This window comes from Rhincodon typus, chromosome 13 (genome assembly GCF_021869965.1).
Source record: "Rhincodon typus isolate 14 chromosome 13, sRhiTyp1.1, whole genome shotgun sequence".
NCBI classification, from domain to species: domain Eukaryota; kingdom Metazoa; phylum Chordata; class Chondrichthyes; order Orectolobiformes; family Rhincodontidae; genus Rhincodon; species Rhincodon typus.
The window spans coordinates 52851744-52980136 of record NC_063344.1 but is presented as its reverse complement, the minus strand read 5'-3'; the positions used below and the strand labels follow the sequence as shown (position 1 = coordinate 52980136).

Below are 128393 nucleotides of genomic sequence, written 5' to 3'. Positions count from 1 at the left end.
TTAACTCTGTTTCCTCCTCCACAGATGCTGCCAGACCTGCTGAGCTTTTCCAGCAACTTTGTTTTTGTGTCCACTTAAAGGACTCAGTTGGCAGCAGAGCAGGAAGGCCCTCAGTGGGTTGTCCCATCATGGACTGAATCATGGTGATGGCAGAAAGGTGTTGGGGGTCTTCATCTGCCACCCTCCTGCCTGATTAAACATGCTCCTGCCACAAAACACAGCACATGGTGGCCACAAGATTCTCTCAAATGTGCATGCAGTCTCAACAGGTGAGAAAATACAGCCGTTTCATATTCAGTGAAAACTCACAAAGTTGAAGAACCAAATGATCTGTTTTGGGTACTGATGATGGAAGGAAAGATCTGGCTAGCTGCACAGAGAAAACTGCTGATCCACTTTGAGATTATTGTGGAAACTTTACAGGAAATGCTGGAGACCTGTCAAATTTCAGTGCCAAAATTCTTTAGGTGTTTTATGGGCCCCAGAGAAGCTGATGCCCTGCTTAAACCCTCTCACACCAACCTTCAATCTGAGCTCCAGGAAGGCACAACTTGCTTGGTGGTTCACTGTGAGATCTAGCTAATTTCCTACCTTCCCCATCTGATGATTCCAGTAGAACAGCTCTTTAACTTCTGCAACTCAACCCACACGTTTAAATGAGGGCTGAACCCAAATTTCGATCAGGCATTCTGTTGACATAACATTATACCTGTTTTGGAACTGAATTCTTTCGATTTTGCATTTGTTTGCTGCTGTAGCATTGTTCTTGTGCATAGTGTCAAATAAAATGGAGTGTGAGAAGATCATCAATGTTTTCACTAAGCAGTTTGTAGCCTTGTATGTGAATCAAACAAGTACAAATACAACCCAATTTTTCTTTCTCAATATATCTTCCCAATCCCAATGTATATCCGATTTGAACTCAGCCAGCATTTGTGCAATTTATGATGAGGAGGTGCTGGTGTTGGACTGGGTTGTACAAAGTCAGAAGCCACATGACACCAGGTTATAGTCCAACAGGTTTATTTGAAATCCCAAACTTTAGGAGTGCTGCTGTTTTGTCAGTCCACCATTCAATCCTTGCTGGGTTATGCCTCTCCCTTCCAAATAGTGCACCATCCCTGAATAGGCAGTACCCCCACCCTTTCCTCACTGACTCTCCTTCTGCTTATAAGCTTTCATCCCAGCTTGTCCCTCAATCACAGTAACACTTCCTTTGCTTTGACACTTTGACTGTACTTGTGAATTTACAAGGCAGTACAAGAATGGTTTAAAGCTCTGTCATAAAAGGGCAAAACAACAAGTATTTACAGTGAAGTCAAGGAACAGATGATGTATGCAACTGGATATCTGAAGGGACAAACTTCTCAATTGACTGGAAGTTAATTGGAAATTAGCACTTAATTCCCATTGGTTGTGCTTTTAATGAGATGCAAGTATAAGCAGAATACACTTCTCAAAACCTGCATTCAGATTTTGACCAGTCTTTTAAGTCAGAGAAGATATTTGCAAATGTTTATTCTGACAGCGAGAATCTGATTTTCTGACTTCTGCCATTATGTTCACCTGTTTGTCATTCCCCTCACTTCCTGTGGAACTGGAAGATTTGGCCCAATGTTTGGTTTTATGTTCTGTACTGTTTCATATCAATCTTATACTGAGTAGTTTTGCCTTTTCATACAACTACTTAACCAAGTGCAATGACTTATACTCTTTAATGTTTAATATTGTACATTGTGCTCTGCATGACATACCAAATACAAGCATTAAACTATTTGTACAAATGTGAATTGTTGCTGATAGTTTGCATTTCCTATAATTCTTGTTTTAAAACGACTGTGGTTTCCATCATTTATCAAGCAAATCAAAAAGTTCACAATACATATATACATGTGTGTCTTTCTCAAGACAGAAATGTCACTGATATCATAATCGTTTGATGACATCAATATTGTGACAATAAAATTCATGTCGACTGAGAAAGCTGGATTATCAGAATTATGCTGTGAGTACTTTTGGTAAATTATTGGCAAAGAACATTTCTTAAGGTTTCTCAATTTGACATATGTAGAATATGAATCTATTGTATATTCTCTGACAAATAAAGTCATTTACTCCTATTCCTTTAATGTGGTGTACATCTTATATGAAAACATTTCAATTACATTTCTCTTACCCTGGTACACATAGACACAGTAACTCAAAGGTCAGATTTCCTCCCACATGTCATTTGAAAGAAACTGATCAAGATCCTATTCCTTGCCCCTTATTTTCTAATGTTTGGGCTATCTCAGTATATGAATAAAAAGGCTATCTCTCTTGTGTAGAATTTTGACATGATTTTGTTTCATAGGAGTAAAATGAACACAGGTGAGGGCTGAAGGCTTATTCACTGCGGATGCCTGAAATACATAGGGATCAATCTTTGGTTGGCAATCTTTTAAATCAACACTAATATTTCTCCAATCCAAATATAGGACCCCTTCCTTATCCAAATATGTAAGTAGCAACACCTCCACTCTACACTCACCACAAAATTGGTTTGTAATGAGCGAAGCAAGTTTCAAATCTGTTTTGCTTGGGTCTGTAAGCAGTTGATAGTACCTTCGCAAAATTTGAATGTTCACCCTGACTCCACAATACTTGTGATTGTCTCCCATACCTTCCTACTGCTGTTCCAATCTAATCTTCTGGGACGTAAGTGATCCAATATTCGGCAGTTTGAAATGGGTAAGCTGACTACAGAGACATAATGAGCACAGGCAATTTGTTCAATAACATTTCTAAGGACCGAGTTTCAGTTCTGAGCTGGCCTTGGGACTTCTGGATAGAGTGCACACTGTGTATGTGTCTGAAAATGGACCAGAAATAATTTCTGTGCCCAGATCTCTCTGGGATGAGAATAAATCTGTGAAATCCTTTAATAATATGTTTAATATAAATAAATTATTTAATAACTGTTTTAGAAATTAATGAACCTTAGAATCCTTCCATGCCTGATTAAAACTTTACAATAAATGATTTGATAGAAAACTGAAGGAGACTTATAATGTACTTACAGTTCCAAAGTGCATCAGAGGCTGAGGGGCGACCTTGTAGAAATATATAAAATTATGAGAGACATGGATAGGGACAATGGTTGTAGCTTTTCTCCCAGAGTTAAAATGTCAAATAACTAGGGTGCATAGCTTTAATGTGAAAGGGAAATGAGATGTGCAAGGCAGGTTTTTTACACAGAGGATGATGGGTGTCTGGAATGTGCCACTGGGAGAGATGGTAGAAGCAGATACGATAGCAACGTTTACGAGACATTTAGACAGAAAGATAAACAGGCAGGGAATAGAAGGATATGGACAGTGTGCAGGCAGATGGGATTAGTTTACCATAGCATCATGGTCAACACAGACGTGGTGGGCTGAAGGGCCTGTTCCTGTGCTGTATTACTCTATGTTCGATGTGTGCACGAGACCATCAGGCTACATAATGTGTTTTGAGTGATGAGAGCAAATTTTTGAAATTTATTACATGGCATGTAGTCCTCTGAACACAGCATACCAAGCCTACTGCTTTATTTCACTTTCTTTTTTATTTGTATATCACAACTTAATGTACTTATATGATGTCTTCAGCATTCTCTGCACATGTATGACATTTCTGTCCAATAATTTACTACATTAATTATTATTGACTATTTCCTACAAACTGGTTAAGAGATCCATAAAACAGCAGATGAAGGAATGTCACATTGAATGTATTAAGAGATAAGGTAAAGAATCAGTGACTTCTAGTGCTGGGTCTTAATTCAAACCTTTGTCCGCTTAACTGCTCAAATTAATTGACTAATTGTTTTGATAGGCTGCAGATCAAAACAAAAATCATTTTAATCACAAGGCATGCCATTCTTTAATGAAGCAAGAGTGTTGGGTAGTCATTTGATAATATATATTTCTAATCATGCTACAGGCAGATAGAAGCAGCTCTGGTTCATGAATCGCATGAGAATTCAACATTTGGACATTTAAAATAATAGCCATTTGTATCTATAATATTTTAGGCCTTAGTCTACTGCACATTACTTTTAAATTCATTCATAATGTAAGGTGCTGGTAAAACCTAATTGCCCTTGGGAAACTGGTCCTGACCAGCTCTTTTTTAAGGCTACTTCAGATACCTGTTGATCAATGTAGTGTTGTGGGTTTGGACTTACATGTAGTATAGGCTAGACAAGATAAGGCCAGCTGATTCCTTATGAACCAGATGAGTTTTTTCAACAACTAATGAAACTTGGCAGCAAGCAAGAGCAGAGCCACAAAAAGAAAGGGCAAAATGACCTTACCAAACCAACCAATCAAAATGTATTTAAGAGACTTTGCAGTTTCATGGTCACTGCTAATGATATTAAACCTTTCATTCCAGATTTATTTAATAAATTGAATTTGAATTCTCCAGCTGCTGTGGGATTTGTACTCATGTCTACTGATCATTATTTGTGGATTACTAGTCCAATAACATAATTACTATGCAACCATATCCAATTAAGGACAACTTCACTGATAAGAATGTGGTTGTCAAGCAATCATTATGTTTATGGAGTTGTCATTTTGACAATGTAATTATTAATATTGATAAAGTCAGCCACTACAGAGAGACAAAGGCTTTATTAGTGTTTAAAGTTAAGTACTGACTATCAGGACCCTGACCTCATTTTAACTCATAATTGAAAAAAATATGTACACAGTGCTGGATCCATCAGTGAAACTTAGCAGCATTAAAGAGCAGATCCTATCAAAAGAAGGACAAAGTAATTAATTAAAACAATCAAAATATATTTGAAATAATTTACAGCACTCCTTTTACCCTTTCGGTAACAACAATTTCTAATGTTAAAAATCAGAATATGTCAAACTAAAAATGGCCATTCCACCCATTATTCCATACTGGTTGTCCACTGTGCAATCCAGTCAGTTCACTTCCCATACTCAATATTTGTAGTCCAGAAAATATATTTCTTTCAAGTGTCCATCTAAATTCCCTTTTGCAATGCTTGATCATTTCTGTTTCCAGTAGCCAGAGCGCATCAAGTTCCAGGTCAATATTGCTCACTGCGTAAAAATGTTCCTCTTCAAATTCCCCCTGCGTCTCTTGCCCAAAATTGAAAACTGATGTCCCCAAGTCCTTATAATTATCAGTTAATGGGAATAGTTTTCCCTTGTCTAGCTTATATCAAAGTAGACAGGTAAAGCTAAAATTATTAAATTTATCATTGGAATAAAATTATCGTGGGTCGACCTGTCTGTAAGCAGTGAAAGCAAGTAAAAACCACATCTTTAGGTTCTAAGCATTTGCAGTTTTCAAACCGCTTCAACATTGGTCAGCATGTTTCTATGGGAAAGTTGTCTCTTCTTTTCCTGTGAGAATATGAAATTCTTTTTAATTTCCTGGTAAAGTTGAAAAGAAATTAAAATGACTAAATCGAAATACAGGCAAGTATTGTATTTTAAACGGTAAAAGTTGTGACTCTTCTTTTATAAACCATCAAACATTTCCTCCAAGTTAATCAGACAAAATCTGTCACAGCAGCAGTACTTCTGTTTCCTTCAATAACTTTCAGAAAGCAGAATAATGATTGTTTTTTGTGAATGGACTTAGTTTTCTAGATAAGTTAGCTAGCATTTTGTTTTGTTTACCCAAGTGATTTAGATCTAGCTCTGAGATCCATTTGGATTGTTGGGTTCCTCTTGGCTGGTGACTCCCCACATCAATCGCAACAAGAGATTTCCTCTTCAATTTCACTCCAAATTTAGTTACAAATGTTTACTTCTGAGACTGGACAAAAAAAACTGACATCTGCATAAACAATTGATTTTTAACATTTTTATGTTTGTTTATGGAATCTTATGTTTATTGACGAGAGTATAGATTAACAAACATACTCTCATTTCCAGAAAGCTATCGATTAGGTTAAACAGTGGACAACTAGACTCATGACTAAATTCAGAACATGGGGAATTAAGGAGCAAGTAGCAGAATGGAAAGCTATCTGACTATGAAACAGAAAGTAGAGAGTAAAGGATAAAAATTATTTCCCAGATTGGCAAATGATGAGAAGTAGTGTCCCATAAGGATTGATGCGAGAACAATGCTGTTCAGCTTTTACATAAACAAATTGAACTCAGAAATTAAATGTACAACTTCAAAGTTTGCAGCTGGCAATAAATTGAAGGGGTATATCATCGGCCAAATAAAGAAGAATATGACAAAATATAGGAATACAGAACATTAATTAACTCACAAAATTGGCAATTAATTTGAAAATGAACTTCAATATAAACATGATAGAAAGAATACATTAGCCACATACTCCATGGAAAATAAATGTTTGCCATGACAGAGAGTGCCTTCACCTGTCATTTTCATGGGATTGGAATGGGGTAGAACCTGTGTCATGCATATCCATTTCAGAGGCAGCCACCCATAGAAAGCAGCGCTGCCTCCACTTTTGTGAGATATTGGTGATATTGATGTTTGAACCATAAAATCTACAGATTAGACATGGCAGGAACAGATCTGAATATTGTGGATCTGTTTAGAAAGCCAGGGTACACTTTTGGAATGGTAAAGTATAGTCCCAGGACCCAGTGTCTAGATATCATTGGGAAAGCATAGGTACTGTTCTGGGAAGCACATGTGCCCTGTGGGGGAGGTCAGGCATGCTTGATAAGATATTAAATTCATAGAACTATGAAGCAAACTTGAATTGTTAAGGGAAACTGTCAAAAGTGTCAAGAGAAACTGCCAAAAAATCCTGTCGAATGAAGCAGTTAACCTGGCAAGACATTTACAAGTCCTGTTCCTTAAATCTTTGAAAAAAAGTTAGGTGTTCTCAAAAAAAATGTCATTTTGTGCTGCTTCACTCAGTTGACATAAACCTGTGGGTTTCCATTACTGGATTAGTAATTCATGACAGATTCTACATCTTTCCACTACAATCAGAGTAGGGTGTCTCGCATTTCACAGTTTGACTTACAGCTAAAAGTGATTATGAAGAACACAGCAAGCCAGGCAGCATCTGGAAGAAAGGAGAAGTGAACATTTCGGGTATTACCCTTCTTCAGGACCGGATTTGGGGGTAGGGGGAGCTGCAGATAAAGAGGGGGGGGAAGAGGGTGGCGAAACGTTGGTGATAGGACCGGTAACAGGTACGAGCTGGTTAGTCGATAGGAGGGATGAATCCGGTCGGTAGCAGGAAGGGAGGGTCAGTGGATGGAATGGAAGGGAGGAGGTGCAGCTGGAAAGGCAGCTGGGGGAAGAGTGGGAAGGTTATTTTTATTAGAGAACTCAATGTTGAGTCCTCCAGGCTGTAGTGTACCCAGGTCGTAGGTAAGATGTTATTTCTCAAATCTGCATTCTGAATTACAGTGTTGCATTGAATTAGCACGCAAATTTGAGGAATAACACCTTATCTTCCACCTGGGCACCCTACAGCCAGGAGGACTTAACATTGAGTTCTCTAATAAAAATAACCTTCCCACCCATTCCCGGCTCCCTTTCCAGCTCCGCCTCCTCCCTTCCAGCTACCAACCGGATTAATCCCTCCTGTCAACCAACCAGGTCTTACCCACTACCGGCATCCACCTATCACCACCATTCCCTTATCCCCTTCCCCCTTTCTCTTTATCTGCAGCTCCCCCTACACCCACATCCAGTCCTGAAGAAGGGTAATACCTGAAATGTTCACTTCTGTTTTCCTCCAGATGCTGCCTGGTTTGCTGTGTTCTTCCAGCCTCCTATTTGTCGACCTGGGATTCCAGCATCTGCAGTTTTTTTGTCTCTAAAAGAGATTGTGCACTCTTTGATGTGGGACTGTGAATTCCATAGTTTGTTGTTATAAGTGATCACTTGGTTGAAGAAATTTATGTCTAGTAAAAAGGTTTATATTCATCAGTTTTTATCTTTGTGTTGGGAAGTCTGCAATAGATACTTAAAACTAAGAGATGGCAATAAATTGGTCACTAAGTAGTGGGAGCAAGGGATAAAATGTGGCTAAAATGTGATATATCAAGGACTTAGAGACCAGGTAAGAGATGAAAATAGTAATATAGGAAATGAAGTTAGAGAATGGTAAGTGGTGGCAGAGAGTAAAATATTAGGAAAGCAGCAATAAATAAGACAAGATGACTCCAAAAGGGCAAAACTAAACACTCTGTATCTGATTGTGTCTAACATTCATATCAAAGTTAACAAATTGATCGCACAAAATGAAGTGAATAAATATGGCTTGATAACCATTATTGATAGCCATGACTTTAAAATGATAAGGATTGTTTTGCGAATATTAAGGCGTATGTGACATTCAAGAAAAATAAAAAGCTAAGTAAATGTGGAACCACAGCACTGTTAATTAAGGATGGCAAAATACAATAGTTAGAGATGAATTTGCTTCAAGAGATCAGAATGTGGAATTGGTTTGGGTGTAAATGAGGAATAGTAGGGGAAAGAAGTAACTATGTGAGTGGTCTACAGAACCCCTTACAGTAACCACATTTGTGGGGCAAAGTACACAAGAAAAAATATTTGGTGCTTTTGGTAAGGTGATGGCAACTTTCATCAATAACTTAGTTGAAGGCAGCAAAACATGGTGGATAATTCACAGCGGACACCAAGATAAGTAGGAAAGTATGTTAGGAAGGTGTGAGAAAACTGCAGGTGGATACAATTAGGTTGTGTAAGTGGGTTAAAATCTAGCAGATGGAGTATAATATGGGAAAATGTGAAATTGTTCACTTTAGCAGGAAAAATGAAAAGGCAGTGTGTTATTTATAGTTAGACAATTGCAGAATTCCAAGATGCAGAGGGATAGAGGCGTTCTGGTGCATGAGTCATAAAAATTTAGTATGCAATTGTAGCATGCGTTATTGCTAGGTTATTGAATATTTTTAAGATAGAGGTTGATAAATTCATACCAGACGCGAAACATTAACACTCTCTTCACAGATGCTGCCAGACCTGCTGAATTTCTCCAGCATTTTCTCTTTTAATTCAGATTGCCAGCATCCACAGTATTTTACTTCATTATTAGTGGATATCAAGTGATGAAATCTTCAGGGATGGAAATTTAGCAATCCTAGTCCAAACTGACCTCAAACCAGAATCATGAGGCCGAAGAATCCAGCCTTGTACTCGAGACAGTAATAGGAACTGGGGACTGAGTTTCTTTGAGCACGTTTTGTTATTTTAACATATTACTTTGAACTTTGAAAGAACATGAAACTGCTAATGGCTGGGAACACAAGTCCCAATGACAGAGATGGCATTGCCCAGCCCTGACCTGACAAAACATATAGTATTTAAAATAGACAGGTATTCTTTCTGTGCAGGAGGGTGGTTAGCTCATTTGGCTGACCAGGTGGGTCCAAAAAATGCCAATGGTAATAAAATTTCATCCCTGTTCCAGCTGAGGTCTTTTTGGGATTTGAGAGCAGAAGTCAATGGCAAACCTCTGCTCAAAAGAAAACTGCCAAGAAAATAGCTCGGGAGAAGTATCAGCAGGAAATGAGCTGAGAGCCTGTCTTCAGAAAGAGCCCACATTCTAAACATAATATAGGGAGAGAAAACATAAAGCATATGTGCAAATTTATTAAAATTAGATGTAGAATAAAGTTAGACTTCTATAGGTGAGGATAATTGGATTCATTAATCTGGAGAATCTGGATAGTTAACAAGTAAAACAAAGGACAACAATAAAGCTTTAAATTGAATGAAATGAAATGAAATGCTGCCTTTCTGGACTTTCCAAAGTAAAGCAACTTAATTTGGTTGGAATAGGGTATGCACATAAAATAGGTTTGACCGTAAATTAGTTTAAATGTTTGTACTGATCCAAGGCTGAAGACAGAAAAATAACGGACACTCCTTTATTCCAGATTAAATACACAACGAAATTATTTTTCTGTAGTCTGCCATTCCTCAAAGGCATGTATACTTTCCATTTAAACTAGATCTAGTTCCATGGTTTGATAATGTAATTATTTCTCTCAGAAGATGTGGCAGAGCAGGGTTACAATAACATGGGAAATATAAAGGAGATCTTTGATGCTCAGCTAAACAATTGAAACATTCAAATTCGCAAGAAATTTAAACTTGTACAATCATACAGCATGCAGGGTTTGTGGAACAGAATCCAAATAGCATTGTTGGAAACTGAAGTAATTTGGATCACTGTCTTTTGGAACTTGCACGTTTGTTAACTGCCAAAAATAATTCTTCTGGCCAAGTTCAGATCAAAATGAGAGATACAGGGTTGAATTTTGCATTTTTCTCTGGCAAAGTGTTCCTTCGCGTGAGATTCATGTCAGCCAGTCCACAATGGCCCATGTTGACCTTTGTCACACAATCCTCTGCTCTTCATCTCATTAATATTGCAACTGGCCTCACTGGCACACTTCCTATGTAATCATCAACAGGAAAGATGAAAATGCTCACTGCTACTGGGACTTTGCAATGTTCCTGCCACTCACACTATGTTTAAACCCCAAAAGCGTAAATACTTCAGACACTGCAAGCCAGCACCAGCATATGCCCTCACACTGTGATCCTGCACTGTAATTGCAAATCTCATTAAAGAAATAGGCTCCATGGTTCACCTACAAGGACCTAGAGGTGCTCATGGGCAGGGTTGTCGAAAAGGGAACAGTGCTTTCTCCTGCAGACCAGGAAAGAAGGCCATGCCCCCCACTTGACTCAGTCGGTCTTGACTGTGACAATGGCCCAGGTCAGCACAGTGTCCTGGCAATACAAGAAGGTGTTCTGTGTGCTGTACAAAGGTAAAACCACAATCCCTGTGCTAACTTACATTCATGGGGACACAACTCATTTTAACTCAGCTATTGCACACACATGTCATGGCTCACGGATTGCAATTCTCCATGTTGCATGCAGCAGTTCTATTCAATGGCTCTTAACCACATTGTCATCTCAAAATACTAATCCTTCCTACTATCTGTGCTTCCTACTCATCACTGGGGACATCTCACCACATTTGACCTACCTGCAATCCCCAGACTGGTTGTAAGTACCTGCAGGATGGACTGTGGTCAACCCTCTAAACTGGAATAAGACAAGCCCTTGCTTGACAATGGCAATGCCCCCTAGCTGACTGTAGGCCCCCTTGGCCCCACTATGATTTGGTCCCCTTTGATTTTTGGCCATGGGTTTTTATGTACAGCATGCGCAATGTATTTACTATGTAAGCCACTGACACGTGTTGTAGGTCTGACGTCATTGAGATAGCATGGTACCGTACAATAACATGTCGAGCCTTCTGACCATCCAGCGTTCCTCAACATGACAAACTGCCTGTCCCTCTGTGCGTAAAAAGTAATCTGAGCCTTAGAGTCGTATAGCCTCCAAATAAGTGTAAAGTGAGTGAGCACTAAGAAATTAATCTAAGTCATAAGATGTATCTTGTATAAACACATGAGATGTGTATGTGTTCATGCATGCAAAAGAATCTGGCAGAAACACCCAAGTCATCAGTGTCTCCAAGTTCCAAAGTGAAGGACTGAAGTGGTGTAATTCTTGTTTTTTTTTTCTAATTTCTTGCCATTGCCTATGTCACTGCAATATTCTGCCCAATGTTAAGTAATTGGAATTTGGATCCAAGCAGGTCACCTTTACTTAAATTTACGCTTCATTCCTGGGAAATAGCACTGTGAAATGACTTTAATGTAACATTGGTTTCAGTAAAAGTCAATGATAAAGCATTGGGACATTTTCCTGCCTGGGGTATTTTCCTTGCTGAAATAAGCTGCATAATAATATAAAGCACTCCATGCAGCAGAAGTACCAATTTTGTACTTGATGAAGTTTGCCTTGCTTTCTTAATAACAGTAAGCTCAATACTACATAAAAACCAAAAGAACTGCAAATGCTGGAAATTAGAAACAAAAACAGAAATTGGTGGAAAAGGTTAGCAGATTTGGCAACATCGGTGGAGAGAAATCAGAGCTAACATTTTGGATCTAGTGACCCATCCTCAGAAGCTCAGTACTATCTCTTGCTGGGCATTTTGTGGTTCATGTTTACTTTCTCTCTTTCTCCCTTTGTACTTGGTTTCTCTTTCTTTCTCCTTTTCGTTTCTAGGTCTCTCTCTCCCCCTCTGCAATTCACTTTTGGGTCTCTCAGCAAATGGCAAATCAACATCGGTGTGATGATGTAGTAAATGTCATTCCATAATGGTATGATTATTTGATGATACATTACGTAACAATAGGACATAATCATGGAAATGGTGATGAATTGTGAGAAAGCAAGACATTAAAAAACACCAAAATAAAAGTTGTTCAGTTGAGAAAATGTTAAATAAGGTCTAATTGTAAGCAGAAAATGATAGAAAAGAATATCTACAAATATACCTTGATGGTGCACCAATGATGACAATGGGTTCAATGATGGTAATGCCATTAAATGTCAATGGGTTTAAGTTCTATCATGTTGGAGATGGTCGTTGCCTGGCTCTTGTGTGGTGTGACTGTTACTTGCCACTTATCATATCAAGCCTGAATGTGCATGCAGCTTGCTTCAGCATCTGAGGAGTCAAGAATAGCACTGGGCACTGTGCAATCTTCAGTGAACATCCCCACTTCTGACCATGTAGTGGAGGGCATACAGGCCATTGGTGAAGCAGCTGAAAATATCAGCATATAGTAGCATAGTGATGTTGTCAGTGGACTAGTAATCCAGAGCCTCATAATAATGTTCTGGGGCCATGAGTTTAAATGTCACCATGCTAAATGGTGAAATTTGAATTCAATAAAATATGGAATTAAGAACTATAGTAACCTAACACCAACAGTGAAACCAATGTCATAAAAACCCATCTGATTAATGCCCTTTAGGGAAGGAAATCTGCTGTCCATACTTGGTCTGACCAACGTGTGACTCCAAACCCAGAGCAATGAGGTTGACTCTTAACTGCAAGCCACTCAGTAAGGGTTACTGAGGATGATCAACACAGCAGTGTTTAAATCCCATACAAGAATGGAGAGACTGGAGAAGTTGAAACTGTTCTCCTTGGAGAAGAAAAGATTAAAAGATTTGATACAAGTATTCAAAGTCTTTTGGGGTCTGAACAAAATAGATACAGAAAATTGTTCCCACCAGTGAATGGTTGAGAATTGGAGGGCACAGATTTTGGGTAATTGGCAAAATAAGTAGTAGGGGCACAGGAAACATTTTCACACAAGTGTTTGAAGATCTAACATGTGCTACCTGAGAATGATGGAGGCAGGTTCAGTCAAGATGGAATTGGATTATTATCTCTAAAGGGAGACTGTGCAGGATTATAGGCATTAAATGGGGAAATGGCATAAGGATGTTGCTCATTCAAAGAGCTGGTACAGACATGACAGGCCGAATGGTCTCATTTTGGGCTGCAACAATTCTGCAATTCCACCAGGAATACTGCATGAATGTCTGACAATTATGGTAATACATTTTTGACCACAAGAATTACTTCACTTTGGAGAATAGTGTTAAATGAATATCAGGAGACAAAATTAATTTATTTTGGGCCAATAACTCTAGACAGTCTCAAAGAGATTGAAAATATGTCAGACTTGATCACTTTTAGATTGAATAGCTCGATAGATGGGATGCACTATTTAGAAATTAAAATATTTTCTCTTGTTTTCCATTCTCAAATCTGATTTAGCTGAACGCAGGGTGCCAAGTTCATATCTTGCTCCAAGGAGCGATAAATCCATTAAATGCTTTGGCTGGCTTGTAAGTTGAATCACAACACTTGACTTTTTTTCTCGCTTGTCATATTTTTCAAAAACCATCTTGAGACAGTGCACCGTAACTAGAAATAAATAGATAAAAATACCCAGATCTTGTTGAGATAATTATTCATTACTTCCACTTTATAATAAAATGTTCCTACTTACAGTTATCCATTATGGGTAGTTTATTATTTCAAAGCACAGTTAACATGGGTACTAATTGAATCATTTTGCATAGAGAGTTATTAGGCACAAAAGGTGCCTCTTTGGCCTGTTGAATCTGGGCTATCTCTCTGTACAGCAGTTCCCATTGCCCTGTAAATGTCCTTCATCTTCATCCAATCAAATTTCTTTTTGAAATCATTCACCTTCACTGCATCCCACAACACATGGACAGAGAGGTTTAGTTCAAAATCTCTCAAACATTTAAAAATGTTCTTCCTCACAGATACCACCTCCCCCATCCTGAACCCCTATCCTTTATCTAAAATCTTACATCTGTTCTCTTTGTACCATTTCTTTTTAACCTAATCCTGTCACAATCTTGTAAACATATCTTCATCCCTGGAATTATTTTGGTAATTTTCTTCTTTACTGTCTCAAATCACATTCTTCTTAAAGTGTAGTGACCATTTATGACCTAACTAGTATTTTATACAGGTATAACATTCTCTGCTTTTGTACTTAACACCTCTATTTGTGAAGCCCAAGATCCCACATGCTTTGTTAACTGCTTTCTCAGTATATCCTGCTACCTTCAAAGATCTATGCACATGAATGTCCAAATTTCCCTCCACCTGTATGCTTTATAGAACTATACCTCTTAAACTATATTATTTCTCTCCTGTCAAAATGTATCACCTCATACTTACCTCTATTAAATTCCACCTGTTCTTAGCTGTGCATTCTGCTAGCTTACCAATGTCCTGCTGCAGTTAATTAGTATATCCTTATTATCTGCCACAGCTCCAAGTTTGATAGAATCAGCAAGTTTTGAAATTTTATTCTGTTTCAATATTGAAGTCATTTATATGTTTGTCAAAAAGTTATGGTCTTAATGCTGAACCTTGAGCCTTGTATTATCGACTGTCTGAAAAGCAACCATTTAACATGACGTGCTGCTTTCTGTCCTTAAGCCAATTTGTTATCCACCACTAGACTCAGTTTTGTTAACCAGCCATTTGCGATACATTGTTAAAAACTTTCCTAAAGTTCATATGGGCTACATCCATCCTTTTACCTTCATCAATCTACTCAGTTACCCCATCAAAAATGTCCTCTAGGGAAGCTAGCCTGCTATCCTTACCTGGTCTGGCCAACATGTGATTCCAGATCCATAGCAATGTGATTGACTCTTAACTGCCATACAATCATAAATCTCAAGTTCATTGGGTAATAGGGAAGGCAAATAGAATGTTAGCCTTTATTTCAAAAGGAGTGAAGTATAAAAATAAAGACGTCTTGCTAAAATTATATAAGGCACTAGTTAGACCACACCGAGAATACTGTGAACAGTTTTGATCCCCTTATCTAAGGAAAGCTATCCTGGTGTATGAGCCAGTCAGGAAAATGTTCACAAGGTTGATCCCAGGTATGGAGGGATTTTCTTATCAGGAAAGTTTGAGTAAATTGCGTTTGTACTCATTGGAGTTTTGGAAGAATGAAAGGAGATCTTAGTGAAATATAAAAGAATTTTAGGAGACTTGACAGGGCAAATGCTGAGAGGTTGTTTCCCATTATGGGAGAATCAGGCCCTAGTCCTAATCTCAGAATACGATTTGCCCATCTAAAGTAGAGATGAGAAGAAATTTCTTCTCTCAGGGTAATGAATCTGTGGAATTCTTTACTGCAGATAGCTGTGGCAGTTGGGTCATTAAACATATTCAAGATTGAGATAGATTTTAATCACTAATGGTGTTAAGGGTTATGGGAAAAGGCCTGAAAGATGGAATCAAGGATAATCAGATTTGCCATGATGTTATTGAATGGGGGAACAGATTGAATGAGCCAAGTGGCCTACTTGTGCTGCTATGTCTTATAGCCTAAAAGTATTCAATGCATGTTCCAAAGCATTAATTCAGCCAACATTTGACATCTAGTCATGATCTATTGAAGTCTGAAATGAAGTGACACAGGGTTCCAAGTGTATCAATTGCAAACTCAAAATTGCAAATTTCTTTGAAAACTCTAAGCAACATTCAAATGAAGTCATTGAAAGCAAGTTACAAGAAAATAAACTGAAAGAGAAGGTTGATCAACCTAGAACTGATCATGAGAAGGATAAACTTAGTCCAAGCTGGAACCTGTTATTGTTCAGCAAGAGATGAAAGATTGTAGACAAATCTTGGATATTTTTCTAAGTGCCAGTTGCAGATGTGTGATTATTTAACATAGTCAAAACATTACATTAATAATTTTGTTTTATGAGTATTAGAATGCATTATTATAAATATTATAATTAGTTATTATAATGTGATATGATATTTTTATTATTACATATTGTATTCTTCCTCATTCTACTCACCCCCCCCCCATTACTCGCGTTGTCCTACTCCCCACTCCTTCCTGCTTCCCTCTTCTCCAGTCTTGCTTCTCTCTGTCTTGCTCCCTCTCTGATCTGCATTCTCTCCCTTCCAATTTCCTCCACTTCCCCATCACCCCACTTCTATACCAGATGCTCCCTAGTCCTCTTCCCTCCTTTCCCTACCCTCAAGCATCCCACCATGCTCTTCACACACCACATAGGCTCTTTTCTACCTCCAACCCCCTTAACATTTTCTGCCGTTCTCCTGCCTACTGGCCTTCCCCACCACACCCCTCTGGCAAGTGGACTGCCAGCCAGAACTGGATGTTATGATGGAAGAATATTCTGGTTTAGACCAGCCTGAGACTTGGGTGCTGGTGTGGAATGACAGCCTCCCTCTCCTGATACACCTGGTCCTCCAACTCAGGGGGAGGGAAAGAGAGTGGTTGTAGCCCCAGGAAGAGACTCAGGAAAGTGCAGGACAATGGTGTGGGCAGGTCAGGCACACAGGCTTTTCTGTTAAGTCATTCAGAGGATGTGGGTTTGATTGACTGGGCTAGAATTTTTCATTCCTTGATAATGGGGAGTTGCCTTTTTTGAACTATTGCAGTCCATTTGTAGTAAGTACACCTACAATGCCAGTAAGGAGGGAGTTCTAGGGTTTTGACCCAGTGACACTGAAGAAATGCTGATACATTTCTAAGTCAGAATGCTGAGTGGCTTGGAAAGGATCTTGCAGATTCTAGTGTTCTCATGCATCTGTTGCACTCATCCTTGTAAATTGTCGTGGTCGTGGGTTTGGAAGGTGCTGTCTAAGGAGCCATGGAAAATTTCTGCAATGCATCTTGGAGATAGTGCATACCGCAATGACTGAGTGTCAGTAATGGAGGGAATGAATGTTTGTGGATGCAATACCAATCAAACAGGCTACTTTGTCCTCGGTGGTATCAAGCTTCCGAAGTGCTGTTGGAGCGCTATGCATCCAGGCAAGTGGGGAGTATTCCATCACACTTCTGCCTTGTAGATGGTGGACAGATTTTGGGAAGTCAAGAGGTGAATTACTCGCTGTGGGATCCCCAGCATCTGACTTGCTATTGTAGCCACTGTATTTATGTGGTGAATCCAGTTGAGTTTCTGGTCAATGGTACGCCCAAGATCATATTAATGGTGGATTCAGCAATGATAAGATCATTGAAGGGCGAGGATTAGATTCTTCTTTGCAGAGATTGTCATTGGCTGGTCCTTATATGTTGTCAATATTACTCATTATTGACAGTCCATGTTTGGATATTGTCCAGGTCTTGCTGCATTTGGACATAGTTTGCTTCTGTATCTGAAGAGTTATGAATGGTACTGAACATTGTGCAATCATTGGCAAACATTCCCACTTCAGACTTTATGATGAATTGAAAGTCATTGATGAAGCAGCAAAACATGGTTAAGCCTATGACACTACCCTGAGAATTTGCAGGTCTTGTGGCACAGTGTTAGTGTCCTCAGCTCTGGACCAGAATGCCTGCCTTCAAGTCCCATCTGCCCCAAGCATGTATTGTATGTGTCTGAACGGGTTGATTAAAAATATTGGCTTAATGAATTTCTACATTGATGTCCTGGAGCTGAAATGATTAACCTCCAACAAATACTCCGAGTTTCTTTGGTTGGAGTCATAACTCACACAACTGAGAGTTTTCCCTGGCACCCATTGATTTTCGCGTTGCTAGGGCTCCTTGAATCCATACTGAGTCAATGTAATCTTTAGGGCATTTGTTATCACCTCACTTCTGGAGTTCAACTGTTTTGCCCATGTTTGAATGAAGGCAGTAAAAAACATTTCTGGATCGTGGTGACCAGTTTGAGAGCTGAGTGGTCTTAACCCACAACAGGGAAATGAAGTTTGGTGAGAAATTGGAAAAGTGAAGTGAGCTACAAACTGAGCAGTAGAGATTTTGTAGATAGTAGGAACTGCAGATGCTGGAGAATCTGAGATAACAAGGTGTAGAGCTGGATGAACACAGCAGGCCAAGCAGCATCAGAGGAGCAGGAAGGCTGACGTTTCGGGTCTGGACCCTTCTTCAGAAATCAGTAGAGATTTTCTTTTTTTTGATTCACTGTACCTTTTTATCTTTTTTCTCATATTGCTTCTTTATATGCAAATCTTGATGGGTTTCCATTTTCCTTGTGCAGTCGCACAGCCTGGATGCTAGGTCGGATCATGCCCTTGGCTGCAGTGATTCTTGCCAATAGCTTGAGTTCGTTGTCGTTGCAGGTGACAGAGTGATGTATCTATCCCTTCATCCAGGCTCATGTTGCTCCAACTTGTCAATAGTCTAGAGCAGTGGCCAATTTGATGGGGGCTATTTGGAAGGGAAATCCAAGATTTTGACAGTCATACAGAATGAGCAACAATATAGTTCCAGAACAGGATGATGTGTTGCTTGGAGAGGAAATTGCAGTTCATGATGTTCCCATGTACCTGCTGCTCTATGCCATACTAGGCTGTAGAGTGAATCATAATGTCAAGCATGCTTGGGTGCCTTTAAATTCCGGTTATTTGTTGGACAGTTGACTGTAGAAATTAAATGGAGGTTTCAATGCCAGATTGAATTGGATGTCATCTTAAGTCAATCTTTTTAATTGCATTCGGTTTCTGTTAGTGAAGCTTTTCTTCAGATCAATACCCTTGAACATATGTATTTTTAGATGTAATTAAGGTTGATTACCAATGTCAATTCTATTCTCTTAATTTCAATAATTGACTCTGATCATGAAGATTCAGTCATAATATAATAATTTCACCAGCTGAATATATTGGGTTGAGTTAGTTTCTGGTTTTGTTCGACTGAAAACATTGTGGATCATTAGGTTGTAAGTACCAGCAATATGGTACATCTTTATCTCTAATCCTAACATGTGTATTATCCAACAACCTGCGTTATCATCTATATAAAAATGCATCCTCTATTCATTCCCTTTGGTAAAGCCCAATTCATACTTTCTTTGACTGAATTATTAATTTGGACCAGTTCAAAAATGTGTTATTAGCTGTAAAGTTATGAGTACAATTTTCTCCAGTCCCCAAATTTTCTTTTTATTAATGATAAATTATGTGCTATCAGCTTTGTAATTCAGTGTTCAGCTTCAAATGCATCCCATTCCTCTTTTCTATAATGAGTGCAAAGTCACATCGAGATTCACCTGTCATATATCAAAAATTACAATAATTCACAAACCCCTGCAATCCAAAACCTGACCTTATTTTAGTCTAGTGCCACATTTAAAGAGCAAAGGTGAACTAAAACATCCTGTTCAACACGGGTCTCCATTGCAAACTAGTCTGTCATTGAGATGTCTTTTTTGACTTCATACTCACAACCTGCATGGAAACCTTTCAGCACCCTCACAATGTTTTCTGGAATGTCATATATTGTAAAAATGCCTACCTTCACTGTCAAAGACTTCTGGAAATTGAAGAAGTTGATAAGATCTTTTGAAATTCCATTTGTTTTCAATGAGTGATATTAACATAAATACCCTAGCTCAGCGTCAAAGCCTTTTTTCTTCTCTCTGTTGCCAGCATTTTACTGAGTTTTGTACAAGTTTGGAAAAACAACTGCTTAAAATCTACAGGTGGAAAAGAATGGAATGCAGCAGTAAAAATTCCAAAATTAAATTCAAAAGTGAAGGACCAAAATTAGTCTCAGGCAGTGACACAAAATTGATTGCATACACAATATCAAATATTCAGTTCCATTGCGGTCAATGGAATGAAGTGCCAGGTGCAATGGACAACGGGCTGCCTTTTTGCAAGATAAGTTTCTACCCTAGATGCAAATGGAAAGAAAAGGATGAAATTCAATGAGAAGAAACAGTTGAAAAAATACTCAAGAAAAGGATGATAAGAAAAGTGTGGTCAAAAAGTAAATTTTGTTACTGCAGTAAATTTCCTTTAACAAGGAAAACTTAAACAAAATTAAGGGAGAGAAATAGTTTTAAACAAACTAGCAGGACCACATTACACACTACCAAGTCACTCAAAAGAACATGAGTATGAAGAGCACCTTGGGACTTGGTACCTTGGCACCTTGAGCCTGGCCTGTTATTCAGTGAGTTCATGATTGATCTGATTGTGGCCTTGATTTCACTTTTCTGTCTGCTCACCATAATTCTTGCCTCCTTTGCTGATCAAAAGTCTCATTCAAAACTTGAATACATTCAATGACCCAACTTTGACTGATCTGTGAGGAGGAGAATTCCACAGACTAATAGCCCTGTGACTGAAAAGAATTGTGCACTAAAATGACACACTAGTTTTCTTTTTTTCCTGTTGAAGTTTACATCTTCCCACATCATACTCTATCTGCCCACTTTTTGAATTACTGACTTAACCTCTCAATATCCCTTTGCAGACTCCTTGTGTCTTTTTCACAACTTATGTTCCAAACTACGACTGTATCATCAGCAAATTTAGCAACCATGAAGTCAATTCTTTTATCCAAGTATAAATTGCAAATATTTGAGGCCCCAGCACCGATGCCTATGGCACACCACTTATCACATCCTGCCAACCTGAAATGACACCTTCTACTTCATAATGGCCTACCAATCCTCCATCAATGTTAACATTCTACCCCCTACACCATGACTTCTAATTATATGTAATAACTTTTGATACGGCTCTTTGTCAAATGTCAGTGAAAATGTAAGTAAAATGAATCTGTAGTTCTCCTTTAATTACATCACTTGTTCCCTCCTCCTCATCGCACATTATTTTTTTATTTACAAGCTACAATCATAGCAAGACATCCTTATGCTATATTCTAAACTCCTTGCTATAAAGGCCAATATTTAATATGCCTTGTTAATTGCTTACTGTATCTTCAAGCTAACATTCTGCATTCATTGCATATGCAAGTTTCTTTATGCATAGAAATTTGCAAGTTCCATACCTTCCCAAAAATATTCTGCTTTTTGAGTCTCATGACGAAGTGAATAATTTTCCACTTACCGAAATTATATTCCAACTGCCATCATCCTACCATTCTAACAAAAGACTCTCCACAGCCACAACCACAACTTTAAATTCCTGGCAGAAGCCCCTCAGTTCTGATCATTCTGTGTTCCCATTCACCAGCCAACTGGCATTTCTCACAGGTTTTGTGTGTGACAAAGGTAAAGGGAGTCTGTTTCTCCTATAAAAAGGGGAAAAAAACAATAATCTTGTTATTTATTCTGAATATATTCATAGCCCACTTTTTTATCATTTTAAAATAGTATTCTTTTCAATTTTCTACAGAATAGTTGGCTATTGATGTCGTTAATTGTGTTTTCACAACATTTACATATCGCCAAGACGAGACCTCAGTAAAAATTTTCACCCTTGCCTTTTCTCCAGCAATTATCACAGAATGGGGGTGTCAGCATTCATTATGAGCTTAGCTCATTTGTACGGGGCTTGAGTTCACATTGTTCTCATTCAGGGAGGACAGAAACATCCCAAGGAGCAAAGTAGACTTGAACTTGATTTTCAGTACGAGTACAGACATGAAAGCGGGGCCTCACAACCCTCTGTGTGTGTTAATCATTGCAGCCAATGTAGCACTTCAAAGTATATCTCTTCTTGGATTTGATTGGATTAATATAAATAGTAGGATTTTCTCTACTCATTCTATGCAAAGTTACGTTTTGCGGATTTTAAAAATTGTCTTTCAATTTAGCAGAGTGCTTATAACCTTTGAATGGGTTGATGCAATCTTCCTATTGCCTCCTGCAAATACAATCTGGGGAGTTTTATAAACCTTGATCATATCACTCCCAACATAAGGGCTTTGCTAAAACATATAGACCTTCATTTTGATGCTTATCTGGCTGGAGTTGAATTTGCACCCACTTTCCATGTCTTTCAGAAGCCTGCAATATCCCTCCTTACCACGGGCAACAAAAGCTCAAAACAAGACCCAGCCAACATATTTTACAAGGAAAGAATAAATTTATTTCTTTCTTTGTGAATTATTCTACCATCACAACCTCATGCCTTGTGTCCTGAGGACCAAGTGTGTGCATTCAGTGGGTGACAAAGACAACATTTTAGTTCTGTACTGTGACTATGCTGTCACTTTAAGAGGTTATTTTGTCCCTTTTTGTCTCAAAGAGAGGCTGCATGGCAGAGGTGACTGAAGACCGCTTGAGCAAACAGCCTGGGAGGCCCTGGGTCCTCCCAATGCAGTCTGAATGGGTGTGGCCAGTCCCCACAGACTGGACACCACAAGGATCTCAACAAAGCTGGAAGCCACAGCGAATGTCTTCCCACTGCCATTCTCTCTGTACTTTCTCTTGGGAGGCACGGTGGCTCAGTGGTTAGAACTGCTGCCTCACAGTGTCAGGGACCCAGGTTCAATTCCAGCCTTGAGTGACTGTCTGTGTGGGGTTTGCACATTCTCCCTGTGTCCATGTGCGTTTCCTTTCAGTGATCTGGTTTCTTCCCACAGTCTAAAGATGTGCAGATTAAGTGGATTGGCTATGGGAAATTGCCCATAGTGTCCAGCAATGTGGATTAGCCATGGGAAATGCAAGATTAAAGAGATAGGGTAGGATTGGGGAGTGAGTCTGGACAAGATGCTCTTCAGAGTCGGTGTGGACTTGTTGGCTGAATAGCCTTTTCCACACTGTAGGGATTCTATGGAGTTTTCATCCTTAATTTCAGCCAGAATGTTATGTGATGAGGTTGGGGAAGGAGAGGTGGTGACAGGATTAAAATGGTGAGAGGATTCATGCCGTATTTCCAATGCAATTTGGCTCTGTCCTATTCTATGCCATCCATCAATTATCTCCTCTATGTTTCTATCAAGGAAAGATCCCTGTAAATCAAGGTCCAGCTGGTCTATGTGGGCCTCAGCAGAAGTTCGCAGAAAGAAAAATACTTTTTTATTTTTTTTAGTAGCGTAGTAGGGAGATGAAATCCGGCCCTTATGTGATGACGATGATGATGATGCTAAAAATCTGGAATAAAAATGGCAAACAATATTTTGTTATAATCCCTATGAGATTGATCATTTCTGAATCAAGATAAGAATTTATTAGGGATGAGCGGGTACTGAAAAAACTAATATCAACATAGAGTAGTCATGATATGATATGCATGTAATGTATTGAACTACAGAAGGAGATCCTTCTCCATTAGCTAATTAACTCAAATGAAAATCCTTCGCAACCTGTTTGGATGTCACACCATACTCTTAGCAATTCTGTAGCCTTGTTGATTAAGTCCCAGCATTTCCTTTCTCCCTCCCTAGTATCCTTTGAAAGTCACTTCACTCTGCCTGCTGAGTATCCACAAACTGACTTCTCACAGCAAGGACCACACGTGCATCACCTTAGTCCTTAAATTTCTTCAGAGAGAAGATCAGATTTATTTGCCATCATATCAAGTGACTAATAGGAACTGTTGGGTCAGCCTCTCAAAGTCTCCTGTTCACTGAGTCCAATATGACTGGTTGACCCTCCTTTATGTCAATGTATGACAACTTGATTTTCACTCTGAAAGCCAAAACACCCTATCCCTGGGTAGAATCATAGAACGATATCATTATCCCACATTCCAGGACCTTCTGTCTTACTTTAAGTTCAAAGAAACAGTTCAAATATAACCAGCTTAACAGGTCTCAATTCATTTAAAAAAGATGCCTGGAATATTTGGTGACAATAGCAGCACCATTCTGGAGAAATAGCTATGTGTGGAACTGAGAACAAATTGCTGGACCTGAAACCTTAACTCTGTTTCTCTCTACACATGCTGCCAGACCTGCTGAGTTTTACCAGCACTTTCTGATTACATTTTAAAATAGTATCTTGTGTTCAGGCAGGTGGAGAGAAATTCTGGGCCTACTTGGAGAGCTGGCCACCCAATCTGCTGCCAGAAGGTTCCTTCCAGGAACCTCAGTTGGCCTCCCCATCAGATGCAGGAATCTCCTGGCTGGCTGACTGGGAAAGCTCAGTTGGCTTCCTTGAATTGGCCTCAATAGGTTCCGAATAACCCATGCTAGATGTCTGCTATGTCACGTCAGGTAGTCCCATCCTGTCTCTGCAGAAATAGTCTGAGGATGCAATGGAGACAGGAAATTGGCATAGCAGCAGATAGGGCCATTTTTCTCAATGCTGCACTGCCAATTCCAGCACTTGCAGAAGATTATTGCAATGATGCCATTGTGATTGCAATCCTATTGATACACATCAAGTTGAAAAATAATGGTTATAATTTATACGGATTTACTTGCCCATCTTCAAGAAATATTTGTACCTTGGAAATTTTATCTGAGGTTGTTCAGCTCCCACAAGATGAAAAATTTATCATTGAAGCCTTAAGACTCAAAACACATGATGTCCATGGATGGATATAAATGGATGCCAAACCTGCTTGCGACATTTCCTAAATGCACCTGAAGATTTCTTAAAGTACAGTCAGAATGACCACCTCATAACCTCTATTATTTGGGTTTAATGTGTGTCAACATACCTGGAAATGGTAATATAGTCAGAGACAATGATGGCATCCATGGTAGTAATTATATCGTATGACCCTGAATTGCAGTTTCTTCATGAAACTATTTCTAGCAGATCTCCCACTGTTAGGATGAAGATTCACCTAAAAACCGGTGAGAAACAAGTGGAAGGTGAGCACTTTAAATTTCAATATCATTCTGGCCCATTACCACCATGTTTTTTGAAACAATTAAAGTGATAGAAACATGAAAACCACACTGCTATATTATGAAAGCTTATTACTGTCCACTTCAAATACTTCTTCGGAGAAAACAAGAAGGGTTCTCCTTCTAAATCTGTAATGATTACCTTAAAAGTATATAGTAGGCATCCACAGTAACATAGAAACTTAGAAGATAGGAGCAGGAGAAGGATATTCAATCCCTTGAATCTGCTCCACCATTCAATATGATCATGGCTGATCACTGAGCTCAATATTCTTATCCCACCTTCCTCCCAATATCCCTTGATCTCTCTACCCACAAAAGATATACCTACCTCCTTCTTGAAAACACATAATGTTTTGCCCTCAACCACTTTCTGTGGTGTTGAATTCCACAGGCTCTCCACTCTCTGGATGCAGAAATTTCTCCTCATTTCAGCCCTAAAAGGTTTACCCCTTATCTTTAAACTATCACTCCTGGTTCTGGACTTCCCTCACCATCGGGAACATCTTGCCTGTATCTAACCTGTCTAACCCTGTTAGAACCTTGCAGATTTCTTTGATACTCCCCCCTCATTCTTCTAAATACCAGTGAATATAATCCTAACCAGCTCAACCTCTCCTTATACATCAGTTCTGTCATCCCCGGAATCAATTTGGTAGACTTTTGCTGCATTCTCTCTACATCAAGAATGTCTTTCCTCAAATAAGGAGACTAAAACTGCACTCAATATTCCAGGTGTGGCCTTGCCAATGCCCTATATAGTTGCAGTAAGACATTATTGTCCTTCTACTCCAATCCTCTTACTGTGAGGACCAATATACAATTTGCCTTCTTTGCCGGTTGTTGGACCTGTACACCCACTTTCATAGTTGCACAAGTACAGTTTCTTGTTGAATATTATCGCCTCTTAATTTAAAGCCATTCATAAATAATCTGCCTTCCTATTTTTGTTACCAAAGTGGATAACCTCACATTTATTCACATTATATTGCATTTACCATGCATTTGCCCTCTCACTCAGCCTGTCCAAATTACACGAAGCATTTCTGTGTCCTCCTCCCAGCTCAACTTTTCACCCAGCTTTGGGTCATCCAAAAATTTTGAGATATTACATATAATTCCCTCATCTAAATCATTATCATATACTGTGAATACCTGGGGTCCTAGGGTAGATCCCTGTGTTAACCCACTAGTCACTCCCTGCCGTTCAGAAAAAGATCCATTTATTCCTACACTTTATTCCTGTCTGCTAACCAATTTTCTACCCAATACATGACCTCATGTTTATTATTTGATGCACAATTTTAAAAATGAAAACTTGACATGATCAATATCATTGACCGACATTTAGTTTCAATGCATTTAATCCTTACATAGAACATAGAATTGTACAGCATAAGAATAGGCCCTTCTATCCCTACCATGATCCTGTTTTCCTGCATGTGGTCCATATTACTCTATTCTCTGCCTCTTCATGTGCCTGAACAGATGCCTCTTAAACTTTGCTATCATATTGGCTTTATTGTAATGGCACCTCCCCTGGCATCTCGTTCCAGTCACCTACCTCTGTGTACATTATTTTCCACGCACATCTCCTTTAAACTTTCCCCCTCTCACCTTAAATCCATTCTTCCTAGTACTTGACATTTCCACCCTGGGAAATAGATTCTCACTATCCACCATATCCATGCCTCTCATAATTTTATATACTTCTATCAGGTCGCCCCTCAGCCTCCAACATTCTAGTGAAAACAGTCCAAATTTGTCCTACCTCTCCTTATAGCTAATATATTACAATCTAGGCAACATCCTGTTGAACCTCTTTTGCACCCTCTCCAAAGTTTCCACATCCTCCCTAAAGTGTGGGGACCAGAACAGCACACAGTGCTCCAAATGTGGTTTAACTAAATGTTTTACACATCTTCAACATGACTTGCTGACCTCTATACTCAATGGCCTAACCGATAAAGGCAAGCATTCTGTACACTTTCTTTACCACTGTATCCACTTGTGTTGCCACTTTCAGGAAGCTATGGACTTGCACGCAAATCTCCCTGATATCAATACTTCTAAGGGTACTGCCATAAACTGTATACTTTCATCTTACATTTGACCTCCCATAATGCATCATCTCACACTTGTCCAGATCGAACTCCATCTGCTATTTCTCCACCCACCTTTCTGACTGATCTGAATCCTACTGTATCCTTTGATAACTTTCCTCACTATCCACAACTCTGCCAATTTTTGTGTTGTCTGCAAACTTACTAATCAGACCACCTGTATTTTCCACTTATAAGTCATTTATATTTATTAGAATCAACAGAGTTTCTGATCACAACACCGATCGTTGCAGAGCACCATTATTCACAGATCTCCAGTCAGAAAAATACCCTTCCACAACTACCTATGTTTTCTATGGCCAAGCAAACTTTGTATCAAATTTACCAACTCACCATGCGGATCCCGTGCGAATTCATCTTCTGGACCAGTCTACCATGAGGGACCTCGTCAGATGCTTAAGTAAAATCCATGTTGACAACATGCACTGCTCTACATTTATCAATCATCTTTGTCACTTCCTCAAAAAATTCAATCACATTTGTAAGACATGACCCCCCCTGAATAAAGCCATACTAATTATACCTAATAAGTCCATTCTTTTTCAAATGTTAGTAATGTTTTCCTGAACAGTATATGGAAAACACAGAAGTATGACACGAAAATAACATGTTTGTAAATAATCTTTGCTACTGAAGGTAAGGTGTGCATATCAGAGAGGCCTAAATATTGTTATGATAAAGCAGTTGCCAGCTTTGTGATCACTGTTTACCATGAAGATAAAAAATTGCCTAAAGGAATTTTGGCATTTGATAGAATACAAAGACTATTGAAAGTTCAAGAAAGGAATGTTACCGTCACTGAGCAGCACCATTCTGTAGAAAGAGTTACTTTAAATATGCAAAGTCATTCAGCATGTGAAAACATAATGACATACTACGTTAGTAGGCACTAATTTTATGTTCTTAACCTGTAGCTCTGAACCAAATTCTCTTTGTTCCAAACCTACAGCTTTTCAGTAATGAAGACTTTTTACAGTAATCTTTGCAACAGAAAAGGTGAGTCACTGATTTAATTCTTAAACTAACAAAATTATAATTTTGACTGGTCGGTGCAATCTTCCCAAAAGCCTTGAATACAGTTAAAAGCAAGGTGTAACGAATGAATTTCATCTATGAAAAGGGAAGGCAATTACTATTGCAATATGATTATCATTCAAATAGCTTTAACATAAATGTACAGGTAATTTATTTTCTGTTGTGAATAGCACATGAACAATTGTACTGTTTATAATAGTCTAATATTGCATTAATGAAGTTAAAATAATAACATAGAGACTATGAAAGTAACATCAGCATTTTAGCATATTTTAAACTTGTAGCAAAATAGGTGAAATGCTAATGTGTAATTTTTTTGAGTGAGAGTTATATGCCAATACATCATTATTACAATGGTAAACAAACATGCAAAAGCAAAACATTTCTTATATCATATGATGCCAGTGACTATGAACCTTTTCTTGAGGTGGTGAATTCCTAGGAATTGCTTCTATTTATTTGATTAATAATTGGTTTATTTAGATAGTAACACCACAAGAGGCAGCCTTCCATGTTAGGAAAGTTAAAGAGGAGAAAAGGCACTTCTCACTGTAAAGTTGCCTTACCGTCCCAGTATAGCATATGATAAGCATAGTGGCTGGCAGTGCCCAGATTATGTTTGAGCCTAGAAGAATTGTACAGTTACACTGTGAATTGCTTTCATTCTCTCTCTGTCCTTTGAAGTTCCTGAGAAGGCTTTATCGGTTCAATCTGACAATGGCACTTGAGGATAAAACAAAGAACTGTGGATGCTGGAGATTTGAAACAAACAAAAACAGAAAATGCTGGAGAAACTCAGCAGGTCTGGCTGTATCCATGGAGAGAAATACAGAGTTGAAGTTTTGACTTAAGATCTCATTTATAGTTTAGACCCTGATTTCCACATTAAAGAAAGCTGTTTCACTTGAAATAGGTAAACACTTTGGAATCCCAGTAGAAGAGCTGTTTTGAAATGGCACCCATGTCAGTGATAGTGTAAGCCAAGTGGTAAGGTGACTGACCCCCATTTTGAAAATATTAAGAAGGCAAGTTATTCAAGTGTGAATTGCATAAAATTACTTTGAATAACTTACATAGCTAAGAAAAAGGCCATTCAGCCCAGCTGGTCCATACTAATATTTCTACTTGTCACAAGCTTCATCTCCTGTTTCATTTATCTCTATCCCCACGTCTTTCCACTCCTGGTCAATATTCATTCCTTAATCAACATCACCAGGACAAAGTATTTGGTTGTGTTCTCATTGCTGTTGGTGGGAGCTTCTATGTAACATGTGAAGCAGCTGTTAATTTTGTCTATATTACAATATTGATTGCACTTCCAAATACTTCATTAGCTACTAAGTGTCTTGGAATGCCCAGATGATGTCAAAGGTGCAATATGAATGCAAGTTCTTTCTCACAATCAATCAAATTGACAGCTGGGGAAAATGCTGTAGTTTGTTTATGATAGTTGAAATGAGCATAGACTACTAAAAGGTAATTATAAACTAAAATAAAGCAAAAAAAGTTATTTTTTTCTTCAAGCTATTTTTTGAGTCTTTACCAACTTCCAGTAAAGAGCACAATGCACAGGTAAATGTAAATATTTAAATTCAATGCATCCAAAAGTATGTGTATATATTTATAATTGCTCTTGATCAATAGAACTCTGTTACCATTCAGCATATCACTCAGCTTGACCACTTAAAATTGCTAGAGAAATGACTGATGGGAGAAATAAGACTCATCAAGAGCTATTGGTAATAAATAGATTCAATAGTCCACCATAAATGAGCTACATGTAGTCTGTAAGTGAGGAGATTTCCATTTCCTATTTGAAATTGCAGGCATCCAGATAAAGAAGGAAATGGAAGCCATAGTCACTGCCCCAGCCACTAGCCTGATATTCACTAAACTCAGGGGAGTTAAATCCAATGCTGATGACCTTTGTCTCATTTCACTAGTCTGTGGAACAGTATTATTAGTGTTTCAAAGTTGCCAGTTTTCAAGCATCTTTGATTTAATTAGTTTCCATGTCAAATCAGTGGCACTAACATCTAGCTAAAATAATTTGCTAATTCTGAATGTGTCTAAACAGAAACATTTTGAACTTTTCATTTAATCCATTGGCACTAATGTAAAGAAAATCAGAGAAAAGATAATTGATCTGCAGGGTTTTTTATTTAAAGAACTTGGTAGTACAATTATAAATAAAGATCTTCCTTTTGTATAGCATATTTTTTACCTTAAAATATCACAAAATATTTTGCAGTCAATTAGGGATTTTGAAATGTAGTCACTTTTGTAACTGAGGAAACAGTTGTTAATACTCACACAACAAACTCCCACAGACAGCAATGATATGATCTCCAGATAACGTGCCTTAACAATTTTGGTTGAGAGATAAACGTCACACAGAATACAGAAAAGAATTCTCCAACTCTCCTCTAAAGTAAAATTTTTTGTCCACCTGAGAGCATTCAGGGTCTTAGGTTAATCACTTATCTTAGTACTGCACTAGATTTTCTCTTCAAGTCTCTGGTTATCCTACAAAGAGCAAGAGACAGACATGAAGCAAAGAGTTTCTACTGGTTATTCAGTCACAGTGAAGTTTTGCCTGGAAAATGTATTTGTTTACTATAGTTATGGATCCCTCCCACCCTCAGCAAAGTGGGGTGTTTTCCCAGTGACAGAATATAATGATGAGAACTTTCCTTGTAGCAGTTTGCTGCATTGCTAATGGTCCACTCTGGTAAGTAAAAGAAAATGTAGAACATCTCATTTAGCTGCTTTATTTGTGAATATGTAGCTGAAACCAACTTTTCTAGTTTTGAAATACCTTCTGAAAAGAGGAGGAATCCTGTCCCATGCAAGGAATGCTGAAAATTCCAAGCCCTCCAATGCCAGTCTGCCAAGAAACCACCCACTTACCTATCTTCAGAAATTTTAAAACCACTATCACTCATTTTTAAAAGTAGATTAATGTGTTAGCAATTTGGCTTTTTGACGAGTCTTACAGCAGTGGTATAACAATGCTCAAATGGTATTTTTGTAAGAAAATCAGGAACCTCGATATTTTGCGTGTAAACCTAAACTTTCACTTAAAGTCAATTCTCCACAGACAATGCAGAGTTCATATGCTTATGAATCATACCTTCATAATCTACATTCCAAACCACAACTGATTAAGTTTGTCTGAGGATAAGTGAAGGCCAAGAGCAAGAGGAGGAGCTAGGTATAACTGGTACCACGGAATACCATCTCCAGTGTCCATAAGGCAAAATGCACCATCTTACTAAAGGCCACATGTAGTGCATCCCACAAAATGAAAAATCTTTTCATTTTAACAAAGGAAAAAGGGAAGATCAGCTCCAGGGTTCAAGGATCCCATCTTGATACATAGGCTGTATCTTCAGAAAGCACAAGGCATGAACTGGAGAAACAGATGCACAATGATATTGAATCTTCTGTAATACAATATGAAGTTTTTAGTCTCAGTTGTTCAAGTAATTAACTCTCATCAGTTTGAAGAATCTATTGTCTTGCCTCTTCACACTGGAATTTATAGATGTTATTTTGATTCCTCTGAAATGGAAACTGACCCTTTTGAGTCATAGGAAAGTTTCAAGTAGCTATGGCTGATTGTCTCTTCTCCTAAACTATCCCTTGTAGTGATGAATCTTCCACAAATGTCATTCAGGTCATGTTTAACAGTTTTCTGGCCACAATGATGAGAATAGAAGTTATAAACCAATCATTGTTTTTTACGATCAAAGTCTTTTAAATGAAAAAGACAGTTTTCATCACTTCAAGTTCCTTTTGTACAATGGTGGTAAAGGGTAAGCAAATTAACATTTTTTAAAAGTACCATATCGACAGAATAATGGAATCATTGCTGTGAGGCAGACTATGTTGTGTGTTTTCTCTTTCAAGTGTATTCTGCAAGGTAGTTACACTTTTATTCTGCAATTGCCAGTTAATAAAATAAATTTCAATAAAATAACACTTAATTGATATTATACTCTATACAAACTTCTTTAATATTTTAAAAGTGCATTATATACAAATGTATAAATATATATACTTGCAGATATTGCATAAGTCAAATATTAAATTAGTTGGATAGATTTCAATTTCCATTGATAATACACATACTTGCAGTTAACTACATAATAATTTGAATTAATTTATAGATGTTTAGTATTAGTCAAAAATCTTGACCAACTTTATGATTTCACCACAGTAAGAGTAGGATTCATTCTTCCCAGTGTACTTTTGATACAAACATAACACTTCACTCTGCCCATACAATTATTGACTCCCAACTTCACAGCTTTAATAAAAGTTTCTTCAGAAGTGTCATACAAACTCAAAATACTAACTCTTACTTTCGAATTACAGATGCTGCCAGACCTGCTGAGATTCTCCTGCATTTTCTTATTCTATTTCAAATTTCCTGCATTCACTGTATTTTGCTTTTGTCTTGCCACCTTTAACTTTAGGGCCAAGAAAATCTCAAAGATTTCTTAACCAGTTAATCAAAATCATTGAAAGCCTCAATCATTCCCTGCATTCATTTATGCAGATTTAGAATCACAGTCTTCCTCTTCTGCATATATAGAATCCCATACCCCTATCTCACTTCCACACTCCCATCCCCAATAGTGTTGAATACAAAACTCACTGCTGCTTTCTCCTAATGGCATATCCACATCTCACAAATAATTGTGCTCCCTCCGAATACTACTTGTCAATCCATCAAAAGCACCAAAACCCTTTTCACACCAATTACATTAGAATTAGAATTAGAATATCCTTTCTTGTCTCATGTACTCCAGTACAGAAGTACGGGAGTGCAGTGAAAAGTTTACAATGTCGCCCCATAAGGTGCCATCTTAGGTACAAAGTACCTCGGTACAAAGTACTTAGGTACAGATCTTAGATGCAAAATACTTACAGTTGTTCATTGTATAAGTTAGAAAAATAAGAATAAAGGTAAAAGATAAGCATTACAGCCGTACAGTAAATCAGTGCAGGGGCTTCGACGTGTGGTCTGCCGGGGCTTGCAAGCCAGTCCCCCGTCCAGCAACTGCCCTGTCTACTTGGGCCATCGAACGACTCCACTCCGCATGAGCCTCCAGCCCGCTGCCTGTCCGTGCTCCGCTTGACCCTCCACCCCGCTGACCATCCCCGTCTGCGTGAGCCTCCACCCCGTTGACCATCCCCGCTCTGCGTGTGCCTCCACCCCGCTGATCATCCCTGCTCTGCGCGAGTCTCCACCCCGCTGACTGTCTCCGCTTCGGTCAGTTCATAAATTTGAAGACATTTTCAATGCAAGATGCTGACAGAAATAGGAGTGGCCCTTCAGACACCTAACCCACATTTTGGCCTACTATGCACATCTTGCAATTATGTTGGCATAACTTTTTTGATTATTTTATTTATTGTCATGTTTTTTGTTGCAAATACGGTTTAAAAGTGTTGTATAACATCGCCACTCTCCGGCGCCATCTTAAAACAGAAATAAGCCAAACATGGAGAAGAAAGTTAAAAAAAAGAAACAAAGTTAAAAGTTCAACATTACAGTCTTTCTTAAGTGCTTAGCCATGGGCCTGGATGTGGGTTCTTCAAACCGACGCTGAGACCATTTACCATGATTAGTACTATTTTATGAAGATGTGTGATCTAAAATGTTAATTTATAATGTGATTGGCTAGATACTTGATCTACTAATTTATAATATCATTTGCTGATCATGTGTCTGCCTTGAGCTATTTGGACAGAACACTTTTGAAAGCAGAGCACACTGGCTATAGCAGAAAAATGTTACATTTTTAAGGGATGCAGTCTGCTTAGTTGAAGACACTGAGCATTCAAAGTTTTCAGAAAAAGGATATAAGTCATTCAATGTGAGTGTAATAAAACTACAGATTTTGAACTAATATGGACGTACTAATACAGTGACAATAGCCTTGTGTTGCTCTCTTCCTATGAAATCTAGCTTTTTCTTAAAACATCTCTCATCAATGCTGAGTGCTATATGATCAGAAGGACCAACAGAAGTCTTGATTGCTACAATGAAGAAAGAACAGGCATAGCACAGGAACAGGCCCTTCGGTCCATTCAAGCACACAGTGCTTTCAAAACTAAGAAACCCTTGCCTCTACGTAGTCCATTTGCCTCAATTCCCTGCCTGGTCAGGTATCTGTCAAGATGCCTCTTAAATATTCATTGGTTCAATTTGAGGAAGTGGTGGCCTGGTTCATCCATCAACTTGGTTGGTCTGTTTAATGAATGTTTTTTTAGTTATGGAGTAAAAATGTGGTTGCACAGAACTAGAGTGCGCTGTTTTTCGTATAACGGTTCAAAACTAACTGAGAACCCATGTCACAGTCTTTCCCCTAACCCCCTAATCAATGAGTATGCCAGTGGGCACAGGGAAAGGAAGCAGCATTTGGAAAAAGAGAGTACAGCATTTATTTTGGGTGTTACAGCCCTGCTGCTCCCTATATTTCCCCAATTGTCCATTGGTTATTGTTCAATCCTATTTTGCTTGGCGTTCAGTTCAAATATTGGCACAGTCCATCTGGATTCAGGCCTCGCATGTTTACCTTTTAATTTGCAGTCATGTACCTTTCATAGCATCAGCCATTTTTCTTTACTTCTCATTAAGATTTTCAATTATGTTTCTGTGCCAGCTGTGACAAAGTATCACCAGTTTAATAAATAAATATTTCACCTGATAAGGTGAATATAGGGTTGTCTGATCAGGAAATTTGCATGTAACACAAAGGTTGGGTGTGTTGTGGACAATGAGGAGCATTTCCAGAGGATACAGCAGGACATAGGCTGAAAACTTGGGCAAAGAAATGGCAGATGGAATTTAATCTGGACAAATGTGAGGTGATGCATTTTGGAAGGTCTAATGTAGGAGGGAAAAATATAGTAAATAGCAGAATCCTTAGAATCATTAACATACAGAGGGTACCAGGTATACATGTCTACAGTTCCCTGAAAGTGGCAACATACGTGGATAAGGTGGTCAATAAGGCATATGGCTTGCTTGCCTTCATCAGTTGGGACATATAGTACAGAAATTGGCAAGTAATGCTGCAGTTGTATAGGGCTTTGATAAGGCCACATTTGGAAATTTGCATACAGATCTAGTCACTACATGACCACATGTGGAGGTTTTGGAGACAGTACAGAAAAGGTTTTTTTTATTCACTCATGGGACATGGGCATCATGATCTGACCAGCATTTATTGCCCTTCCTCATAGGTTGTTTTGGTACTCATCTATCTCCAGGTTATGCCATGCACTCTTCCTCCTCTTGTTCTCCTAGCTCACAGTAGCATTATTCTTCCACTTGAGTTTATTCTGAAAGTTTTGTACAAAAATGAAGCTGAAATCTCCACCTCCATCTACCAAACAATGGGAGCAGAAGGGGCAGCAGTAGAAACAAAAGAAGTTTGCTATGGAACAAGGGGAAAGCGAGCAGGAAGAAGCACAAACAGAAGCAATATAATTTTGTTAGCCCAGAAAATTGAAACAGGTACAATGTTGATAGATTACATAGGTCTGCCTATTTCCTACAGGAAAAAAATTGTCAATCTGATTTGCTTTAACTGACCTAGATACCTATTCTTTGCTAACTGTTTTTGTTTTATTTCTCGTTGAGTTTTTTTCGCTATTTCCAGTAATTTCTCAATCTGAGATGACTACATTTGACTTGGTTCTGCCTGATTCACTCCTTCAATTTCTTTCTTCAGTAGAATTGCTATCTAATGCAGATGTGAACTGATAATCCATAAAGATGAGCTGGATAATTAAAAAGTATGTCATAAGAAGTATCTCTCACATGTTTGGGGCAGCTCATGGTATATTCAAGAATAGAAGTTCAGTCATGGGAGCAGTTAAGTCAAGCACAGCCTGGCAAAAACATATTGCAAAATTTCCTGGCAAGCTAAGGGCACTCAGGAATTCAGCAGGAGAATAGTTTAGCACCACTGCAGGCTTTCAAACTAAAATTCTACATGAAGAATGTCACTTATTAAAATATTTCTGCCACTGGCCATCTGTATTCGTGAGATTTTCTCAACACTAATTGCTATCTATTTGCCAACCTTTTTTGTTTTGTTTTGTTAATAAAAGTAAATTAATCATTCATTGCATCTGTACAAAGACAGACGAAGGATCGGCACATTAACAGTGCCTCCTCCACCATCTGAGATAGAATAGAAGCATAGAATCACACAATACAGAAGAGTCCCTTTGGTCTATCGAGTTTGTACCAATAAAAAATCTACACTAGTCCAACTTTCTAGCACTTGGCTCGTAAGCTTGAATGATATGACACTGCAAGTCATCCAAGTACTTTTTAAAAGTTGTAAAGTTTCCCATATTATTTGTATCTTTGTAAACATGGTAATGGATGTCATACAAGGGCAAATTGTAGTTTATTTTTGAAAGGTCATAGTTCCAACCCACTTAACACACATTAAATTTTAACGTGAAGTCTATATTTGCACTCAGTTGGTTACAGAGCAATGGAACTTGCCACTGACTTTGAAGAATGCTACTGACAAATGCCTGACCTTTGTGATGGGTTCCCTTGATAATCCTGTGAGTACATAGCCTGCAGGTGCCATTGGTCATGTTGGTGTCGATAGCCCTCAACAGGGGCTCTTGTGGTGCAGTGGTAGTGTCCGTACCTTTGAGCCAAGAGGCCTGGTTTCAAGCCCCACCTGCTCCAGACATGTGTAATAAAATCTCTGAACAGGTTGATTGGAAAATATCAAGCTCTTAGTGGCTGTTGGCCTTTGATTGTTCAGCAGCTCTTAGGGGTCATTATTTCTGCCCAGAGAAGGCCACCTAAGGAGTATTCAATTATGCCAGGCCTCACCACCCCCCTCATAGAATGATGGTGCTGCCCCAAAGATTCTCAAATAATGGATGAGACTCCTTACGAGGCCCATGAAATCCTAACTTGTATTTTTACGGCTCCTTTACTATAGGAAAATTTCACAGGAATGTAATCGGACAGAAATCAACACTAGGCCAAAGGAGGAGATATTGGGATGGGTGGCCAAATCAATGGAAAATCTAGATCTATGAAAGCTGATGGTTTAAAGGAATGACAGGAAAGCAAATGGAGCAGTGTAGTTGTGAGGCAAGTTGGTGCAGCAGAACAAATCAAAGATACATGCAGTAGTAACTGATAGGACTGCACTCATAAGGAAGGAATCCCAGGTATTTCATAGTCTTGTGACATTCAATAGCCAATTAATGAGAACTACTTGTACACAGAATATCCTACTAGAAATAATGGTGAAAGCAGAATCGAAGTCACTTTTCAAAGATGAGTTGATAAATATCTGAAGAAGGACTTATCCTTTAAAAGTTTATTTGATTAATGATATTATTATTGTTAGCATACGTAGTATACACCTATCACGAACAACAATGTTAATGCAGCGGTGCTATTAAAGGCAGATGCAATCAGCAGTGATTCCTTATCTCAGTTCACACGGTAAAATAGCCTTTTATGCAATGATTCTTTTTATTCATATTTTCCTCTTTAACCCCTTAACTGTAATAAACTGTCGGTGAATCATATGTTATATGTGTCATATTGATAGCTTATGGACAGCATTTGCAAACTTAAACTATACTGTATTGTTTTACTGTCATGCATTTCAATTCTTTGATAGTTTGAGGGATGCAAGTTAATAAGATGTCCATCAATTCACTTCTAAAATATAAGTTTGGTGTCCTGGTGAGATTTTCCATTCAACAGTGTAATGTTGAATGTGTTACTGCATGCATGAAGATTAGTGATACGCACCTTGTGTTTACAGGACCTTGCCTTTGGAACAGCCACGCAGATTTTGTTTTTGTGGCTGTAGTCAACAACCCAACAAAGTAGAAAGGCCCACAGACGATGAAGATGATGCCACAACATTAATTACTATGGAATATGTAATAAGGATACTTGAGCAATGACTGCATTGTTCGGTAAAGCCAGCAAAGTGTTGCTTTGTTGTTCATCAAAAGTGTCCAAAGCTGTCTGTATCCATGATATACTGTACAATTTTGAAGAAATTGACAATGCAGCAGGATAAGAAGGAAGCCTATTGCTCCATAGGTGAAGGATGAAAGAGAGGAGGAGAGTAACAAGAATGGGAAAGATACCTCATTAGAGAACTGGAGTGAAACTCTTATGTGGACATTTACTTCTGGTAAGGGACAATTTCTGTCACTGATCAACTCTGAGTTTCCATGTGAACAGACACAGGTTACAGGCCCAAAAACATGATTTCCATTCCCTGAATGCAATCTGTCCTCCCATCTCTCATCCCTTTATCTGCGACTGATTCCATTTCCTTCGTGCTACCCAAAATTCTATCCATACAGAAGAGGAATAAAAAAATCTCTGTTTATTGAGAGCTGTTTTTACCACTTCCCTTTATCACCCCTATTAGGCATCCTCATCTTATTGCTCATTCTAAGAACTCCATCAAAATGCTTCTTCACATGGAAAGAGTAATTGGCTGGTTATGGCTTGGACTTCCGAATGCAAGGTTATGTAATGTCTAGTGACAGAGTGGCTGTTACCAGCTGCCAATCTCTAATGTATTCAGTCCTTTGAGGATACTTTGAGAAAATTCTGCCTAATCAGACTCATCAACTGCTATTCTCCTCGCACTGAATATCCTGGCAAATGGTCTGTGACCTTCACGAGAGCAACCTGTAGGATAATCCTCCAGTATGCTAAATTGAGGGCAAATGTTCTCCAGTAGATAGGTGTTCTCAAAGACATCAGTCGGAAAAGAAATACTGTATCCATTATTAACTTAATGCTTTTGGATTTCACCATAGATGGCCGTGAGTGTGCTTCCACCTCCAGGGTACATCGCAATCGTGTTAAACCTTTCCACTGCACTGTCATGCTGTCAGAGGTGTACTGTTACACTTGTGGTTCTTGTTCCTCATTAATAGTAACATATGATTCATCACAGACTAAATTGTCAGGACAGCTCATAGCTCTGCTAGATTAAAGGAAAGTGCTTAGCTGCTGTAGGTAATTCAAGATCTATAAAACTATCTATTCTCGTGTATTCTACAAAAAATCTATTTGCTTTTTTTTATTCATTCATGTGATGAGGGTGTTGCTGGCTAGGCAGCATTTATTGCCCATCCCTAATTGCTCAGATGGCAGTTAAGAGTCAACCACATTGCTGTGGGTCTGGAGTCACATGTAGGCCAGATCAGGTAAGGATGGCAGTTTCCTTCCCTAAAGGACATTAGTGAACTAGATGGGTTTTTACCAGCAATCAACAATGGATTCATGGTCATCATTAGATTGTTAATTCTAGATATTTATTGAATTCAAATTCCACCACCTGCCATTGCAGGATTTGAACCTGGGTCCCCTGAACATTATCTGGGTCTCTTGATTAACGGTCCAACGATAATACCACTAGGCCATCTCCTCCCCATGAAATATGTGTATTGGCAAGATGATGCTTTCAAAAAGATCATATGTCAAATTATGCATTCTACACCTGCTAACCAACAGTGAGGAAGATTTAGAAAGCGAATGTGGAAGGGAAAACATTTACTGATGATCACACTATCAAATTAACCCTTACCAATATCTTCAAGAGCTTCTCAGCCTAAAACGAGAAAAGCCGCCTCCTTATGTTGCTAAATAAGTAACATTCATCCTCTGCGTATCCTAGTTCTTTGTGGTTATGTGGTACCCTGTCCTAAAATCAAAACTAGTTTAGGAAAATGAGAAAACTACTTGAAAATCCAAATAGGATGTTGTGCCCATACTCCTCCCCAGTGACAGATAGACATCCCATAAGTAGGCAAAGTAGTTTGCCTGTAGCATATTATGACTGTCTGGCAGGCTTCTTTCTGGTTCATTGGCCTGCCACTGATTTTCCATGCAGTTGGAGGGAGGCATGTAGTCCAGCTGCTGTAATTTTCAGTCCCGTGTGTTACAGTCAGGTGAGGAGGGTCAAATGGCTCCCTTTTTCAGTTATCTTCACTTGACCTGAACATATTTCTTTGTTTAGGAAAGGACATACTTGCCAATTTAGTGATTTCTTAATTGTTTATATGCTGTGAACATCAAAGAACCAATCAGACAGGTTTTTTTTGCACTTAACAATAAAAAGTCATTGGCTTTATTAAACTTAAACTGATTTTAGTTAGTTAATAAAATACACATGGACTTTTGTACACGCATGCAAACATACTCATAAAGCTTAGAAAAACACAATGCAGATTACAGAGTTGAAGGATATGTTGCTCAAACTGGAGTTCATAAAAACTAAAAGGAATATGCTGTCAGTAGTTTAGTGATTTGGCTGGCTTCATCATGAATTTGATGGTCTAAGGACTTGTCTATGGTAATACCGATGTGCTCAATTTAAAGATGCAGGTGACTGCTTTGGTTGTTCTTCTGGAGACAGTAAAGCTTGGCTGAATTTTTTGAAGAAAACAGGGGTGTCCCTGGATGGTCACAATCAGCAGACAGTGTTTGAAACTTCGAAGGCAGTTTTGCAGCGAGAAGGATAAAGGAGGGATGTTGCTCAGTTTTCTCTCTCTTTGTCTCAGTTGCTTATGTTCATCTCTGCAGGGAAAACAGAAAAGAAGAGTTGGTTCATCATGTAATTTTTTTCTTCCAACTGCCCAGGGAATCCAATAAGGCAATTTCCAGTGTATTGCAAGACAAATTTGGTAAGATCATATCTGAGAGGCTCACTTAATTAGGGTGTAAGTGAATACGTCAGATGATTGCCTTCGTGCCTTGCTAATGGCTATTGGAGACGTGAGTCCTTCATGTGTTTCTGAGGCTATTGTTTTTGATGGGTGTTGCAGACATGCTGTTACCATTCCCATGGAGTGTATCATGATGTAAATGGGGTGGCCATCTTAGGCTACGAGCTTAAGTCATCTTTAGTTTCTGTGTTTTAAAAAGTCTCTGCTTTTAAAAGTTAAATTCAGGTTCCCAACTGATGACTTAAAAATCATTATTTTACATAAAACATATTTTCATGTTGCATGCTACAGCTGCACAAAGTTAGACCACACCTATTGCACTGTGAGTAGTTTTGGGCACCGCACCTTAGAAATTTGCTTAGGAAGAAGTACAATATGTTATGCCTCACTGGAGTAGCAAGTTAGAAATTAAACCCTGCTATTACTGGAGTCATCACAATAGTTAAAGATTTTAAAAGGTACACAGATTTCCCCAACTTACCTGTCTTTTAGACCCAGGTTGAAAGAACGCACAAACCAGGTTTCTGTGCTGAACAAGAATGACTATTTATCACTAACAAATAGACTCAAGATACAGGTAAGCAGTTATGAATTATTGACATATATAAACTCTACTAGTTACAACTCTAACTGCCTTATAAACTCACCCCTACACACATACAAACAGGGAACATATGGATGTAATGTATGGGGGAAATGACTGGGAAGGTAATTCAATGGTTCATGTTCACGGAGTTCACTGAGATGATCCTTTTGTTTAGTCAGATCCTGTTGCTTCCTGATTGTCTCTCCCTAGTTACTTTCACTAGCTTGCAGAAGATACAGTGTTGCTGGTTCATACTTGGTTCACTGAAGTCTCTGGCTTACAGCTTACAGCAACTGCTAAGGGAAAAATAACCTGGCTTTCTTCAAGCTGCAGAAAAAAGCAGCAATTCCTGCCCTTGCAGAGATTTGATGGCTTCTCCCTCAAATATTCACCCACTTAAAAAGTGTAGCAACCCTTCAACAAGAGATAGCAAGAACTGCCGATGCTGGAGTCAGAGATAACCCAGTGTGGAGCTGGAGGAGCACAGCAGGCCAGGCAGCATCAGAGGAGCAGGAAAGTTGACGTTTCGGGTCGGGACCCTTCTTCAGTTTTTCCTGCTCCTCTGATACTGCCTGGCCTACTGTGTTCATCCAGCTCTACACCTTGTTATATCAGGTATTTTCCTCAAACGCCTTCTGAATCTGGGATCTGTAACTCCCTATGAGGAGGGATTCTATTGAACATATTGAAAGGTAGGAATATAAGACAGCAGCATATGGGTAACTGAGAGTTTATCATGTTATTCTGCTTCACTTTATTTTTCACCCTTTATTAACTGTTAGTATTCCTATCATCTTCACACATGCACAGTATGGGTTGACAACAAAATCGTTGTACCTATTAAATGCTGCTTGAAGTATTAATTTTGCAAGTTGTGGAAACTGCTTTGTAACAATTGGTGCTTAATTGGTCATTGACACAAGGAAGGATCTGTTAAACTGACATTTTCCTAACTGCCATCTGTTCTGAGGAAGGGTCTCTGGACCTGAAATATTAACTCTGATTTCACAGACACAGTCACACCTGCTGAGCTTTTCCAGCAATTTCTGTTTTTGTTTCTGTTGATGATGACTTATTTGTCAAAGGACTAATAAACTCCAGGTGTGAAATTTTAGACAAATCTCTCCTAAGCTAGTAGCACACATGTCTTTTTTTTTTGCAGATAGAACTCTGTATATTCTCTATATTCTAAGTCCACTGCAATTTACTTGGGTTGCTGATCTGCCTGATGCTCCTCCTCCACTAGGACCTTTTCCCATCATGGTGTAGGAGGCAGGACACATCTAATACCTATTGCGGGGTTCCTTAGTTATGAAGTCAGAAAACCAGTCAGTTTTCTCATCTAGGTATTGGAAGAGGTGGGATCTGACTTGTCCAATATTACTATCAGCTGGAATCATAACACCATCGAGTTACACCTATCCAGAAAGTGCTGTACTGAAATGTAAGCTATTTGACTTCCATTCATGCTATGTTAAGGTACTTAAACTGTTTATCATACATGCCCAGGAGGCAGCATGGATCCCTTTTCATTCCAACCCTCACCTGGAAGTGTTCTTTTATTTACAGATTAGTTTGAAGCCATTCCATTGAAAACTTCACATGGAACATAATTGTTTGGTGCTTTCATCTATCATCACACTTATTAAGGAATGCACAGTGGGTTTTACTGTATGTCATGAGAACCAAAGGTACTTCTCAACAAGAATTCAGGCCTTAACAACAAAGAGAGAGAGAATAGCAACAAATTACTGACCTGCAACCCTTTGCTTTCTGACTTCCAATGGAAAAGGAGAGATCTGCAAAACCAGGAAGGAGTTAGAACCAGAACAGTAGGAAGACAGGTTCAGTTTATAAGTTCATTTGGCTTCCCTTCATTTTTATTTTAATGTATCCACATTAACTGTTAGTAAACTATACCATGTAGCCCCTTTGTCACTCATTGAACTGAAAGCATCTAAACGCTGTAACATATTCTATCCTCCTTACCCTTTTATTCCTTTGCTATGTAAGTATGGAGATGAAAAAGGAGATACATTGTAGGCCTCTGCTATCAAGTTATAGCAGTTACTGTCACTCATTCTATTATTTTTAAGCACCAATATGGAAACATCCATCCTTGTACTAATTGCAGCAAGATCTGGAAAACAGTGAATTGTGCATCTGGCCACAGGCAAATCATGAGTGAACTGCAGCATTTGATAGAATGTGAAGAAGAAGTGTTGACCATGAGGCTAAAGGATATCTTCTTTCAGCTAAAGGGTGTGGGATTCAGTTTATATGATTCTACTTTGAAATGCTTTCTTCAGATTGCCATACTTGTGGGCTTGTGTACTCTTCATGTGTAGATCAAATCAAATCACACATCATTCAGCAAATTACCATAATCCTAAAGACTCTGCATGGATTTCTGAAGGATCACCAGATCAATCCACATGCATTGAGTTGTGAATTCACATGTCTACAGAGTACTTCATGATACTGAGTGAATCAGATGGGTAATTGATGGAAGCATCCATCCATTTTTGACCTATTGAGAGAATCACATTAAGCCAGGAGCGCAGTGTAGCTTCAGTTTTAGAATGATTTACAGATGTTGTCTTCCGTGGCTTTAGAGAATAACATTAATCTCCAAGGGGCCATCTAGAAACTTGACTTTCTGTCATAAACAATGATGACATGATGGACTGTCTTGAGATGAAGGCATTGCCAAGAAATAGGGAAGTCTTCGAATGGTAGTGTGCCTTTGGTTGCGAATATGCAGCACATTCTTTTCTCCATTCCTGTTGACAAATTGATGCGGGAACATGTTTGACCATATGTATTCAATTTGTGACTCCATAGAATTTGGGAAATCCTGTCATGAGTAAAACTGCAGTGTTCTGGCATGCAGGCACCAGTTCTGCTTGGGGAACCTAATGAAATGCTGGCTCGAAAGAACAATGCATCCTTAATTTGCTTGATACGTCTGTGAACAGATGTTTGGCTTATACTAAAGAAGTCATCTGGAATGCCCTGAACTAAAAAAAAAATAGTTTTGATGTGAACAGTTGTAGCAAATCAGTGCCTGAGGTAGAATTGGGCAGGAAGTCCATCGTTGCATGTGGCACCTTTATATAACCACATTCTTTTATAAACTGAAGACTCTCCAGATACTGCAGTTTTAAGGAGGCACACCTTCACCTGCCTTTCTAGACCCTCGAAAGTTTTGGCAAAGCTTGGGTTCTGGGTGAGGTTGTTGACTTGCTCACCAAGCTGGCTCATTTTCGTTCAGACATTTTGTCACCATGCTAGGTGACATAATCAGTGGAGGCTCCACCTTTCTAGACCCTCACCCATTCTGCATCCATTTTCTTTTAGTCTGTTTTGTTTGGTGGCTGGCCAAAGCTTTTGCCAACATTTGGATGCCACATGTCTTTGGTGTGTCATCACCAGTTCTCCCTCAATTTGTTTTCCTTCCCTTCTTCCAATAAGTATAGAATAAGAAATACCCAGTGAGTATGGGATTGTGTCCAACCTGCAAAGGAGGAGCATGGGTGAATGGCTGCCCCAGAGCTAACATGACATAAGATAGTGGCAATGATTCAAAATCCTGGAATGCTCTCTTCAACAGCTTTGTGGGTGTATTTACATAAAAATGGACTGCAACAGTTCAAGAACACTGTTCAATACCACTTTCTCAAGGACAACTCTGGATAGGCAATAAATGTGGCTGGTAATGCCCACATTCCATGCGTGAATATAAGAATTGTGGAAAAACTTTAAAAAAGTATTCTATAACTTCCATTTTAAAATCCTGCTATTATTAAAACCTCTATAAAAGTGTCGATCAATGAATTTTAAAATATCAATAGCAGGAAATACAAGCAGTTGGCACTGCTTTTTCTATTTTTTCAACTCAACATTGAGCTGTTGACAAAAGAAATGCAAGAACAAAAACATCAATTAGGCAGTGGGAACTGCAGATGCTGGAGAATCCGAGACAACAAGGTGCAGGGCTGGATGAACACAGCAGGCCAAGCAGCATCATAGGAGCAGAGAGGCTGACGTTTCGGGCCTAGACCCTTCATCAGAAAAGGGGGAGGGGAAGGGGGTTTTGAAATAAATAGGGAGAGAGTGGGAGGCGGATAGGAGAGGGATAGAGGAGAGGATAGGTGGAGAGGAAACAAACAGGTCGAAGAGGCGGGGATGGGGCCAGGAAAGGTGAGTGTAGGTAGGGAGTTAGGAAGGGGATAGGTCAGTCCAGGGAGGACGGACAGGTCAAGAGGGCGGGATGAGGTTGGTCGGTAGGAGATGGAGGTGCGGCTTGAGGTGGGAGGAGGGGATAGGTGGGAGGAAGAACAGGTTAGGGAGGCAGGGACGAGTTGGACTGGTTTTGGGATGCGGTGGGGGGAGGGGAGATTTTGAAACTTGTGAAATCCACATTGATACCATTGGGCTGCAGGGTTCCCAAGCGGAATATGAGTTGCTGTTCCTGCAACCTTCGGGTGGTATCGTTGTGGCACTGCAGGAGGCCCAGGATGGACATGTCGTCTGAGGAATTTGAGGGGGAGTTGAAATGGTTCGCGACTGGGAGGTGCAGTTGTTTGTTGCGAACCGAGCGTAAGTGTTCTGCAAAGCGGTCCCCGAGTCTCCGCTTGGTTTCCCCGATGTAGAGCAAGCCACACCGGGTACAGCGGATGCAGTATACCACATTGGCAGATGTGCAGGTGAACATCTGCTTGATGTGGAAAGTCTTCTTGGGGCCTGGGATGGGGGTGAGGGAGGAGGTATGGGGGCAGGTGTAGCACTTCCTGCGGTTGCAGGGAAAAGTGCCGGGTGTGGTGGAGCTGGAGGGGAGTGTGGAGCGGACAAGGGAGTCACGGAGAGAGTTGTCCCTCCGGAAAGCAGATAAGGGTGGGGAGGGAAAGATGTCTTTGGTGGTGGGGTCGGATTGCAGATGGCGGAAGTGTCGGAGGATGATGCGTTGGATCCGGAGGTTGGTGGGGTGGTACGTGAGGACGAGGGGGATTCTTTTTTGGTTTTTATTGCGTGGACTGGGTGTGAGGGATGAGGTGCGGGAGATGTGGGAGACACGGTTGAGGGCGTTCTCGACCACCGAGGAGGGGAAGTTACGGTCCTTGAAAAACGAGGACAACTGAGATGTACGGGAGTGGAATGCCTCATCCTGGGAGCAGATGCGGCGGAGGCGAAGGAATTGGGAATAGGGGATAGCATTTTTGCAGGAAGGTGGGTGGGAGGAGGAGTATTCTGGGTAGCTGTGGGAGTCGGTGGGCTTGAAATGAATATCGGTTTCGAGGTGGTTGCCCGATATGGAGACAGAGAGGTCCAGGAAGGGGAGAGAGGTGTTAGAGATGGTCCAGGTAAATTTAAGGTTGGGGTGGAAGGTGTTAGTGAAGTGTATGAACTGTTCGAGCTCCTCGTGGGAGCGCGAGGCAATGCTTTTCCTTGTGTGCACTGGTTTCAATAGACTGATGGATGCCTGTGTTCTCCAACCAAATACTGCCCTAAAGCTTTACCTTACATCAATCTTTAACAATGAAGAAGATTCTACAAAAGTTGGAGTGAGATAGGAAATAGTTTAAACTCTGTATAAGCTAAAAGCTGATAAAGAAGAAAGTATCAGAAAGGCTGACTGTACTTATAAGTTGATATATCCAAAGATGCCTGAGGAATAAGGTTATATTTAATTGTGCAGGCACTGGCAATAATCTTGCAATCTTCTTTAAATATAGGAGAAGTATAAGAAGTCTGAAGAATTACAAATATTATACCTTGGAAAAAAAAAGGTTCAATCCAGCATCTTAAGACCAATCAGTTTAAATTTCGTGGTAGGAAAGCTTTTAGAAACAAAAAATCAAGTTGTGTTTAATTAATTTGATGTTTTTCAATAGAGTAACAGAGAGGGAGCTGAGAAATTGATGTAGTGCCATATAACAGGCTTGTCAGAAAAAGGTGGAGCCAATGAAATAAAAGGAACAGTTACGGCATGGAATTTAACTGAACTGGGTGACAGGAAAAAGAATGTGTTGGTAAATGGTTGTTTTTTTTTCAGACTGGAGCAGGATATATGGTTGAATTCATCTGGGATCAGTGCTAGGACCCCTACTTTTCAAAATATATATTAATGGCCCGGATTTGGGAGCACAAGGCACAATTTCAGAATTTGCAAATGACACAAAACGTGGAAGTATTGTGAATCATGAGGAGCTTAGTAAAATCTTCAAGAGAACATAGACAGGCTTGTAGAATTGGCAGGCATGAGACAGGTGAAATTTAGTACAGAGTAATGATAGATTTCAGCAAGTGAAAATGAGAAGAAGCAATCTAAAGGATGTCTAAGAGCACAGACTAGGGGGTGTTTCTGCTTAAAATGTTGAAGGTGACAAATCAGGTTAAGAAAATAGTCAAAAAGGCATACCACATCCTGGGTTTTATAACTAAAGGTATAGATTTTAGCACAAATTTTAATAAAACTGATTCAGATTCACTTGGAGAATCATGTCATTTCTGTGCCCTACACATTGAGAAGGATTCAAAAACTTTAGGGAGGGTACAAGAAAGATCTGCAAGAATGGTTCCAGGAATGAGAGACTCCAGTTATGCAGATAGATTGGCAGAGCTGGGAGTGTTCTCTCAAAAATGGAAACATTGAGAGCAGATTTGTAAAGATGATCAAAATCTCATGTGATCTTGACAGAGTAGACAGAGAAAAACTGTTCCCATTTGTGGAAGAGTTGAGAACAAGAGGGTACCAATTTAAAGTTATTGGCAAAAGAACCCAAGATATGAAGATTATTTTTTATGCAGCAAGTGGTGAGCATCTGCAATACATGATTAAAGAGTGTGATGGAGTAAGATTCAATTGTGGATTTCAAAAGGGAACTGCATAATTAACCCAAGACAAAAAGATTTACGGAAAAGGTATGGAGGTTGGACAAACTGACCAGTTCTTATCGAGAGCAATATGTACATGACAGGCTGAATTTCATCCTTCTGAGTTGCAACCATTCTAAAAGTCTCTGATGATTTAGAGTGGACGTAAATGTAAAAAGGAAATGATCTGAAATGATAGCATTACTTTTGCCACCTCGCACAAAGATGGGCAGGGACTTTCACCAGTCAACAAATATAACAGCAGAAAACATGATGGAGACACAATGGGTGGGAATCATTGCTCCATGTTTCAATATGCCTACCTGACTCGTGCTGCAAAGTCAGGTGGAATGATTTTTAATTTTACAGGAAGTGCACAGCTTCTAATTCAGTTCCAAGAAATCAATTCTTGGTCTGCTTCTTGCTGGAATAAGTGCCCTCTTACTGGCAATGCTTAAGAATACCTTTGTCAAAGGACATGTAGCACTGAATTCTTGATCAATTGGCTACTGTGAATGTGTAGATAGATTGAAAGTGGGCTGTGTAAGCAATGGTGCAAGTGTGGATCAAAACAGCTAAACAAAATAACACCTTTGAACAGAAGTTACAATGGATGAAAATCTATTAGAGGGAAAGGTAAAAAAAAAAGTAGAATTGGCAACTAAAGTTCTGGGATTGGTCTGGAGCAGTGAGCGAAGATGTAAGAAGACAGTTCAAAGTTAAAGGTGAATGAACAAGAGAGATGGCAATGATTTGGGCCCACTTGGAAGTCTGACTGCAACATTGTGGAAAAAAAGCACCATTACATTCAGAAACCAAAACCAGGAAGACTCAGCCATACCAAAATAAATAGGAAATAGTAAAATTCTGAAGGGCAGACAGGAAAGAGTATGACAGAAACAGAATGGTGAGAAAACGGAAGGAAATAGTTTGATAGAAAACTTGTGTTATCAATAAAATTCTCATTTGTATAAAGAGATGCATATAATGCTAGTTGTACATGTGAGGCTCAAACAACCAGATCAATACTTATTTAGTATTTGGTTCACAGCATGTCGGAACTTGTAAGTATATGAGTAATTTTATTGTGGGAAGTTATGCTATGGAATGTACTGCCTAGATGTCTGATGAAAATAGGTTCAATAATATCTTTCAAAAGGAATTGGGTTGAGACTTGAAAAGAAAAAGAATTGGGGGTACAGTGAAAGGGTGGGGAGAGGACACAATTGGATAGCTCATTCAAAGAGCTGGCATGGTTAACAAAACTTGTATTGGCCATGAGAATTTGGGGCAATTCAAACCTGAGTCAAATAGATTGATCAATAAGTATTTCAGTCCTTACATTGATAAAAGCAGTGATAATAATATCTAAAACTAGTTGTTACAAATTAGCTTTGCAAAGTGTTCCAGATTCAAGTTTTGAAATGTCCATAAAATTTCCTTTTGATTAACATTACTTGACTATATTGATTTGATAATGGGATAACATTTGCGAAATAAACTCTTAGCATTAGTCTGTTATGATATTGTGATTAAACCTGAGAATTTGTGCATCTCTAGGTAGTATGACTATTTTGTACTTTAGTTTTTTTTCTGGTCTAAATATTGTTTTGCCAACAGTATCTACACCCCAAAGACATCTGCCAAAATTGTGTTAATAATAAAATATCTCAGTGGCTGCATAAAGGATATTGTTAAGTTGTTCTAATATTGCTGCCACATTCCTTTTACATCCCAAACAACTTTTACATCCCAAACAAATTAAGCAGTTAAGCCCCAGTTTTAACCCAACACCCCTGCTGAAAGTGGGCACATATGAAACAGTGCTCGATTCATATTCTGCTTGTTTTTAAATGTGGCTTTTGATTATTATTGAACTCATTTATAGAGGTAAAATTGATTGTGCAAAATGGATAATAGTGAATTGGCAGCCAGTTTTGTACATGTTCAATATTTTATTAATAGGAAGGCATGTTGGGCAAAGTGTATCACAAGTTGTCAATTCAAAAATACCTATTTTTGTGTGACCGGTTTCATCTGTAATATTCATACAGAAAGTTGCTTGCGTTTCATGTGATTATGATTTCTGCTTCTGTTGTATTGATTAAAAACTTAGGTTTGATTTGAAGGTATTTTTAAGTGCACTAGAACACTATTTCTTTTTCTTGATCAATCCATTAAAATAATGTGCCTGGTTCTTGAAATCCATCTTCAAGCCCATCACCACAAGATGGCACTCTTCAGAGAAAAAGAATATAGGCAATGTTTGCAATATGACCTTGAACACATGATAATTTTGTATTATGTAAAATTCCCATAGAACCTTCACAGTAGATTAACAGACTTTAAACCCTGTATTCTATCTTTCACCTTGCGAAAAAATCAATGGTAACACTCACAACCTGCTTATTCATACCTGCATTCTAGGTCACTGCACATTTCAAATTGCTGAACTGTGATAGAATTTGCTGTATATGATCAAAAAAGTCATCATGCATCCACATATCTAACCAATGAAATCTGTAATTGACACATGCGTTAACTCAAGTCCTCTCTCCTTCACTCATCTTTTCTTCACTGTCTCAACACAGACTTGAGTTCCTTCTCTTTCATCTGCCAATTTAGTTTACACTGTTTAAGAAAAGAGACAAAGCTGCTGTACAATCCCTTGCAGACTTGATCACATTTCCAAACAAGTACACAGTACCATAGGTCTTAGTAACATAGAATCAGACATGGATGATGGTTTGTCTTGCAATAAATGTTTCCAATCTCAAATGGTTTCAGTTTCAATTTCAATGTTTAGCCATCAGACTCACTTTCAGTGATTAAAAAAATAGTTAAACATCAATTTCTTAAGTATAGGGTTCTCTCCTATTAAGGAAGTCTTTCATTTTTTTGACTTTATGCAGACAGTGTCCAGGGCTTCAAATAAACAATAAAACAATATGCAAATAGCTTGAGACAATGCATTTCTGAAAATTTAAATCTCAAATGCAAGCCTCATGAAACACGTCTGCATCATTCTTAGGCTAATGACTGCATAGGCAAAATTATTGACCTCTCCTAAATGTTTGAGGGAAACAAATCTTAGATTTATCATTAATAGAACAGACTAACTAATTTCCTCCACCAAATGAAAGGAAACTTTTAGGGTATAAAGACATGTGGTTTAACAACTCCAGCAAATAACAAAGAGAGAAGAAATGTTGGCTCTCTCCCATAATTAAATAACTTAGTTCAGCTTTAGTGATAGTTTCTTATTTTGCTTATAGCTACAAAAACATACATAATTAAAGAGGTTTGAAATATTTATCTAATTCTCAACTGTCTGATTTTTAAAGTAAATATTAAGAATTCTAATAACTGTGAAGAATAAATATTTTTCATTTGAATGACTAGCTTTTTAATAATTTATTTTGCTGTGCTCACATAACAGGATGCAGTAATCTACAGTATTTTCTGTAATCAACAAGACATTGTCTTTTCATGTGTCTCTCATTACCAACTGCTGTTGATCTTCTTAATCTCTCCATTTATTTTTCTTTGTTCTTACTGGAATTCTATTAAAATGAAATCTTGCTGTAAACAGTGAATGTGACCATGGTCTGATGCATGGTTTATAATAGGGCATTAGATTATACAATATTTGGCTTTCTACATTCTACAACGTGTGCATCCATGTAGCACTTTGGTTGTTTGTTTTCTCTTGCCAGAGATTCAGTAACTGGCAGCGTCAAGCTTTCTGTGTAGTTTATCACAGAATTCAGTCTTATGTCTGTTGCCACATAATCTACCTTTGTATTAGATTTGAAAAGGGCTATTACTTGGCTTTTTAATAAACTTTGTTTTTATTTCTGCTAATTGATAGCACATTTGCTTTCTTGTTTGCTAGGACTATTCATTCAGTCTTTTTCCTTTCTCATCTTCAGAACTTCTTGGTGGCAGCAGCCTACGGGGAAGCCTTTTGGGATTATCCTATGGCGATCTGACCCAGCTCTGGCTTTGCTAGAGTAACATTTCATACTAACACTTCTGACCCCTGGTGTCAGTGATAATCTCCAGTGTGCAAACTGCTCTATTGAAAATGAAATCAAGTCTTTATTTTTAAATCATGCATTAACATTGGTGATCTAACATTGGCATGCAGAATTCAATCAGAAGTTTTCAATCAGTGTCTTTATTTTTCATGTTCATCATTTCAAAGGGTAAAAAGTTAAATGAAAGTTCAGATATTCTGCAAAGGAACCAAATGTGCTATAGCTTCAATTTTAAAGAATCAAATGTGACTTGCTTAATTATTCAAGGCAAATCTGTAACTACAAGATGCATAATGGATTTAAACAAATTGTAAGTGCAACAATCTTCATATTCTGCAATTGAAATTTCAGCATCAAATAAAATTGTAAAATACACAATTCTTGGAGACTTTGCTGCAGACTTTAGCACCTTGCTTTTTAACTGAATACAGATAGACTTTGCGCATGCTTTAACATGTATTTTTTCAGGAAGATAATCTGTGTGAGACAAAGGAAAACAGGACATCAGTTGAATCTAGGTACCAAATCTTAATCCCTTCCCAGGAGGAGCAGTGGACCACAGGAAGTGATCTACACAGTACTCAGCCCAAGACCCCCAGAGATGTCCCATTTTGATGTCTGCTGATAGGAAGCCTTTTACCAACATGCATGAGTAAAAAATGGTCAGAGAAAAAGAGAGCACCTTGTCGCTACAATGATTAAAATTAGAAGCAAATTCCACAAGATTTTTTGCTGAATTATGACAAAATAGTTTTGTAAATGTGGAAAGGATAAATAAATAAATATTTTTAGGATTCCTCAACCTCCTATGCATATCTTTATTCCATTAGGTTTAACTTAATTTTTACCAAAATTTTTCTTTCTTCTAGTATTCACCTTAATTTTAAAATCATCACAGCTGCTTTGTTTGCACATGGCAAGGTCAAAACTATTATTTTCGAACAAACTAAGATACTAACTCCTCTTATTGTCATTGGCTGCATGAGCTTGAGAAAGATTTTTATTTGCATTATAACTGCAGACTCAGTGCAAGTAATCTAATCCTTCAAGGCCGACTACAATTAAATACTGATGTCATGGCAGGAAAAGTGAAAAAGGAATCTTTCCTTGAAAGTAAATTTTTCCTATAAAACTGTACGCTTTGAATCCCATTGTAAGTACTGCACAAAGTGCAAACAAAAATCATTACAAAATTGTGCCAGTTAAAATGTAATGACAATCATGTTCAAATATTCTTACAGAGAATATTTAATTTTAAATTAAATTGGAAGTATTTTTAATCATAAAAATTATTAAATTATTGTTCTACAGAAATACATCCTACACATCCAAAGGTGTTTCTGTAAGAATGCCATATTAATATGTATTCAAACTGAGACCTAGGCATGAAACCTGAAAGTGTTACCATATATACTTTTCACAGTCTGGTAATTTTTATCAAACAGCATTAAGGAAATGCAAAACATTTTAACAGCGGCTTTCATCTTTAAATTAAATAAATACTTTTATTTCAATACATAACACTTTCACACCTTTGGAAGTATGAAAGAAGACTGGTAAATATTCCTCAAATTTTATTTCATGTGTTCACATAAAAGAAATGTGTAATTTAACAAAAAAACATTTTTTAATAGGGAAAATGGGTGCAAAATATGCAAAACACTTATGAAAATTCTTCTATCTTTGCATAATGAATTGCTCAGAGTCTTCTATTCAACAGGGAAATCCTTTCCCTTGTACGACACTAATTAGGTGATGATAATTGGGTCTCTGCAGAAAACAGTAAAGCAATACAAAGCAGCTGGGCTGACTAGTGCAAGAAATCTAAAACCGTCAACAGCTTTAGAGTTTCATAAAACCGAGAAAATTTTTCTTCATACCTTAATAGCTGTTAAGGAATGCTCACTCTGCTTCTTTCTAATTTGATGCCTTTTGAAGAGTGGTATTTTGCTTTTGCTGATGATGGCAAATATCTTGCTTCACAAAAGAAGATTTTGAAAGAAAACTATGTTTTGTGGAAAATATCCAATTCAGTGACTTGGTAATTATTTTTTTTAAATTGATGGAACAGGTTGCAAAGCAAAGTGACCACTTTGGTGTCCGAAGTCTCAAGAGGGTAGACTTATTTGGGATTTTAACATTGAGTTTCAGGCAGTGGTGGAACGCAGCAGTTAACAAAAGGTCAGAAAGATATATTACACACAAACACAGGTGCAAAAGTACTGTTAAAGTTAAAACCTGACGACATTTACACAACTGGAACATGGCAAATTGTAGTAACACAATAAGTTACAAAAATTACTAAAGTTTACTTAGAAAATGGTTAGACTGCTAACTCCATCAATGATGTATTGTGAATTTTATAAATTGCAAGAAAGTCAGAGAACTTTTTCAACATCTTGGTATTACCTACCAATACATTAATTAGTTCAGTAAGTGTAACCTATTATGAAAACATATTGTTTAACATTAATAAGATCAAAAAGACATTGATTATAGTATTTCTCATTAATTGTAGGATTGAGAAAATGCAGCCTGGGTACTGTATAAGAATTTTTTACAATTATAGTATTTCTCATTAATTGTAGGATTCAGAAAATGCAGCCTGGGCACTGTATAAGAATTTTTTACCCACAAAGAAAACAAAACTGGAGTCAATAGTGCATCCTTAAGTATTGTCTTTTTCTCTGCAGTTTCGAACTGGGAGACTTTAAACATAAAACATTTTATAGAAGAAGAAGCCAAGTGCATATTTGAAGAACCAAACTGCTCAGGTTTCCAGGCAAAATAACTGCTAATCATTGAGTTGTGGATAGTCAGATTAAGTCAATTTATCTAAAATGATATGTATCTGAAGTAAATTGGCAGTCCACTCAGTTATGAGTTAGAAGGTTCTGAGTTTAAGTCTCATTCTAGGCCAATAGTCCAGTTTAAAACTGAGACAGTGCTGCCTTGTTCGAGCTGCCGTAAATGAAATATTAACTGAGACATACTCTACCAGTTCATTCTGTAACTCAAGATACCATAGTGGAATTCAAAGAAGAACAGGCAGCTCATCGGACCAGCACTTCTCTCTCAATCAACACCACCTGAAACAGATTATTAGCCTTACTGTGTGAATATGGCCACCATATTTCCCAAAATGAGATCAAGACTAGATTTCAAAACAACGCATTGAAGTACTAAGAGATTTGATAAAATAGTACATAAACTTTATTTCATTTGCTTGTCTAGGAAGCATCCTGAATGAATTCCTGTATTCATAGCAAGGTTAAACCAGTTATGCTAGTCTCTCCATTGGATTCTGTTCAATAATCGCCAATGGTAAAAAAATTGAAAATTATCTTTGTAGCTAACTTTAAATCGTATAAAGCTCATATCACTGTAGCACTTTTCAAGAGGAGACATGTGCATTATTTTATATGGCTTTTGTATTAGAGATACCGTTTTCGAAACAGTAATTTGAAAGCTGTTTACATTAGCAGCACTGACCTTTACAGCTAGTAAATGAACTCTGTGCACACTTTTGCTAGCTGTAGTCTGACTGCTGGGAAAAGTTTAAATATAGGCAAGGTGTTGACTTCTCAGCAGCTTTCTACTCACTTAAATGTGTAAAGGCAGTTCTGCAGTTTAGCAGTGCACATTTTAAAATGTTAAGCATTAACTTTTTTTGTCCCATTCACAGTTATCATTCAGTCAATTTGAAGTCCTTTCACCTTGCTGTAAATTTTAAGCTACTGTACAGCCATCCAAACATTGTCATAAAAAAATTCCATAAAAGTGACAAAGAAAATGTAGAATCAATATTTCCTATAAGATACTCTTTTCAAAACTGTGAGCAAAAAATGATAGGAACTTAGTATACTCTTCAATAAATTCAGCTATTTAAAATATGATACAAGGTGGTAAAAGGCACATTTAATAATGATGTCATTCAGTACTCACACAGGCCCTCAGCAAGATGCACCAGTTACTCTGCAATGATCTACAACTTGGAAGTTTATTCTATGCTATCAACAATGTCATTTGTCTTCCAGTTAGCATTGGATAACACTGCAATAATAATGCATTAATACTCATTGAATTGTACATTTAAAATGTCCATAAACTTCATTTCTTTATCTGCTAACAGGATATTTACATACTGTGATCTCTCTATTGCACAGTAATACAAAACAACAATATTTGGGTTTTGAAATTGTAATGTTTAGAGAGGTTTCTCCTACCCCTGGAATTACATCGGCTGTTATTATATTAATTATATTTTCGCTCGGAACTCAACTACAAAGCAGACAAACAGAAGAGAACATACAAAATGACCTATATTTCATTCATTGGTGAACTTTAGTTACATCAATAATCTCTAGTAATTGCATATGGTTTAGGATAATTGTGATGTTTTGGTGCTTACAATATTTTTAAAATCGTGATATTTACTAGCCTACCAGTACTAAACTGAGCACCATATGGATATTAGCAATATGAAAAGTCAAATTTATTCTGTAACAATTTGCTCAGCAAAATAGTTAACAACATCTGTCCATCATTAATAGTTCATAGCAAATAGCTGGACTACTTATAAAGAAATAATATGCCATCGGTTTTTAGCAGGCAATTTGTGCCCGTATGCCATTGGCATCACAAAAATTGAAAGAAATTGCAAATGCTGAGCTTTTCTTTTGAAATCCACAACATGCCGTTAAAGTGTTGGATTTACACCTCTAACATAAAGTAATTTCATCGCCGCCACTTAGAGCTGGAAGTTCATGGCATAAGGTGTTAGATAATGACTTGATTTATAATCCTGACATGCCACTTCATGTTAGTCCATAAAAGGAACAATGCAATGGGAATCTCACTCCCAACAATTGTAAACTGTTCTTGGAAGTTATTTTGAAACATTTTGTTTTCTACCTTGGCAGTATTACTCTGCCAATCACCAACTGCATGCCAGCTGTTTGTATGATTCAGCTCCCTGGATGGTGAAAGACAAATTAGATTGATTTTGTTCTTTTCTCATCCAGCAATTCCTGTGTTTCAATGAAAACATTCTCAATGTACCTGATCATGGGACCATCATTCATGTAATAGCTCAAGAATATTGTTACATTTCACACACTTCCCTCTTAATAAAATGTTAAATGGTCATGCAGTTATTCCACAAACTGAATTATGTCTGCTTCCACTTTGTTCTTTTTATTTTTTTTTCCTATATGTACCGACATTTTCTTCTCCTAATCTGTATTTTCTCTTCCTTTCCCTCTCCTTCTTTGTCTTTTATCTAATCTGATTTAAATTTATTTTCCATATTTGCTCTGTTCCTTTCTATATCTTTTGCTTTAAGTATTTAAGAAGGTAGACCATTGGTCATGTCTTCCATGAAGCCCAAGATGAATTATTGACAACACTGTCACAATCGATTCAAACTCCCAGAAAGTTGTGACACAAAAATTGGGAACATAGAAACATAGAAAATAGGTGCAGGAGTAGGCCATCCAGCCCTTTGAGCCTGCATCACCATTCAATATGGCTGATCATGCAATCTCAGTACCCCATTCCCATTCTCTCCCATACCATTGATCCCTTTAGCCCCAAGGGCCATATCTAGCTCCCTCTTGAATGTATCTAATGAACTGTCTCCAACAGCTTCCTGTGGGACAGAATGCCACAGATTCACAATTCTCTGAGTGAAGAAATTCTTCCTCATCTCAATCCTGGATGGTTTACCCCTTATTCTGAGATTATGACCCCTATTCTGGATTTCCCCAACATTGGGGACATTCTCCCCACACCTAGCCTGTCCAGTTCCACCAGGACTTTATATATTTCGATGAAATCCTTCTCATTCTTCTAAATTCCAAAGAATACAAGCACAATCATTCCAGTCTTGTCTCATATTTCAGTACTGCCAGCCCGGAATCAGTCTGGTGAACCTTCGCTGGACTCCCTCAATAGCAAGAATGTCCTTCTTCAGATAAGGAGAACAAAACTGCACACAATACTCCAGGTGTGGCCTCATCAAGGCCCTATATAACTTTAGCAAGACGTCCTTACTCCGATTCTCAAATCCTCTCACTATGAAGGTCAGCATGCCATTACCTTTCCTCACCGCCTGCTGCAACTGCATGCTGACCTTCAGCAACTGTTCCGCCATGACATCCAGGTCTCATTGCACCTCACCTTTTCCTAAATTGTACTGAAGGGTGAGGAAAAGCTCCAGTTACATTGTTTGTTGCAAAATGAGCTTTGTTTCCTTGTCACAATGCTTCTTTTATATTATTTTGCCTCATCTATTATTGTTATTTATTATGCTGTGCATCATTTAATTATTCTCATTGAGTCCCTAAGCTCTCCAATTTGATATGATTTCTGCCTGCCCTTTTTAAAAGAGATATTTCCAATACATCTTTTGTTTGTATGTGTGGTCATGGGCAGGCCCTCCCTTACTTCAAGTGCCACCCCATTGCCCTGGCCAATTCACACTTTATTCTGTAATGCTGACCTGAAATGCTAAACCATAAAACTGGAGAGAAAAAGAGGATATGCAAGATAGCGAGGAACTGCAAACATCAGAGGCTGCATGTTTTAGAAAAATAAACTGAGTGAGCCTGAGAGACACATGTTGTGATATTCAAAACAGAAAGTCTTCAAACTCCATTCTCTTGTCTATCCTTTGCTTTCTCCAGAGGATTTCTCTGACATTACCTTGGTGATCCTTGCCTACTAAGACATCTGACCAAATTGCAAATTTCAGTATTTCTCCTATCTGTAATCCCTATGAGGCCAAAACCTTGTGGCATGGGGTGCTTGCCTGCCAGCTGTAAAGCTGGTGAAAGATTTACGCAACCTCTTCTCAGGAAGACCAGTTGAACTACAAGCCAATCAGGTGGTGACAAGGCCATTGGTGGGCCATCCCATAGAATAACACCCTGGGGGTAGAGTCCTCACTTAGCTAGAGCTGCTGACCAAACAGAAACTTGCAACTCTTGAGCTCAGCAGTGCCACTGAGGACACCATGGCCTGAGGAGGAAGGACACTCCACCAGGGTCCCAGGATCCATGGGGGACCAAGGCCACTGGTACATAATTTTATGAATGGTATCTTCCAGGGTTGGATTCACAGAAAGACCTGGGGACTGGAACATTGGCAGAATGGGCTGGGGCATGGATCTGAGCAGTCATATTTCCACGCTTCCCAATGTCCAGTTCCTTGTCTAGGCACTGATTTCCTTTGATTCCCTCTATGCTCCACCTCCAGAGTGACAACCAGCCTCCCAACACTGTCCTGCATGCTGCGTAGTGACAGGCCCACTCGCAGCTGGGTTAATCCCAGCAGCAGCACCATGAGGTCATTATCTGGAACAACTGCAAGGTCATTGTGTAAGTGGTAATTAATTGGTCACTTAAAGTTTTCAAATGATGGCAGGGTGGGATATCCAATCTGGGGCCCTCCCTCCCTAATCTTAATCCTGGAAAGGGTGGAATATACTGGGGTTTAGAAATGCCTTCACCCTGGCTAACCATATGCCCGGCTCACCTCCAAGCTTGGACATCTACAAGAGCAGAAGATTCCACCAAAATCTCTGAAAAAATCTAGTTTTCAGCACCAAGAAACACTCTTGCCCATTAAGAAATCAACATGAGTAGACTCACCATGCTCAGTTTTTATGGGACCTGTATGCAGTCAAATTACTTGGCATGTGATTATAATTCCAATATGAGACTTTGTGTGTCTTTGTTTTTATTCTCAAATTTCCTGATGGGAACTCAGATACCCCCTGAAGATATGATCTGTGATCAAAGCAACATGATTTTTCTAACCCATATCTGTCTCAATTGAAAGCCCCATTTGCCAATAGGGCATTGGAAATGCAAGGATCTTGTTGCCTAACAGTAGAACTGAAATTCATTCTGTATAGAATAATAACCTGGGCCTTATATAAGACAGACCTATTTTGAGCGCTGTTGGAAGTCCAGAGTTGGAAGATACACTGGTTTTAAATTTCCTGATGACATTATTACCACTGCCAGGTATCAATACACAGCTCTTCAAGTTCAACCAGCTTTTAGATACTTTCTAATCAACCTCTTAGGTGTGTTTTGACATGCATCTGGAGTAAGTGGGACTTGAAGTCAGGCCTTTTGTCCTAAAGGAAGGAAAACAACCACTGCACCAGAAGAGTCCTCTCCAAGCACCTGTTAACCTTTACTGAGAGCTCAGACTTCACTCAGAGGGTGAAGAGGTTTATAAAATCATGAGGGGCAAGGATAGGGTGAACAGTCAAGGTCTTTTTCCTAGGATGGAGGAGTCCAAAACTAGATGGTGTAGGTTTTAGGTGAGGGGGGAAAGATTTAAATAGGACCTGAGGAGTAGCTTTTTCAAGCAGAGGGTGGTTCATGTATGGAATGAGCTGCCAAAGGAAGGAGTGGAGGCTGGTACAATTACAACATTTAAAAAGCATGTGGGTGGGTATATGAATAGAAAGGGTTTAGAGAGATATGGGCCAAATGCTGGCAAAAAGACCACGTCAGGTTGGGATGCCTGGCCAGTGTAGAAGAGTCAGATCAAAGGGTTTGTTTCCATGCTTAGTAACTCTAAGACTCTGAGTAATGAAAAGGGAGTGGAGTTTGTGGAGTAGTAGGCAACAAAGGCAAGGATGTGTCTCTTAGTGGACACCCCACTACTCAATGTCCAGCCCTTGATCAGACGCTGAGTGCCTTTGCTCAAGGGACCATCCCCTCCACTTCACCTTCAGAGTGACAAGCTGACTGCATGTTGATGGTCCCACCTGTATTTGGGTTAATATGAGTGGTGGTCGGATAAGGCACTTAAGTGGTCATTTATTGGCCAATTAAGGGCCTCCGTTGGCAGTGAGTTAATTCTGGTGGAGCTGGGAAGGTATTGAGGTTTGAGTATGTTCCCATTCCCCAAATTAAATATCCTTCTCCAAGCTCAACATCAGTGAGAGCAGACAAGTCTCCCCTGCGATTGGATGGGTGGTGGTGGTATTCAAGGGTCTTTTGCTAGACTAAGGATGTGGGAGGGGAGAGGGCAAATACAGGTACCGAAGTAGTGCAAGAGGCTGCTGAACGAAATCTTTTTTATATGCTTTCCTTAATGGACCTCAATGCCTTCCCAACAACTTCACCAAGTTACACTGCCTCAGTGTCAGCCTCCCATCTTTCTTCCTCCCCTGCTGAAGACTAAAGTTCCATCATGGACTCATTTGTGTCATGAGATTGCAATTTGTATTTATTAATGACATTATGCTGGAGGCTAACAGAAATTATATCAACTGCCAATAACCAGCAACATTAAGATTGTAGATTTACAAAAACAGGGTGGGAATAAATCTGTTCCATTTTAACTGTTCTCCTGCTTCTATGCCACTGATCAAGGAGAGTTAAAATCATCTCAGGGTATCAAGAAACATTTTTTCATACATCATACAGTTATTATTAAAATACCACTTAAGATGACATAATCGAGCATGTTTCATATTCGACCTGAATTTTTCTCTGTCTGGCTGCATCACCCTCCAACATGACTCGTTGTTAGAAAGTATCAATCTCTTTGCCAAGTTGATTTGGTTCATTGCAATTAGTTTGAATATTCATCCAGATGTTCTGTTGACTTGTACTCACTGATTTTGTAGAATGAAGTATTTTGTAAAAACAAAAGCATCAGTGACCTTTGGATCCTTGCTTACTTTGTTATCTCTAAAAATGACTTTTAATGAATCAGGGTCAAGGGCATACACAAAATTTGAAGCACTTTTAACTAATTTGTGGAAGTAGTCAATACACTGATTATCTGGTTCCCAGCAATGAGTTGAAAGACTAAAGACATAATCTCAGTAATGAAAGAGTGATAACATTTCAAGGACACTTTACAGCTGAAATCTGTAGTTATCAATTTGATATATGTATATAGTGGTGCCATCTATTCAATAACTATTGACATCAGAAAAATCATCGTGATTGCATAGGTTTTTAACAGTTACTGCTAACTATCTGAATACCTCAAAGGAACTAGCATTATTGTAGAGAATATACATTTAGTCGAGGCTTAAAAAGCTTCACAGTACTGTTTCCCAATAAGAAAATGTCTCTGGTACTCACATTGACATCATGCTTTAAAACAGTCCACTTCACAAAACAAAACGATAAAACCAAAGCAAGTTTAAATTTTAGACATTCCTTATTATCTGCAAGCACTGTCAGAATTAATATATTTTTTCTCACTCTTAATTCTCATTTTGACAGTCAAATTTTAAAAAGATCTTGCTAGTAATTATGAACACCAGTTTTGAAATTAGCTCCACTCCATAAGATGATGTGCAGTAAGCATAATTCTGACTGAAAATTGATTTTAGATAAACTTATTTCTGAAAACAGAATTATTCATCTGAGTCATGTAATGTGTTAACAATGATTAATGAAAATCGTTCACAAATAAAACAGGGCACGGATTAGTTTTAAATGAGTGCTAATGTTGAGAGCAACTTATTTGTTTAGTGGAGCAGAAAATAATATTATTATTGAAATTAGAATGTTATTGTCATTTGCATTTTAATTTGCAGGCAGCTCAAAATTACAAGGCTTAAACACCACTTGATTTTAGGTTTGTGGTTGACAATTATTTGACTAATATGCTATAATAAAATGATTATGTTTAATAAGGCCCTGAATGAAGCCATGATTGTTCAACTGAAGTTTTTAAAATTTATTTTCTTTTTAGTTCATTTTTTAAAAATCTGGCATTTAATGTTTACGTATGTATTATACAACCACTCTTAGAAACATCTCAAAGTACTTTGCATATATGAATAACCTGTGAAATTAGTGCCTTGGGATGTACAGAAAATCTCATAAGTAAACACATGATTAATAGCCAGGCAATCAATCTTTTAATGGTATTGTTTGGGTAGGGGGTGCATATTGTGGCAACAAATTGTAGAGATGTTGGCAGTTTATAAACCACTTCTGGTACCACTGTTTACTTTGAAAAGATGAAACACTTGGTTAATGTGTTGCCAGAGACTTAACAGCTTTGAGCATAACCCCAATATTTACAAAATATAATTGCTACTTATCAAGGTAGTATGGATTCTGAAAAACAAGGGTATTATTATCTTGTGGCAGGGCAGGACTTATAGCTGCCATAGCTCATTGGCATCTTCGGGCATATGCACATGCATGAGCTCTTGGCGGTCATCTTTATGCATTCAGAACATATAGTCTGATTAAAGTAACAGGATTTGCAGGTTAAAAGGGATCATTTAATGAATACATGTAAAAGTAAAATGAATATTTGTAAATTTTTTGAGGGCCAAAGAGATAACTGCTACGTAAGTACAGAAAAATTAATCATTAAATAAGTATTAGGGAATTATAGAGGAGTCCTTTTTGGAGGATGGTATGAGAATGGTTGTGTCCTGAGATGCAGTCTGACCCCATTCCGTATCCTGCTCACTTATTTTGGGCAAGTGCTTCCACTGGGACATACACCTTATACCACCGTGTTGTAGGGCCACAGTGATACTGGGCCCTTCGCTCAAGGTGGCCATTTGCCTGCTGTGCATACGTTTATGAGGCCACCCTTTTAAATTACAAATATCAAGACCTTTAATATCGCTGCATAGCAGGGATTGTATCAATACTGGCCAAAATTGCTGGAGTGTAAACAATAGGAAATGCATTGGGTGGTAATTTTCATTTGCTTAGTGTCATAATATATTAGCCTAGATGTTCACAAACATGATGGTGTGTAATGCCTGCACTGCCACTTGATAATAATACCCTTGTTTCTCAGAATCCATACTACCTTGATAAGTAGCAATTCTGTTTTGTAAATGTTAAGGTTTTGCTCAAAGATGTTAAGTCTTCTGGCAACACAATAACCAAATGTTTCAACTTTTCAAAGCAGAAAATAAACAGTGGTAAAAGAACTGATTTATAAACAATGAAATTTGCCAACTTCTCTACAATTACCACAATGCATGTGGCACACAAAGATGAAACATTTAGAACCTTAATATTAGAAGTGATGATTATTTTCTTTGCCGAAAAATTACAAGCTCAAAAAATGTACAAGTGTTCATTTTATGTTTAAATATATTCATTAAATGATCCCTTTCATACTGCAAATCCTGTTACTCTAATGAAACAATGTGTTCCGAATGCATAAAGATGATTGCAGAGAGTTCATGCATGTACATATGCCACCATGATGTCAGTAAGCTATTGGTAGGACCTATGTTGCCAGTCAACAGCCCTCTCCTCACATCCCTGCTCATTCTACCTCCTAGGCATGTGAACAACAATCAACATCTCTCTCCACACATCCACCCTTTGTTTAAACATCAGCCAAAATCTGAAATGCCTAATTATACACACAAACGTTCCACTCATGTTCCACCCATTCTGTGTTGTATTAGTATGTGGATTTCTCTTGTGTCCTATGGGCTTGGACTACGGGACGACTTGAAATAATAAATTATGTATTCCACAGGCCAGTCACTTTAGCTGATGTGCAAGCTCTGCTGAGAGATGTGAAGTTATCAAGCAGTTTGGATATTTCTACAGAGGTCACTTCTACACGGAAAACTAACCCAAACACATTCTGGAAAAAAACTGAACAGTGCCTGTGAATACATTGGCAGTGCCATCTTTGTGACAGGCAGCTGTCCTGCTTGGCAGTGACCCAACACTCTGTTTCTGTGTCTGTACACTAGTTATGACACTCTTCAGTGGCTTTGATGTCAATTAGCCCACTTTAATATGGCAAAGAACTTGCTTAAATTCATTATTTTTTTTTAAAAGAAATAATCAGAATAGCAAATGTCCTTACAATAATTTTAATAAATATTTATTCTGACTTGTAAAGATGCCATGATGCAGCCCTGTTGATAAGATTAAACAAAGAAAAGTTCGTACAATTCAGACAGCTGAGCCTGAAAAGTTATATAATATGTATAATAAATGTAACATTTCAGTGCATTTTTTGGATTCCCCTTTCACGGCCTGTACTTTTTAACATGGTGCAAATAATGTTAAATTTTGTCAATACAAAATGTTTGTTACAAAGCTTAATGAAATATTGCAGTGAGTCAAAAGTTAATTTGATCTGTCCAGGATAGAAATGTCAATTACTAGGGGACTTAGGTTTAAAGTGAAAGGGAGATAGTTTAAAATAGCCTGGAATGCCCTGCCAGAGGAGGTGGTAGAAAGCAGATACAACAGCAATATTTAAGACACATCTTTACAGATACATGAATAGGCAGGGAATAGAGAGATATAGTCAATGCAGAGACAAAAGCTTTTTACTTTAGAAAAGGCATCCTGTGTTGGCATAAGCTTGGTGGACTGTTCTTTGTTCTTTTCCCCTAATAGTGAAAGTCTGTTGGCACTGTGTGGAGAAGTATTTCCTAGGAAGATTGAAACTGATATAAAATCAGCCAAAGTAGATTTACTTAACTCACAGCAGTGACCACATACCCCTAGAGAATGAATACATTACATGAATCTCTTAAAGCCATTTTTATACAATGAGCATTATATCAATTAAATATTTATTTTACTTCTGACCAAAATCCACTTTTCTATTGATAAAACTTGGATTAAAATTTGTTAACATCATCTTTTTTCTTTATGCTAATTATTTATACTTTCCCATTGTATAAACTGTATTTTAAATGAGTTACACATGAGTAGGCTATCTCAAGAATAGCAGGATGTGAAGTTAATTTTCACAATTTATATGCCAACACTTGATATTTATTTCAAGTTGTGTATATTTAAATGTCAAATTTAGAACATAAGCACCATTGCTGATAAATTTTTCTTTGGTAATGAATGCCTTTTCCACCATGCAGATAAAAGCAGAGAAACAATGTAAACTGATCAATACAAGAGTTTGAAGGCTGCAATTTCTGACTGATTTGTTTTGAAAGTGAAGTTGAACATGATTGTGGAATGATTGCCCTTAGCAAAACAAAAACAAGCATGACCATATAATGTAAGGAGAAGAAACCAATAGCATTGGAAAATTAATTGGAACTGGACCTTCAATTATTGGGGCTTGAAGCTTTCAGACTAAATGTTATGGCAATGTATGCCCAGTTGGCAGCTAGATGCTATGGGATGTTATGGAGGAGCAGATTTTTAGGGAAATTACCAATGCAGAATATAGAATAGTGATAACGGAGGACTCTAATTATTGCAGTAGTAATATTGTAAAGGGCTGGGAAGGACAAGAGTTTTTGAAGTGTGTTCAGGAGAGTTTGCTGGTCAGTATATTTCTGACCCAACGATGAAGCACATGTTGGTATATCTGCTTCTGAGGAATGAGATGGATCCAATGAATCAAATGTCAATATGGGAACTTCTAGGGAACAAGAGTCATTGTATCATGGGTTTAGATTAGCTGTAGAAAAGGACATGTAACAATTTGAAATAAAAAAAAACTTACTTGGAGAACAGCCAAATTCAGTGGGCTAAGATCAGGTTTGGCCCTGGTAAATTAAGAATCAAATATGGCAACAAAATGATAAAGGAAAAATGGCATGCCTTTAAGTGGAGATGTCAGGTCCAATTCAAGGTATATTCAGATGAGGTAGAATGGACTGGCAAACAAAGCCAGAGCTCGCTAAGTGATAAAAGAGATAAACGGTAAGATGAAACAATAGGGTTGGGTGTTACAGATACTCAATTGCTAAAAGAAGTGAGAACATGGTCGAAAATAAGATAGGAACAAATTACTGCTGTTGCTGGAATCTGTACTGAAAACAAAAAGTGCTGGAAACAGTGTGCCAGGCAGCATCCGTGGAGAAAGAGCAAATTAACTTTTCCAGTCTGGATGATTCTTCATCAAAACTGACGTGAAGTGTGAGGGGGCAACCTTTATGCAATAATGGGGATAGGGTGGAGTGCTGGGGGAGAAAGGGTGCTTAGTGCAGATTATGTGATCAAAATGTGAGAATGGCAGAACAAGGGTGTGTCCAACTGCCAAACTGGAAAGAATATAACATGTTCAGAGCAGAATTGTGAAAGGTAATAAGTGACTTGAAGAGACAAGAGACAGACGGTTAACTTAGAGGGAATCAATAGTCTTCTAGACATGCATACACACTAAAAGGATAATAAGCAGAGGGATGGACAATTGGCGATCAAAAAGTAGATCTATGCATTGAAGAAGAGGCCATGGCTACAGAATCGAATTAGAACTTTCCATCTGCCTTTACCATGGAAAAAGATGCCACCAAAGTAATTGTGAAAGAGGAGGTCATTGTAATATTAGATGGGCTGATAATCAATAAAGAGGAGGTGTGGGAAAGGTTGACTGTATTTTAAGACTGATAGTGAGTATTAGGTTTATAGCTAAGAAAATTGCAGAGTTACTGGCCATAATCTTCCAATCTGCTAAGAAAAATGGCACAGTGCAGGGGAACGAAAATCACAAATGTGACACTTAAATTCAGAAAAGGGTGTAAGGATAAACCCAACAGTTACCAGCCAATCAGTAAGAAATGATAATAGGGAGAAAAACTTAAACACTAAGAAAAGTGTAGATTAATTAAGGAAACCAAGCACAGATTCATTGAAGGCAAATCATATTGAATTAAACTTGAAAGAGCTTTTAATAAAGTAACAGAGTGGCAGGTGCCACGTGATAAGCTTGCCAGCAAACTTTAATCTCATATTGTAAAGGGGAGAATCGTGTAAGGTATACATTGGTGTTCTCTAGGGATTGGTATATTTCCTGTGACATATATCAATGATTTAGTTTTTGGTGTTGAGCCGTATTTTGTCCAGGTTTATTTTTAATGAAGAAAGGTTGAGATAGAAGTGTTGAGCAGTCTGTTCCAAAACCAATAAAATAAACAGGTTGTGAAATCTTGGTTTTATTTTAATAAGTTGGAACAATAGAAGCAGCCTGAATGGGTGGGGTCAAGCTCCCATAGAACCGACTTTTGTTTTAGGTTTAGCTTTCAGTAGCAGTAGCTGCTGGGGTAATGAAACTGAATTTGGAAGCTCCTATTCCCCTCTCTGTTACAGCTTAAAGCTGAGGTTCCCTTCCTGCTGCTAGAATTGCATTTGAGACAATCTATTTTACTGAATTTGCCTTTGCCAAGGCTGTCTTTATGGGATGTTACTATATTAGAATAATTACTGTTTGCCAGTTAAATAATCTATTATTCTGTTCAGTTTTCTAATAAGAGTCGAGTTATTCTGATTTCTTCTTTCTTTTGTTGTCTTTTAAATATCGTGTATGAATAAAATGTGTTTTGTTTCAAGACTGGTAGCTTGACCAATTGATTTTTTTCCAGAACGCAATACCTGGCACTTGCCTTTAAAATAAGAAAATGTTACGGTCTGAGCTATCTTCTTAATATATTTTGAGGGAGTTTGGTCTGGCTTATAACAGGGACATAATTTCAAAATTGGCAGGTCATATAAATTTTCAAGAATTGTGAATTAGGAAGAGGATAATTTTATACTTTTAAGTGGACATCGATGCATTTGTCAAATGGCCTAACGTGTTACATGATATTTAATACAGAGAGGTGTAAAGTGATACATTTTAATGAGAAAAATGAGGAGTAACAATATAAAATGGATGGTGTGCAGGAATTGAGAGAATTGAGAGTACATGTGCACTTATTGTTGACGCTCATACAGGAGGCTCAGAAATATAAAAAGGCAGATAGGATCTTGAGATTTATAATAAAAGGTGGAGAGTAATAGAATGAGACCAAGAAAGATATGAAGAACCTTTACAAAAATACTGATCAGCCGCAACTGGAATATTGTGTCCAATCTAATGCTCACTATACTTATTAAAAGATGTGAACGAAATAGAAAGGGCGCAGAAGAGAATGACATGAATGAGAGACTTCAATTACATAGACTACAGAATTTGAGGCCATTCTCCTTGATGAAGGGAAGGTTGAGAGGCAATTTGATGGAGGTGTTCAAAATTATGGGAGTCCTGGAAACATTAAATAGAAGAAAACTGTACCCATTGGCAGTAAGATTGAGAACCAGGGGACACGATATTAAGGCAAATGGCAAAGATTCAAAGGTGTCAAGAGAGAAAACATTATTTCACAGCAAGTGGTTAGATTTTGTAATGCCCTAGCAGACAATCTGGTGAAGGCAGATTCAATTCTGGTTTTCCAGAAAGAAATCGGATAAGCGCCTAAAGAACGAAATCAATACATTTCAGGAAAAGACAGGGAAGAGGAGCTAGTTAATTAGTTCTTCTGGAAACTTGGCATAGACTCAAATGTGGAAATATCTTTTTGTATGCTGGAACCATCCTATGATTCTTTAAATGACCTTCAATAGAAAGCTGAACCTGCCTCCCTTCAGCTGTCTGCTTTCCCAAGATCTAGAAAACCCAGCTGGCCACCATTGAATCTGGAAGGCAGTTTAATTAAGAGACTACCAGACTGATTAATATATTTAAATTGTCAACTCACATCCTGGGAGCAGGTTAACTGCCTACCCTTTGTCCTGCTCTGTTAAACCCCGAAATGGTTGGTGAAAGGTCCAGGATGAGTTTCAGATGTTTTAAAATTTTAACATCTATTCCCAACACCACCCATCCATTTGTGATGCCTAATTTAAGATAATACAGGATCCATTTTCTGTGTGTAAAGTGCAAAAAGTAATGTACATTGATGAAAAAGAGACATTTCACTGAAACTTTTCATTGCATCAGATCAAAGGGAAGAATGCCAAGTTTTAAATGATCTTCTGCCACAGCACGTTGATTAGTCAAAAAGTCTTTGACACTGTGCCACATAAAGAGAGATTGAAGGAGATGATAAAAAGATATTTTAAAGACATGGATTTTAAGGAGTATCCTAAATAAGAAGAGAGAGCTGGAGAAGCAGATGAGTAACATGTACACCAAAAAAAATGCCCAATTAGCCTAATAAAAATTATTTGTGATTGTAGCATATATTTCACAGAAATTAAACATGTAATGAAGTGCATGCTTTCACAATAAGTGAATAATTGCGTGAGACAGGCTAAATTGGAAGTTCCCCTGCAATTTTGACTCTTAAAAATCTCATTAAATACTTTTTTTTTCAAAATTCCTTAACTTTAGTACATGACTAATGTAAGTAAAGAACTCAGTTGTCTATATTGTTTCTCAATGAAGATTGTCAGCAAAATGTATTAGATAAGAACATAAATTTTACGTAACCATATTACCACAAGCATGAGAGACTGAATGACATCTGTTTGTGCTTTATATTGAACTCCAAAAACCACATCTGATGAGTGTAGCATCATTAATATATAGAAACCTACATTTTTATGAAGCCACTTCACAAAACTAACTTGATATCAGTTTATTGGCTTATGGAGCAAGTCATCATTTAAGGAAATTTTCAGAAAATGTTGGAAAATTGGAATTCATTGAAATACAATGGTGTCAAAGAAATTTTAAAAACCTGAAGCTGGCAAGTCATGTAATTTCATAAAATCACAATCAATATAATCAAAAATTAAATAATGAAATATTTTGAGGAATGCCAAACAACGTGAGAATAGATGTTTTTTTCATTGTTGGCTGACTTACTTCCCCGTTCCATCAACAAAAATTCAAGAGTTTGCCTATGTCACTGTGCTTTATTTGTGACTGTCAAAGAATTCTGTTGTCTTGGAGGCCACCATAATCAATTTTGATCTTCCCTTTGTTTCAACCTGCATAGCTTCCTGTTGGAATTACTGGATATGATGAGAAACAGAATCTTGTCTGATTGGTATATTTTACTAATCCAGTGGTGATAGCTCCATTACAGTGCCCAGATGAAATCCGATAAATTAACATGGACTGACAATCAAACTTGTAACCACCTCATTGATATAGTCTGGTTTGGGACAAATTGATACTTTTCACATTAAAACATCAAGGAAGTTGAATTCAATTGTGAATTACATTCCAAACTTTCAGTCAATTTTATCATCGTTTTATCTTTCAAATGTTGCTTGTCATTTTATAAGAACAATGTATGTGTTTTAAAGAAACAATTTATGATGATAACAGATATTTCACTTGATCATTTGTGTGAAATTAAATTTGTTCCTAGACGGTAGCGGTACCTGGCTTGCAACTCACTTAACTAATCAGACAAGTTATTTATTGTGTTCAAATGCAATGTGCAAATTGTTTAGTTGAGTTCCTAGCTGGGTGACCTCTCAGATCTACAATAAATCCTAGAAAAAATGCTTGGGTGATTCAATAAAATATCACCCACAATCTTTTTTTTTACAAATACTACCTATTAATAAAGTGAACAGAAACAGCGTTGCAAGGTCAGATCAGGAATTTTTCATTATACTGAGGTACATAGATGACAGGAAGCTGAGTTCGATGCATATCTTTCAATCTAGGGTGAGATGCCTAGCACAATACTGAAACACTGTGCTGCCAACAAGGGGACCCACAACTGAAACCCAGCTCCTAAACTAATTCAGGCCTCAGTGGTGGTGGTTTCTTCAACTACAAACTCAGAGCTAACTGCTTGGGATGACAACGTCCAACAGCACATTAAAGGAACACGCCTTATTGTAGGTCTTCAGTACTTATAGTATTCTTGAAAATAATTCACAGTCATTGGTATATTGTCAACTTGCTGCATAACAAAAGATCTTGGCTTGTATTAGTCAAAACGTTAGGCCTTTAAACTAGTTGAGAATGTTTTAATAGGACATAAAAAATGGACATGGAGGAGAAATCATAAAACTAGTGTTACACTAGTGATAAAGGTGGATTTTGATTTTTAACTTCCATTATATAATTGCAATATCTGAGATCTTCCATGGAGACAAATGTTTTTTGTTAAAGAAAGGAAGAAACATGGGCCTAAAATGGGCCTAAAAATCACCTGATCACGGATTGAGGTAAACTTCAGGAGACCATGTGGAATAAATGAAGCCATCTGCACTAAAATTAACATTTTTTTCTAAATTCATCAGCAGCTCCTGTTTTAATTCACATGTATATGATAATGTCACAAATTGGAAACTGAAAGGCTCAGCTGCCATTTAAACAGTTCAGAAAGACAAGGGATCTATACTTAACGATACACACTGAACTATACTTCAACAGCTGCTTTTGAGCAGCTGAGGCAAAAGAAGCCTCTTTTTCTTACAAGAAAAAAAGTGAAAGACTCTGTCTCCCTTTCTGCCTTCTCCCAGCATCTCAGAAAACAGTCCACAATAAAAAGGTAAATTAGGAAAACAACCATTGATCAAGAGCTCAAAGGTATCGACAAATTTTGACACACTAAACAACTGTGGTCTAAAGTTATGAATCTAAAATCTCAATGATTCTAAGAACTTTTTAACTGTGTAACCATTGTTCTCCCTGATGGTACCAGAAACTGTCCCCTTAAAACTTATTACCTGTGTCTGTGCGTGCATTTGCTGTAATTCTTTTTCCTTGAAGTTAGTAGGTAATAAAATTTCTTCTTGTTTCACTCAATGAAACATTGGTAATTGGTTCCTTCTGTTTCTAGTGAAATACATTTCAACTGAGTTCTGATAACAGCATGCTATGTAAAAAGAAAATATTTCCTGTAACTGACAAAGAGGCAGTTAAAAAGAGTGGAACTAAGTCCTTCTCCTCACCTAGTTGTAACAAATTTGGGGCTTGGCCATGATTTTCCCACAGGAAAGTTATAAAATCAGTTTGGGAGAAACAACTTGTCCCTTCAGAATTTGTTTAAAGAAAACTAATTTTAAGAGCATTAGATGTCCACATTTAGTGTTAGCGTGTTAATACAGCAGGGCAGAATAACTTATATTTTTAAAAAATTATCTTTAGAACAATTAAAAATGGTTGCTAGGCATTTTGAATTCTGAAGAAAAGCATGACAGCAGAGAAAAGGAAACAGGAACAGAAAGAAGAGAGATAGGGAGATGCAGGAAAAAGAAAGGGTAAAATGATAGTGAGACAGGAACAAGAATGGAGAGAAGGAAATGAAAGCAAAAGAAATAGAGAAATTAAAATAAAATGGCTCAAGCTGAGAAGGGAGATTGAAGATTCCTCTTGTGGGGAAACTATACCCAACTCAAACTGAAGAGCTAAAGTATTCAAGATTGCCATTTAAACCTCCAATTTGATGACAATAAGGTATACACTTTCTTTGTCACTTTTCAAACATTAGCACAGATAATTAAAGTGACTAGTCAAACAATGTCCATTGCTATCGCAGAGCAAGCTGACAGAGAAAGCTCTGGAGCTTTACTCCTCTTACCTGAAGAGAGTTCCACTGACTAGAAGATAGGAAAGGGACTATTTTACATGCATATTATTTGGTAACAGTGACATACAGGCACAAACCTCATGAAATGACCTGACCAGACATACATGGAATTTGAACAGCTTAAGCAACACACTTTTGACCAAGGGCTGCAAGATTTAAAATTGAGACCACACATAGAAACATTCATAAGGTATTTCTTCTCAAGAAATTTAAAATATCCACACTTTTTCAATCAGGATACATTGTAATAGAGAAGAGGAGAGCAGGGCTCAAGCAGGCAACAATTCTGGCTGATGATAGACTCAATGCACAGATCCATAAACTCAGGAAAGCTGGGGTGTTTGAAATTGTCACAGACCAGAGAGGGATAAGAGTGAAAAAGAAATCCTTGAGACAAACTGGAGAGAAAAGAGTAGCGAGACAGAGAAAACAGAGTTGTCTCTGAATATTAAAAGAAGAGATCCAGGTGAGAAGTAGGTGAGAAATCACCACATAATCTTCTACTTTGGGTAACCAGGGCACGTAAAGGAAATTTAGAAGTTTTGGCATTTCCCCCACAAATTCAAGCTGCAATGATCACCTTAAAGGTGATCAGTGTTTACTCACACAAATCGCTGCTGGCCTTGTTAGCTGTCAAAGGTTTGTGAGAGAATTTACAGTGATCACGGGCTGTTTTAACCAACCAGAGCGATAAATTTACATTCTCCCATAAACTGTATGTTATTGGGAATTGCAATTGGGAATTTTTTTTTAACTTGGAAACAACTTAAATGCCAGTGTGCTAACAAAAGGTCATGGGAAAGATTATAGAGGTGCTCAAATTAAAGCAAGATACTGTGGATGCTATAAATCTGAAACAACACTGAGAAAGCTGGATAAACTTAATGGCTCTCACAAGATCTGTGGAAAGAGAAAGAGAGTTAACATTTTGAGTCCAGAACAACTCTTCTTCAGAACCGTCAGTTCATGAAATTTTTCAATGAGTGAAAGGTTATTTTCTAAAATACAAAGAAACATGGATCTAAAATGCCTGCAATCACAGATAGAGGAAAAGGTTCAGGTGATCCATGTGGAATAAATGGAAATATGCATACTGAAATTATTATTTTCTAAACTAAAAACATTGAAACTGGACAACTGAGTGAGTGTCAAGAAATACAAATCTCCTGAATTAATTTACAGTGGTATGATATTTTCACATGTTGAAAAATGAATGGCGAACCTGCCAATTAGCCATCTTAGAAAGGCAATGGGTCCATACTCTGGAACATACTGAACTTTATTTCAACAGCTGTTTTTTGAGCTGCACAACAGAGGGAAAAATGTTGATTTGTAAGAATTGGAAGAACCTCTCCCTCTCTCTTACTCTCTGTCATTCTGCCTCTCGCTTTATCTTCCTCCCTATTCGTTTTTATCATCATGCCTGAATACAGCACCCAGTGAAAAAAGTAAACTGGTAAAATAACCATTGATTGAAAACTCAAAAATATCTACAGCTTTTGCCACAGCTAACGATACAAATTGACAGTTAAACTACTGTGGTCTCAGGTTAAGAATCTAACATCTCAAGGATTCTAAGGATTGTTAACGATGAAACTTTGGTTCTCCCTGCCTGTACCAGATACACGTATGTTAAACTTACTGCCTGTGTGTGTGTTTGAGTGCATTTGATTTCACATGTTTATAACTTTTTTTTCCTCGGCATAAGTAAATAATAAAATTCCTATTTCTTTCCTCAGGAAATCTTTAGTAATATGCTCCTTCATCTTCATGTGAACTACAATTTAAGGGAGTCTGATAGCTGCATTCTAAAAGAAAAGTATTTGTTACAATTTACTGAGAGAGGTTTATAAAAAAAGGAGTCAATTCTTCCTCCTCACTTGGTCGTAACAGTAGCTTTTGAAAATCTAAAGCAAGTAAGTATTAACTCAGTGTTGTTGCCAATGATCAGTATTCAAAATATATCATTGGATGGTTGTTGCCTGAAACCACAAGTCTATTGGAAGAATAAGCTTCACAGATGTAATAGTCTTCATTATTCCTCTTTAACTTGTACTCTGAATAAAGGATAGACTTTAATTATCTCATCTACAATTCTGCAGCATTCGCTACCATTTGACAGGGAGGTCAATCCTACTACTTTTCATTTCTTTTTCCATGTGATAAAGGGTTAAAAAGTAAAGACTGTCATATTATTAAGTTGATGTTGGTCAGTTTTAGGTCCTTTTAAGTGTGTGTAATTCATACAGACAACCCCAACTATTCAAATTTGAGACAATACTATGAGAAGAGCAATGAAAGACCATCAAGGGAATCTCAGTTCCACTCAGTTGGCATTTACTGAAAGATTGGAAATTGTTTCAGCCATTCAAAACAGGTATGTCTGAATTTAATGTAAAGGAAACAAACCTAATTTGAAATATCAGAATAAGATGTGTAACCATGTAGAATGTAAGAATCATGTTTTATTTTCTGAGCATCATTGCCAGATGAATAACTGTTTCCATTTGCTTCCCTTTTACTAGCACAAATGAACTATGCTTGAACATTCAAAAAGACTTTATTTAAGGAAGCACCAGACTATTTCCTTAGGTTCTGATCATCTATACATTGCTGGGTCAAGGACAAGATTGTTGAGTGATGCTCTTCCAAGTGTCTGGAAGCATTTATTAAAATGTTTTTACATTTTCTTCAGTAACTGAGGAATAGGGGTGGGGGTGGGGGGATGTGCAAAATTCAGGAGAAAAATGGGACATTAATTATTTCCAATGTTTGCTGTATCAGAAACAAAAACGTACTGCTGACTTGGTGATTAAGAAGCATTTCTTGATGTTTAGGTATGCTTTGAAAAGCTGACAAATTAAGCAATGTGGCTTCCAGAATTATGAATCATTTTCTTTCCAATATGTATTTTTCAGAAAATTCGGATTCAGCAACCAATTATAAATTGTTTTCTTTTATATAATATGTCTTCAAAAGTACCCACCTGAGTAAATAAGTTAATGATCTTCCCGTAAACAACATGCTACAACAAATATAGTAATTTTAATTTGTATTTTTGAGAACAATAATCTCTCACTGCCGGGATATAATTGTTGATTTAGTCAATGTCAATATATTGCATGGTCTACTAATGATACTTTAAGTATTGCACATTTTAAATTAATTTAAGCATGCACAAACACCACTGCTAAATGATCAGAAAAAAGTCTGTACAGAACTGGATAAATATTATTGTAATCCATGCTGCAGGTCGTTCTGTAAAGACTTTGAAAAATTATCTTATGTTTAGGAACTTCAAACAGTTCGGCATTTGGCACACAGCATCAATCATTCACCTTACCACTGGACATTTAAAGGCGTATTATATTTTCTCTTTCAAGAACAATTAACCCTTTTAATTGTTTTACTCCATTGTCCCTTAGACGTTCTAGAAAGGAAGCCCCACCGATTTCAAAGTTAGGTATTGTCAACTAATTAACTTAAGATTCAGATCCAAAAACATTACATTGCATGTAATGTATTACAATTATGTGACAGGGGACAAGTTGAGAGAACAGTATACAGCTTCCCATAAGTTTCCGCCGGCGATAAGAAAGATAAACACACTGCTTGCTCCACACAAAAGTTTTGCAGTTTCCTGACAGCCATTTTGATGGAAGGGGATTTTGCCTGAGTCTTCAGTTTTTAGACAATGATCTGTATGATGTGGGAAGCTGCGTGTACAAAGTGAGGAAGCCCCCTGCACTGAGGTGTATATCCCCTCTGTTTCCTGAAACTGCGGGTTATTTAGAAGGCACCACATTCCAATTGCGTGCTCTGCATCAAATATTGGAATAGACAGTATTTTTTTTTGTCCTCATTTCAGAATTGTAGTAATAAAAAATCTTTTAAAAGAGTGGAAATATTTCTATCTTAGTTTTCTTCAGTAACCATGTCATATATAAAATTCTTATTCTTCACTCTTCTGAGGACAAAAATTTAACTGTATTGAAGGCTTTACAAACTTAGGACAATCCTAATGCTCACTACTTACAGACAGTAATCTGAATATTTAGGGTATTTTATCCACAATTTTAATGCAGGTGTTAATCCATTTAAAATATGTAAATAATATTTGCATTGAAATAGCTGACAGGGAAATATTGCATAATAATTTTTGAGTTATCCTGCCAATACCACCAACAATAATTTTTTGGCTTTCATGATTATCTGGTCACAGAGAACTAGACCTGTACTTGTTTCTTAGAAAGGGGAACCATACTCAGTCCTGGAACTAAACCAGCAAAGGATCATCCATAAGTAGAACCATATACTAAAGTTCATCTGGCTCAGGAGCAATCAAAAACAGAACCATACATAAGTAAGGAATTAGACAGAACCAGGAGAAATCTTTCTTTCTGTTTGTCTTCCTTTTCCTTCATGCAATAACAAATATTTTATTGAAATCATCTGTGTGATTCTTCTTGAACTGCTGCATTTTTCCTATTGGATGAAAACACATTGGACTACAATTTACCGTAGGAATTAATTCAATGTCTGCAGTTAGACTTGCCCATTCCCATTTAATTTTGATAATATATGCGTCACAAGTTGCTGGACATGTAAGTGAAAACGTTTGCAGCATGGAAAGCTAGCCATCCAAGACATGGAAGGGAACAAGGTGAGCAATGATCTATCAACTGAACCAACAGCACAAGCAATCATTTCTAGCCTTGTATGTTTATCCAGTCACAGAGATCTAGATCTGCACTTATTCTTTAGAAAGGGGAGCCATATTCAGGTCTGGAACTAAAATAGCTCATAACCTGAGGATCATCCATAAGTAGAATAACATATGATAGTTCATTTGGCTAAGGAGTAATCACGAACATCAGGAACCCAAGGCAATTTAGTAACATGAGCAGTTGAGTTCACTTTCGGTAACACCATGTACACTCAAATGAATGGCATTGCTATGGGATCCCGCATCTCTTACTAACATCTTTATTAGTTATCATGAAGTGCATCTTTGATAGGAAGACCACTAACCTCCGAGATTTTGTACACTTTGACACATTTGCAACAGATCTGGAAGCAGATCACTACCAAAAAGGAGCAAGTAACCACGCATTGCTGCTAAAGTTACCACAACCCTGAGTCTCTTTCTGTCAAGGGAATCTTCTAGGGATTTGCAAGTTGTAATCCATGTCTTCAATATCTCGTTTGTGAATGCTGTCAACTGCTCCTGCTTTGTCACAATGAAGGCAGTCAAACCAGTTTTCGGCTTCACAATGTTCACAAATTTCTCAATCGATACCATCAGATCTTGAGACTTTTTCAAAGACCACCCAGCTTGTACCCTCAATCAATCAATCGATCATTTGCTACATTTGCTCTACACTCAGCTGGCTGAATCCTATGCATTAATTTCTCAGCCACAATAACATTGTGAGTGTTTTACAATTCCTATTATGTGATTATGTATTCACATTTCAAAGTTGTAAATTCTCACTGCCATATGCACTTGTTTTATCAAAGAAAATTCAAAATAAAAAGAGAGACCTGAATTGTAATTGTCACTTGGATGTTATGTACCTTAAGTGAAGAAAAGTAAGTAAGATTACTGGATGCCTCATTGGTTTCACAGCCACTGAAGTAGTTTGGAAGTGTAATAATGTCCTGATATGTTGGAAATGTGGCAGCCAATTTGCACACAGTAAACAAACAGCAATCTGATAATTCCTAAATAATCTGTTTTAGTGAGGTTGATTGAGGAATAAATATTAGCAAGGTCACTAGGTACAATCTCGCTACTTTTCTCAGAAATAGTAAAATGGGATTCTGTATAATCACTTGAGGCCAGCCATGGCCTTAACATGCCATCTGAAAGACTACACCTCTGAAATGCAGCAATCCCTTAGTACTGGACTGGAGTGTCAGATTTGGTGTTTGTGCACAAGTCCTCGAATGAGATTGAACAAAGAACTTGTAACTCAAAGACAAAAGTGCTACAGCTGAGCCATGGCTGTCAATTGGTGTAGATTTCTCCAGCCTTTATTCCACCAGCCATTCAACCTTTTAATTGTGTTATTTTTAGGAGGCCTGTCACTTCCAACTCCATTATAAAAAATGTGCCATAATATTATTTCTTCTACATTTAATGAGACAGTATGCTTCATGGCTCTCTGGTATGCAAGCTGTATGTTCATCCAGAAGTTGAATCAAAAGCACCAACTTATATTTTTACCCTATTTAAACGCAACAATTACAAAGTAATCAAAGGACACTCATCTTGAGGACTATTATTTTTCTGGGGAAATAATTTGAAATACAATCAACTTAGCTGATTTGTTCTAATATCAAATGTTTTTACTGCTGTTTCTATCTCTCAGAATGTAGCTATTTTGCAGTAACAATGCAATGATATGGTTGAAGTATGTGAACTTAAAGTGACTGGGAAATTCAGCAATGCATATCTGTGACATTTGAGACTAATTAGCTTTCATTAGTTTTGCTTGACACATTTAATTTTTTAATACACTTGTGATACATTATTTAATCTATTTTTGAATATAATCATAAATAATAGTTTTACGACTGGCATTCTCCTATTCACATTCCTAGTCTATATTCCATGTACGATATTACTAATTGAAAAGTAGCATGACTAATCATGGTTTGCATTTACCATGAACAAAATCATTTTATATATAAAATAGTAACTGAAATCATAGATAAACTCTGGTTGAAGGATATTTTGTAAATTATGAACCAATTACTAAAATCTTCTGGTAGTAAATAAAAACAAGTACTGGAAAGGAAATATTATCAGCGAAAATTTGAGAGTTCGTGTTTGATACAGAAGATTACGGAATATATTGATGATAAGCAAAAATACCAGAAGACACAGCTCAAAGACGATACCCAAAAATAGATTATTATAATTATGAAACCGAAGCATGCATCATCAGAGCCCAGTTCAGATGGAGTGTATATGTGGTATGTATACCCGAAATTAATTCTGCAGACAGACGTATATTCACAACTTAAACTTGGACACCACCTGCAAGGTAGTTAAGCTAGTTTAAGGACTGTTTGAAGGTGAACCTTGAGAAATTCCAGAGGTGAGATGAGAGTGGCTGCTCATAACATCAAGGCTGCATTTGACTGAGTACAGCATCAAGGAGTCCCAGCAAAACTGGAGTCAATGGGAATCAAAGTGAAAACTCTCCACTGGTTGGACACACAAAGGTTGTGGTTGTTGGAGGTCAGCCATCTCAACTCCAGGACATCTGTGCAAGTGCTCCTCAAAGTAATGCCCAAGGCCTAACCATCTTCAGCTGCACCATCAATGACCTTTACCTCCATCGTAAGGTCAGAAACGAAGATGTTTTCCAATGATCATTCAATATTCAGCATCATTCTCAACTCTTCAGATGCAAAAGTAGTCCATGTCCAAATGCAGCAAGATCTGGACAATATCCAGATTTGAGATGACAAGAAGTAAGTAACATTTGCTCCACTTAAGAGCTGGATAATGACCTTCATTTGCAAGGGAGAATCTAATGGTCACCCTTTAATATTCAATGGCATTACCATTGCTGAATCCCCCACTATCAACATCTTGGATGTTGATTTTTACTGGAAACTGAACTGGATTAACCATGTAAATTCTGTAGCTTGAAAAGTGGGTCCAGGGCTAAGAATCCTGCAGTGAGTAACTCACCTCCTAACTCGCCAAAACCTGTTCAGAAGGCACAATTCCGGTGTGTGATGGAATACTCCCCAATTGCAACTTGCATGAAAGCTTGACACTATCCAGGGAGTGCTGCCCACTTGACTGACACCATTACTGCGAACATTCACTCCGTCCACCACCGATACTCAGTCGCAGCAATGTATGCTAAAAAGAGGATGCACTACAGAATTTCACCAAGGCTCCTTATACAGCATCCTCCAAACACATAATTACTACTATCTAGAAAGTCGAGGACAGAAAACACATGGTAACACCACCAACTGTAAGCTCCTCTCTGAGCCAGTCACCATTCCCTGACTTGGAAATGTATCACCATTCCTTCGTTGTCGGTGGGTCAAAGTCCTAGGACTCCATCTCTAGTGGATCTACCTAAACACAATGGACTGCAATGGAAGGGAATCTAGGGATGGGCAATAAATACTGGTCCAGTCAGCAATGCCAACATCCCATGAATTATTTTTTTGAAAATGGGTTACATTCAACATAATCTGGGAGAAAGGTGTACAAAAAATAACCACCTGAAAAGGATTATCATGTAGTGGTGGTGTTGTTTCCTTCAGGCAATAAAAAAATACAATCAATTCGGGCCAAAACGTAAGCTAGAAAGATGCAGCAGTTCCAATGGAATCAAACAATGTATCTTTGCCAACATTGAGGAGAGCCTTGCAGATCTCTAATTGGGTTCAACAGCCACATCAGAACACAGCATTGATGGTTCTAACTTTGTAAGAAACAGCCTTCCTCAATAAAGAAGGGAAACCATGAAGGGAAGGGAACCAAAGAAGGGAAATGATTATCAAGTCAGCAAGAATGCTAAGTATTTGTTAATAAATAGATGCAAATAAAGGATATTTCTTAACCAATAGGTGTGTGTACTAAATCATATAGGAACACGTTGAATGAGGGAACAGAAAGTTTCTCAATAGTGAAACACCAAGAACAGTTGAGACAGGCACATTAGATTTCAAATAGTTTGAATGAAATTATTTTGAAAATTGGGCACAGACTAAATAACAGCCCAAAATGATTAAGTCAGGGAAGCAGACTATAGTGGAAGGAGTGCTGGGTATCTGTAACATCTGGAGAAGACCAAGAGACTGGGGAATGGAGTAATAGCTAGTTTATCTAAAAGGGCAGCCTGCTGAACTGAAATTAGATTAATTTCTGATAAATATACAGTTTATTGGGAAATATTTATATATTTGAGTCATAGATTCCCTAAAAGGGAATAAAATACTTTGTTAACAATTTATTCGGCAACTCAATTTAACATAATAAAAATTATGCATTTTTCCACATATATTAAAATTTCAAGATCTACTGCTGCCTCTAAATGATATTTGGCACTGGACTGAACATGTTTTATGTACTGAGATTTAGAAATTGGAGAAATGGGAATGTTTTATTGTCAACTGGGGTTTCATATTTAATGTTATTCTTGGGTCTGGAATGCAAAATAATAAAATGACTGGAAATAGTTGTTAAATTGGGATTAAGTGTTTGGATCACACTAGAAATATATCAGTCACCTTCAACTGGAGCAGTTGGTTGCTAGTAGCTCTGAGGCAATCAAGTAGTCACCTGAGCAAAAGTGTCTGTGCCAATATCAACATCCTGTCATACTAAAATGTGCAAATAAAAAGAAAAGGTCCAAAAACTGAGATAAGATGCGTAAATACAGCAAGGCATTTAAATAAGTAAATAAAACAATTGAGCTTCAATATGTTCAAATTAGTTTGATTAGAATGATATTAAAATACAATATATTCACCTAACTTCCTACATTCCAAAGTGCCAGTTTTGGTTTAGTGGTAACAGTCTCATGCAGGTCAAAACTAGGAACAGGAGTAGGCCATTTGGCCCCTCAAGTATTTATTGTTATTCAATTAGACTATTCAGTGAGATCTGTACCCCAACGACATGGTTCCACATCCTTCAAGAGCATTAGCTAACAAAAACCTGTTTATTCCAAATTTTAAGTTATGATTAGGCATAGCATCCATTTTTGGGGGGGAGAGATTTCTGCACTTTTACCAGTTTCTGGTTCTTAATTTTGCTCCTGAGAGGCTTGAATCTGATTTCAACGTTCATATTCCATTGTTCTAGATTTCCTACCCAGTAGAAAATATTTCTCCCTCTCTTCATTGCCAATTTCTTTCAAAATTCCAAATCCTCAATCAAATCACCTTTTAACTTGTATATTGCAGGGAAAAAAAGCCTAGTTTATGTAATATTTCCTGATAGTTTTAACCTCTGAGTATTTGTGTCATTCTGGTGACTCTGCGCTATGTTCTCGCCAAGGCCAATAGATAATTTCTAAGGCCTGGTGACCAAATCTGTAACAGCACTTAAATATGGTTCAATTAGACCTCTGTGTAGATGTTCGAAGTCTTCCTTCCTTCATGTTATATTCCAAGCCTCTAGATATCAACACCAACACTCCAATAGCATTTTTGGTTAACTTTCTATTTGACCATTACTTTTCAATCATCTGTGCACATGGACTCTAAATCTCTGCCATTGTAATTAAGTCCCACTCCAGAGCTCTTAGCATATAATCATACTGACCCTTCAATGTAGTAATGAGTCATTGCTACACTGTCATAGTCATCTTTTGGATGACATATTAAACTCAGATGGACATAAAAGATCCTATGACACAATTTGAAAGAAAGAAAAGTGAGTCCTGACCAGTATGTATCCCTCAAAAAACATAATTAAAACAGATTACCTTGTCAGTACTCAATGCTGTTTGTGCTATCTTGCTGTGAGTAAAATGATTACCATTTTTATTTAAACTATAACATTCAAATGACTATTAATTAAAGTATATCATTGACTTTCAATAGTCTTTTTTTAATGGGGGTATTCTTAAGTAATGAGAAATGCTATGTAAATTAAATATTTAAGTCCCTCTACCGATGTGCAGTGTCTTGCTGGCATTTTGGTTCTATTGATTTGCATTACTTCTTTGCAAGTTTGAAGTTCATTGCAAGCAAAATTTCTTCTACAAAAATTGTACCATGCCTGATTATTTTGAAAATGTTACTTTTTAAAAATGATTTTCAAGCAAAGAATGCATTATTACTGTAGCTTTAAGAAACTTTAGATACATGGATAAGAGAAGCAAGCCGTTTTATAACAGGACAAATTGCCCAGACTGATTGTGTGGATAAATAATAGCCAAGATCTACACTTTGCTTATGAATACAATTCATTGACGTAAAGAGGCATTTGCTAATGCAGACAGGACATCACTTCACTTGATAATCATTGTTACTGCCATGTAATGTGTGTTTGTGGTAAGGAATGCTGCATATTTAGACAAAACTAGTTCTTAAAGTAGTAGACATCAGAGCAATATACTGTACATTTTTTGAATTAGGCACAAACTGGGTGATAAATGTACCCTAAGATGTGCGTTATGTAGGATTTCTGATTTGTTGGGCAATGTTAGTGGCTACTTAGTTAAAACAACAATATCTTGCATGAGTAGAGTAACTTCCATACATTACAAAGATAAAATACAAAGGTACTTCAAATGACCATCATCAGACCATGTTAGGGATAATAGAACAGATGGCCAGTAGCTTGGTTACAGCAGTATGTTGCAAGGATTGTCTTTAAATAGTCAAGAAAGAGGCACCAAAAGAACTGCAGATGCTGTAAACCAGGAACAAAGACAGAAATTGCTGGAAACTCAGCAGGTCTAGCAGCATCTGTGAAGAAAAAATCACAGTTAACATTTCGGATCTGGTCACCAGACCCGAAACATATAACCCTGATTTATTTTCTTCACAGATGCTGCCAGACCTGCTGATCTTCGAGAAAGAGCACAAAGATTTAGGATGGAACAAAGGGAGTTCTGGAACTCTGGAACTTTGGACTGAGACATTTGTAGAAGCAACAACCAATGGTGGGTGATTAAAATAGTGGACGAACAAGGTGTTAGAATTGGAGGAATACAATACCTATGAGAGTTAATAAAAGTATTAATTGGAAATATAAAGACATTGATTAACAAAATTGCCTGGCTGAATACAGCTCCAACAATGCTCAAGACATTTGACACCAGCCAAAACAAAGCAACCACTTGATGGGTACCACATCCACAAATATCCATTCCATACATCACTGACACTCAGTAGCAGCAATGTGTACCATCCAGAAGATGAAATGCAGAAAATTACCAATACTTCTTAAACCCATGGCAACTCATTTTTTTTATTCATTCGCGGATGTGAGTGTTGCTAGCTGGCCAGCATTTATAGCCCATCCATAGTTGCCCTTGAGAAGGTGCTGGTGAAATGCCTTCTTGAACCTCTGCAGTTCACCTGCTGTGGGTTGACACCTCACCCCAATGACATTTGGGAGGGAATTCTAGGATTTTGACCTAGCAACAATGAAGGAGCAGCGAAACAGTTACCATCTAGAACTGCAAGTGCAGAAAATACATGGGAATACCACCAACTGCAAGTTCCCCTCCTGGCTACTCCTGTTCTGACTTGAAAATATATCACTGTTTCTTCACTATCGCCGGGTCAAAATCCTAGAATTCACTCCCCAATGAATTATGGATGTATCTACAGCACATGGACTGCAACAGTTCAAGAAGGCAGCCTACCTCCACCTTCTCAAGGGCAATAAGGAAAGGTCAATAAATGCTAGCCCAGCCAGTAATGCCCACACTTCATTAATTAATTTTTGGAAATGTAACTTATATTTCAGAACATTGCATCGGAAAACAGAACTATAGAAATGAAAAAGATTGACCACAACTGTATAAAAGCAACAAAGTACATGCAGCACTTCACACATTACAAAAGCTTGATAACTACAATTAAAACAACCCAACATTAAATGGGTCAAAGAAAAGCCAAAACAAAATATTTAGAAAAATGTCAGAAATATCATCAGATACCTAGCTTAGCAACTGAACAATGTTAACACAAATTTACATTTTTGAAGTTCCTTTAACAAAGAAAATAGTATTTTAAATAGGAACAAATTACTATAGGAGATCAAGGGAATAGAGAAGGAATGAAGAAATAAAAAATATAAAGGGACTCAAAAGTTCTTCAAAATTAAGGATTCTGAGAAATATTTTTAGTTGAAATAAAAAGTGGATGTGGAGACTTTACAGAGGGTGACCCCAAGCATAGGTATGAGGTGGTGAAAGCCTTCACCAGTGTTGAATAAAACAAAACAGTGCTGGGGGCGGGGGATAGATGTGCAAAATGATGGAGCAGAAATTTTGAAGGATGTGGGAGAGATATAAAGATAGAAGACGTTATAGACTTAGGGTAGAGTAAGGCCATAGAGGAAGTTGAAGACGAGGACAGGATTTTAAAATGTAATGCGCTGGGGATATGAAGCCAATTTAGGTCATTAAGGATGGGAGTGCTGGTCAATTGGGAGTTAGTACATTACAGGAAATAGCCAGCTGAGTTTGGAACATGTTTTGGAGATGGAGCGTAGAACAACAAGTTGGATAAACTTAAATATGTGAAGTCACAAGATGAAAAAGCATGGATGTATTCTTCAGTAACAGTGAGGAAGAGGATGAAGAGCTTGTATACATTATTGTGGAGATGGATGTAATCTTTATTTGTTTCACTTCTCAGGTTTTGTCAATCTAGTTCAGCCTGATGAGGTGTCTAGTGAAGGGGATGGTGTCAATGGCAGTGGGTGGGAGCTGAAGAGGATGGTTACAGTTGGACTAAAACAGTGGCTCCACCACAATTTGATGTCAGTGTGCATTCTAATAACAAATCTGATATATTAAAACAGTAGGTCCACACTGTTACTGCAGCTGAGAATTCAAACAGACAAACTTTGATCAGCTGAAGAAAGGAAGATAAGAGATCTGGAGAACAAAGTACTGTTTTGCAAGTAAAACTGTATAAAGGAAAAGTGATGTGACTTGAATCTGCACTGGAAATCGGAAAAGGCGAACAGGCTATGCACTGTATGGAAGCAGATAACAGAGGGTGTTCTAGGAGAAGCAGGAACCACCTGGAAGGAGGCACATGGTGAAGGGCAAAAGATATGAAGTCATATGCTTTCTACCTTAGATGTCTCCAAATACCAACAACTTTAGAGTGAGTGCATTTTAAAATGAAACAACTATTGAGTCTTTCTTTAGTTAATGCATGGTTGAATTTGTTAAATTAAATAACCAAACTTTGACAGCCTTTTGGTTTCGGAAGTGGTTTTCTTTTGTACGTTAGTTTTATTTCTGTCTTGGCTAATTACCATAGTTCCCAGATTTTGGAAAACGCTCAACACGTTTCATAAGAAACCTGTGAAATGCAAATTCCCCAACTAGAAATAACTGAAAATCTGCCGCGTTTTCAGAGTCTTCGACATCATAAATAGGAAGCAGCTGTAAGTAATATTGTTGAATATATTTATACGCATTGAAAACCATATGGCTGACGTCGCTAATTGTACAGAATTTAAAGTGAAACTGTGTGTTTAACAGAAGAGGTGGAGGCCTGGATCAATTTGATGTTACCTAGGGGTTTATGTTCAGTATTTAGTTATTGTTAGCAGGCATCCTTGTTTCCATGGCTCATGCCTGGGGGTAAGCTGCTGTGTTTCATAGTTATGTAACGCGTCAGTACATAAATGACATATTGTTTGCATAAATGGCATACTGTTTGTGGTTTGTATTCAAAGTGCAAGATGGTGTCCTATAGATGAACTTGTACACTTTACAGACTCCTTTCCATCTTTCGACAGCCAGATGTCCTTTTTGTCATTTTTTTTTTCATTTCAAAAACGGTTTGTGCTGATTTAAAACTGATGTGGGATCATTTTAACCATTTGACACCTCGTGCACTCATTTTCCGGGTTTGGGGTTCACTGCTGTTCGACTTCTTAAAACCAGCGCATTGAGTTTGTACCTGGAGTTTAGAGGTTCCGCGTTTTGTTTTGCATTTCCTGAATTTCTAAGGAGCCGCATGAAATTTATACATTTTTCTTTTAAAATAGCATGACTTTCAACCCGGGGTTATATTTGATTGAATTTTAAAGTCTTTACGGGAAGAGGATAAAAGGGAGATCGGTAGTGTTGGAGGGTGTACATTTACACCTTCCGCACAGAAACATGTGGCTGGGATTTGTAATCTGTCTCTATTGAAAATGTTGTTAGAGATCGTATTTTGAACAAAGTCGTTTAAAGTATGACGGAAGTATTGAACTTGTGGTCAGATAGAAAGCGGGTATGAAGTATGTGGAAATCAAACACCGGAGTTGGGGGGTAGCGGGGTGGGGGAAGGAGGATTTGTCACTTCTAACCTAGAAGGAATGTAGGTACATAATGATATGTTTCAAATAAAACCGCGGAATCTCATTCGATTATGATTTTTCTTTGTTCTTGTTCATCTGGCGAGTTGATTATATCTCAAATCTGGATTGGTAACAATGGCTCCCTGAACACGCTAAAAACATGTGAGAGCCGCGTGGGTTGGGAACAGAATTTCAGGAGGGGAACTTGTTCCTTCTCTCTCTATCCCTCTCTCTCTCTCTCTCTCTCTCTCTACATGCTGACCGGTTTACCTTGTGTGACTGGCTTCTCTGTGAATCAAACAGAGATTGAGAAGCATAAAGCCCTCAAACATTCTGATTTGTCTCTTCGTTCACACCGAACATCAGAGTCCGCACTGATCATGCAATTACAATGTACGCTCATAATATCTTCATAGGACAAACTCGCTCAAATTAATTTGCTTATTCCGGGGATCTTAATACCGACACGAGCGTTGATGTGTTTCTGAGAGTTAACGGTAGTGATGTGTACATAAATAACTGAGCTACGGTTCTACTTAATCAGTTTGTGCTGATTCGTTTTTCTATGGCCGTTATCATTTTTACACAATCAGTTACAATTCCTAAAATGCGCAATTAAAGCCTAATATTGGCAACAGGATGAATAGAGTTTCTGGTTTGGTGTACTAGCCGAACTCAGATGGAAGACATGTATATTCTGGCATTGGAGCTTATGTCTCATTGTAGCCAGCAATCTCAAGGAATGTATTCTATTTCTTGACAATCAGACTAAATGAAGGCAGTAGCATGAATGATGCAGGCTACTCGGATGCATTGTTTTGTAAAGGGGTTCTCGGATAAGGTACTATATAAATCATCATTAATGTGGAAGAATATCCCAAAGTGTTCATTAAAAAGTGAACATGGGTGACATAAATGCAGCACGCTCAGCAGAATGTTCTTAACATGCAACATTTTGGTGGAGCCGATCTCTACATGGATGCCGGATCTTTAATATTTAATATTGCATGGGTAGATGATCTGGTGAATAACTTTCACTCGTGCAATTATATTTTTCGTTTTTCCTTTTGTTAAAAAAGAACCATCAGTACCTTACCTCGGTTGTTCCTTATATCCCAGCTAACCAATATATGTTTTAATCAAAATAATTCCCTGCAGCTCAGACTAACATAAAATATATTCATTTCTATTATCAGGTTCTTGAGTGAATGGTTGAACAAAGCTCGTCAGGAAAACTAATCTGTTTTTTGCAATAACACCATGTTGTGAATGATTTCTCTCCTGGATTTTGGCCTTTACACCGTTTACTCTTAAGAATAGAGCAGGGTAATTTGCAAATGAAATTATTAGGACGATACCGTGATCCTGTTTAGCTCAATTGTTCTACGAAGAATACAGAGCTAACAGAAATTCCAATAAGCACTTTTGTAGCATTTCTAACCGTGGTCTTACCACGTTGTTCAAGTAAGTTTGTGTTGTGAGGTTTTAACGGGAACTGCCATTGATGTTGTAATCCTAAATGGAAGCTTTAGAGTGTTGGCAAGGATTGATTTGCACGTATTTTAGGTAAGATATAAACTCAATGCAGATTTTCCGTTTGTATTTAATTCACAAAAATGTTGGACTGAAAGAAAAAGTATATTCCAATATTAGAATTAGCAATGGGAGAGGGTGACCACCTATAGAATGCTCGCATTCAAAGCTTTGTCAAAAATCTAAAATTGTCTCATGACAGTCTCATTAATTTTAAGATGGAATCTTTCCACGGAAAACGCTGTTTCTTTTTCTTGGTTTGTGTTCCTGGGCTGAAATCATCCCTTGTCCCCTATTCCAACTCATGTCCAGATAATGTTCTTTTTAAAAAGGCGAAGAAAGGTCAATAACCTACAAGCTTTAGGACTAATCGTTGTTTAATGTCATTTGGGACCGTGGCTCGTTGTTTAAAGTGATGCCGACCTCATTGAAAAGTCTCACTGATTTGTTTACCGTTTGTTGAATGAGACAGAAGCCTAGCCCGTGTTACTTGTCTTCGCCTAGGCGTAAACGTTAGGTTAAAGTTATTTTGTTCTTGCAGATAACGTTATTATTCAGCCCGAGATTACTTCATTGCCGATACAACAAAATACAGTTTCCAATAGATGTTCTGATGGGTATCGTTTGGAACCTGGCCTTTAAGGAACTTCGCAAAACGCGAATTTTGCTTGATTGGTAAGTGAATTGTCGAGCTTGTGAGTTAATGTCGTTTTGATTTTGCTCTGTTATTTTATCGAATGTTCCAGACCAATTAATGCACTTTGGTTTCATTTCTCCTGGCGTGTAGGGTTCTAGTTGGGGAAAAAATGGGAGGAGAGCATGGTGTAAAACGCCCCAATGAATTACACGAGAAGCTGTGTGTATGAAATTACATTTAAGCAACGTTGTTTAAATTAACAGGCAAAATAAACTATAGGGAGTGAAAATAATAATTAGCCAGTCGAGGTGAAGTGTCTTATTTGGTAACCAGCCCCTTCACCTTTTGGATCTCATTCTGCACAAATGCTGTCTAGAAAAACTTCTTTTTAGTTCATTTGTGGCCTTCCCATTTGTACATCTGTTTATAGAATCCAAGTTACAGGGGAAATAAGTTCCACGTGTAAGGAATAAAAGCTCGTATTTGAAATATTACTGCCTCCTTGGCGTGACCTAGGTTCTAATGTAACCACATCATTTCCACAAATGAAAGTACAGTTACATTGTGCATAAAGTCACTCCTTTGTTAGCAAGTCCTGTTTCTTAATATGTTTGGTAATTATGCTGCAGTTCAATACCTGAGCGGTAGGGTATTGATAAACCAAGTAGCAGCTTTTGTTTGTCAGTAAGTGTCTAGTTTCAACTCTAGCCCGAAACAGAAATGTCCAACTTTTGAATATTTTTAAAACTTTGGGTGGTATGGTTTCCAAAAGCGGGTTAATAAGGAATTATTTATCAAAGTGCTGGTTTACACGGGGAAGAATTGATAGATTCCAACTTTATCACGAGTATTATTTAAACGTCCACGTGTCGGTCTGATTCTTAATTGCTTAAAAAAGTAACTACATTTCACACTGTCAAGCTCAGTCAGTTTCGCCACTGACTAGCAGAATGTATTAAAATTATCATTATTTGAATGGGAATTCCGCCGTATCATTCCAGTTTCTTAAAGCAGAACAGTGCTACGGATGATTGGTACTTCTGGGATGTCTGTCAGTGAATGATTTAACGTCAGTTTTGAGGTGTTTGTTGATAAATTTAATCGACGCAAAAATTAAACCTTTTTAGACACCGTGTAATCGATGTCACATTCGTTTTGTTGGATTATTGTGTCTATTGCAGTAATAGTGAAACTGGCAAACATGTTTTTCACGAGGCAAAATTTGTGTTGCGTGTTAACTTGTATAAACAGCTAAAATGTGGACTTTTGGAGTGGAAAAACTATTTTTTGCTTGAATGTTTGTAGAAACTCTTAAATCGTGCATTGGTGAAATTCTATTTTGCATTCGAATGTATTGCGTTGCACTTGGGTAAAACTATTTAATTGCTCGAACAGGTGAATATATATAACAAGAAGTAACCGATACGAGCCAATATTATCAATACAGTAGTTATTCTATCTATACCACTGAACAGCAGAAGAGTTCTTGTGTTTTTCAGGATATTGCCTGGTTTGCATGAATGACTCTGTGGTATGTGTTCTGTTTTACTTTTTCCGTGCTGCCTGGGTTAAAGTTCATGGCAATGTAGTCCTTCTTTGATCGGTGCAAATCGAATTTTAACTACTTTCAAGCTCTTCTTGTTTTTCTTAAATATAACTGCATTTAGAACAAGTATTATTATGTACGCTTATTGACAAATGACAACTCAACCAATCAACATCACGAGATAAAGCTAGTGTTATAGTACAGATCATTTCTTGCACTTGACAAGGATTTTTTTATCTGTCATATCATATGTATAATGTATATCATAGATCCGTGTTTAGATAGTTTATGGCTTCATCATTTTTCATTAGATTAAAGGTACGTTGAAAGAGTGATGAAGCTCCAATTAGAAACAGAAACTTTCCCACCTTCAGGGGACTGTAGAAAATATATTGAAAGGAAACTTTAAACAAATGATTGAATAGCCAAATAAGTAATTGCTCAACAGTGAGTTATGTAAATCCGTCATCGGTAAAAATGCTGAGGCCAACATAATGCGATGCCTCGGGTCGGTTATCTGTTGGTGTAGGTATGTTACTTCTCCCCTTGCCTTTTGTAAAGGAAACTGAACTTTTGTTTAAAGATATTATCGATCACAATTCTGCCGATCACAAAGGTATTTCGAGGAGCCTGTCACTGAGCACAGGACGGAACGTAATTAAAAGGTTTCATGAACACTTTTCTTAAAGGACAGTCATTGCTACAATCCTGGATTTCTCCTACACAGTGGATGATGTTCCAATATCAATCAGTTACTGTTCAGCCCAGCACTAAATATTTCAGAAACCCTAATGAACTTGAGATTCAAGTGAGCAACGTACAGAAATATTTAGGGGGCCTGTTTCATGTACTACAGCTGCTTCTCATTAGCAAATAGCCCCATTGATTGAATGTTATGGGTTAATAAATCTATCATTCCCGTCCACAGGCGCTATGATAACACTTCATTCGCCATGAAAAGGACCAATATCAGTTCAAAGCGTCAGTTATTCACACTGTAGTATCACTTATCAATTCCCTCTCCTTGTGTCACACACAGGTCAATTTCAGGGACTCGAAATGAGGTAGCTACCGCCAGCTAACTCACCGTAGGACAAATGATAATAGATTCCAAATAACTCTCAAATTTAAAAAAAAAGCCTCTTTCTAACACAAGTTAACCAAGATCCATATGAATCGTTCTAAAATGCCGAGATTCTAGTTTATTAAACTTAATTTGTAGACATTTGTAAATGTAGGCAGCGTAACTTCACTGCTAAGTTGCACGGCCAACTTTCTATTGCCAGGCTTATTTGTTGAATCCGAATCATAATACTTCTGGGGTAATACTTTTGAACTGGATTCGTTTTAAGTCTATTTAACTAAAATGTTTATTTTATATGTAATGGAATGCATCTGACCATTTGTAGCTACTAACATCATCCTTTCATACCAATATTGTCTAACAATTGATTTCTGGTCGGTTTATTTACATATAACATAATAAAGGTATTTTAAATTACCAGCATTAACTTGAAAACATTTTGCACATTCATGCCATGAGTTCCCTCACTCAATACTCCTTCCTCCTGTGATTTGTTGAGGTGCCTCCTCCCTTTGGAATAATATGGCCCCTGGCACCATGGATGCGAAGCTACTGCGTGACGGGAAACAGGGTGCAGGGGTAATTTTTTTTTGGTTCAATAAATTCACAGGGGAAGGTAATAGTATCATTGGTTTTCTTGAGCTGTGTTAATGGCCTAGGCCTGAGTCTACAGAGCACAAATTCAAAATTCACTTATGATAAAAAAAACTTTGAGAGGAGAGTGATGGGCTTTATCAGCAGACAGACTAGCGGAGTAGGCAGACACGTGGCAGATGCAATTTAATACCTTTTGGTAGGAGCAAGAAGACTTAAAATAAAGGATATAATTCTAAAGGGGCTGCAGCAGCAGAGGGATCTCGGCGTAAATATACACGCTGTTAAATTTTGAAGAAGGGGTTAATAAATTATACGGGTTAGGGAGGAAGTGTACTGTTTGACTGAAGGATCGAACGCCAAGTCAAGGTAAAACATTAGTACACAACCAATATTTAGGGTCCGGATTTTTTTTTATTCATTCTCGGGATGAGGGTGTCGCTGACCATCCCAAATTGTTCAGAGTCAACCACATTTCTGTTGGTCTGGAGTCACATGTGGGCCACACTAGGTGAGGATGGCAGTTTCCTTCCCTAGAGGACAGTAGCGAACCAGATAGGTTTTTCATGGTCACCATTAGATTCTTAACTTCAGATTTTTTTTATTGAATTCAAATCCCACCATGGCGGGATTCGAACCCACGACACCAGAACGTTATCTGGGTCATTTCACTAGGCCATTGACTCCCCTTACACCCCCTGAAAGTGTGGTGGAGGCAGATTCGATTGTAGCTTTCGAGATACGGGACTGGGGGGGATAATTGTTTGACCAGAAAAGTGCTGGGCTGCGGGAAAAAGGCGGGCTCTTGGAATTAGCTAAATGGTCTGAGAAGGGCTCGGCATGATCAGGACGGACCGCATGGCCTCCTTCTGTGCTGTAAACGTCCCCTCATTCAAACTTAGAGTGCGGACAGCTGTATTTAACCTGCGGTACAGAGTTAGTTCTCAAAGGTGAGAAGATATGCAGGCGTTAGGTTGTTTCCAGAAATGCTGAGGTGAAGGGGCCAGATCCAGATTTCAAAGCCCGTTGCAAGTTGACTCACTGCCTTCCGATGTTGGGTTATAGATAGTGCGACAAATACTGCGTGATGAGGAACGGAGAGCCCCCTTTAAGTATTAAATCCTCCAAGCTTTAGCCTACTGGATCATTCCTGTAGATAATTAATATCTGAGATCAAGACTTGTTTGACGCTTACTTTCCTCTCGACACTGCTACCTTTTTTTGATTAATATTTATATCGCTTCTTCCATCATCAGTAAACTGTTTTTGAACTCCCCCTTTGTATCTGCGTATAGAATTGACTGTAAAATTGTAGTTTCCTGATAACTTTGGGCAAAAAAAAATCGGATGCAAAACATCATCATAAAAAGCACTGTAATGTTCACTTGACCTTCAGATGGAATTGATGAATTCTTTCTGCTTTATGAGGAAGTGTTAGAATTGTGGTTCCCAACTATGCCTGCCGTGTACCACCCCCGAAGTTGCATCGAAACGCCACAGTTCAGGATATTAAAGGAAATAGCAATACGTTTAAATGTGAACAATAAGGTGGAGCCTCTGGCTCGTGAGAATGGTAGAGCAGTTATTGTGTGTCAATATATCGCAGATGCCATCATATCTTGGCACTCATTAGCATGGAGACCCTACTGTGAAGCCAGGAATCTGATGAGATACTCTCCCGGCCATAAAGGGAGCAAAAGAAATCACCCTGATACATATCCTGCTTGAGACTATTTCTGTCATTACCTACTAGATAAGTAAAATGTGATTTGGAGTAGATTTGAAAGTCTCCATTTGAAATTGCAGCACAAAATTGAAACATTCTTCCAAGAGACATCATTGTTTGACTCAGGAAAACGAGGTGTGTTTAGTGGGTGGGGGCGCCCTTTCGACGTTTTAGCAGCAGGTTTGTGACACTATAGAGGCTCTCATCATTTAAGATTAATTCTACCGTGCAGATGTAATTTCCTCAACCAGTTGGAAAAGACTAGCTCGTGTTATATTCTTCTACTGTTCCAACCCCATTGCCATTTTTTTCTAAATTACGAATGTAACATTTCGTTCAATACATTAAGTCAAGTTTGAAAGCACAGAACTCTTTGAAAATGCTGATCAGCTTCCACGCCCAGTGATACAGTTCTTCAATTGCTACCCCTTCTCACGCAGTCTCTAGTTTTATCAGCCAAGTATGGACAAGTTCGGAGGTGGAGTGGTAGCAGGAAAAAGGCAGACGCTTTATACGTGTATAAGCGCTGAACAGTAGGATGTGTCTTTGTTTAACACGTGAAGGACATTTACTCTTACATTGCTGAGTGGTCCCGTTTCACAGTTTTTCCCTTATGCCTGTAGTTCAGCCGGGAGGATTTAGTGTGAGCAATCCTCCCGTAATTGAAATCGCAGATTAAAGGAAAAAGGCAACTCAGTTATTCGGGCTAAGGGAGGACGTGCTGGCGTTGCAGGGGGTCTAGATGAGGTTTACAAGAATGATCTCGGGGATGAAGGGTTCATCACACAAGGAGCGGTTGAAGATTCTGGGTCTGTACTCGATGGAGTTTCGAAGGATCGGGGAGATCACGTTGAAACTTACAGAATACTGTGAGACATGGATAGATGGACGTGGAGAAGATGTTTCCAGTACTAGGAGAGACCAGGACCCGAGGGTACAGCCTCAGAGTGAAGAGTCAACCCTTTAGAACAGGGATGAGGAGGAATTCTTTCAGCCAGTTGGTGGTTAATCTGTAGAACTCATCGCCACAGAGGGCTGTGGAGATCGTGTCATTGAGTGTATTTAAAGCAGAGATAAATAGGTTATTGATTAGTAGGGGGATCAAGGGTTAGGGGAAGAAGCTGGGAGAATAGGGTTGAGAAACATCAACCATGACGGAATGGCCGGAAACAGACCTGATGGACCGAATGGCCCAATTCTGCTCCTATATCCAGTGTCTAATCGACCAGTAGGGCGTGGAAATAAGCAGCTATCTCATAACTTTGAGGCAGAATCCGACATCCACCAGATTATTTTTAACAGTGACTCTGAAGAACTTTGAGAATCTACTGATCCTATCTGATTCCCAGTGAAGCTATAGAGCGAGTCCAGAATGCTTACACATATAAACATGTGAATTGGGAACAGAAAGAGGCCATTCGGTCGTCTGATTGTGGCCTCAGCTTCATATTTCCACCTCCCCTGATAAATATTAACTCCCACGTTAGTCAAGAATTGGTCTACTTCGATCGTAAAAGTATTCAATATCTCTCCCCCTCCGCCTCAGCCCATCTCCATCACTATCTGGGGAAGGGAGTTCCAAATAACTCACAAACTTCTGGGGGAACAAAAATAAATTCGCCTTTAAAAGAAGAGCCCTTATTTTTCGGAGACAAAAAATAGAAATTGCTGGAAAAGCCTAGCAGGTCTGGCAACATCTGTGGAGAGAAATCAGATTTAAAGTTTCGGGACGAGTGACTCTTCCTCAGAGCTGATGGTAGCTAGGAAGATGTCCGTTTATTTCTGGTCTTATGTTTCAACTGTATTGGTATGGCATATTGATTCCCGCCATTCCCTGTCTCATCAAGCTTGATGCTGAAGCGTCGTCTAGTTGGTGTACATCTTTCCTCTCATCGTGTATACTTCAAACAAAAACAAAGGTACATACAGGATTGAACAAATTTCTGGTAGATTGGGGATTGAGTATCCGTTTGAAACATTTCGAAATAATTCTGATCAGTTTACGGCAGAAGCTGTATGGCAGCTTTGGTGGGGGGTTTTTGTTCAAATACATCTCGAAAGATTATTAATAGAAAGATTTTTATTTTGCGATGACATGGGCAGCAGTAACGTGACTCTAAAGCTTTTTGCTAACGCACCGAACTGGCTTATTTTCTTTGAATGTTGGCGGGCAGGGTTGCGTCTGACCGTAATGGTGTCCGGAACCAGGAGGGTTGGAAAAGTGTCCCCCTAACAATAGGATAGTGCCCTTTCACCCACAGAGGCATCTTCAAAGACACATCCTGCTACTGCCTTGAACGAGTTGTTCAGTTCCTCCTTCCCGTTACATATTTTCTCAGCTGCAGTTAACATAAGGTTTGCATTTCAACTATTTTTGTTTGAAAATCCACATAAAAACGGCTAACAAGGCATCCACTCCTTAAAAAGATACAGCGCTTTGTTACCCGAGCAAGCGTGAAGACGCAATTATCCTTGGACTAGGGAAGACTGTTCAACCTACACTGAAGAAAACGTTAACGGCGGCTGCTGTTCAGGTGTACTGACAGTACCATTAGTAAACAACAGAAAGGCACGACCGATTTCAGACCACCAGGTGTTGGTACTGTCTATAATTTCTCCTTTTAGCCTGCAGTCAGCGTAAATATGCCAAGAGTGCCTCCCCCCTTCAACCCCAACCATCTCTCCCCCTACCCCCACCCTTTTACCCACACACCAATCCCCCAGGTTACATCCTTTGAGAGCCTTTTAGTCACTCGGCGGGGTGTGATAGAACATGTGATTGCAATGGTTTCGATTATTCGTCCCACGATCAGTCAGTTCTCAAAGACGTTACGGACGTGTGTACTGGTCAAGTTTGTTGTGATGTTAAATGACTAACCGCTGAATTTTGATCAGAGCAACTGTCGCGGTAATTGCACTAAAAGTCATACCAAAATCAAAACCGTTGCCGCCTGATTCCCCACACCCTCCACCCCCACCCTGCTATCATTGCTGCTGAAGCAGTGTGGAACAGCGCCGAGCGTGTACTGAGGGTTCATTCACTCGTCAAACCGCCGCGATATGCCTGAGGCTTCCCACGAGCCGCGCTCACAGCAAGTTGCTGTCCCCACCCACACCCACCACCATCAAAGTATTAACAAAAGAGAGAAATACCTCGAATAACAGAATTTCCTCTGCCAGTACTGCTTCCTTCTTTTTTCTAAAAAAAAGAGACACTGGGAGTGGGGTTTAGAGAGGGAGGGAGAGAAAAAAAATCGATGCTTCGGAGCTGAAGCTGCGGAATCTACTCTGGGGAATCTGAACGAGGTGATGACACACAGAACAATGCTGGTCCACCTGCCCTGGGCCGAGGCGTGGAAATGCCTCAGAGACACTGACGCTTTGGGTGGTCGGCCACCCCCTCACCCATTTATTCCCCACCAGAAAAAAAGTCTTACTCCAATGATAGTTGTGTAGGGAGGGGGAGGGGGACTGTTTGTAAAATCGACAACCGTGGATCCACTTCACAGTTGCTGGTTATTACCCTCCCCAAGCTGCTATTTGCACAGAGTGTGAACAAATCAAGTTATTCGTGCCCCGTATGGTTCATTTAGTTTCATGCTACCATGTGATCTGATTTCACTCAATGCAAACTGGATTTGCTGGTTTTCCTTGCAGATTCTAAATGCCATTCATTATCCATATTGTCAGTGACACATGTAACACTCAGCTGAACCGCTGATTCTTTAACTCTTCATTTCAAAAATAAGATCACTGTCGCTCCAGAACAGGACGTATTGCAGAACAATGCAAACTGCGTTTCGAGACCTGTGCACTTCTTGCACACAGGCATGTGATGGGGTAATTGGAAATATGTGATTATTCTTGCATTATTGTAATTCTCGGTGACTCGAGAGGACCTGACGGATTTCCCCGGGGATCTGGGAGTCGATATCGTTTCCTTGCAGTGGTGTGTGCTGAGTTCCCTTCCCCGGTTATAATAATTTTAATCTACAGTTGCGTGGGTTGTAAAAATAAGAGAATTGTCCTGATATATATGTGTGTATATTTATATATTTAAAAGCAGTTGTTATATTTTCCATGAATTTAACTTCAAAAAGAATAGCCGCCCTAATAGTCCGTCCCACTTAGATGTAATGGATATTTACATGGAAGTGAGGTCCTGATATTTCATGAGGAGGGGGGTGGCTTGGGGAGGGAATGACGCAAGCGGAAGTGTGATCAGTTACACTTAACGGGAGCAGTGTATAGGCTGAGCGATTCACGAATAGGAGGACGCATTTTTCTCTGGGCAAAGGGACGAAAACGGCACGGCTTAAAGCGATAGAGACCCGCAGTTTGGGCTGTACAATCACAGTAACATACTCGTAACCAAGCATTCATTACATTTGCACTGCGGAAAAAAAAACTGACCACGAACTTGAACCAGACTTTGGACCGAGTGCAGACTGGGGACTTCAATCAACAAGGAACTTGTACTGCAACTTTTATAGGCGCCGGGAGTGCAATTATTTCGGAAAGCGACATTGTACTTGCGGGAAGAGTGGGAAGCGAGGACTTCGCTTTCACGATGGCCACCTACCAGCACCCCGAGGATGACACTATGGTCCTGATGACTGACAACATCTCCACGTCTAGCTCCAAAGAGCGAGTCAAGAGCGAGTCATCTCCGGACAAGACTGCGGAGAAACCCGATCCAACGCAGAAACCGCCTTATTCTTATGTGGCCCTCATTGCTATGGCTATCCGAGAGAGCCCCGAGAAACGGCTGACTCTATCAGGCATCTATCAGTACATCATCACCAAGTTCCCTTTCTACGAGAAGAATAAGAAAGGCTGGCAAAATAGCATCCGACACAACCTGAGCCTGAACGAGTGCTTCATCAAAGTGCCCAGGGAAGGTGGCGGGGAGAGGAAGGGCAATTACTGGACTCTAGACCCGGCTTGTGAAGATATGTTTGAAAAGGGGAACTACAGAAGGAGGAGAAGGATGAAGCGTCCTTTCCGACCACCCCCCACCCATTTCCAACACAGCAAGACGGCTTTATTCGCCAGTGACAGCTATGGCTACATCGGGCCCCCCAAGTACTTGCAGTCGAGTTTCATGAACAATTCCTGGCCTCTCGGGCAGCCGCCTGCGCCGATGTCTTACGCCTCTTGCCAAATGGCCACTGGTAACGTGGGCTCTGTAAATGTGAAGGGACTCTCGGGTCACGCGTCCTACAACCCTTATTCGCGAGTGCAGAGCATGGCCCTGCCCAGCATGGTGAACTCCTATAACGGCATGAGCCACCATCACCATCCCCATCCCCAGCAACTCAGCCCTGCTCCCCCGCCTTCCTCCAGCAATGGAGCTGGCCTGCAGTTCCCCTGCGCCAGGCAGCCTGCAGACCTCTCCATGATGCACTGTTCCTACTGGGACCACGACAGTAAACACAGCGCATTGCACACAAGGATAGACATTTAAAGCAAACACCAGCAAGATATCACTAAATCATTGTTTTGTCCCCAAATCCTTCTCTTTAAACTGTGCCAAAATTACAGTGGTGAATCCCACGAGGTAGTGTAAGTGTTTTGAACTTTTATCTTTACAACACTAAAAAAAAGAGCTACCCAGCTGGGGAATGAACTATCGTTTTGTGTATGTTAACTATTTGTTATCTATAAGAACATTTGTAGATTTATGGTTAATTTTTTAAAAAAAAGTCTGACCAAGCTCTGTCCAAATAATATTACGTCTCCTGATGATGAACTTAATTTTTCTCCCTCGTCTTAATTACTTTTTTAAAATGTGATACCATCAGAAATCAGGTGGATTTGCATCTTGACGAAATTATTCCACTTAGAACTATTGCCACAAATTTTAAGCAAGCTTTTAGTCCGTGTTTTGTTGTTAAAGAATGTTAAAACTCTTGTAACAGATCTGCATGTTGGTAGCTACGCTCGTTCTGCAGTTTGGGACCAATTCAAATGTATAGCACTTTCCTACTTGTACTTTTCTAGATTTGTATTCTTTAATAAAAGCCCCTATTTTCCACGATCGCTGTTTAAATGTGATGATTTGTCAACTTTTTTTTCAGTCTTCCACCATGAATTCGCTATTTCAATAATGATCGCCCCTTAATCGTATCTTCCTCTCCACGTATCTGTTATACAAAAGTTAATTAAACATACGAGCCAGAAACTAGCATTAAGTATTAAGACCAATTAGGAATTTGTTTTTTTTACGAAGCAGTGTAGTTGTCTGATGGTACATCAATTGCAAATTCGCTTATTCTGCTATGTTACACACTTGAAATAAGAAACTGCTGTTAGCTACATTTGTTAATCTTAAACCCTGTTTAAACCGTTATTAAGAAAGAAACATTGCATTTATATAGCGCCTTCCATGATCGCGGGGCCTCTTCTGGTGCTATACAGCCAATAAAGTATGGTTTCGTCGTATTAATATGGTTTGGTATTATTTCGGTTCCAGTCGGGGCCTTGTGCATTTAGTCACGTACTGCAAAATATCATCATATTGCAGTGAGTTAAAGTAGGGAAGTTGTCAACCAGTGAAAGAGACTGTGTCGTTATAATGAAACGATCGGATGGCGATTCAATGCAAAACTAGTTTCCATGGACTCGACTTTCATTTCTCTGTGCTTTGATCCTGTGTCACCCATTGTAAAGAGCAGTAATGATAGGTCTAATTAATTATATTAAAATAAGGCCCAACATTCATGTTTCACTTTAGAACGTAGGCGATGAGTCCAATGGAGTATAAATGTTCAATGGAATATATAATCTTCATGCATCCCTAAGAGCGCGTAATGAATTGTAATTTCAATTTAGTGTTGAGTCGTATTATCCAACATTATGTAACGTATGATTCGACTGTGTTAAAAATGTCAAGCCTATTATTACAGGGCCAGAGTCCACAAGATTTACTTGGAGCAAATTTCCGTCATAAAATCTTTCCTTTTTTTTGTTGTTAGTCTGCGGCTTCCAATAACTGTTCTGATTCTTTTGAATTTGATATATTGTGTTGGGTTTGAATGTTGGGGTTCCCGCACACATAAGCTTGTAGGATTTGCCAGAGGATCTTGGCAGTTTCATAGGAGTCTACAGTTACAAGTAACTGCCATCGAACAGCTTTCGTGCTCCCTTTGTGCTTTATCTGTCTCTGGTGCGGACAGACACCTTCCTCAAATGCACAGGATGTTCCTGAGTTAAAAATTCATTACTCCTCGGGGTTTAATCCTTTAATACACCAGGCAGTCTTCCTGGCTGTTTCTTACTGTATAAGCCATTCTGACAAATAGGATGACATATATTGTTGGCTAAAATCGGTGAGATTTCAGTCGAACTGAAAAGCAAGTTCGTAAGTCGATGGTGGAATCTTCTAAGCAAAGTATTTAGGATGACTTTTTTTCGAGGCCTTGCCATGGTCTTCCCAGAAAGTGTTTTTCTTTTGTATGTAAGCTGTCTAATTTACAGGTAATTGTCTAGTTTAAACTCGTTTACAATACAGCGGGTTGTCTCTAAGTAATTGTTAAGCAAATACAGGGATGCAAGTTTACGATTGTAGGCATTACTGTATAAAGTTGTGACTTAAATGCACTCTAAATCCTCAGAGCCAACTGTTAGCAATAACTTGTCCATTGGTCCTTGCCTTTGGTTTTACAATCCTAATTCGTTATGAATTTTTTTTTCACAGAGCTTCGTATGAAGTGTGTGTTCATATAGACAGATGCGTAGCTTAACCACCTCTATAGCGCTGAGAGTACTTACTGATAGAAATAGTTTTTCTTTAAAGAATCCAGTCAACTTCCCAGGTAGTTCCACAGTAGGATTCCAAAAACTGTATGTATGTGGATGGTAGAGAAAGTACACTGTTTTGTAGGGTTTAGTATTTTATGGAATTTGTCGTGGATTGTATAGAATAGACGATTCAATTTTCCAAATAGTACTCCACTCTGCATTATGTTGTTTCACGGGCCGTGTGGTTTTGAACTGTTGATCGGTCTGCAGCAGGATTTATTTGCGGGGTTTCGCCCTCTTTTACTCCAATGATCGGATTGAAGGCTATGCCAGCCCAGATATTGAAAAAAAAACTGCTGAAGGTTCTGTGGTGCTTTAAGTGTAGTAAAAGTACAACACGCGGAGGGAAATGGGAACGAAAGGTTTCAATAGATGTAGGAAGATGTATGCAATTGTTCCGGTTGTGAGATAGACAAAATAGGGTCCCAAGGCGTTTGCAAACAATACATGTTGATTTTATTGGATGTTTGGCGTGGCCCATTGAATGTTCTCTTCTAACCCGCCCGGAAACATATTAAGGTAAAACGTTTTTATTTTTTTCAGATGTTGACAACGGGCGTTCAGTCGGGTTTCAAATTCAGCTTTGTGAGAGAACTGACAGGTTTATTTAATGAAAATTCACGTTAAATCTCAAAGAGAGAGACGACTTATTATTAACTTCCGGAGTTTCATTTCTAATCAGGTGATACGAAGAAGACAACAACAACAAAAAAACCTACTCTGCATTCTGTTCCCAGTAACCAACTTGAAGGTCGGGGGTTATTATTCTGCTGAAGTAGATTGGCCTGAATACTAAATCTTGTAAAGTATGCAGAGCGCTACTCTGATTCTTTCTACGTAGCGAGCGGAGTTGTGGCATAAAGATAGCTGTTGTTTAACCGAAAGGTAGCATTTGATTCATTGTTGTGATAATGCAATTGTACGATTATTGTTGCATTCCGGGTTTTGTCTGTGTTGTACTTCCGAAAATCAAACGTTCTGGGCTGAATCGTCTCTTTATCGCTTTGATAGCCAACATGCTGCTATTTACAAGGTCAATAAAGCGGATCGTATTCCTTAGCCAGCAATTTTCTCCAAATATGTAGTGCTACAGTTAATATAATTGTACCTTTATGTAGTGTATTTCCCATGAACTGGCATTGTCTTGGTTGCAAGAATATTGGTTGCCTGCAATTAAAACTTTGGTCAAGTTTGCTCATGTCCAATAGGGATGCGACAAACGTCAAAAGACACATGCCGTGCGTTCTTGCGAAATGGTCGATTTTTTTTGCGTGTTAGAGGACTGTAACCTTTCAAATCTGAAAGAGGAGGCAATCAGAGCTGCTAACGTCGATTAATATGTGCTATGGAGTTTATCAGCATTGAATCTATTTTAGATCATCGCGTTGCATGTGCTGTCGTGAAGGTATGATGTTAATCGCTTTGATATAGATGTTTTCTTTTAAATTTGAACAAACTATCCTGCCCGGCTAATAACATGGAATTAAAAGTATTAGTTGGGTTTTGCAAAAACACATTGTACACACTAAAATACATAATTTCTACTTCTGATCTTAGAACTGAAATGTTCTTAAAATTTGAATTAAAATATAGAAATTTGTTTAGAACAGCATTCTTCCGGCACTAATGCCACTGAGTCCGAATTACGGTTTCACTCTAGTGGGGAGGCAATGGCCTTGTGGTAGTAAGTCTGGATTGTTATATTCGGGAGACCCAGGTTCGAATCCCGCCACGGTAGATTGTGGAATTTGAATTCAATAAATATCTGGAATTAAGAGTCTAGTGATGACTGTGAAACTACGGCCGATTGTCGGAAAAACCCATCTGGTTCTCTCATGTCCTTTAAGGAAGGAAATTGCTATCCTTATCTGGTCTGGCCTGCATGTGACTCTAGACCCACAGCAGTGTGGTTGACTCTTAACTGCCCTCTGGGCAATTAGAGACGGGCAATAACTGCTAACCTAGCCAGCGATGCCCCCATCCTGTGAATGATTTTTTTAAAAAAGATCGTAGTATCCAAACTGAATTAATAATCTTACACGAGAATAGGCAACTCATCATTAATCGCTAATGCAGATCAAATAGCAGCGACTGATTGATTCTTCAACCTTGGGCTGAATAGAAAGCGTACTATAGATCATAGAAATGTTCGAATCATTTAATTAATGATCTAGTTAAACCACGCATTTAATTTCGAAGAAACAAAAAACCAAACGTGAATACTGGTGTCCGAATCCTTCATATAAACGAACTGTCAAAGAATTATGCTCAGAATGCAAGAGACTAAGCCTCTGATCTGGTGCATTTAAAGACCCGTCAACTGTAATCGTTTCCGATGGCAGTTCAGGATGCACAGTTCACTGCCGGCCTCAGACACCCGGAGACAGAGTGATGGAAAGCATACTCTCTTACGGATACACCAGTCTGTCAGCCCAGCTATTGTTCAGATCCGGGTTAAAAAATAAATCTATACAAGTAGTCAGACCAATATTTTAGACGGGCGTGAAAGTGAAACCAGCAATTTTGGCACCTGCGCAAAGAAGAATCGTTTAAAATAACACACCCCACCCCACCCCACACCAGCCTCGTCAAAATAGTTGGAAATAATTAAATCCCACTACCATATCAGAGTCTTTTATTGCGGGAGTTTAAGTGCTGTTGTCTCCGTGTGTGTGCCTGTGTTAATATCAGTCCGTGTCTCTGTGTTTGTGTGTGCCCGTGTCTGTACGTGTGCTTAGATGTCAAAGTTTGTGTCCGTGTGTGCCTGAGTATTTTTGTGGTCATGTCGTATATCTGCTTGCCTGTTTGTGTGCCTGTGTTTTGTATGTGTTTGTGTGTGTCTGAGTATTTGTGTGTGTGTGTGTGTGTCTGAGTCTTTGTGTGTGTGTGTGTGTGTCTGAGTATTTGTGTGTGTGTGTGTGTGTGTGTTGTCAGCTGGCTTCTATTTGTCCCAGTGACAGCATGACATTTTCTTTCAGGTGGCAAGGTTTTACACATTCACCTAAAACAAACGCAGCACAAATTACAGCCGCTAATTGGTCCAACCTTTCAAATCCCCTTAAATCAGAGAGTTTGTTTTTCTTCGTTAATAAGGGCCCTAGCCTGAATTGAAACCGAGGATCAGCAATGTGCAATCTGGATTTTGGGAAGAAAATGTAATTTGTGTTGCCGTCTTTAAACACCTTAGGCGAGTGCTGCGCCGGTGTCAATCATTTTATTTCGTTTCACGAGTTTTTTTTTCTGTCCCGCCCTGTACGTTCCTTCTTTCATCTTTCTTTCCTTCCTTTATTTCATCCTTCCTCATCCCCCGCCCAACCCTTCCGTTTGTCCGAACAGAAACAAGTTAATGCAGGAGATTGTTTACTGGCGGGCGATGGCATGAAGTTTTGGTTAAAACCTTCTAAAACTCCAATTTAGCTCTTTCTGTTAATCCAGAGATTGAAACATTTATCGAGGAGAACGGAGAGTTAGCAGACAATAAACACGCACACACACATATACACACACAATTTGTTTAACAGGAATAAGCGGCGTTTGTCGCAAAAGTTACTGATCAGGAAAGGCGACAATCCTATCGCAACTATTTCGTTTTAAACTGAACACAATCAAAGATACCGGTACGGAATTGACAAGTTATGTGCTTTGCCCGATTCACTTTAAGTTAGCGAGATCCCGCGCCTATTCCTCTTCCACGTCGTCCGATGTGATCAACTGCAATGTTAATAGAAACTGAGCGGGTGAATAGGTGTACCCGTGTCAATTTATAAAAGAGTAAATTAGCCCGCCAGTGTTTAGGTTACAGACAAAGAGAGCAGACAGAGCTAACTCAATCTGTTTTCATTTGTCACTCGCTTTATTTTATAAACAACAACCAACCATTAAATGTAAACCGTTTTTTGAGACTTGCACCCTCCCCAAAAAAAAATTCAGATACGCCACATTCAGCTTGACTGGTATTCGTGGGGAGTAGTAGGTTGTAGGCCAGCCCCTCAGCCTCACATTTTATTTCAAACAATCGTTTCAGGTTCGGTTCAAGCCGTGGAACTGCAGACTCGGAATGAGTGAGACTCCAACCAGAGCTCTTTCATTTACCCCAAAGCAGGGGAAAACCCCCGTCCACCCACCGACAGTATTTCGGCCATTGTGGATTATTTCCTAAAAGCAAATCAAAATCTGAAGCAGTGACCCTGAATAAGATAAATCCAATGTTATGGTTGCGTTTCTTGCATTGGAATGTCAAATCAACTGCTGTTAAAAAGCTTCAGTTGACATTTCAGCCCTTACGATACTTCCGATGTAAATGCATTTTTTTTCTTTTCACGGTGAATTGTGAACAACAAGACAAATTATGTTTTATTTTTTGACTAACATTCTTTCCTATATCAAAAATTTGCACGTTTTTTTTTCTCTCAAGTAACGACCAAAAGTCTGGTCGAATCTGTAAACGTCCGGAATAATAAATAATCCGCGCAGACTGTACTCCCGAAAGCTTGCTGTTGAGATGTAACAATGTTTGTAAAAGACGGTTCACTTTAGTTATTCCTTTGCTTTATCTGAAGTTGGCAATTAGCGCTGCAATGGTTGTCGTATGCTCACTGCGCGCAGCGAAAATGTGTGTCTTACAAGTAGGCACACAAATTTAATATCTTTACTCAAGATTGTGGCGAGTCTCGAAAAATCAAACTTGATGAATGGTGCTTGACGGTTAAGGGATACCGCTCACGAAATGGTTCATATCAACACTAATAAAAAGCATCTTAGTTAAGTGAAACGTCGTTTACTGAATTGTTGCAACTTTTTTTTGTTTGTGCATTTCGGAAATGTTTGACTTCGATTTCTAATGTTACAGTTTACACGAATGTGGCATGGCTGCGATTTTAACCCGGTCCTTCTTTGATCCAATAAAAAGTCCGGAAAACTCACAACTCGAGCGTTAGTTTCAGTTTTCGGTCATATTAAATCCAACCCCTTGTCATATGTTCTGGAAACTAACGATAAGGGATGAGGATTTTTGTTTTAACTCATAGTTTTACTTCTCTCGGTGCCTTACTCTCTCTGCTTGTTTTACAAATAAGCTTGATGAAAGATAAGTGCTGCACCATCCCAATCACGCCAGAAAAGTCTTGTTTACGCTTGTCTTAAGGCCTTTGTGCCTCGTGTCCGCTTCCAAAATATGATTGGCCAATAAAATAATTTTGTTAGACTGTTGTCAATAAATAATCATTTTACATCGATCATGTTAGAATAAAATCATTGAGATTTTCGCACTGTATTTACATAATGGTCTTGTTTATCTGGCCAACGTCTTCTCAATAAAGTCCACTGCCTTTTCAACTAAATAGATTCTGTAAAGTAGAAATGTTTATAATTATTTATAAAGTTGATGCATGTTTGCCTATTCATTCGAATGAGCAGACGCACTATTTTTGATTAACCGCGATGTTAACTATTTCCTAAAGGAAATGCTGACAATTCTGGAAATCTGAAATAGGAAAAGCCACAGATGCTGCCCGGTTTGCTGAATATTGCTAGCACTTTTTTCTGTATTTTTATTACGAAATATTTAAATGTTTTAAACAGGAGTTCAAAACATTGCTTAGCGATGAAAGAACGATTTGGCGTTCAGTCTTTACAGTTGAGGACCATGCCACATAGGATTTAAGGAGCGCGAAGAAGATGCCGGTTATTTCTGCGGGATGGTTTCCAGGTCTCAGTCGCGTGATTATGTCTTTATACCCACTGCCATCCGAATACATTTAAAACAACATCTAGTCGTGACCCAAAATTAGCCTTTCACAATAACGCGTGTTGGAAGGACAATTGCCGTATGTAGGCAGGCTGTGTGTATATAAGCAATGGACCTTTTAAAACAAGCATTTATTCTTTCACATACTAATTTTAGAGCATTTCCTTTGACTGTTGGGCTCTGTTTAACTTAAGAAAAGGCCGTTGCGACTGATATTTTTTTAAGCAGGAAGCCAATCTTTTGCGCGTTGTTTATTTATTAAAGGCGCAAGTCGAATCTCAGCACTATCTTCGGGAGCTCGTTTAAGACCCTTTTTTAAACCAGTGACCACATTCTTTTTAAAGAAAAAATGCTGAAGACCAGAAAATGACAGGTAACAAATCAGCACCTTGACTCAAACAAGTCAAGCGGCACCTGACGAGTCTCTGATTATTATGATACTCCCTAGATACTGATTTATCACAGTTATGAACATTTAATGTAACCCGAATAATTTATATTAATGTGAGATCGGTACAGTCTGCCCCACCATGCCTGCATTGCATTTGAAGGGTCGTGAGAATATGGCCTTGCTTTAATAAAAGTATGAGTTCAAAATTGTCTCTGAACTACCCCCATCGTTGTAACTGCCTTCAAACATCAATTCCTGGTTTCAAAACAGTACATTTTTGGAATATTTGACTCGGTTATGTAGGTGTATAAATGAGTCAGGTGCGTTATGCTGCATGGGAATTGTAGCTGGTGTGTGGTTTACAATAATCTTGCATGTCCTTTGAACAAAGAACCCTTCCACACGGTAGCACAGCGAAGAAACCGGACAAATCAGCAGAGGCGGTTACAAGGGGAAAGGAAGGAGACAAATGAGCCACTTCTTCAGATGCTCAATAACTCTTTCTTTCAGATGTGAGAGAGGCAATTGTATTTAAAGTGTTAACTAGCCAGCGTCATCGAGCAGCCGAAAAGGTTAAGGCGCCGTTTTAAATTAGATTTAGGCTGGAGTCCCAAATTACCATTATACCTGTGGAGTATTGAGACGATTGGGAAGTTTACATGCTCTTTACAGTGTTATTGTCAACTGAGCTCCTACCATACATTGTCAGTTCTGAATCAATACCAATGGGGCATCCAAACTGCGGATCACTTTAACACCATTTTGCATTGATTTTGCATGGAAAATCATAACTTTAATTTGGTGTCCTCTTACAACTGTACCGCATTTTTTAAAGGACACTACGCGTGCATTTTGCAACAAGTAATGATCACTATTGCAAACTCTGGATGAATAGGGTATGCTCTAATCTTTTACAACTCTTCCAACTGACCAACATTTTGAAAAGAACGAGCAACCTTGTTGTTATTTTCGAAAAGTATATACATTTTACTTTACTTTATCGCAAGGTCCTGAAGACAATTTTCACCACACTTGATTTGAAATATTAGTTGGGCATTGTGTCTGCTTTATTAAAGCAAATAGCACCATGAACTCGGGACGAAGTTACCTTATAGCAGAATGCGTGCACTTTTTCAATTCTTTCTGAAATATTCGATTTAAAACTTATTTTCCCAATCAGTTTCGAATTTCGATTAATCGTTAAATCAACGTGTACTTTTATTAAATAAACATCGGAATCATTTGTGAGAAGCAGATTTCTAGCGAAATATTTATTTGATGTCTGTGCATTCCATACAATCTTACATCTACACACAAACTACAAAAGCAAAGGTTAGTTGAAGGGCAAGACGTGAAAATTAAACCAATCGTCTGCTTTTTTTGGAAAGGTTGGTAAAACACCGCCGCCTGTAGGAAACGGGTGATATTGCACATGGTCGCAATATTGCCTCACAGCAACCATTGATATCATACTGCCGGTCCTGTTTGTAAACTATTTGTAGCATTAATAACCTTCAATTGAGGAAATAGCTTATCATAGCCTTTTTTTTCTTTGACTGAATTCCTCTCAAACGTTACGGAAGCTAAAAAATATGAATACTAATAGTCGACTCTATATCTTGAAGCTGTGAGCCAGCGACTAGCAGAAGCATAAGCCGTTCCCAGCAGTGGTTAAATTTTCTGTTCTTTTGCAGCTATTACTACTACAGTAAAAGCCCAGTCAATTACTCATAGGAAGAAAGGTATGTTGGAAATCTAGCGGCTCTTAAATATGTGCCATCTTAGTTGACCCAAGTTTTCTTTTCTAAATATCAATGAAAATGCAAGATTTCAGGCTCCGTTCAAACACGTTGAAATTTAACAATGTGACGCCACGCTATTACACAGCGCACGGTAATTAAATTACCATTAAGCTACCTCTTACCATCGAGTAAAGTTTCGAAGCTGACTTTCGATAAATGGGAACTGGTTAAAAAACGAAGCACCAATACAAATTATTGGCATGTCTGGTAATTATATAAACGGAACCGCATTTATCTCGAAGCTTTTTACCAAACTGAACCAGATCATTTTCTTCTGTTTCCTGAAATGCATGGTAACATCGTTGATTATTTCTGTCAATTATTTCAGTTTCTGCATTGAAGATTGAAAAAAAGGCCTGGCATATTATTTAACCGATAGTCAAGGGGAGCCCACGTACCTTTGGAATGATTTCCGAATTGTGTATTTTTCCTTTCTCGTATTGTATGTGACACAGTACGCTATATACTGTTCGAAATCCTCTGATATCTTCTAAGCAGTCTCATCATGGCTCCAGAGGGTTACATTTACCGGCTTCAGTAGGAATGATAGACTCGTACCTACTCACTGTCACGGAGCATTTCATTTTGAATTTGAAACCCAGTTAGTTAAAATCATTCTGTTAAAATGGTAAAAGCTGGAAGTGTGCAGCGCCTGAAATTAGAATATCTTGAACTTTGACCTTTGGACAGAATTATTCTCAGTCGTGCGGGCTATTCTGAGAGTTTTAACTGCTCTCCTTTCTGTATTTCCATCCACTGGAAAGCATGTTCCTTCCCATCCCGTTCTTGGCACTCCGCTAAGTTTAGCACTGCTATTTTTTTTTTTCTTTGCAAAAATCAAAATAACCCACTTCCAATCTCGAAGTTTCCACATCAGGACCACCTCCTGTAGCCTCACAACTAGGTACGTCGAGGTCAGTCGTGTTTATTTTCAAATCTACTTCAACAGGAAAATATGCTCTGGCCTTTATTCGCAGAAATCCGGCGATTGTGTTAAACCAAAAATCGATTTTTTTTGTTCTTAACCTAAAAGGCATTCGTGTGCCCAATCTTTGGTCGATTTTTCTGTTTATTGTTTAGGAGCCCACAAGGACGAGATTCGAAGACGAGCGTGAGACATTTCCAGCGTTAATAGTTTTTTTTTAGGGAGGGGAGTATTTGAAACAACTTATCTTTGTAGGAACTGATGCGATCTCACGATTGAACTAAAATGAAGGAGCAGTTGCTATCGCTGCAGCTCGCCTTCAAATGTTATCACAGGGGAGCAGACTTTTAATTTCATCTTTCTTGTATCCTCGCTTTGACTTTGTGCAAAGTTACCCTGTAAACGATGTAGTTCAGTATAACATTACTAGTCCGTCCACCATTTACTGCGGAGTCAAAGCATTTGGTCATCTTCCCCCCATATTTAATAAACGACAAATACGAACCGAAAAAATATGACCTAATGGAACTAGGAATTAGCATGAACACGACGGCCCAATTGGCTCCTTCCGTGCTCTAATCATTCAATGCTTTCACACGACTCTCTGTGTGCTCTTTCAACCTATTCACCTGCAGATGTTTCTATGTGCCCTGCTCCCTAACACAACGAGGACAACTTACATGAATTCAAATATACTGTGACCTCGATACGATCGAATGTGTTTTTGGTTAAAGATACACTTTAATTGTCCTGGGTTTCTTTGTTATTGTGAACTTTTAAGATTAACTAAGGCCATATTAGCTTGGTCGATTGATAAAGATTGGGGATAAAACGCACGGGTTTTAAAAATACTGAATATAGTCCGTACCAATATGTTTCCGCTGGCGGGACAGTCGGTAACCGGAAGATCTAGATTTAAAGCAAATTTGGCAAAAAGAGATGACAATATTGCGTCGGCATAGGAAGGACATAAGCATATGGGAATAGCAGGAGGCCATTCAGCCCGTCATGGCTGATCGCTCAATGCCTTTTACCCACTTTACCTCTATACCCCTTTACATCATTGGTAATCAGATATCTTTCAATTTCTACTTTAAATATACTCAAAAACTGAGCTTCCACGCCCTCTGAAGTAGATAATTTCAAAGAATCACCACTCGCTGAGTAAAACAAACAAATTTGCCTCATCTTGGTCCTAAATTATTGGCCCTTCTTAAATTGCTCCCTCCACACACACACATTCCACCCCCCATTCTGGTCTCCCCATTGAGGGGAAATCTGACCTGCATTTACCATGTCTATCCCTTCAAGCATTTTGCAGGTTTTAAAGAGATCACCTCTCATTCTTCAAAATTCTGGGGAATAGACCCAGTTTGCCCAATGTCCCTTCATAGGATAATCCCACCATCCCAGGTACAAGGCAGGTAAACCTTTATTGCATCCTCTCAATGGCAATATTATCTTTCTTGTGATAAGGAGACTAAAGCTGCAGGCAATACTACAGATGCAATCTAAGCAAAACTTCACTGCTTCTGCACTCAAATCCTCTTGCAATAAAAGCTAAAACTCCATTAGACTTCATTAAGGTTTGCTGTACTTGATTTCAGTGACAAGGATACCCAAGTCCCTTTGCACATCTATACTTTTGAATCTCTCATTATTTAAGAAATAATTTGCACATCTGTTCCTTCTACCAACCTGGATAACCTCACATTTTTCTACATTATGTTCCCTCTACTATGTTTTTGCCCAATCATGAAGTCTCCCAGAAAATGTTTTACAGCATCCTCAGAGCACACATTCCAGCTTAGCTTAGTATCGAGAGTACATGCAACAGGTAAGCTAAGCGTGGGGATAAATGGCTGTTTTTCTAGTCAGCAATCAGTGGCTAGTGATGTGCCGCAGGGATCAGCATTGTGACTGCAACTGTTTACAATTTACACAGATGATTTAGAGTTGGGGACCAAGTGTGTCAAAGTTCGCAGATGACACTAAGATGAGTGGTACATCAAAGTGTGCAGACGACACTGAAAGGCTGTACAGGATACAGATATGTTTAATGAGTGGGAAAGGGTCTGGCAGATGGAGTACAATTTTGGTAAATGTGATGTCATCCATTTTGTTAGGAATAACAGCAAAATGTACTATATTTAAATGGTGAAATATTGCAGCATGCTGCTGTGCAGAGGGACCTGGGTCTCCTTGTGCATGAATTACAGAAGGTTGGCTTATAGGTGTGGCAGGTAATTAATGTCCTTCATTGCTGGAGGGATGGTGTTTAATTACAGGGAGGTTATACTGCAGCTGTATAGGGTGCTGGTGAGGCCACACCTGGAGTACTGTGTACTGTTTTGGTCTCCTTACTTGAGAAAGGATGTACTGGCATTACAGGGAGTGCAGAGGAGGTTCACTAGGTTGATTCCAGAGTTGAGAGGGTTGGCTTATGAGGAGAGATTGAGTAATCTGAGACTTAGCTCATTGGAATTTAGATGAATGAAGGGGGCATCTTATAGAAGCATTTAAAATTATGAAGGGAATAGATAAGATAGAAGGAGGGAGGTTGCTTCCACTGGCGGGTAATATTAGAAGTAGAGGGGATAACCTCAAAATAAGAGAAAGCAGATCTAGGACTGAGTAGAGGAGGAACTTTTTCACCCAAAGAGTTGTGCATCTGTGGAATTCTCTGCTCAGTGCACCAGTTGAGGCTTCCTCATTGAATATTTTTAAGGCAAAGATAGATAGATTTTTGAATAGTAGAGGAATTATAGGTTATGGTGAGAGAGTGGGTAAGTGGAGCTGAGTACATGAAAAGTTCAGCGATTATCTTATTGAATGGCAGAGCAAACTCAATGGCCCAAATGACCTACTCCTGCTTCTATATTTTATGTTCTTATTTAAGACATTGTGAGAGACATGGACACCAGATAAAACATTGGGAGAGAAAGCAAGAGTGTGGACACCAGATAAAACATTGGAAGTGAGAGAGAGCAGACACCACATGAAACATTGGAAGACAGAGAGAGTGTGGATGCTAGATAAAACACTGGAAGAGAGAGAGAGACAGCGACACCAGATAAAACACTGGGAAAGAGAAACGTGGACACCAGATAAAACACTTAGGGAGAAAGTACAGACACCACCTATGACAAAAGTGATGTCAGCACAAAGTAGAGAATTGACAGATAGGAATTGGTTCTTGCTGCACAATAGGAAAAGGAGCTTGATTTGATTTGATTTGATTTATTATTGTCACATATACCTAAGTACAGTGAAAAGTTTTGTTTTGCATGCAACACAGACAGATGATACCGTACAAAGTGCATTAAGTTAATGGAACAGAACAAAGAATACAATGTTATGGCTGCAGAGAAGGTGCACAAAGAGCAAGATCAGCATATAAATTTAAAATTTGAGAGGTCCATTCAGAAGTCTGATAACACCGGGGAAGAAGCTGTTCTTGAATCTGTTGGTATGTGCCTTTAAGATTTTATGTCTTCTGTCTGATGAAAGAGGTTGGAAGAGATTACAGTTGGGGTGGGAGTGGTCTTTGATTATGCTTCCTGTTTGATGAGTATTCGTTGATTTGTTAAAGCCTATTCTGTTCCTGAGGTTTAACATAGAATACACATTCGTAGTCATGTCAGCATAATATGAAAAAACAATTTTTAAAATTGACATAACTAAATGAACTATGCAACTAAATAATTAATTAGAAACCCATTAAGTATGGCAGAACAGGTGCTGTGTCGAAGCTGCAGTATGTTAGAGATCAGTTTCTGGGCATTTATTGTGATTCAGGACAAACATATCTGTAGTAAGTGAAATTTGACCAGCTTCTACTCAGGGTTAATGAGCTGAAGGCTGAACTACAGACAATGTGTCAGGGAAGGGGGAGTTTAGCTGGATTCTTTGTACCAGAAGACAGTCATTCCTCTTAGGGCAAATGCTCTGATATTATCAGTGGTCAGTGATGGGAGGGTGTGACTGTAAGTGAGGCAGGTAAGGGAAGCCTGAGAACAGAAGTGCAGCCTCTGTAATCATCCTACAGGTTTGAGGTTCTCTCAGCTTGATGGGACAAGAGCAGGGTCCATGGGATGAATGAACTAAATAGCCATAGTATTGCGTTACAGCAAGCCATTCAAGCCAGGGAGCCAAAAAGAATATAATGGTCATAGGGAACAGCATAGTGAGGGGAATTGATACTATTATCTGCAACAAAGAGAGTGAATCCAGATGGCTTTGTTACTTGCCTGGTGTCAGGATTCAGGATACCTGCTGTGGACTGGAGAAGAACTTGTAGTGGGAGAGGAAGGATCTAGTTAACAAGGTCCATGTAGGAACTAATAACATAGACAGAAGTAGGAAAGTAGTTCTGCATATCCAGTATGAGGAGATAGACACTATTTTAAGAAGCAGAACCTTGAAGGAATGGTAACCAAGTTTAGAGAGACAATTACATGACTGACAGGCTGGTGTGGATGAATTGATTTCAGGTTTGTGGGCACTGGCAACAATATTGGGGAATTTGGGATCTGTACCATTGGGACTGTTTACACCTGAACTATATTGGGACTGGTGTTCTTGTGAACTGCATAACTAGAGAAGCAGAGCGGGTTTTAAATTTTTAAAAAGGGTGTAAGGGCCCAAATCTGGGAAGATGGGGTGAATCAAAAAGTGCAGTAAAGGCAACAGAGGAAGAAATTGATTTTGGAAATGATAAACAGACAATGACAGGGAGGAGCCAAGAATAGAGATCTAACAGCAAATCAGCAGAAAAGACTAAAGGTTATAAAATTAGTAAAATGGCAAACTTAAGCCATTGTATTTCATTGCACGTATTTGATGCATTAGGATGACCTAGATTGTGACCTGAATATTGAAAGGTATGTGACATTTAGGAAGGAGAAGAAGTTAGGAAAGGGTGGAGAAATGCCTCTGTTAATTAAAGATGATTTTAGCACAATAGAGAGGGATTACCTAAATTCAGGAAACCAGAAGCGGTCTGGGTAGCGATGAGGAATGATAAAAGTATGATGTCACTTCTTGGAGTTGCATACACAACCCTGAACATTAAAATCATAATAGGACAGTGTATCAAGAAAGAAATAATGAGAGCTTGTTAAAAAGGTACAGCAATTATCATGAGGGATTTTAACTTACATATAGACGAGAAAAATCAAATGTGAAGAAGTTGTCTAGATAAGCAATACATTCAGTGTTTTTGAAACAATTTCATAGATTAGCATGTTATGGCACCAACCAGAGGGCAGGCTATACCAGATCTGGTTTGACCAAGGAGAAAGGATTAACTATAGACCTCATAGTGGTTTGATTTGATTTATTATTATCATATATACTGAGATACAGTGAAAAGTATTGTGTTATGTGCTATCTAGACAAATCATACGTTACATAAATATATCAGAGTAATGGAACAGAATGCAGAACATAGTGTTATAGCTACAAAGGAGGTGCAGAGAAAGATCAACTCTCATTTATGAGAGGTCCATTCATAAGTCTGATAACACCGGGGAAGAAATTTTATTCATTCATGAGTGGGATGAGGGCATCACTGACTAGGCCAGCATGTAATGCTCATCCCTAATTGCCTAGAGGGCAGTTAAGAATCACCTGGGGAGGTGATGGCCTATTGGTATTATCATTGGACTGTTGACCCAGAGACCCAGATAATGTTCTGGGGACCTCGGTTTGAATCCCACCTTGGCAGATATTGGAATTTGAATTCAATAAAAAAAAATCTGGAATTAAGAGTCTAATGATGACGATGAATCCATTGTTGATTGTCAGGAAAAACCCAACTGGTTCACTAAAGTCCTTTAGGGAAGGAAACTGCCATCTTTACCTGATCTGGTCTACATGTGACTCCAGACCCACAGCAATGTGTTTTTTTTTATTCACAGGATGAGAATGTCGCTGGCCAGGCAGCATTTATTGCTCATTCTTAATTGACCAGCAGGCCGTAAGAGTCAATCAGATTGCTGTTGGTCTGGAGTCACATGGGGACCAGACTAGGTAATTATGACAGTTTCCATCCATAAAGGAAAGGTGAACCAGATGGGTTTTCCAGCCATCAACAATGGTTTCATCGTCATTTTAATTCCAGATTTTTATTTTTATTGAATTCAAATTCCACCATTTGCCATGATGGGATTCGTTCCTGGATCCCCAGAACATTACCTGGGTATCTGGATAACGAGCCCAGTGCTAATAGCACTAGGCCATCACCTTCCACTGTTGGGACATGTTTTCAAACTTTTGTATCTTCTGTCCGATGGAAGAAGGTGGAAGGCAGTATAACCGGGGTGAAAGGTTTGCATGATGGACTGGTCTGCATTCACAACTCTCTGTAATTTCTTGTGGTCTTTCATAGAGCAATTGCCGTACCAAGCTGTGATGCATCCAGATAGGAAGCTTTCTATGGTGCATTTATAAAAATTGATAAGAATCATTGTGGACATGCTGATTTTCTTTAGCCTTCTGTGGAAGTAAAGGCGTTGATATGCTTTCTTGACTGTAGCATTGATGTGGATGGACCAGGACAGATTATTGTTAGTCCTAGGAACTTGAAGCTCTCTATCATCGCCACACAGCATGATTAATACACTAAAGATGTCTGCAAAAGTTACTCTGAGTGCCAACGACCATAATATGATTAAATTTTATATAAAGTTTAAGGGAGAGAAGCATGGGTCCAAGACTATTACTTTGAATTTAAACAAGGGAAACTACGAAGGCATGAAAGTAGAGCTAGTGGCATGAAAGTAGAGCTAGCGAAAATTAACTGGCAATTTAGATTAAGGGTTAGGTCAATGGCGATGCAGTGACAAATTTAAAGGTGTATTCCAGAAAGTGCAGAATTGATACATTCCAACAAATAACAAAAATTCTAAGGGATGGACTTGCCATCAATAGTTAACTAAAAAAACTCAAATATAGCATCAAACTCAAAGAAAAGGCATATAATTGAACAAATATAGATGACAGGTCAGAAGATTTGTTAGAATATCTATTCTTTTTAAAAAAGTAAAGAATGACTGGACGATTAATAAGGAGGGAAACATTAACGTATACAAGAAGTTTAGCCAAAAATATTAAAACAGATAAGAAGCAATTCTTCAGATATTTAACAAAGAAAGGTGTTAAAAATCAAGTGTTGGCCCTATAGAATATGAATCTAAGGAATTAGTATTGGAGGATAAAGAGATGGCAGATGAATTGAATAGATATTTCGTGTCGGTCATCACTAGAGCGGATATAAGTAACATCTCAGAAATAGCTGTAAAAAATGGAGAGAAATTCAAAAAGAAATTACAATTACAATGGAAATATTCCTAAATTGTTGGAACTGTGAGTTGACAAGTCCCTAGGTCTTAATAGATTGCATCCTAGGGTCTTCAAAGAAGTAGCTAGTGAGATAGGTGATGTGTTGGTTTTAATTTACCAAAACTCATTAGATTCAGAAAAGTTTTCTTTAGATTAGATAATTGCTAATTCACCTCCTTTATTCAAAAAGAGAGGGAAGCAGAAAGTGGGAATCTATAGGCTAGTTAGCTGAACATCTGTCATTGGGAATATTTTAGAAGCTATGATTAAAGACATTGTAATTGGGCACTTGTGTAAGTTCAAGGTAATGAGGCAGAACCAACATGGTTTTGTCAAGGGGAAATCATTGTTTAACTAATTTATTGCAGTTCTTTGAAGAAATAACTTGTGATGTAATTATAGAGAAACCAATGGATGTATTGTACATAGACTTCCAGAAAACATTTGATAGATTGCCACTCCAAAGGTTATTGCAGTAAATAAAAGCCAATGAAGTAGGGGTAATATATTGCCATGGACAGAAGAGTGGCTGGCTAACAGGAAGCAGTGAATAGAAATAAATGGGTCTTTTTCAGGCTGGCAGGGTATTGTGAGTGGTGTACCACCAGGGTTGGTGCTGGGTCCTGAACTCTTCATAATTTATATAAATGAAAGAAGGAGGGACCAAAGATATGGTAGCTAAATTTGCTGATGACAAAACATCAGGTAGGAGAGTGAGTTATGAAGAAGACATAAGGAGTCTACAAAGAGTTATAGATAGGTTAAGTGAGTATTCAAAGATCTGACAAATCATGTATAACGTGGAAAAGTGGGAACTTGTCCATTTTGGCAGAACAAACGAAAAAATACATAGTATCTGAATGGTCAAATGTTGCTGAGCTCTAATATGCAGAGAGATTTGGGTATCCTACTACATGCATCCGAAAAAGTTAGTGTGCAGGTGCAGGAAGTAATCAGGAATGTTATGTTTTATTGCGAGAGGAATGCAAGAGTAAGCAGTTTATGCTTTATTAATAGACAGCTTTTGTGGGACTGTATCTGGATTACTGAATACAGTGTCGATCATCATACTTATAGCAGGATATTAATGCTTTTCAGAGATGTTTCTCTAGGTTCTCTGAACTGAGCAGATTGCCTTATGAGGAAATGTTAAATATTGTAGGCCTGTATCTTCTGAATGTAGAATTAAAGTTTAGAAGAGGCAGAAGTGACTTAATTGAAATGTAAAATTCTGAGGGGACTTGACCGAGTAGATGTGGAACAATTGTCTCCTCTTGTGCGAGAATCTAAAAGTAGGGGGTCATAGTTTAAAAATAAGTGATCATCAATTTTAGACAAAAATGAGGAAAAAATTCTCAGACGGTTGTGAGTCTTTGGAATTCCCTTCCTCAAAAGGCAGTGGATGCAGAATCTTTAAATATTTTTAAGGCAGAGGTAAATAGATTCTTGCTAATCAAGGGATGAAAGATTATCAGGGATATGCAGAAATGTACAGTTTAGAACATAGAACATAGAACATTACAGCGCAGTACAGGCCCTTCGGCCCTCGATGTTGCGCCGACCTGTGAAACCAATCTGAAGCCCATCTAACCGAAACTATTTCATTATCATCCATATGTTTATCCAATGACCATTTAAATGCCCTTAAAGTGGGCGAGTCTACTATTTTTGCAGGCAGGGCATTCCACGCCCTTACTACTCTCTGAGTAAAGAACCTACCTCTGACATCTGTCCTATATCTATCACTCCTCAATTTAAAGCTATGTCCCCTCATGCTAGCCATCACCATCCGAGGAAAAAGGCTCCCACTGTCCACCCTATCTAATCCTCTGATCATCTTGTATGTCTCTATCAAGTCACCTCTTAACCTTCTTCTCTCCAACGAAAACAGCCTCAAGTCCCTCAGCCTTTCCTCATAAGACCTTCCCTCCGTACCAGGCAACATCCTGGTAAATCTCCTCTGCACCCTTTCCAATGCTTCCACATCCTTCCTATAATGCGGTGACCAGAACTGTACGCAATACTCCGAGTGCGGCCGCACCAGAGTTTTGTACAGCTGCAACATGACCTCATGGCTCCGAAACTCAATCCCTCTACCAATAAAACCTAACATACTATACGCCTTCTTAACAACGCTATCAACCTGGGTGGCAACTTTCAGTGATCTATGCACATGGACACCGAGATCTTTCTGCTCATCCACACTACCAAGAATCTTACCATTAGCCCAGTACTCTGTATTCCTGTTACTCCTTCCAAAGTAAATCACCTCACACTTTTCCACATTAAACTCCATTTGCCACCTCTCAGCCCAGCTCTGCAGCTTATCTATGTCCCTCTGTAACCTGCAACATCCTTCCGCACTATCCACAACTCCACCAACTTTGGTGTCATCCGCAAATTTACTAACCCATCCTTCTACGCCCTCATCCAGGTCATTTATAAAAATGACAAACAGCAGTGGCCCCAAAACAGATCCTTGAGGTACACCACTAGTAACTGAACTCCAGGATGAACATTTCCCATCAACCACCACCCTCTGTCTTCTTACAGCTAGCCAATTTCTGATCCAAACTGTTAAATCACCCTCAATCCCATGCTTCCGTATTTTCTGCAATAGCCTACCATGGGGAACCTTATCAAACGCTTTAATGAAATTCAAATACACCACATCAACCGCTTTACCCTCATCCACCTGTTTGGTCACCTTCTCAAAGAACTCAATAAGGTTTGTGAGGCACGACCTACCCTTCACAAAACCGTGTTGACTATCCCTAATCAAATTATTCCTTTCTAGATGATTATAAATCCTATCTCTTATAATCCTTTCCAACACTTTACCCACAACCGAAGTAAGGCTCACTGGTCTATAATTACCAGGGTTGTCTCGACTCCCCTTCTTGAACAAGGGGACAATATTTGCTAGTCTCCAGTCTTCTGGCACTATTCCTGAAGACAATGACGACATAAAGATCAAAGCCAAAGGCTCTGCAATCTCCTCTCTAGCTTCCCAGAGAATTCTAGGATAAATCCCATCCGGCCCAGGGGACTTATCTATTTTCACACCTTCCAGAATTGCTAACACCTCCTCCTTATGAACCTCAATCCTGTCTAATCTAATAGACTGTATCTCAGTATTCTCCTCGACTGTCTTTTTCCTATGTGAATACTGACGAAAAATATTCATTTAGCACCTCTCCTATCTCTTCGGACTCCACGCACAACTTCCCACTACTGTCCTTGACCGGCCCCAATCTTACTCTAGTCATTCTTTTATTCCTGACATACCTATAGAAAGCTTTAGGGTTTTCCTTGATCCTACCTGCTAAAGACTTCTCATGTCCCCTCCTGGCTCTTCTTAGCTCTCTCTTTAGGTCCTTCCTGGCTAACTTGTAACTCTCAAGCGCCCTAACTGAGCCTTCACGCCTCATCTCTACATAAGCCTCCTTCTTCCTCTTGACAAGAGATTCAACTTCTTTAGTAAACCACGGTTCCCTCGCTCGACCACTTCCTCCCTGCCTGACAGGTACATACTTCTCAAGGACACGCAGTAGCTGTTCCTTGAACAAGCTCCACATTTCAATTGTGCCCAGCCCCTGCAGTTTCCTTCTCCATCCTATGCATCCTAAATCTTGCCTCATCGCCTCATAATTGCCTTTCCCCCAGCTATAACTCTTGCCCTGCGGTATATACCTATCCCTTTCCGTCGCTAAAGTAAACGTAACCGAATTGTGGTCACTATCACCAAAGTGCTCACCTACCTCCAAATCTAACACCTGGCCTGGTTCATTACCCAGTACCAAATCCAATGTGGCCTCGCCTCTTGTTGGCCTATCTACATACTGTGTCAGGAAACCCTCCTGCACACATTGGACAAAAACTGACCCATCTGAAGTACTCGAACTATAACGTTTCCAGTCAATATTTGGAAAGTTAAAGTCCCCCATAACAACTACCCTGTTACTTTCGCTCCTATCCAGAATCATCTTTGCAATCTTTTCCTCTACATCTCTGGAACTTTTTGGAGGCCTATAGAAAACTCCCAACAGGGTGACCTCTCCTTTCCTGGTTCTAACCTCAGCCCATACTACTTCAGTAGACGAGTTGTCATCAAATGTCCTTTCTGCCACCGTAATACTGTCCTTGACTAACAATGCCACACCTCCCCCTCTTTTACCACCTTCCCTGATCTTACTGAAACATCTAAACCCCGGAACCTGCAACAACCATTCCTGTCTCTGCTCTATCCATGTCTCCGAAATGGCCACAACATCGAAGTCCCAGGTACCAACCCATGCTGCAAGTTCACCCACCTTATTCCGGATGCTCCTGGCATTGAAGTAGACACACTTCAAACCACCTTCCTGCCTGCCGGTGCACTCCTGCGACCTTGAAACCTTATTTATGACCTCACTACTCTCAACCTCCTGTACATTGGAGCTACAATTCAGGTTCCCATCCCCCTGTTGAATTAGTTTAAACCCTCCCGAAGAGCATTAGCAAATTTCCCCCCCAGAATATTGGTACCCCTCTGGTTCAGGTGTAGACCATCCCGTTTGTAGAGGTCCCACCTACCCCAGAATGAGCCCCAATTATCCAGGTATTTGAATCCCTCCCTCCTGCACCATCCCTGTAGCCACATGTTCAACTGCTCTCTCTCCCTATTCCTCGCCTCGCTAGCACGTGGTACGGGTAACAAACCAGAGACAACAACTCTGTTTGTTCTAGCTCTAAGCTTCCACCCTAGCTCCTTGAATTTCTGCCTTACGTCCCCATCCCTTTTCCTACCTATGTCGTTGGTGCCTATGTGGACCACGACTTGGGGCTGCTCCCCCTCCCCCTTAAGGATCCCGAAAACACGATCCAAGACATCACGGACCCTGGCATCTGGGAGGCAACACACCAACCGCGAGTCTCTCTCGTTCCCACAGAATCTCCTATCTGTCCCCCTAACTATGGAGTCCCCAATGACTAATGCTCTCCTCCTCTCCCCCCTTCCCTTCTGAGCAACAGGGACAGACTCTGTGCCCGAGACCTGTACCCCATGGCTTACCCCTGATAAGTCGTCCCCCCCAACAGTATCCAAAATGGTATACTTGTTTTCGAGGGGAATGGCCACAGGGGATCCCTGCATTGTCTGCCTGTTCCCTTTCCGTCCCCCGACTGTAACCCATCTACTTTTTTCCTGTACCTGAGGTGTGACTACCTCCCCGTAGCTCCTCTCAATTACCCCCTCAGCCTCCCGAATGATTCGAAGTTCATCTAGCTCCAGCTCCAGTTCCCTAACACGGTTTCCGAGGAGCTGGAGTTGGGTGCACTTCCCATAGATGAAGTCAGTGGGGACACTAGTGGTGACCCTTACCTCCCACATTCTACAGGAGGAGCATACAACTGCCCTAACATCCATTCCCACTGTTTAGATTAAGTCAGATCAGCCATGATCTTATTGAAAGGCAGAACAGTCTTAAAGTGCTGAATTGTTGACTCTTGTTCCCTGTTCATATGTTTGTATCATCTGCAAAAATATTACATTTGTCCTCATATCCAAATCATTGACATAAATTTTGAACACCAAGTACTGATCTTTGTACTATCTTATTAGTCATAAACAGAAACAGTAATTGCTGGAAAAACTCAGCAGTTTTGAAAGCCTCTGTGGAGTTAATGTTTCGGGTTCATGGATCCTTCTTCAGAACAGAGTCACAGTCATAGTCACCTACTAGTCAGTCTGTCAGTGCAAGAAAGACCAATGACCTACTCTCTGTTTTCTGTCTGTTAGCCCATCCTTAATCCATGCCATTGCATTACCTCCTTTGCCAAAAAAAGTCTGGAGGAAGATGCAATGGCTTGTGTTGAGGTTCATCCCAAGCAGGTCCATGACATGGGACTCTGTGCTCCATGGTCTGTTCCCCAGGACGCACACCAAGAAAAACGTCAACTGTGCCTGGAGGACCATCAACTCAGTGAAAAACACTCTTTGAACTGCTGGAAATTTTTGGTCTTCCAAAACAAGGAGGTGACCCCAACTGAGTGTTGCAAACTGGCACATTTTCCAAGGTCCAGGACTACGTTTTGAGGGATGCACTAAAGCTTGGGGCAGCTGCCGCCAAGGCACTGTGGGGAAAGACCACTGTCTGAGGTCTTCCTGCTGAAGGTAAATGGGAGTTCATTTAGTTGTCAGACCCTTCTAGTTCTCAAATATATGTAAATATTAGTATTGTATATGTAAGAGAGATCTTTGTTTTTTTTTTGGATAGAGTCAAAGCCTAATGTTTTGCAAATTTACTTGATATGCAACCAAATTGAAGTGTTTTCATGACTATATATATATCACACAAAGAGATTTTTTACATATAAAGTATATTTTTGAAATAAATAAGGTATATTACCTTCTTTGCCATGTGCTTTAATTTTTCTATCCAACTGCCTGTAGGGAGACTTTACCAAAAGTCTTTTGAAAATCCAAATTTACTCCATCAGCTCTGCTTTTATCAATTTTGTTAGTGACCTCCTTAAAAACCTTCAGCAAGTTTGTCAAACATGTTTTTTTTATTTGCAAATCAATGTCTAATCAAATCATTTTTGTCATGTCCCCTATGATATATTTTGGAATTTTCCCTACTACTGATGTATCGCTGATGGGTTAATAGTTTGTTGTTTTTTAAAAATTTTCTTTGTTCCTTTATTAACTAGTGGGATAACATTTTCAAGATTCCAACCTGCAGGAATCATTCCAGAAACTATGGAATTGTGGGAGATGATTGCCAATGCACCGGCAGTATCTATTGCCACCACGCGCAGTACTTTGGGATGTAGACTATCGGGTCTCTGGCACTTGGCAACCTTCAGTCCCATTAATTTCTCTCGTACAATCCACTACATTATCCTTTAGCATCACATTCACCTTTGTCACTTGGATTTCTAAGTCTGGGTGATCTACTGTATCTTCCTCCGTGAAAGCAGATACAAATTAATTATTTAGCTCCTCCGCCATGTCTCTCTTCCCTATCATAAATTCTTCTGATTTGGCTTTTGATGGGCCCACATTGATCTTAGCCAAACGTTTCCTTGTGATCTGGACGCACTGCAGCGGGTTGAATTCGAACTTCAAAAAGGAATCAGATAAGGATTTGTCAATGAAAAGCAAAATGCAAGGCTGTAAGTAAAGATCAGGACTAATGGGAGTGCAGTTTTGAGGAGTTCACACAGGGTATGATGGGCTGATTGGTCACTTTCAGTACAATGTGATTCCACTTGCATGTAGTTTCTCCGGTAGAACTGCTGGGCATTCCCGTTGCACCTTAATTTGGCGACAAGCTAATGGCTGAATATGTTAGACCAAAGAAGTAGGGAAATTTCTTCTTCATTGATTCCGTTGCTTTTTTATGGATCCTTGTAATGTAGTAGTTTAAAATGCAATTTGAAGCACATTTAGAATGAAATGCTGTGCTTTTTTAAAAATAAAATTGTTAATTGAAACATTCAAATTGAATCAGCAAATTTAAGGCTTATTTTATTTAAAAAAATACTACATTTTGGCGTACCGACTGTGAACGTGAAGGAGAAAATGGAAAGTTTTGCCCCTTGCTCACTAGGGGGCACCATATAAATGAGTTTCTATCTCCTCCAAACTTCAGCTCCGTTGTTGACCAGCCTTCCCACAACTGAAGCGGACTTCCAGCCACACTTCACCAGCTCAAGTGAGTTGAGTGCTGACGAATGGTTTTCATAAAATGACACACTCTGCCGGCAGGTGTTTTGCGTTGAAAGTGAACTATTGCCACAGGATTAAGTGACGTTAGATCGAAGATGCAGTTTACTCAATGCAAAACCCCAAATATTTCAACTATTGAAAACTCTCACCTCAATATGTGGAATATGAAACGTAATTGTTTGTTTAAGGCAGTATCTTATCTAAACATGAACTGACTCTGAAGAATTAGGGAAGTATGATAAAATTAGAATGTAAAATCAATTTGAGTTCCCCGCATTGAGTCAATGTAATGTTAGCACTCCAAGGTGCGTGTATGTTTCGTTCTTGTGATAGGTCTGCCCGTTAAATTGTTCAGAAGTCAATCGGAATGTATTCTGTTACACTGGAACATTCGCTTATTCAATTTGAAATTTCCAATTTTCAATTTCCAAGTCTGAAACTATTAAACTGAATTCTTTTTGCACCTACTACTATCCTCCACCCACACCGTGACTCCTCCCCAAGTCCCTGGGAGCCAAACGCTCAGAAATGGTGCTCGCCTGCCCCCACTCGACTTTTGCTTACCCTGTAGGATCTGACCACAGCACCCCCAAGTACTGATTAAAAACCGAAAGAACTGCGGATACTGTAAATCAGGAACAAAAACAAAGTTGCTGGAAAAGCTCAGCAGGTCTGGCAGCATCTGTGAAGGAAAAAACAGAGTTAACGTTTCGGATCGGTGACCCTTCCTCAGAACCGGTCACCGGACCCGAAATGTTAACTCTGTTTTTCCCTTCACAGATGC

The 128393-nt window shown here is 38.7% G+C and overlaps 1 protein-coding gene and 1 long non-coding RNA gene across 2 annotated transcripts; one reads left to right on the top strand and one right to left on the bottom strand.

Annotated features, from left to right (window-relative positions):
* Window positions 1–40397: 40397 nt before the first annotated feature.
* Window positions 40398–112393, bottom strand: LOC125484678. The gene is made up of 3 exons (XR_007263497.1): window positions 112025–112393; window positions 43282–43324; window positions 40398–40790 (listed from the first exon to the last, which is right to left on the bottom strand). It is a non-coding gene; the product is annotated as an uncharacterized LOC125484678 (long non-coding RNA).
* Window positions 100121–101924, top strand: foxl2a (forkhead box L2a). The gene has a single exon (XM_020514460.2). The coding sequence runs from the start codon at window positions 100455–100457 to the stop codon at window positions 101349–101351; it is 897 nt and encodes a 298-aa protein (XP_020370049.1). The 5' UTR covers window positions 100121–100454; the 3' UTR covers window positions 101352–101924.
* Window positions 112394–128393: the final 16000 nt, after the last annotated feature.

What these genes read in the sequence shown, in the direction of transcription:
- foxl2a (XM_020514460.2), top strand. Translation starts at nt 100,455, where the DNA reads ATGGCCACCTACCAGCACCCCGAGGATGACACTATGGTCCTGATGACT.